The 144,179-nt window shown below is 42.3% G+C and overlaps 1 protein-coding gene across 2 annotated transcripts; it reads right to left on the minus strand.

Moving 5' to 3' along the window:
• Nucleotides 1-44,712: 44,712 nt before the first annotated feature.
• Nucleotides 44,713-104,392, minus strand: SEMA3B (semaphorin 3B). 2 transcript variants are annotated; one of them, XM_088465658.1, is made up of 18 exons: nucleotides 104,324-104,392; nucleotides 91,966-92,107; nucleotides 87,787-87,941; nucleotides 87,643-87,705; nucleotides 82,114-82,233; nucleotides 77,411-77,504; nucleotides 71,403-71,522; nucleotides 66,907-67,049; nucleotides 56,737-56,854; nucleotides 56,287-56,356; nucleotides 54,973-55,117; nucleotides 54,588-54,807; nucleotides 54,369-54,460; nucleotides 51,558-51,599; nucleotides 50,526-50,683; nucleotides 48,652-48,707; nucleotides 47,832-47,971; nucleotides 44,713-46,331 (listed from the first exon to the last, which is right to left on the minus strand). In XM_088465658.1, the coding sequence occupies exons 2-18, from the start codon at nucleotides 92,063-92,065 to the stop codon at nucleotides 45,858-45,860; spliced, it is 2,310 nt and encodes a 769-aa protein (XP_088321784.1). In that variant the 5' UTR covers nucleotides 92,066-92,107; nucleotides 104,324-104,392; the 3' UTR covers nucleotides 44,713-45,857. The 2 variants fall into 2 exon arrangements, with proteins under 2 accessions (XP_088321784.1, XP_088321783.1); XM_088465657.1 differs by lacking the exon at nucleotides 104,324-104,392 and adding an exon at nucleotides 103,959-104,042.
• Between the last annotated feature and the right edge of the window lie 39,787 nt (nucleotides 104,393-144,179).

The raw sequence follows: 144,179 nt of genomic DNA on the forward strand, positions 1-144,179 counted from the left end.
TTGTGTTATGTGATAGTAAGTAATATATAATCCAGTATAATCATGTACACTGTGTTATGTGGTAGTAAGTAATATATAATCCAGTATAATCATGTACATTGTGTTATGTGATAGTAAGTAATATATAATCCAGTATAATTATGTACACTGTGTTATGTGGTATTAAGTAATATATAATCCAGTATAATCATGTACATTGTGTTATGTGATAGTAAGTAATATATAATATAGTATAATCATGTACATTGTGTTATGTGATAGTAATATATAATCCAGTATAATCATGTACATTGTGTTATGTGATAGTAAGTAATATATAATATAGTATAATCATGTACATTGTGTTATGTGATAGTAATATATATTCCAGTATAATCATGTACACTGTGTTATGTGATTGTAAATTATATATAATCCAGTATAATCATGTACATTGTGTTATGTGGTAGTAAGTAATATATAATCTAGTATAATCATGTACACTGTGTTATGTGATTGTAAATTATATATAATCCAGTATAATCATGTACATTGTGTTATGTGGTAGTAAGTAATATATAATCTAGTATAATCATGTACACTGTGTTATGTGGTAGTAAGTAATATATAATCTAGTATAATCATGTACATTGTGTTATGTGGTAGTAAGTAATATATAATCCAGTATAATCATGTACACTGTGTCATGTGGTAGTAAGTAATATATAATATAGTATAATCATGTACATTGTGTTATGTGATAGTAAGTAATATATAATCCAGTATAATCATGTACACTGTGTTATGTGATAGTAAGTAATATATAATCCAGTATAATCATGTACACTGTGTTATGTGGTAGTAAGTAATATATAATCTAGTATGATCATGTACACTGTGTTATGTGATAGTAAGTAATATATAATAGAGTATAATCATGTACATTGTGTTATGTGATAGTAAGTAATATATAATCCAGTATAATCATGTACACTGTGTTATGTGATAGTAAATTATATATAATCCAGTATAATCATGTACATTGTGTTATGTGGTAGTAATATATAATCTAGTATAATCATGTACATTGTGTTATGTGATAGTAATATATAATCCAGTATAATCATGTACATTGTGTTATGTGGTAGTAAGTAATATATAATCCAGTATAATCATGTACATTGTGTTATGTGGTAGTAAGTAATATATAATCCAGTATAATCATGTACACTGTGTCATGTGGTAGTAAGTAATATATAATATAGTATAATCATGTACATTGTGTTATGTGATAGTAAGTAATATATAATCCAGTATAATCATGTACACTGTGTTATGTGATAGTAAGTAATATATAATATAGTATAATCATGTACATTGTGTTATGTGATAGTAATATATATTCCAGTATAATCATGTACATTGTGTTATGTGATAGTAAGTAATATATAATCTAGTATAATCATGTACACTGTGTTATGTGGTAGTAAGTAATATATAATATAGTATAATCATGTACATTGTGTTATGTGATTGTAAATTATATATAATCCAGTATAATCATGTACATTGTGTTATGTGGTAGTAAGTAATATATAATCTAGTATAATCATGTACATTGTGTTATGTGGTAGTAAGTAATATATAATCCAGTATAATCATGTACACTGTGTCATGTGGTAGTAAGTAATATATAATATAGTATAATCATGTACATTGTGTTATGTGATAGTAAGTAATATATAATGCAGTATAATCATGTACATTGTGTTATGTGGTAGTAAGTAATATATAATACAGTATAATCATGTACATTGTGTTATGTGATAGTAAGTAATATATAATCCAGTATAATCATGTACACTGTGTTATGTGGTAGTAAGTAATATATAATACAGTATAATCATGTACATTGTGTTATGTGATAGTAAGTAATATATAATCCAGTATAATCATGTACACTGTGTTATGTGATAGTAAATTATATATAATCCAGTATAATCATGTACATTGTGTTATGTGGTAGTAATATATAATCTAGTATAATCATGTACATTGTGTTATGTGATAGTAATATATATTCCAGTATAATCATGTACACTGTGTTATGTGATTGTAAATTATATATAATCCAGTATAATCATGTACATTGTGTTATGTGGTAGTAAGTAATATATAATCTAGTATAATCATGTACACTGTGTTATGTGATTGTAAATTATATATAATCCAGTATAATCATGTACATTGTGTTATGTGGTAGTAAGTAATATATAATCTAGTATAATCATGTACACTGTGTTATGTGGTAGTAAGTAATATATAATCTAGTATAATCATGTACATTGTGTTATGTGGTAGTAAGTAATATATAATCCAGTATAATCATGTACACTGTGTCATGTGGTAGTAAGTAATATATAATATAGTATAATCATGTACATTGTGTTATGTGATAGTAAGTAATATATAATCCAGTATAATCATGTACACTGTGTTATGTGATAGTAAGTAATATATAATCCAGTATAATCATGTACACTGTGTTATGTGGTAGTAAGTAATATATAATCTAGTATGATCATGTACACTGTGTTATGTGATAGTAAGTAATATATAATAGAGTATAATCATGTACATTGTGTTATGTGATAGTAAGTAATATATAATCCAGTATAATCATGTACACTGTGTTATGTGATAGTAAATTATATATAATCCAGTATAATCATGTACATTGTGTTATGTGGTAGTAATATATAATCTAGTATAATCATGTACATTGTGTTATGTGATAGTAATATATAATCCAGTATAATCATGTACATTGTGTTATGTGGTAGTAAGTAATATATAATCCAGTATAATCATGTACATTGTGTTATGTGGTAGTAAGTAATATATAATCCAGTATAATCATGTACACTGTGTCATGTGGTAGTAAGTAATATATAATATAGTATAATCATGTACATTGTGTTATGTGATAGTAAGTAATATATAATCCAGTATAATCATGTACACTGTGTTATGTGATAGTAAGTAATATATAATATAGTATAATCATGTACATTGTGTTATGTGATAGTAATATATATTCCAGTATAATCATGTACATTGTGTTATGTGATAGTAAGTAATATATAATCTAGTATAATCATGTACACTGTGTTATGTGGTAGTAAGTAATATATAATATAGTATAATCATGTACATTGTGTTATGTGATTGTAAATTATATATAATCCAGTATAATCATGTACATTGTGTTATGTGGTAGTAAGTAATATATAATCTAGTATAATCATGTACATTGTGTTATGTGGTAGTAAGTAATATATAATCCAGTATAATCATGTACACTGTGTCATGTGGTAGTAAGTAATATATAATATAGTATAATCATGTACATTGTGTTATGTGATAGTAAGTAATATATAATGCAGTATAATCATGTACATTGTGTTATGTGGTAGTAAGTAATATATAATACAGTATAATCATGTACATTGTGTTATGTGATAGTAAGTAATATATAATCCAGTATAATCATGTACACTGTGTTATGTGGTAGTAAGTAATATATAATACAGTATAATCATGTACATTGTGTTATGTGATAGTAAGTAATATATAATCCAGTATAATCATGTACACTGTGTTATGTGATAGTAAATTATATATAATCCAGTATAATCATGTACATTGTGTTATGTGGTAGTAATATATAATCTAGTATAATCATGTACATTGTGTTATGTGATAGTAATATATAATCCAGTATAATCATGTACATTGTGTTATGTGGTAGTAAGTAATATATAATCCAGTATAATCATGTACATTGTGTTATGTGGTAGTAAGTAATATATAATCCAGTATAATCATGTACACTGTGTCATGTGGTAGTAAGTAATATATAATATAGTATAATCATGTACAATGTGTTATGTGATAGTAAGTAATATATAATCCAGTATAATCATGTACACTGTGTTATGTGGTAGTAAGTAATATATAATCCAGTATAATCATGTACACTCTGTTATGTGGTAGTAAGTAATATATAATCTAGTATGATCATGTACACTGTGTTATGTGATAGCAAGTAATATATAATACAGTATAATCATGTACATTGTGTTATATGATAGTAAGTAATATATAATACAGTATAATCATGTACACTGTGTTATGTGGTAGTAAGTAATATATAATCCAGTATAATCATGTACACTGTGTTATGTGATAGTAAGTAATATATAATCCAGTATAATCATGTACACTGTTATGTGATAGTAAGTAATATAGTATAATCATGTACACTGTGTTATGTGGTAGTAAGTAATATATAATCTAGTATAATCATGTACACTGTGTCATGTGGTAGTAAGTAATATATAATCTAGTATAATCATGTACATTGTGTTATGTGATAGTAAGTAATATAGTATAATCATGTACACTGTGTTATGTGGTAGTAAGTAATATATAATCTAGTATAATCATGTACACTGTGTTATGTGATAGTAATATATAATCCAGTATAATCATGTACACTGTGTTATGTGGTAGTAAGTAATATATAATATAGCATTATCATGTACACTGTGTTATGTGATAGTAAGTAATATATAATCCAGTATGATCATGTACAATGTGTTATGTGGTATTAAGTAATATATAATCTAGTATAATCATGTACATTGTGTTATGTGGTAGTAAGTAATATATAATCCAGTATAATCATGTACACTGTGTTATGTGATAGTAAGTAATATATAATCCAGTATAATCATGTACATTGTGTTATGTGATAGTAAGTAATATATAATCCAGTATAATCATGTACACTGTGTTATGTGATAGTAAGTAATATAGTATAATCATGTACACTGTGTTATGTGATAGTAAGTAATATATAATCCAGTATGATCATGTACAATGTGTTATGTGGTATTAAGTAATATATAATCTAGTATAATCATGTACATTGTGTTATGTGGTAGTAAGTAATATATAATCCAGTATAATCATGTACACTGTGTTATGTGATAGTAAGTAATATATAATCCAGTATAATCATGTACATTGTGTTATGTGATAGTAAGTAATATATAATCCAGTATAATCATGTACACTGTGTTATGTGATAGTATGTAATATAGTATAATCATGTACATTGTGTTATGTGATAGTAAGTAATATAGTATAATCATGTACACTGTGTTATGTGATAGTAAGTAATATATAATCCAGTATAATCATGTACATTGTGTTATGTGATAGTAAGTAATATAGTATAATCATGTACACTGTGTTATGTGATAGTAAGTAATATATAATCTAGTATAATCATGTACATTGTGTTATGTGGTATTAAGTAATATATAATCCAGTATAATCATGTACATTGTGTTATGTGATAGTAAGTAATATAGTATAATCATGTACACTGTGTTATGTGATAGTAAGTAATAGATAATCCAGGATAATCATGTACATTGTGTTATGTGGTAGTAAGTAATATATAATACAGTATAATCATGTACACTGTGTTATGTGGTAGTAAGTAATATATAATACAGTATAATCATGTACACTGTGTTATGTGATAGTAAGTAATATATACTATAGTATAATCATGTACATTGTGTTATGTGATAGTAAGTAATATATAATCTAGTATAATCATGTACACTGTGTTATGTGATATATAATCTAGTATAATCATGTACATTGTGTTATGTGGTAGTAAGTAATATATAATACAGTATAATCATGTACATTGTGTTATGTGATAGTAAGTAATATAGTATAATCATGTACATTGTGTTATGTGATACTAAGTAATATATAATATAGTATAAACATGTACACTGTGTTATGTGGTAGTAAGTAATATATAATCCAGTATAATCATGTACACTGTGTTATGTGATAATAAGTAATATATAATATAGTATAATCATGTACATTGTGTTATGTGGTAGTAAGTAATATATAATCCAGTATAATCATGTACACTGTGTTATGTGATAATAAGTAATATATAATCTAGTATAATCATGTACATTGTGTTATGTGGTAGTAAGTAATATATAATCCAGTATAATCATGTACACTGTGTTATGTGATAGTAAGTAATATATAATATAGTATAATCATGTACACTGTGTTATGTGGTAGTAAGTAATATATAATCTAGTATAATCATGTACACTGTGTTATGTGGTAGTAAGTAAAATATAATCTAGTATAATCATGTACATTGTGTTATCTGGTAGTAAGTAATATATAATCCAGTATAATCATGTACACTGTGTTATGTGATAGTAATATATAATCCAGTATAATCATGTACACTGTGTTATGTGATAGTAAGTAATATATAATCTAGTATAATCATGTACACTGTGTTATGTGATAATAAGTAATATATAATCTAGTATAATCATGTACATTGTGTTATGTGGTAGTAAGTAATATATAATCCAGTATAATCATGTACATTGTGTTATGTGATAGTAAGTAATATATAATCCAGTATAATCATGTACATTGTGTTATGTGATAGTAATATATAATCCAGTATAATCATGTACATTGTGTTATGTGGTAGTAAGTAATATATAATATAGTATAATCATGTACACTGTGTTATGTGTTAGTAAGTAATATATAATCTAGTATAATCATGTACATTGTGTTATGTGATAGTAAGTAATATATAATATAGTATAATCATGTACACTATGTTATGTGATAGTAATATATAATCCAGTATAATCATGTACACTGTGTTATGTGGTAGTAAGTAATATATAATCCAGTATAATCATGTACACTGTGTTATGTGGTAGTAAGTAATATATAATATAGTATAATCATGTACACTGTGTTATGTGATAGTAAGTAATATATAATCCAGTATGATCATGTACATTGTGTTATGTGGTATTAAGTAATATATAATCTAGTATAATCATGTACATTGTGTTATGTGGTAGTAAGTAATATATAATCCAGTATAATCATGTACACTGTGTTATGTGATAGTAAGTAATATATAATCCAGTATAATCATGTACATTGTGTTATGTGATAGTAAGTAATATATAATACAGTATAATCATGTACATTGTGTTATGTGATAGTAAGTAATATAGTATAATCATGTACATTGTGTTATGTGATACTAAGTAATATATAATATAGTATAATCATGTACACTGTGTTATGTGGTAGTAAGTAATATATAATCCAGTATAATCATGTACACTGTGTTATGTGATAGTAAGTAATATAGTATAATCATGTACATTGTGTTATGTGATACTAAGTAATATATAATATAGTATAATCATGTACATTGTGTTATGTGATACTAAGTAATATATAATATAGTATAATCATGTACACTGTGTTATGTGGTAGTAAGTAATATATAATCCAGTATAATCATGTACACTGTGTTATGTGATAGTAAGTAATATAGTATAATCATGTACATTGTGTTATGTGATACTAAGTAATATATAATATAGTATAATCATGTACACTGTGTTATGTGGTAGTAAGTAATATATAATCCAGTATAATCATGTACGTTGTGTTATGTGATAGTAAGTAATATAGTATAATCATATACACTGTGTTATGTGATAGTAAGTAATATATAATCCAGTATAATCATGTACACTGTGTTATGTGATAGTAAGTAATATATAATCCAGTATAATCATGTACATTGTGTTATGTGATAGTAAGTAATATATAATACAGTATAATCATGTACATTGTGTTATGTGATAGTAAGTAATATAGTATAATCATGTACATTGTGTTATGTGATACCAAGTAATATATAATATAGTATAATCATGTACACTGTGTTATGTGGTAGTAAGTAATATATAATCCAGTATAATCATGTACACTGTGTTATGTGATAGTAAGTAATATAGTATAATCATATACACTGTGTTATGTGATAGTAAGTAATATATAATCTAGTATAATCATGTACATTGTGTTATGTGGTATTAAGTAATATATAATCCAGTATAATCATGTACATTGTGTTATGTGATAGTAAGTAATATATAATCTAGTATAATCATGTACACTGTGTTATGTGGTAGTAAGTAATATATAATCCAGTATAATCATGTACATTGTGTTATGTGATAGTAAGTAATATATAATATAGTATAATCATGTACATTGTGTTATGTGATAGTAAGTAATATATAATCTAGTATAATCATGTACTTTGTGTTATGTGGTAGTAAGTAATATATAATCCAGTATAATCATGTACACTGTGTTATGTGATAATAAGTAATATATAATCTAGTATAATCATGTACATTGTGTTATGTGATAGTAAGTAATATATAATATAGTATAATCATGTACACTGTGTTATGTGATAATAAGTAATATATAATCCAGTATAATCATGTACACTGTGTTATGTGATACTAAGTAATATATAATATAGTATAATCATGTACCCTGTGTTATGTGGTAGTAAGTAATATATAATCTAGTATAATCATGTACACTGTGTTATGTGGTAGTAAGTAATATATAATATAGTATAATCATGTACACTGTGTTATGTAATAGTAAGTAATATATAATATAGTATAATCATGTACATTGTGTTATGTGATAGTAAGTAATATATAATCTAGTATAATCATGTACACTGTGTTATGTGGTAGTAAGTAATATATAATCTAGTATAATCATGTACATTGTGTTATGTGATACTAAGTAATATATAATATAGTATAATCATGTACACTGTGTTATGTGGTAGTAAGTAATATATAATCCAGTATAATCATGTACATTGTGTTATGTGGTAGTAAGTAATATATAATATAGTATAATCATGTACACTGTGTTATGTGATAGTAAGTAATATATAATATAGTATAATCATGTACATTGTGTTATGTGATAGTAAGTAATATATAATCTAGTATAATCATGTACACTGTGTTATGCGGTAGTAAGTAATATATAATCTAGTATAATCATGTACATTGTGTTATGTGATACTAAGTAATATTTAATATAGTATAATCATGTACACTGTGTTATGTGGTAGTAAGTAATATATAATCTAGTATAATCATGTACACTGTGTTATGTGGTAGTAAGTAATATATAATCCAGTATAATCATGTACATTGTGTTATGTGGTAGTAAGTAATATATAATACAGTATAATCATGTACATTGTGTTATGTGATAGTAAGTAATATATAATCCAGTATAATCATGTACATTGTGTTATGTGGTAGTAAGTAATATATAATACAGTATAATCATGTACATTGTGTTATGTGATAGTAAGTAATATATAATCCAGTATAATTATGTACACTGTGTTATGTGATAGTAAGTAATATATAATCCAGTATAATGATGTACACTGTGTTGTGTGGTAGTAAGTAATATATAATATAGTATTATCATGTACATTGTGTTATGTGGTATTAAGTAATATATAATCTAGTATAATCATGTACATTGTGTTATGTGGTAGTAAGTAATATATAATACAGTATAATCATGTACATTGTGTTATGTGATAGTAAGTAATATATAATATAGTATAATCATGTACATTGTGTTATGTGATAGTAATATATAATCCAGTATAATCATGTACACTGTGTTATGTGATACTAAGCAATATATAATATAGTATAATCATGTACACTGTGTTATGTGGTAGTAAGTAATATATAATCCAGTATAATCATGTACATTGTGTTATGTGGTAGTAAGTAATATATAATATAGTATAATCATGTACACTGTGTTATGCGGTAGTAAGTAATATATAATCTAGTATAATCATGTACATTGTGTTATGTGATACTAAGTAATATTTAATATAGTATAATCATGTACACTGTGTTATGTGGTAGTAAGTAATATATAATCTAGTATAATCATGTACACTGTGTTATGTGGTAGTAAGTAATATATAATCCAGTATAATCATGTACATTGTGTTATGTGGTAGTAAGTAATATATAATACAGTATAATCATGTACATTGTGTTATGTGATAGTAAGTAATATATAATCCAGTATAATCATGTACATTGTGTTATGTGGTAGTAAGTAATATATAATACAGTATAATCATGTACATTGTGTTATGTGATAGTAAGTAATATATAATCCAGTATAATTATGTACACTGTGTTATGTGATAGTAAGTAATATATAATCCAGTATAATGATGTACACTGTGTTGTGTGGTAGTAAGTAATATATAATATAGTATTATCATGTACATTGTGTTATGTGGTATTAAGTAATATATAATCTAGTATAATCATGTACATTGTGTTATGTGGTAGTAAGTAATATATAATACAGTATAATCATGTACATTGTGTTATGTGATAGTAAGTAATATATAATATAGTATAATCATGTACATTGTGTTATGTGATAGTAATATATAATCCAGTATAATCATGTACACTGTGTTATGTGATAGTAAGTAATATATAATCCAGTATAATCATGTACACTGTGTTATGTGGTAGTAAGTAATATATAATCCAGTATAATCATGTACATTGTGTTATGTGGTAGTAAGTAATATATAATACAGTATAATCATGTACACTGTGTTATGTGATAGTAATATATAATCCTGTATAATCATGTACATTGTGTTATGTGATAGTAAGTAATATTTAATCCAGTATAATCATGTACACTGTGTTATGTGGTAGTAAGTGATATATAATCCAGTATAATCATATACTTTGTGTTATGTGATAGTAAGTAATATATAATATAGTATAATCATGTACATTGTGTTATGTGCTAGTAAGTAATATATAATACAGTATAATCATGTACTTTGTGTTATGTGGTAGTAAGTAATATATAATCCAGTATAATCATGTACACTGTGTTATGTGATAGTAAGTAATATAGTATAATCATGTACATTGTGTTATGTGATACTAAGTAATATATAATATAGTATAATCATGTACATTGTGTTATGTGATAGTAAGTAATATAGTATAATCATGTACATTGTGTTATGTGATACTAAGTAATATATAATATAGTATAATCATGTACACTATGTTATGTGATAGTAATATATAATCCAGTATAATCATGTACACTGTGTTATGTGGTAGTAAGTAATGTATAATCTAGTATAATCATGTACATTGTGTTATGTGGTATTAAGTAATATATAATCTAGTATAATCATGTACACTGTGTTATGTGATAGTAAGTAATATATAATACAGTATAATCAAGTACATTGTGTTATGTGATAGTAATATATAATCCAGTATAATCATATACATTGTGTTATGTGATAGTAAGTAATATATAATCCAATATAATCATGTGCATTGTGTTATGTGATAGTAATTTATATATAATCCAGTATAATCATGTACACTGTGTTATGTGATAGTAAGTAATATATAATATAGTATAATCATGTACACTGTGTTATGTGATAGTAATATATAATATAGTATAATCATGTACATTGTGTTATGTGATAGTAAGTAATATATAATCTAGTATAATCATGTACATTGTGTTATGTGTTAGTAAGTAATATATAATATAGTATAATCATGTACATTGTGTTATGTGATAGTAATTAATATATAATATAGTATAATCATGTACATTGTTTTATGTGATAGTAAGTAATATATAATATAGTTTAATCATGTACATTGTGTTATGTGATAGTAAGTAATATATAATCCAGTGTAATCATGTACATTGTGTTATGTGGTAGTTAGTAATATATAATCCAGTATAATCATGTACATTGTGTTATGTGATAGTAAGTAATATATAATCCAGTATAATCATGTACATTGTGTTATGTGACAGTAAATTATATATAATCCAGTATAATCATGTACATTGTGTTATGTGATACTAAGTAATATAGTATAATCATGTACACTGTGTTATGTGATAGTAAGTAATATATAATCCAGTATAATCATGTACATTGTGTTATGTGATAGTAAGTAATATATAATACAGTATAATCATGTACACTGTGTTATGTGGTAGTAAGTAATATATAATCCAGTATAATCATGTACATTGTGTTATGTGATAGTAAGTAATATAGTATAATCATGTACACTGTGTTATGTGATAGTAAGTAATATATAATCTAGTATAATCATGTACATTGTGTTATGTGGTATTAAGTAATATATAATCTAGTATAATCATGTACATTGTGTTATGTGATAGTAAGTAATATAGTATAATCATGTACATTGTGTTATGTGATACTAAGTAATATATAATATAGTATAATCATGTACACTGTGTTATGTGGTAGTAAGTAATATATAATCCAGTATAATCATGTACACTGTGTTATGTGATAGTAAATAATATAGTATAATCATGTACATTGTGTTATGTGATACTAAGTAATATATAATACAGTATAATCATGTACACTGTGTTATGTGGTAGTAAGTAATATATAATCTAGTATAATCATGTACATTGTGTTATGTGATAGTAAGTAATATATAATCTAGTATAATCATGTACATTGTGTTATGTGATAGTAAGTAATATATAATCCAGTATAATCATGTACATTGTGTTATGTGATAGTAAGCAATATAGTATAATCATGTACACTGTGTTATGTGATAGTAAGTAATATATAATATAGTATAATCATGTACATTGTGTTATGTGATAGTAAGTAATATATAATCTAGTATAATCATGTACATTGTGTTATGTGTTAGTAAGTAATATATAATATAGTATAATCATGTACATTGTGTTATGTGATAGTAATTAATATATAATATAGTATAATCATGTACATTGTGTTATGTGATAGTAAGTAATATATAATATAGTATAATCATGTACATTGTGTTATGTGATAGTAAGTAATATATAATCTAGTATAATCATGTACATTGTGTTATGTGTTAGTAAGTAATATATAATATAGTATAATCATGTACATTGTGTTATGTGATAGTAATTAATATATCATATAGTATAATCATGTACATTGTGTTATGTGATAGTAAGTAATATATAATATAGTTTAATCATGTACATTGTGTTATGTGATAGTAAGTAATATATAATCCAGTATAATCATGTACACTGTGTTATGTGGTAGTAAGTAATATATAATCCAGTATAATCATGTACATTGTGTTATGTGATAGTAAGTAATATATAATCCAGTATAATTATGTACACTGTGTTATGTGGTATTAAGTAATATATAATCCAGTATAATCATGTACATTGTGTTATGTGATAGTAAGTAATATATAATATAGTATAATCATGTACATTGTGTTATGTGATAGTAATATATAATCCAGTATAATCATGTACATTGTGTTATGTGATAGTAAGTAATATATAATATAGTATAATCATGTACATTGTGTTATGTGATAGTAATATATATTCCAGTATAATCATGTACACTGTGTTATGTGATTGTAAATTATATATAATCCAGTATAATCATGTACATTGTGTTATGTGGTAGTAAGTAATATATAATCTAGTATAATCATGTACACTGTGTTATGTGATTGTAAATTATATATAATCCAGTATAATCATGTACATTGTGTTATGTGGTAGTAAGTAATATATAATCTAGTATAATCATGTACACTGTGTTATGTGGTAGTAAGTAATATATAATCTAGTATAATCATGTACATTGTGTTATGTGGTAGTAAGTAATATATAATCCAGTATAATCATGTACACTGTGTCATGTGGTAGTAAGTAATATATAATATAGTATAATCATGTACATTGTGTTATGTGATAGTAAGTAATATATAATCCAGTATAATCATGTACACTGTGTTATGTGATAGTAAGTAATATATAATCCAGTATAATCATGTACACTGTGTTATGTGGTAGTAAGTAATATATAATCTAGTATGATCATGTACACTGTGTTATGTGATAGTAAGTAATATATAATAGAGTATAATCATGTACATTGTGTTATGTGATAGTAAGTAATATATAATCCAGTATAATCATGTACACTGTGTTATGTGATAGTAAATTATATATAATCCAGTATAATCATGTACATTGTGTTATGTGGTAGTAATATATAATCTAGTATAATCATGTACATTGTGTTATGTGATAGTAATATATAATCCAGTATAATCATGTACATTGTGTTATGTGGTAGTAAGTAATATATAATCCAGTATAATCATGTACATTGTGTTATGTGGTAGTAAGTAATATATAATCCAGTATAATCATGTACACTGTGTCATGTGGTAGTAAGTAATATATAATATAGTATAATCATGTACATTGTGTTATGTGATAGTAAGTAATATATAATCCAGTATAATCATGTACACTGTGTTATGTGATAGTAAGTAATATATAATATAGTATAATCATGTACATTGTGTTATGTGATAGTAATATATATTCCAGTATAATCATGTACATTGTGTTATGTGATAGTAAGTAATATATAATCTAGTATAATCATGTACACTGTGTTATGTGGTAGTAAGTAATATATAATATAGTATAATCATGTACATTGTGTTATGTGATTGTAAATTATATATAATCCAGTATAATCATGTACATTGTGTTATGTGGTAGTAAGTAATATATAATCTAGTATAATCATGTACATTGTGTTATGTGGTAGTAAGTAATATATAATCCAGTATAATCATGTACACTGTGTCATGTGGTAGTAAGTAATATATAATATAGTATAATCATGTACATTGTGTTATGTGATAGTAAGTAATATATAATGCAGTATAATCATGTACATTGTGTTATGTGGTAGTAAGTAATATATAATACAGTATAATCATGTACATTGTGTTATGTGATAGTAAGTAATATATAATCCAGTATAATCATGTACACTGTGTTATGTGGTAGTAAGTAATATATAATACAGTATAATCATGTACATTGTGTTATGTGATAGTAAGTAATATATAATCCAGTATAATCATGTACACTGTGTTATGTGATAGTAAATTATATATAATCCAGTATAATCATGTACATTGTGTTATGTGGTAGTAATATATAATCTAGTATAATCATGTACATTGTGTTATGTGATAGTAATATATATTCCAGTATAATCATGTACACTGTGTTATGTGATTGTAAATTATATATAATCCAGTATAATCATGTACATTGTGTTATGTGGTAGTAAGTAATATATAATCTAGTATAATCATGTACACTGTGTTATGTGATTGTAAATTATATATAATCCAGTATAATCATGTACATTGTGTTATGTGGTAGTAAGTAATATATAATCTAGTATAATCATGTACACTGTGTTATGTGGTAGTAAGTAATATATAATCTAGTATAATCATGTACATTGTGTTATGTGGTAGTAAGTAATATATAATCCAGTATAATCATGTACACTGTGTCATGTGGTAGTAAGTAATATATAATATAGTATAATCATGTACATTGTGTTATGTGATAGTAAGTAATATATAATCCAGTATAATCATGTACACTGTGTTATGTGATAGTAAGTAATATATAATCCAGTATAATCATGTACACTGTGTTATGTGGTAGTAAGTAATATATAATCTAGTATGATCATGTACACTGTGTTATGTGATAGTAAGTAATATATAATAGAGTATAATCATGTACATTGTGTTATGTGATAGTAAGTAATATATAATCCAGTATAATCATGTACACTGTGTTATGTGATAGTAAATTATATATAATCCAGTATAATCATGTACATTGTGTTATGTGGTAGTAATATATAATCTAGTATAATCATGTACATTGTGTTATGTGATAGTAATATATAATCCAGTATAATCATGTACATTGTGTTATGTGGTAGTAAGTAATATATAATCCAGTATAATCATGTACATTGTGTTATGTGGTAGTAAGTAATATATAATCCAGTATAATCATGTACACTGTGTCATGTGGTAGTAAGTAATATATAATATAGTATAATCATGTACATTGTGTTATGTGATAGTAAGTAATATATAATCCAGTATAATCATGTACACTGTGTTATGTGATAGTAAGTAATATATAATATAGTATAATCATGTACATTGTGTTATGTGATAGTAATATATATTCCAGTATAATCATGTACATTGTGTTATGTGATAGTAAGTAATATATAATCTAGTATAATCATGTACACTGTGTTATGTGGTAGTAAGTAATATATAATATAGTATAATCATGTACATTGTGTTATGTGATTGTAAATTATATATAATCCAGTATAATCATGTACATTGTGTTATGTGGTAGTAAGTAATATATAATCTAGTATAATCATGTACATTGTGTTATGTGGTAGTAAGTAATATATAATCCAGTATAATCATGTACACTGTGTCATGTGGTAGTAAGTAATATATAATATAGTATAATCATGTACATTGTGTTATGTGATAGTAAGTAATATATAATGCAGTATAATCATGTACATTGTGTTATGTGGTAGTAAGTAATATATAATACAGTATAATCATGTACATTGTGTTATGTGATAGTAAGTAATATATAATCCAGTATAATCATGTACACTGTGTTATGTGGTAGTAAGTAATATATAATACAGTATAATCATGTACATTGTGTTATGTGATAGTAAGTAATATATAATCCAGTATAATCATGTACACTGTGTTATGTGATAGTAAATTATATATAATCCAGTATAATCATGTACATTGTGTTATGTGGTAGTAATATATAATCTAGTATAATCATGTACATTGTGTTATGTGATAGTAATATATAATCCAGTATAATCATGTACATTGTGTTATGTGGTAGTAAGTAATATATAATCCAGTATAATCATGTACATTGTGTTATGTGGTAGTAAGTAATATATAATCCAGTATAATCATGTACACTGTGTCATGTGGTAGTAAGTAATATATAATATAGTATAATCATGTACAATGTGTTATGTGATAGTAAGTAATATATAATCCAGTATAATCATGTACACTGTGTTATGTGGTAGTAAGTAATATATAATCCAGTATAATCATGTACACTCTGTTATGTGGTAGTAAGTAATATATAATCTAGTATGATCATGTACACTGTGTTATGTGATAGCAAGTAATATATAATACAGTATAATCATGTACATTGTGTTATATGATAGTAAGTAATATATAATACAGTATAATCATGTACACTGTGTTATGTGGTAGTAAGTAATATATAATCCAGTATAATCATGTACACTGTGTTATGTGATAGTAAGTAATATATAATCCAGTATAATCATGTACACTGTTATGTGATAGTAAGTAATATAGTATAATCATGTACACTGTGTTATGTGGTAGTAAGTAATATATAATCTAGTATAATCATGTACACTGTGTCATGTGGTAGTAAGTAATATATAATCTAGTATAATCATGTACATTGTGTTATGTGATAGTAAGTAATATAGTATAATCATGTACACTGTGTTATGTGGTAGTAAGTAATATATAATCTAGTATAATCATGTACACTGTGTTATGTGATAGTAATATATAATCCAGTATAATCATGTACACTGTGTTATGTGGTAGTAAGTAATATATAATATAGCATTATCATGTACACTGTGTTATGTGATAGTAAGTAATATATAATCCAGTATGATCATGTACAATGTGTTATGTGGTATTAAGTAATATATAATCTAGTATAATCATGTACATTGTGTTATGTGGTAGTAAGTAATATATAATCCAGTATAATCATGTACACTGTGTTATGTGATAGTAAGTAATATATAATCCAGTATAATCATGTACATTGTGTTATGTGATAGTAAGTAATATATAATCCAGTATAATCATGTACACTGTGTTATGTGATAGTAAGTAATATAGTATAATCATGTACACTGTGTTATGTGATAGTAAGTAATATATAATCCAGTATGATCATGTACAATGTGTTATGTGGTATTAAGTAATATATAATCTAGTATAATCATGTACATTGTGTTATGTGGTAGTAAGTAATATATAATCCAGTATAATCATGTACACTGTGTTATGTGATAGTAAGTAATATATAATCCAGTATAATCATGTACATTGTGTTATGTGATAGTAAGTAATATATAATCCAGTATAATCATGTACACTGTGTTATGTGATAGTATGTAATATAGTATAATCATGTACATTGTGTTATGTGATAGTAAGTAATATAGTATAATCATGTACACTGTGTTATGTGATAGTAAGTAATATATAATCCAGTATAATCATGTACATTGTGTTATGTGATAGTAAGTAATATAGTATAATCATGTACACTGTGTTATGTGATAGTAAGTAATATATAATCTAGTATAATCATGTACATTGTGTTATGTGGTATTAAGTAATATATAATCCAGTATAATCATGTACATTGTGTTATGTGATAGTAAGTAATATAGTATAATCATGTACACTGTGTTATGTGATAGTAAGTAATAGATAATCCAGGATAATCATGTACATTGTGTTATGTGGTAGTAAGTAATATATAATACAGTATAATCATGTACACTGTGTTATGTGGTAGTAAGTAATATATAATACAGTATAATCATGTACACTGTGTTATGTGATAGTAAGTAATATATACTATAGTATAATCATGTACATTGTGTTATGTGATAGTAAGTAATATATAATCTAGTATAATCATGTACACTGTGTTATGTGATATATAATCTAGTATAATCATGTACATTGTGTTATGTGGTAGTAAGTAATATATAATACAGTATAATCATGTACATTGTGTTATGTGATAGTAAGTAATATAGTATAATCATGTACATTGTGTTATGTGATACTAAGTAATATATAATATAGTATAAACATGTACACTGTGTTATGTGGTAGTAAGTAATATATAATCCAGTATAATCATGTACACTGTGTTATGTGATAATAAGTAATATATAATATAGTATAATCATGTACATTGTGTTATGTGGTAGTAAGTAATATATAATCCAGTATAATCATGTACACTGTGTTATGTGATAATAAGTAATATATAATCTAGTATAATCATGTACATTGTGTTATGTGGTAGTAAGTAATATATAATCCAGTATAATCATGTACACTGTGTTATGTGATAGTAAGTAATATATAATATAGTATAATCATGTACACTGTGTTATGTGGTAGTAAGTAATATATAATCTAGTATAATCATGTACACTGTGTTATGTGGTAGTAAGTAAAATATAATCTAGTATAATCATGTACATTGTGTTATCTGGTAGTAAGTAATATATAATCCAGTATAATCATGTACACTGTGTTATGTGATAGTAATATATAATCCAGTATAATCATGTACACTGTGTTATGTGATAGTAAGTAATATATAATCTAGTATAATCATGTACACTGTGTTATGTGATAATAAGTAATATATAATCTAGTATAATCATGTACATTGTGTTATGTGGTAGTAAGTAATATATAATCCAGTATAATCATGTACATTGTGTTATGTGATAGTAAGTAATATATAATCCAGTATAATCATGTACATTGTGTTATGTGATAGTAATATATAATCCAGTATAATCATGTACATTGTGTTATGTGGTAGTAAGTAATATATAATATAGTATAATCATGTACACTGTGTTATGTGTTAGTAAGTAATATATAATCTAGTATAATCATGTACATTGTGTTATGTGATAGTAAGTAATATATAATATAGTATAATCATGTACACTATGTTATGTGATAGTAATATATAATCCAGTATAATCATGTACACTGTGTTATGTGGTAGTAAGTAATATATAATCTAGTATAATCATGTACACTATGTTATGTGATAGTAATATATAATCCAGTATAATCATGTACACTGTGTTATGTGGTAGTAAGTAATATATAATATAGTATAATCATGTACACTGTGTTATGTGATAGTAAGTAATATATAATCCAGTATGATCATGTACATTGTGTTATGTGGTATTAAGTAATATATAATCTAGTATAATCATGTACATTGTGTTATGTGGTAGTAAGTAATATATAATCCAGTATAATCATGTACACTGTGTTATGTGATAGTAAGTAATATATAATCCAGTATAATCATGTACATTGTGTTATGTGATAGTAAGTAATATATAATACAGTATAATCATGTACATTGTGTTATGTGATAGTAAGTAATATAGTATAATCATGTACATTGTGTTATGTGATACTAAGTAATATATAATATAGTATAATCATGTACACTGTGTTATGTGGTAGTAAGTAATATATAATCCAGTATAATCATGTACACTGTGTTATGTGATAGTAAGTAATATAGTATAATCATGTACATTGTGTTATGTGATACTAAGTAATATATAATATAGTATAATCATGTACATTGTGTTATGTGATACTAAGTAATATATAATATAGTATAATCATGTACACTGTGTTATGTGGTAGTAAGTAATATATAATCCAGTATAATCATGTACACTGTGTTATGTGATAGTAAGTAATATAGTATAATCATGTACATTGTGTTATGTGATACTAAGTAATATATAATATAGTATAATCATGTACACTGTGTTATGTGGTAGTAAGTAATATATAATCCAGTATAATCATGTACGTTGTGTTATGTGATAGTAAGTAATATAGTATAATCATATACACTGTGTTATGTGATAGTAAGTAATATATAATCCAGTATAATCATGTACACTGTGTTATGTGATAGTAAGTAATATATAATCCAGTATAATCATGTACATTGTGTTATGTGATAGTAAGTAATATATAATACAGTATAATCATGTACATTGTGTTATGTGATAGTAAGTAATATAGTATAATCATGTACATTGTGTTATGTGATACCAAGTAATATATAATATAGTATAATCATGTACACTGTGTTATGTGGTAGTAAGTAATATATAATCCAGTATAATCATGTACACTGTGTTATGTGATAGTAAGTAATATAGTATAATCATATACACTGTGTTATGTGATAGTAAGTAATATATAATCTAGTATAATCATGTACATTGTGTTATGTGGTATTAAGTAATATATAATCCAGTATAATCATGTACATTGTGTTATGTGATAGTAAGTAATATATAATCTAGTATAATCATGTACACTGTGTTATGTGGTAGTAAGTAATATATAATCCAGTATAATCATGTACATTGTGTTATGTGATAGTAAGTAATATATAATATAGTATAATCATGTACATTGTGTTATGTGATAGTAAGTAATATATAATCTAGTATAATCATGTACTTTGTGTTATGTGGTAGTAAGTAATATATAATCCAGTATAATCATGTACACTGTGTTATGTGATAATAAGTAATATATAATCTAGTATAATCATGTACATTGTGTTATGTGATAGTAAGTAATATATAATATAGTATAATCATGTACACTGTGTTATGTGATAATAAGTAATATATAATCCAGTATAATCATGTACACTGTGTTATGTGATACTAAGTAATATATAATATAGTATAATCATGTACCCTGTGTTATGTGGTAGTAAGTAATATATAATCTAGTATAATCATGTACACTGTGTTATGTGGTAGTAAGTAATATATAATATAGTATAATCATGTACACTGTGTTATGTAATAGTAAGTAATATATAATATAGTATAATCATGTACATTGTGTTATGTGATAGTAAGTAATATATAATCTAGTATAATCATGTACACTGTGTTATGTGGTAGTAAGTAATATATAATCTAGTATAATCATGTACATTGTGTTATGTGATACTAAGTAATATATAATATAGTATAATCATGTACACTGTGTTATGTGGTAGTAAGTAATATATAATCCAGTATAATCATGTACATTGTGTTATGTGGTAGTAAGTAATATATAATATAGTATAATCATGTACACTGTGTTATGTGATAGTAAGTAATATATAATATAGTATAATCATGTACATTGTGTTATGTGATAGTAAGTAATATATAATCTAGTATAATCATGTACACTGTGTTATGCGGTAGTAAGTAATATATAATCTAGTATAATCATGTACATTGTGTTATGTGATACTAAGTAATATTTAATATAGTATAATCATGTACACTGTGTTATGTGGTAGTAAGTAATATATAATCTAGTATAATCATGTACACTGTGTTATGTGGTAGTAAGTAATATATAATCCAGTATAATCATGTACATTGTGTTATGTGGTAGTAAGTAATATATAATACAGTATAATCATGTACATTGTGTTATGTGATAGTAAGTAATATATAATCCAGTATAATCATGTACATTGTGTTATGTGGTAGTAAGTAATATATAATACAGTATAATCATGTACATTGTGTTATGTGATAGTAAGTAATATATAATCCAGTATAATTATGTACACTGTGTTATGTGATAGTAAGTAATATATAATCCAGTATAATGATGTACACTGTGTTGTGTGGTAGTAAGTAATATATAATATAGTATTATCATGTACATTGTGTTATGTGGTATTAAGTAATATATAATCTAGTATAATCATGTACATTGTGTTATGTGGTAGTAAGTAATATATAATACAGTATAATCATGTACATTGTGTTATGTGATAGTAAGTAATATATAATATAGTATAATCATGTACATTGTGTTATGTGATAGTAATATATAATCCAGTATAATCATGTACACTGTGTTATGTGATACTAAGCAATATATAATATAGTATAATCATGTACACTGTGTTATGTGGTAGTAAGTAATATATAATCCAGTATAATCATGTACATTGTGTTATGTGGTAGTAAGTAATATATAATATAGTATAATCATGTACACTGTGTTATGCGGTAGTAAGTAATATATAATCTAGTATAATCATGTACATTGTGTTATGTGATACTAAGTAATATTTAATATAGTATAATCATGTACACTGTGTTATGTGGTAGTAAGTAATATATAATCTAGTATAATCATGTACACTGTGTTATGTGGTAGTAAGTAATATATAATCCAGTATAATCATGTACATTGTGTTATGTGGTAGTAAGTAATATATAATACAGTATAATCATGTACATTGTGTTATGTGATAGTAAGTAATATATAATCCAGTATAATCATGTACATTGTGTTATGTGGTAGTAAGTAATATATAATACAGTATAATCATGTACATTGTGTTATGTGATAGTAAGTAATATATAATCCAGTATAATTATGTACACTGTGTTATGTGATAGTAAGTAATATATAATCCAGTATAATGATGTACACTGTGTTGTGTGGTAGTAAGTAATATATAATATAGTATTATCATGTACATTGTGTTATGTGGTATTAAGTAATATATAATCTAGTATAATCATGTACATTGTGTTATGTGGTAGTAAGTAATATATAATACAGTATAATCATGTACATTGTGTTATGTGATAGTAAGTAATATATAATATAGTATAATCATGTACATTGTGTTATGTGATAGTAATATATAATCCAGTATAATCATGTACACTGTGTTATGTGATAGTAAGTAATATATAATCCAGTATAATCATGTACACTGTGTTATGTGGTAGTAAGTAATATATAATCCAGTATAATCATGTACATTGTGTTATGTGGTAGTAAGTAATATATAATACAGTATAATCATGTACATTGTGTTATGTGATAGTAAGTAATATATAATCCAGTATAATTATGTACACTGTGTTATGTGATAGTAAGTAATATATAATCCAGTATAATGATGTACACTGTGTTGTGTGGTAGTAAGTAATATATAATATAGTATTATCATGTACATTGTGTTATGTGGTATTAAGTAATATATAATCTAGTATAATCATGTACATTGTGTTATGTGGTAGTAAGTAATATATAATACAGTATAATCATGTACATTGTGTTATGTGATAGTAAGTAATATATAATATAGTATAATCATGTACATTGTGTTATGTGATAGTAATATATAATCCAGTATAATCATGTACACTGTGTTATGTGATACTAAGCAATATATAATATAGTATAATCATGTACACTGTGTTATGTGGTAGTAAGTAATATATAATCCAGTATAATCATGTACATTGTGTTATGTGGTAGTAAGTAATATATAATATAGTATAATCATGTACACTGTGTTATGCGGTAGTAAGTAATATATAATCTAGTATAATCATGTACATTGTGTTATGTGATACTAAGTAATATTTAATATAGTATAATCATGTACACTGTGTTATGTGGTAGTAAGTAATATATAATCTAGTATAATCATGTACACTGTGTTATGTGGTAGTAAGTAATATATAATCCAGTATAATCATGTACATTGTGTTATGTGGTAGTAAGTAATATATAATACAGTATAATCATGTACATTGTGTTATGTGATAGTAAGTAATATATAATCCAGTATAATCATGTACATTGTGTTATGTGGTAGTAAGTAATATATAATACAGTATAATCATGTACATTGTGTTATGTGATAGTAAGTAATATATAATCCAGTATAATTATGTACACTGTGTTATGTGATAGTAAGTAATATATAATCCAGTATAATGATGTACACTGTGTTGTGTGGTAGTAAGTAATATATAATATAGTATTATCATGTACATTGTGTTATGTGGTATTAAGTAATATATAATCTAGTATAATCATGTACATTGTGTTATGTGGTAGTAAGTAATATATAATACAGTATAATCATGTACATTGTGTTATGTGATAGTAAGTAATATATAATATAGTATAATCATGTACATTGTGTTATGTGATAGTAATATATAATCCAGTATAATCATGTACACTGTGTTATGTGATAGTAAGTAATATATAATCCAGTATAATCATGTACACTGTGTTATGTGGTAGTAAGTAATATATAATCCAGTATAATCATGTACATTGTGTTATGTGGTAGTAAGTAATATATAATACAGTATAATCATGTACACTGTGTTATGTGATAGTAATATATAATCCTGTATAATCATGTACATTGTGTTATGTGATAGTAAGTAATATTTAATCCAGTATAATCATGTACACTGTGTTATGTGGTAGTAAGTGATATATAATCCAGTATAATCATATACTTTGTGTTATGTGATAGTAAGTAATATATAATATAGTATAATCATGTACATTGTGTTATGTGCTAGTAAGTAATATATAATACAGTATAATCATGTACTTTGTGTTATGTGGTAGTAAGTAATATATAATCCAGTATAATCATGTACACTGTGTTATGTGATAGTAAGTAATATAGTATAATCATGTACATTGTGTTATGTGATACTAAGTAATATATAATATAGTATAATCATGTACATTGTGTTATGTGATAGTAAGTAATATAGTATAATCATGTACATTGTGTTATGTGATACTAAGTAATATATAATATAGTATAATCATGTACACTATGTTATGTGATAGTAATATATAATCCAGTATAATCATGTACACTGTGTTATGTGGTAGTAAGTAATGTATAATCTAGTATAATCATGTACATTGTGTTATGTGGTATTAAGTAATATATAATCTAGTATAATCATGTACACTGTGTTATGTGATAGTAAGTAATATATAATACAGTATAATCAAGTACATTGTGTTATGTGATAGTAATATATAATCCAGTATAATCATATACATTGTGTTATGTGATAGTAAGTAATATATAATCCAATATAATCATGTGCATTGTGTTATGTGATAGTAATTTATATATAATCCAGTATAATCATGTACACTGTGTTATGTGATAGTAAGTAATATATAATATAGTATAATCATGTACACTGTGTTATGTGATAGTAATATATAATATAGTATAATCATGTACATTGTGTTATGTGATAGTAAGTAATATATAATCTAGTATAATCATGTACATTGTGTTATGTGTTAGTAAGTAATATATAATATAGTATAATCATGTACATTGTGTTATGTGATAGTAATTAATATATAATATAGTATAATCATGTACATTGTTTTATGTGATAGTAAGTAATATATAATATAGTTTAATCATGTACATTGTGTTATGTGATAGTAAGTAATATATAATCCAGTGTAATCATGTACATTGTGTTATGTGGTAGTTAGTAATATATAATCCAGTATAATCATGTACATTGTGTTATGTGATAGTAAGTAATATATAATCCAGTATAATCATGTACATTGTGTTATGTGACAGTAAATTATATATAATCCAGTATAATCATGTACATTGTGTTATGTGATACTAAGTAATATAGTATAATCATGTACACTGTGTTATGTGATAGTAAGTAATATATAATCCAGTATAATCATGTACATTGTGTTATGTGATAGTAAGTAATATATAATACAGTATAATCATGTACACTGTGTTATGTGGTAGTAAGTAATATATAATCCAGTATAATCATGTACATTGTGTTATGTGATAGTAAGTAATATAGTATAATCATGTACACTGTGTTATGTGATAGTAAGTAATATATAATCTAGTATAATCATGTACATTGTGTTATGTGGTATTAAGTAATATATAATCTAGTATAATCATGTACATTGTGTTATGTGATAGTAAGTAATATAGTATAATCATGTACATTGTGTTATGTGATACTAAGTAATATATAATATAGTATAATCATGTACACTGTGTTATGTGGTAGTAAGTAATATATAATCCAGTATAATCATGTACACTGTGTTATGTGATAGTAAATAATATAGTATAATCATGTACATTGTGTTATGTGATACTAAGTAATATATAATACAGTATAATCATGTACACTGTGTTATGTGGTAGTAAGTAATATATAATCTAGTATAATCATGTACATTGTGTTATGTGATAGTAAGTAATATATAATCTAGTATAATCATGTACATTGTGTTATGTGATAGTAAGTAATATATAATCCAGTATAATCATGTACATTGTGTTATGTGATAGTAAGCAATATAGTATAATCATGTACACTGTGTTATGTGATAGTAAGTAATATATAATATAGTATAATCATGTACATTGTGTTATGTGATAGTAAGTAATATATAATCTAGTATAATCATGTACATTGTGTTATGTGTTAGTAAGTAATATATAATATAGTATAATCATGTACATTGTGTTATGTGATAGTAATTAATATATAATATAGTATAATCATGTACATTGTGTTATGTGATAGTAAGTAATATATAATATAGTATAATCATGTACATTGTGTTATGTGATAGTAAGTAATATATAATCTAGTATAATCATGTACATTGTGTTATGTGTTAGTAAGTAATATATAATATAGTATAATCATGTACATTGTGTTATGTGATAGTAATTAATATATCATATAGTATAATCATGTACATTGTGTTATGTGATAGTAAGTAATATATAATATAGTTTAATCATGTACATTGTGTTATGTGGTAGTTAGTAATATATAATCCAGTATAATCATGTACATTGTGTTATGTGATAGTAAGTAATATATAATCCAGTATAATCATGTACATTGTGTTATGTGACAGTAAATTATATATAATCCAGTATAATCATGTACATTGTGTTATGTGATACTAAGTAATATAGTATAATCATGTACACTGTGTTATGTGATAGTAAGTAATATATAATCCAGTATAATCATGTACATTGTGTTATGTGATAGTAAGTAATATATAATACAGTATAATCATGTACACTGTGTTATGTGGTAGTAAGTAATATATAATCCAGTATAATCATGTACATTGTGTTATGTGATAGTAAGTAATATAGTATAATCATGTACACTGTGTTATGTGATAGTAAGTAATATATAATCTAGTATAATCATGTACATTGTGTTATGTGATAGTAAGTAATATATAATCTAGTATAATCATGTACACTGTGTTATGTGGTAGTAAGTAATATATAATCCAGTATAATCATGTACACTGTGTTATGTCATAGTAATATATAATCCAGTATAATCATGTACATTGTGTTATGTGATAGTAATATATAATATAGTATAATCATGTACACTGTGTCATGTGGTAGTAAGTAATATATAATCTAGTATAATCATGTACACTGTGTTATGTGATACTAAGTAATATATAATATAGTATAATCATGTACATTGTGTTGTGTGGTAGTAAGTAATATATAATCTAGTATAATCATGTACATTGTGTTATGTGGTAGTAAGTAATATATAATCCAGTATAATCATGTACACTGTGTTATGTGATAATAAGTAATATATAATCTAGTATAATCATGTACATTGTGTTATGTGATAGTAAGTAATATATAATCCAGTATAATCATGTACATTGTGTTATGTGATAGTAATATATAATCCAGTATAATCATGTACATTGTGTTATGTGGTAGTAAGTAATATATAATCTAGTATAATCATGTACACTGTGTCATGTGGTAGTAAGTAATATATAATCCAGTATATTCATGTACATTGTGTTATGTGATAGTAAGTAATATATAATATAGTATATTCATGTACATTGTGTTATGTGATAGTAAGTAATATATAATATAGTATAATCATGTACACTGTGTTATGTGATAGTAAGTAATATATAATCCAGTATAATCATGTACACTGTGTTATGTGGTAGTAAGTAATATATAATATAGTATAATCATGTACATTGTGTTATGTGATAGTAAGTAATATATAATATAGTATGATCATGTACACTGTGTTATGTGATAGTAAGTAATATATAATATAGTATAATCATGTACACTGTGTTATGTGATAGTAAGTAATATATAATCTAGTATGATCATGTACACTGTGTTATGTGATAGTAAGTAATATATAATACAGTATAATCATGTACATTGTGTTATGTGATAGTAAGTAATATATAATCCAGTATAATCATGTACACTGTGTTATGTGGTAGTAAGTAATATATAATATAGTATAATCATGTACACTGTGTTATGTGATAGTAAGTAATATATAATCTAGTATGATCATGTACACTGTGTTATGTGATAGTAAGTAATATTTAATATAATATAATCATGTACACTGTGTTATGTGATAGTAATATATAATATAGTATAATCATGTACATTGTGTTATGTGATAGTAAGTAATATATAATCTAGTATAATCATGTACATTGTGTTATGTGTTAGTAAGTAATATATAATATAGTATAATCATGTACATTGTGTTATGTGATAGTAATTAATATATAATATAGTATAATCATGTACATTGTTTTATGTGATAGTAAGTAATATATAATATAGTTTAATCATGTACATTGTGTTATGTGATAGTAAGTAATATATAATCCAGTGTAATCATGTACATTGTGTTATGTGGTAGTTAGTAATATATAATCCAGTATAATCATGTACATTGTGTTATGTGATAGTAAGTAATATATAATCCAGTATAATCATGTACATTGTGTTATGTGACAGTAAATTATATATAATCCAGTATAATCATGTACATTGTGTTATGTGATACTAAGTAATATAGTATAATCATGTACACTGTGTTATGTGATAGTAAGTAATATATAATCCAGTATAATCATGTACATTGTGTTATGTGATAGTAAGTAATATATAATACAGTATAATCATGTACACTGTGTTATGTGGTAGTAAGTAATATATAATCCAGTATAATCATGTACATTGTGTTATGTGATAGTAAGTAATATAGTATAATCATGTACACTGTGTTATGTGATAGTAAGTAATATATAATCTAGTATAATCATGTACATTGTGTTATGTGGTATTAAGTAATATATAATCTAGTATAATCATGTACATTGTGTTATGTGATAGTAAGTAATATAGTATAATCATGTACATTGTGTTATGTGATACTAAGTAATATATAATATAGTATAATCATGTACACTGTGTTATGTGGTAGTAAGTAATATATAATCCAGTATAATCATGTACACTGTGTTATGTGATAGTAAATAATATAGTATAATCATGTACATTGTGTTATGTGATACTAAGTAATATATAATACAGTATAATCATGTACACTGTGTTATGTGATAGTAAGTAATATATAATCTAGTATAATCATGTACATTGTGTTATGTGATAGTAAGTAATATATAATCTAGTATAATCATGTACATTGTGTTATGTGATAGTAAGTAATATATAATCCAGTATAATCATGTACATTGTGTTATGTGATAGTAAGCAATATAGTATAATCATGTACACTGTGTTATGTGATAGTAAGTAATATATAATATAGTATAATCATGTACATTGTGTTATGTGATAGTAAGTAATATATAATCTAGTATAATCATGTACATTGTGTTATGTGTTAGTAAGTAATATATAATATAGTATAATCATGTACATTGTGTTATGTGATAGTAATTAATATATAATATAGTATAATCATGTACATTGTGTTATGTGATAGTAAGTAATATATAATACAGTATAATCATGTACATTGTGTTATGTGATAGTAAGTAATATATAATCTAGTATAATCATGTACATTGTGTTATGTGTTAGTAAGTAATATATAATATAGTATAATCATGTACATTGTGTTATGTGATAGTAATTAATATATAATATAGTATAATCATGTACATTGTGTTATGTGATAGTAAGTAATATATAATATAGTTTAATCATGTACATTGTGTTATGTGGTAGTTAGTAATATATAATCCAGTATAATCATGTACATTGTGTTATGTGATAGTAAGTAATATATAATCCAGTATAATCATGTACATTGTGTTATGTGACAGTAAATTATATATAATCCAGTATAATCATGTACATTGTGTTATGTGATACTAAGTAATATAGTATAATCATGTACACTGTGTTATGTGATAGTAAGTAATATATAATCCAGTATAATCATGTACATTGTGTTATGTGATAGTAAGTAATATATAATACAGTATAATCATGTACACTGTGTTATGTGGTAGTAAGTAATATATAATCCAGTATAATCATGTACATTGTGTTATGTGATAGTAAGTAATATAGTATAATCATGTACACTGTGTTATGTGATAGTAAGTAATATATAATCTAGTATAATCATGTACATTGTGTTATGTGATAGTAAGTAATATATAATCTAGTATAATCATGTACACTGTGTTATGTGGTAGTAAGTAATATATAATCTAGTATAATCATGTACACTGTGTTATGTCATAGTAATATATAATCCAGTATAATCATGTACATTGTGTTATGTGATAGTAATATATAATATAGTATAATCATGTACACTGTGTCATGTGGTAGTAAGTAATATATAATCTAGTATAATCATGTACACTGTGTTAGGTGATACTAAGTAATATATAATACAGTATAATCATGTACATTGTGTTATGTGGTAGTAAGTAATATATAATCCAGTATAATCATGTACACTGTGTTATGTGATAATAAGTAATATATAATCTAGTATAATCATGTACATTGTGTTATGTGATAGTAAGTAATATATAATCCAGTATAATCATGTACATTGTGTTATGTGATAGTAATATATAATCCAGTATAATCATGTACATTGTGTTATGTGGTAGTAAGTAATATATAATCTAGTATAATCATGTACACTGTTTCATGTGGTAGTAAGTAATATATAATCTAGTATAATCATGTACATTGTGTTATGTGATAGTAAGTAATATATAATCTAGTATAATCATGTACATTGTGTTATGTGGTACTAAGTAATATATAATATAGTATAATCATGTACATTGTGTTATGTGGTAGTAAGTAATATATAATCCAGTATAATCATGTACACTGTGTTATGTGATAGTAAGTAATATATAATATAGTATAATCATGTACACTGTGTTATGTGGTAGTAAGTAATATATAATCCAGTATAATCATGTACATTGTGTTATGTGATAGTAAGTAATATAGTATAATCATGTACACTGTGTTATGTGATAGTAAGTAATATATAATCTAGTATAATCATGTACATTGTGTTATGTGATAGTAAGTAATATATAATCTAGTATAATCATGTACACTGTGTTATGTGGTAGTAAGTAATATATAATCCAGTATAATCATGTACACTGTGTTATGTCATAGTAATATATAATCCAGTATAATCATGTACATTGTGTTATGTGATAGTAATATATAATATAGTATAATCATGTACACTGTGTCATGTGGTAGTAAGTAATATATAATCTAGTATAATCATGTACACTGTGTTATGTGATACTAAGTAATATATAATACAGTATAATCATGTACATCGTGTTATGTGGTAGTAAGTAATATATAATCCAGTATAATCATGTACACTGTGTTATGTGATAATAAGTAATATATAATCTAGTATAATCATGTACATTGTGTTATGTGATAGTAAGTAATATATAATCCAGTATAATCATGTACATTGTGTTATGTGATAGTAATATATAATCCAGTATAATCATGTACATTGTGTTATGTGGTAGTAAGTAATATATAATCTAGTATAATCATGTACACTGTGTCATGTGGTAGTAAGTAATATATAATCTAGTATAATCATGTACATTGTGTTATGTGATAGTAAGTAATATATAATCTAGTATAATCATGTACATTGTGTTATGTGGTACTAAGTAATATATAATATAGTATAATCATGTACATTGTGTTATGTGGTAGTAAGTAATATATAATCCAGTATAATCATGTACACTGTGTTATGTGATAGTAAGTAATATATAATATAGTATAATCATGTACATTGTGTTATGTGGTAGTAAGTAATATATAATCCAGTATAATCATGTACACTGTGTTATGTGGTAGTAAGTAATATTTAATCTAGTATAATCATGTACCTTGTGTTATGTGATACAAAGTAATATATAATATAGTATAATCATGTACATTGTGTTATGTGGTAGTAAGTAATATATAATCTAGTATAATCATGTACACTGTGTTATGTGGTAGTAAGTAATATATAATCTAGTATAATCATGTACACTGTGTTATGTGGTAGTAAGTAATATATAATCTAGTATAATCATGTACACTGTGTTATGTGATAGTAAGTAATATATAATCCAGTATAATGATGTACACTGTGTTATGTGATAGTAAGTAATATAGTATAATCATGTACACTGTGTTATGTGGTAGTAAGTAATATATAATCTAGTATAATCATGTACACTGTGTTATGTGGTAGTAAGTAATATATAATCTAGTATAATCATGTACATTGTGTTATGTGATAGTAAGTAATATATAATATAGTATAATCATGTACATTGTGTTATGTGATAGTAAGTAATATATAATCTAGTATAATCATGTACACTGTGTTATGTGGTAGTAAGTAATATATAATCCAGTATAATCATGTACACTGTGTTATGTGATAGTAATATATAATCCAGTATAATCATGTACATTGTGTTATGTGATAGTAATATATAATATAGTATAATCATGTACACTGTGTCATGTGGTAGTAAGTAATATATAATCTAGTATAATCATGTACATTGTGTTATGTGGTAGTAAGTAATATATAATCTAGTATAATCATGTACATTGTGTTATGTGGTAGTAAGTAATATATAATCCAGTATAATCATGTACACTGTGTTATGTGATAATAAGTAATATATAATCTAGTATAATCATGTACATTGTGTTATGTGGTAGTAAGTAATATATAATCCAGTATAATCATGTACACTGTGTTATGTGATAATAAGTAATATATAATCTAGTATAATCATGTACATTGTATTATGTGGTAGTAAGTAATATATAATCCAGTGTAATCATGTACATTGTGTTATGTGATAGTAAGTAATATATAATCCAGTATAATCATGTACATTGTGTTATGTGATAGTAAGTAATATATAATCCAGTATAATCATGTACATTGTGTTATGTGATAGTAATATATAATCCAGTATAATCATGTACATTGTGTTATGTGGTAGTAAGTAATATATAATCTAGTATAATCATGTACACTGTGTCATGTGGTAGTAAGTAATATATAATCTAGTATAATCATGTACATTGTGTTATGTGATAGTAAGTAATATAGTATAATCATGTACACTGTGTTATGTGGTAGTAAGTAATATATAATCTAGTATAATCATGTACACTGTGTTATGTGGTAGTAAGTAATATATAATCTAGTATAATCATGTACATTGTGTTATGTGGTACTAAGTAATATATAATATAGTATAATCATGTACACTGTGTTATGTGGTAGTAAGTAATATATAATCTAGTATAATCATGTACACTGTGTTATGTGGTAGTAAGTAATATATAATCCAGTATAATCTTGTACATTGTGTTATGTGATACTAAGTAATATATAATCCAGTATAATCATGTACATTGTGTTATGTGACAGTAAGTAATATATAATATAGCATAATCATGTACACTGTGTTATGTGATAGTAAGTAATATATAATCTAGTATAATCATGTACATTGTGTTATGTGGTAGTAAGTAATATATAATCCAGTATAATCATGTACACTGTGTTATGTGATAGTAAGTAATATATAATATAGTATAATCATGTACATTGTGTTATGTGGTAGTAAGTAATATATAATCCAGTATAATCATGTACACTGTGTTATGTGGTAGTAAGTAATATTTAATCTAGTATAATCATGTACATTGTGTTATGTGATACTAAGTAATATATAATATAGTATAATCATGTACATTGTGTTATGTGGTAGTAAGTAATATATAATCTAGTATAATCATGTACACTGTGTTATGTGGTAGTAAGTAATATATAATCTAGTATAATCATGTACACTGTGTTATGTGATAGTAAGTAATATATAATCCAGTATAATCATGTACACTGTGTTATGTGATAGTAAGTAATATAGTATAATCATGTACACTGTGTTATGTGGTAGTAAGTAATATATAATCTAGTATAATCATGTACACTGTGTTATGTGATAGTAAGTAATATATAATATAGTATAATCATGTACATTGTGTTATGTGATAGTAAGTAATATATAATCCAGTATAATCATGTACACTGTGTTATGTGATAGTAAGTAATATAGTATAATCATGTACATTGTGTTATGTGATACTAAGTAATATATAATATAGTATAATCATGTACACTGTGTTATGTGGTAGTAAGTAATATATAATCTAGTATAATCATGTACACTGTGTTATGTGGTAGTAAGTAATATATAATCTAGTATAATCATGTACATTGTGTTATGTGATAGTAAGTAATATATAATCCAGTATAATGATGTACACTGTGTTATGTGGTAGTAAGTAATATATAATATAGTATTATCATGTACATTGTGTTATGTGGTAGTAAGTAATATATAATCCAGTATAATCATGTACATTGTGTTATGTGATAATAAGTAATATATAATATAGTATAATCATGTACATTGTGTTATGTGGTAGTAAGTAATATTTAATCTAGTATAATCATGTACACTGTGTTATGTGGTAGTAAGTAATATATAATCTAGTATAATCATGTACACTGTGTTATGTGGTAGTAAGTAATATATAATCTAGTATAATCTTGTACATTGTGTTATGTGGTAGTAAGTAATATATAATCCAGTATAATCATGTACATTGTTTTATGTGATAGTAAGTAATATATAATCCAGTATAATGATGTACACTGTGTTATGTGATAGTAAGTAATATATAATCCAGTATAATCATGTACACTGTGTTATGTTTTAGTAATATATCATCCAGTATAATCATGTACATTGTGTTATGTGATTGTAATATATAATCCAGTATAATCATGTACATTGTGTTATGTGATAGTAAGTAATATATAATATAGTATAATCATGTACATTGTGTTATGTGATAGTAAGTAATATATAATATAGTATAATCATGTACATTGTGTTATGTGATAGTAAGTAATATATAATCCAGTATAATCATGTACATTGTGTTATGTGATAGTAAGTAATATATAATCCAGTATAATCATGTACATTGTGTTATGTGATAGTAAGTAATATACAGTATAATCATGTACACTGTGTTATGTGATAGTAAGTAATATATAATCCAGTATAATCATGTACATTGTGTTATGTGATAGTAAGTAATATACAGTATAATCATGTACATTGTGTTATGTGATAGTAAGTAATATACAGTATAATCATGTACATTGTGTAATGTGATAGTAAGTAATATATAATCCAGTATAATCATGTACATTGTGTTATGTGATAGTAAGTAATATACAGTATAATCATGTACATTGTGTTATGTGATAGTAAGTAATATACAGTATAATCATGTACATTGTGTTATGTGATAGTAAGTAATATATAATCCAGTATAATCATGTACATTGTGTTATGTGATAGTAAGTAATATATAATCCAGTATAATCATGTACACAGCAGCGTTGTTTCATGTTGGAGGTACACAGGAATTTTCCTGATCTTGGGTTTTTAGTAAATCATTAATGGAAACTAAATTGTATAACAGGAAAAGGAAAGAAAATGGATTATGCAAAATTACACGGGATTGTCATACGTGACTGCTCAGTAAGCGTGTTTTTGTCACACGGAGTGGAGGCAGCCATTCTGCAGTCTAATTAGGGGTAGAGTCAGGGAGACCCCCGGAGCTGCGATACTGTGTCAGTGAGGGTATTATTGGGACATGTCTACATGAGAGGGATCACTTTGTACCAAATGTTCTATTCTGAAAGCTTAAAATTACATTCCCTGGTTAGCTTAACCTCCTCCAAGTTGGCATTTACTAATCTCTGATGAGGCATATAGGGTAGTCGGCCACCCGATCGCTCCGTATGTGGGGACTGCCCGGTATGTCAGCTGTTGGATCAGCCGTCGCAGCGCAAGGTGCATAATCGCATCGTGTATGGGCACCTTTAGTATTAAATTTAAAGTAAAAAAAAAATTGGGTTCTAATTAAGAGGCCATAAGTTATCAGATGTTTGCGGATACACAATCGTTATATTACTGTCTTGTTCCCAATTGTAGCGCTCCATGGAATATGCTGCTGCTATATAATTGTTACTAAATAACTGGTTATAAAACGATGTGAAATCTGTGGATACGCAGAGACAAGTCACAGGTTCCCAGCATATGGGGCGGGCGCTGGAGAGAGACAACATGATATTATAGATAACATTGGGAAATTGCATTTTGTAACATTCACAAATAAAGGTAGAGATGTACCCATACAGATCATTAATAGTGAACGGGGCATTAGTAATGGATAGAAATGTATAATCCTTGTGTCAGTGGAATAGGGAAGAAGATGAAGGAGAATGCTGAGACACATAGAGGGGTATTCACTGGCGAAGTTAACCTTTCATATCGGAGTTTTGTTCTGCGTTAAAGTCTGGTGCGCACTCCCGCTTATCCCCGTATTCAATATAAAATTAACGAAAACGGGAAACTCCGAAGTTGGATTTGCATAAAGTTACAAATTTTTCCTTAAAATAATTGTAGGACCCCCCTAAAGTTGTAAAAACATGGGGGAACACTATGGGTACCCCCGTTTTAGCCTTTAATTGAAAGTCGGGGATTTAAATAGCCGCAGCAGGTGTTTTTTTCCCGACATTGAAGAAGTGATGCAGAAGAGCACTTAGGTTATTGTTTTCATTTTTTTAAGTGGTCCCATCAAATTTGGGGTACATGAAAATGGGTACTAGCATATTTTTATGTCCCTAAAGTAAGTTTTTTTTTTAAATTCTGCATTTGTGCACCTGCCACTATAATTCTATTCTAGAAAACATGTGCCGCATATTGCAGAATAGCCCTGAACCTATTTCCCTATTGTTTAACAATTTTTTCCCATTTTTTTTTGCACCCCAATTTTTAAATAAATTTTTTGGGGTGTCCCTATTTTTTTTTTTACTTTTTTTGACACAGTTCTTTTTTAAATGTCATTCTCAGGGGTGCAGGCTATTTTTTTTAAGCCTGCACCCCTAAACCCCAATTCTGCACTTTTTTTCGACACCTATTCAATGGTGAAAAGTTATCACCGTTTTTTATCAAAGACTTGTCAAAACCGCGATAAGTCTTTGAAATTGAATAGGGTGTAAAAGTAAAACCTGCGATAATGACATCATAATTGCGATATTAACAATGTTATCGCACCCATATTGAATACCCCTGATAGAGCTCTAAGCGAATGGTTTGCAGTCTCCTAGGTAACATGGACGTTCTGTAACAATAGACTCAGTGAGGCATGAGCAGAGACATTACTGCAGGGCGGCCAGCCTTTCTGTATCTTGTGCTTGCTCGGGTAATTCTGAACGCACTGTTTCACTTCCACGTTCCATTTATGAAGATACCACTTTGTGAGTTATCTGTTGCTGAACAGCAAGGCAGAATCGCCACATTCAATATAATGTTTCATTTGTGTTTATTGAATGAATTGGCAGGTTTGCTTTTACTCAGTGATATAAAGAAATGTATGTAGATTATTAAGGTCATTGTTACATTTGTCACAAAGTCTGGTCAGTGCTGGTTATTGTTCCTTGTTATGCAGTTACTGTATCCTGCATTTTTGGTGGATTGTAATTGGATTTTGCTGGCGTAACCTCGGCTAGTTTCTGGATCTTCCTTGCTGTCTGCCTGCCCTGACCTCTGATTGTAGTAGGTCCCTGCTTGCCTGCCACTATGATTGTACTTCAGCCTGTTCACTATCTTGTGCTATACTACCTGTTGTCCTCAGTCCATCACCTGGTGCGTACACGTAACACCACTTGGATGGTTTTTATGGTGTTGTATCTCTTACACCATTCTGAGCTAATAAGCCCTTATATTCCGAAGGTCTGGGGCATCCGAGTAACGGTAAGCACATAAAGCTATATGGGAAGGTCTGGGGCATCTGAGTACCGGTAAGCACATAAAGCTATATGGGAAGGTTTGGGGCATCCGAGTAACGGTAAGCACATAAAGCTATATGGGAAGGTCTGGGGCATCTGAGTACCAGTAAGCACATAAAGCTATATGGGAAGGTCTGGGGCATCCGAGTAACGGTAAGCACATAAAGCTATATGGGAAGGTCTGTGGCATCCGAGTAACGGTAAGCACATAAAGCTATATGGGAAGGTCTGGGGCATCCGAGTAACGGTAAGCACATAAAGCTATATGGGAAGGTCTGGGGCATCCGAGTAACGGTAAGCGCATAAAACTATATGGGAAGGTCTGGGGCATCCGAGTAACGGTAAGCACATAAAGCTATATGGGAAGGTCAGGGGCATCCGAGTACCGGTAAGCACATAAAGCTATATGGGAAGGTCTGGGGCATCTGAGTACCGGTAAGCACATAAAGCTATATGGGAAGGTCTGGGGCATTCGAGTACCGGTAAGCACATAAAGCTATATGGGAAGGTCTGGGGCATCCGAGGAACGGTAAGCACATTATATGGGAAGGTTGGCTGCTATGGGCAAAGGCCTCACAAAATTGTTATAGGACGATCATTAACCCTCTATGGATATTGCCCGTAACAGTGCATCACATCTAGTGACATCAGGAAGAGCCTAGTTCTGTGACTTGTTGAATATTCTCAGACTCTTTTATTTCAGGTGGATTCTCTGTATGTGAGGTCTGCTATATCACTCTGTGTTCTGATGGTTACCTGCGTGCAGGTCCCGGAGACACGGCCAGTCATGTGGTACCATTAATGTAATACAGCGCTGGTCACAGCTACCCAGCCAGACGTCTTCCGCCACCATAACCAGTACAAGAGCCAGGCTGGTCCCAGTACTGCGGGAGGCCCTGTGTATACACCCAGCCAGGGGCCCCTCCTCCCAGTGGCGATTAGAGGCAGGGAAAGACATCGCATGACCAGGGGCATGCTGGGAACCATAGTCCCTTACCGTGTCTCACATACGTAATTGTATACCTTTAGAACTACTACTTCCAGCAACATGGGAGGTCTCGTACCATAGTAATAATAACACAATGCACAGGCAGCAGCACATATATAACCCCCCCGCACCTGATCATGGTGGTGGCGGAGTAGCAGAGGAGGAGCGCCCTCTGTCAGTGCTCCATGTGGAGGTAACGCGCCTGCACACGCAGGATATATGTGAGTGACACTAGGCTGCAGTCACTGGAGGAGGAGTGGCAGCGTCCTGTCTTGCTCCGCCTCCTCCAGTGACAGTCTGACTCCGCCCACGACGAATAGCCTCTTTGTTGGGGTACTGTGCACATGTGAATCCGGGAAACTGCGCACACACGAACCATTGTGATGGATGTACCACTGAATGCTTTTGATCGATGATTAGCTACCATCGCATCGCAACATTTAATGACGGAGGACCGTCCCGCCATACGATGACTGGCTTCCGATGTCCATCCCTACTCAGCAGACAATCACATGTATAGTCGCACTCTGAGCAATGTCGCATGCATCAAACTAACGCGTGATAAAGCGCCAATGTCCCGTCTCACTCAGGACTTATTACGGCCATAGCTTAGTCTGAGTAGGCAGTAATGTAGGAGAAAAGGACAATGCTTAGTTATGGAAGGAGTGGAAGTAAAGTGGTGGGACGGTAATGGTCAGCGTTCTCCCCAGAAAATGTTTCCAGCTGGGTGGCATCAGGAAGTAGCCGGTTGGAGGCCTTAATAATAGCAATAATAAAATGTTTAAACCCTCACCTTATAATGATTTAAACTTGAATTAACATTTTATATATTAATTATACTCTTATTAGAGGCCCAGTCGTCTGATTATGAAAAAGCTGCAAAGTCTGTAGGATCTGGTCCTTTTTATACAGATACTGCATCTCATTCAGACCTGCTCACGAGCGCAGGACGCTCGCAAGCGGGTCGATGGTACCCAAATGCACGTGCGCATGCGCGAGACCCGGCGAGCGACGGGGAAGCCGTCGCTCAGGGTCTCGCACCAAAGGGGGTGTGCTGTCGATGGTGAGTGACAGCACGCCCCCTTTAGTGGGCGTGCCGGGGCGTGGCTGCCCAGACGGAGGCGTTGCCATGGGAACGCCTACCGTCTGGGTCCGGCCCCACTGACATCACTAGTGCCGCTCACCATCAGCTCAAACAGCCCGGGGGGTCCGTCTGCTCCAGCAGGTTCCTGACTCCCGATGGTGCAGCACGCTTGAATGCTGCACTGCGGTGTGCGTGCTGACACAATAGCCGCTCACCGTTGGCACAATAGTCCCAGGGGGTCCGTCTGCTCCAGCAGGCTCCTGACTCCCGATGCTTGAGTGCAGTGAGCAGTGGGCTGATAGCAGCTGATGGCGGCTGAAAGGTATCACTGATGCGGTCTCCAAATGCAAACAGATGGAATAAGATAGTACTGCATCCGTTCCTGTTTGCATTTGGAGACCGCATCAGTAATACCTTTCAGCCGCCATCAGCCACTGGCCACTGCACTCAACCATCGGTAGTCAGGAGCCTCCCGGAGCAGACGGACCCCCTGGGACTATTGTGCCAACGGTGAGCAGCTATTGTGTCAGCACGCACACCGCAGTGCAGCATTCAAGCGTGATGCACCATCGGGAGTCAGGAGCCTCTCGGAGCAGACGGACCCCCTGGGACTATTGTGCCAACGGTGAGTGGCTATTGTGTCAGCATGCACACCGCAGTGCAGCATTCAAGTGTGCTGCACCATCGGGAGTCAGGAACCTGCTGGAGCAGACGGACCCCCCAGGCTGTTTGAGCTGACGGTGAGCGGCTATTGTACAAGTACTTACATCTGAGTGCACCACATTGTGTCCCCTGATTCCAACGGGCACTGCGGATCCATTGACGGAGTCCCCTTTCCCCACCGTGGATTTCAATGACGGCGAGTAGTTATTTATCAATACCACATTGGAATATACAACTCTGTCACTTGTTTCAATTCTCCATCAGGAGCTTCCAGGGGATATCACTTTGGGAATCCCATTCAGTTAGCCCTGGGGATACCGTGAATGCTTTACACTCTTAGACATTTTGCTGCTTGTCTTCCCCCGGTTTTTTTCCCCCTCAAATCGGTGGGACATTAACTCAATATTTATTTGTCAATTGTGTTTTGCAGCTATTAATTGTCTATGAGATTAATTCATTTACCATTGCCATATGGTTAATAATACAGAAACCGTCTGGGCATTCGATGTAATTCATTTTGTCAAATTGAATTCTGTTGGTATTAATGCTAATAGGAACTGCAGTTCTAGATTTTATGTGTAATAAATTGTTATTTTTGATAATTATTCTTATTATTGTCTTTGTAAACACCAGCGCAGACATATTCTTTTTGTTCATTTCTATTTGTTGTGAGGAAATGTGTCAGTCTCCTCTATATGTCAGCTGCTGTGTAAACATTTAGATCACCAAATGGAATAAGCGCTCCACTGATTTTCGAATTGTTACCCACAAAAAACAGCCTGGGGAGAACACTTGTGATTATAAAGTGCACCTCCTAACGACTTCCTCCGCTCATTGGGGCGAACTTGCAGAGCGCAGGGAGGAGGTGTGCGCCTTGGTGTATGCTGAGTGGGCCTCACACCAACGCAAAACCAGGGTATGTTCAGTGACCTCCTGTGCGCCCGGCTGGATGACACCGTTATATAGCCATAAAGTCTGATATAAACCACCCAGCACCTGTTTCATGTGAGTCATAAACAAATGACTGCGCACATATTTGATAAAAGAAAACTAAAGGCTGAAAATGCGAGGATCACTCCGTCTTATAAAATACACGTTTGTGCCAGTTGCATTGTAGCAGTACAGACAGGCTCTGCTACACTTCAGTCTGGCTTTGTGGATTGTGTGCACTTCTTCAGCTAGCCAGGAGGTGGCGATATTGTGCCTTTGTTTTCCTCCAATAATAAAAGTGCTTCATTAATTGTTTTGTATTGTAAATAAATCTAATTTTAGCTTTATTATAGCAAATCCAGGGTAAGTATCAGGGAAGGAAAGGCACAAATAGTGCCGTAAGTGCAGCACAAACTGTCTGATCATGTCTGCACGAGCTCTAGCACAGTCTTTATCTCTATTATCTATAGACCCTGCATGTTTATCATGTCTGAGCGATGCCACACACACAGACACACTCTCATGTGCACACACACACACACACACACACACTCTCATGTACACACACACACACAGACTCTCATGTGCACACACACACACACACACACACTCTCATGTACACACACACACAGACTCTCATGTACACACAGACACACACACTCTCATGTACACACACACACAGACTCTCATGTACACACAGACTCTCATGTGCACACACACACAGACTCTCATGTACACACAGACTCTCATGTGCACACACACACAGACTCTCATGTACACACAGACACAGACTCTCATGTACACACAGACTCTCATGTGCACACACACACAGACTCTCATGTACACACAGACACACACACTCTCATGTACACACACACACAGACTCTCATGTACACACAGACTCTCATGTACACACACACACAGACTCTCATGTACACACAGACTCTCATGTGCACACACACACAGACTCTCATGTACACAGACTCTCATGTGCACACACACACAGACTTTCATGTACACACAGACACAGACTCGTGCACACACACTCATGTACACACAGACTAATGTGCACACACACACACACTCATGTGCACACACACACACTCATGTGCACACACACACACTCATGTGCACACACTCGTACACACACACACTCATGTACACACACACACACACTCGTGCACACACACACACACTCATGTGCACACACACACACTCATGTGCACACACACACACACTCATGTACACACACACACTCATGTGCACACACACTCACGTACACATACACACACTCTCGTGCACACACACAGGCACACACACACACTCTCTCATGTGCACACACACACACTCATGTGCACACACTTACGTGCGGGTCTGCTCCAAACCCCCCTTTGAAGTGATCGTCGGATGAGTCAGACTCACTTGGGATCCAGATATTTCCCTTTAGAGTGCAGCCAGGACTTTATTCTCACAGATGAGGACTTAGTGGGTTCCAGACCCCCGTTCACGAGATTCACCCCATGTTCTAACACAAATCACTTCAGGCCACACACACTCGTCTTCTCAGTCTGTCAGCAAATCTATCCAAACATTTACTGACAAAGATTGACCTTTATACCCTGCTTATGTATCTGCCTGAGGTGACCCCAGATCTGCACTACAGGGCTACAGACCTATAGACACATCTGAGTGTTTGCTGCCTAGGATCAGCTTAGACAAGGCATGGCACAAACACATTATTGTCATTAAATATTTAGAACAAGCAAACGCCCTCCCATGGAAAGTGTGGACTACACGGACCTCCGGTTCCTTTCCTGCTGATAAATGATCAGCTTCCATCCTTATCTATAACACCGTCCTATTCCCAGAAGGATTCATACGTCCTTTAAATAACTGCTTTTATTGTGTTAACTTAATAAGTCATTTTCCATCTCAGACTTCCACCTGTTGTCCAGGACATTCCTGACCATAGCGGTGACCAGACCATGCCGACCACGCCATCTGTAGCAGCAGAAAGGGTTAATTTAGAATTTAAAGATATTTACACTAAGTGAAATATTGTCTGTCTGTAACTGGGGGGGTAGGGGGGCAGTTAGCGGGGAGCCTGGTTAAGGGGGTCTTGTTAGTTCCATTGACCTCTTGGATACGGGTTGAGATGTGCTGGGCATATTACGAGTGAAATGTAGAGGACCGTGAGATATATACATGTAAGGTGCGGCATAGGGCTTGGCATTGCCCATTCAACATAAAGATTTCTATTGTATGATTCGGATACTGTGGAGTGATTGGCTGCCTTCCTCTTGAGTCGGTTGTGTGTCAACTTCGGCCAACTTCTAAGCATGTAGGCTTATTACCATAGAGGAACCAGTGGGTGCCGAGGAAAGTGGGCACCCACCATATACTGTATAGTGCCATAAATTATGTGTGTGTTCATCTACATAACGATTTACTCATTAGCATGCAGGACTGTTATTGTTTTGCTGTTTAGGAACTTCATACCCCCTAAGTCGTGGGTTTGTCTCTCGAGTACTGTGAACTTCCCCAATTGAACATGGTTTCAGTCGTGTACTTCTGCCCTTGGGATGAATTCATCATTGGAGAGCATTGCCAAGGACGAAGCTGGCATCTGGGCAGGATGCTGTTTTGGATGGTGCTCTGGGTACCGCAGAGGGGAAGTAACCAGTTCTCGGGCAGAATCCATGGTCTTGCCCCTTCACAGCATGGAGTGTTTGTAAATACATAAAGAGAAGGTGGAACTGGAGGGATGAGAGTTGGTGGCCATGGTCATGACGTGTTCGGCAAACCCACCCTGAATCGGAGTTAATGAAGCAATACTCTTTGGTAGAAGATTGGATTACCATGCAATGCTCTGTACATTTGTACGTTGCTCCAAGATACAGTCAATGAGCCCTCAATAAGGAACACACAGAAGAGGACAGATCCCCCCCCCCTCCCTCCAGTGTTTCTTCCTTTACCAGCCCTTTCTCTTTCTACAGTTTAAATGTTCATATGTTCGGGAATCCAGGAATCTAACTTGCGGTGCTCCGGGGGCCGCGATCAGCCCTTTGGTGTTCATGCGTCCGGCGACTCCGCACTTTTATCTTATCCTCCAGGTGCTTCCATTTCTTTGCCTTCATGCTGAGCGGTGGCAATGGCCTTCCAGGACCCTTAGAGGCTGGAAGTTGTGGGGCCCCGTACGGGCCTGGAGGGTGGTGGGTGCGGCCTCTCCGAGCCCACAGCTCTTCACACATTTGCTCCCCTTTGGAGCCCGGCTGCTGAAGAAGCCGCATGAAGTCCTGGTACCATCTCATCTGTGGTACACGATGGGGTCCTAGTGGTTCCTCAGCCCGAGAGGACAGGATGACCTCTAGATTCAGATGCAGTAGGACCTGAGTAAATCCATGTTCTGAGGCGTGACAGAGAAATGTCCCAGCGTCACGACGCATTACGCTGCGCAGGAGAATCCCGCGGTCTGTGTTTATTACTCGCTCATCAAACTGCACCTAGAGAGAGAACAACACGAGTCTTAGAACCTGGAAGCTGCCAACCTCAGTTATGGATGTTCAGCAATGAACCAAATAGCAGTGTCAGGTCGTGATCAAGATACCACGTCACCAGGGAGGAGAATGGCGCAGACCACAATGGCAGAATTATGGGACGCTTGGCAAGGGGGGATTTTAATAAAAAATCGGGCAACTGAAAGTCCCAAGAACACAGGTCAGAGTGGGGTCATTTAGACCAGTGCTCCTCAGTCAGTCCTCAAGGCACACTACCAGTCCAGGTTTTAAGGATATCCATGCTTAAGCACAAGTGACTAAATTAGTAGTCATTTTGATTTAACTATCTATGCTCAAGCACAGATAACCGTAAAGCCTGGACTGTGTGTGTGACCCATAACTCAGGCGGCAGTGTAACAGAGACATCCTGCACCCTGTGTGTGTGACCCGTAACTCAGGCGGCAGTGTAACAGAGACATCCTGCACCCGGTGTGTGTGACCCGTAACACAGTGTAACAGAGACATCCTGCACCCAGTGTGTGTGACCCATAACTCAGGCGGCAGTGTAACAGAGACATCCTGCACCCTGTGTGTGTGACCCGTAACTCAGGTGGCAGTGTAACAGAGGCATCCTGCACCCGGTGTGTGTGACCCGTAACTCAGGCGGCAGTGTAACAGAGACATCCTGCACCCGGTGTGTGTGACTCGTAACTCAGGCGGCAGTGTAACAGAGACATCCTGCACCCGGTGTGCGTGACCCGTAACTCAGGCGGCAGTGTAACAGAGACATCCTGCACCCGGTGTGCGTGACCCGTAACTCAGGCGGCAGTGTAACAGAGACATCCTGCACCCGGTGTGTATGACCCGTAACTCAGGCGGCAGTGTAACAGAGACATCCTGCACCCGGTGTGTGTGACCCGTAACTCAGGTGGCAGTGTAACAGAGACATCCTGCACCCGGTGTGTGTGACCCGTAACTCAGGCGGCAGTGTAACAGAGACATCCTGCACCCGGTGTGTGTGACCCGTAACTCAGGCGGCAGTGTAACAGAGACATCCTGCACCCGGTGTGTGTGACCGGTAGCTCAGGCGGCAGTGTAACAGAGACATCCTGCACCCGGTGTGTGTGACCCGTAACTCAGTGTAACAGAGACATCCTGCACCCGGTGTGTGTGACCCGTAACACAGTGTAACAGAGACATCCTGCACCCGGTGTGTGTGACCCGTAACACAGTGTAACAGAGACATCCTGCACCCGGTGTGTGTGACCCGTAACACAGTGTAACAGAGACATCCTGCACCCGGTGTGTGTGACCCGTAACACAGTGTAACAGAGACATCCTGCACCCGCTGTTCATACCAATGGTTGACAAACTGTAAAGAAGTATTCAGTCACCATGAAGTTGAAAATGAGGCTGAATAGATTCACTTGTGGTGGAACTACAACTCCCAGCATGTGCGAGAGAAGTGTAATGTATCCCTCCTGTCTTTTAAGGGGATTCATTTACCTCTTTTCTGAGTAATTCAGGTGACTTTTGATGAGTCCATGTGACCTGGGCGCGCAGGGATTTGGGGAGACACTCCAGGAATACACTGCTCCCCTCCACGCCGACCAGGCGCTTCTCCTGTACATTGAGGCGCTGCTGCTCTGCACGGGGAATGGATCATATTCAGGATTCATTCATTTACATCAGAGTATGCAATAACTATGCTCAAATACCGAGGGGGGCGCCGCCATTCAGCGCACTGGGAGGGTCAATGTAAAGAACACCGTACAAAAGTGGACCACATGTATATATATTACATATATACACACACACATATTACATCTATACACATACATACATGCACACATATATACACATTATATATACACACATTACTTATATACTATACATATACACATTACATATATACACACACACATTACATCTATACACATACATGCACACATATATACACATTATATATACACACATTACTTATATACTATACATATACACATTACATATATATACACACACACACACACACATTACATCTATACACATACATGCACACATATATACACACATTACTTATACACATATACACACATACATACATGCACACATATATACACACATTATATACTGTACATATACACATTACATATATACACACATTACATCTATACACATACATGCACACACACATATACACTATATATATATACACACACACACACATGACATATATACATATACTGTATACACATATGTGCATACATTACATAGACATACATACACACATCCAGACCACAAAAAGGTACACAAGGCAAACACTCACCCCCTGAACATAATGTGTTGGGGTCCCCATTCCGAACATCCTGGCGACGAGACCTCCTGGGGAGAGAGAGAGGGGGGAGATGTATCTAGCCTTGGAGAGAGATAACGTTTGATATCTCTCCCCGAGAGACAGAAGATGGTTACAGTCAGTAGGGCACTGTTGTATTGTAGACAGTGGCACAGCTGGCAAGGTAGCAGAGGTAGCTGCCATCACCAGTGATAAACCCCAGTCACGGGTACAAGTCTTAGAACGGAGATAATACATAAAATCATTTAAATAAAATACTTTATTCTTATTAAAGGTTTTAAAATATATATTTTAATAAATGTTACCTACTTTATACCTATGCTTGTATTATTCTAGTTAGGTGTAATGTCACTGCTGCTAGCCGGCTGACATGTGCACCTGCCGCCTCCGCCCGCCCGCCCAGTGACTGGCGCCATAACCCTAAGCAGTCTGGACAAGTGTCCTGGCTGCAGCTGTGATGATGCTCATACAGGTAACGGAAGGAATGGCCGATACAGGTAACGGGAGGAATGGCCGTTACAGGTAACGGGAGGAATGGCCGTTACAGGTAACGGGAGGAATGGCTCATACAGGTAACGGGAGGAATGGCTCATACAGGTAACGGGAGGAAGGGCTCATACAGGTAACGGGAGGAAGGGCTCATACAGGTAACGGGAGGAAGGGCTCATACAGGTAACGGGAGGAAGGACTGATACAGGTAACGGGAGGAATGGCTCATACAGGTAACGGGAGGAATGGCTCATACAGGTAACGGGAGGAAGGGCCGATACAGGTAACGGGAGGAAGGGCCGATACAGGTAACGGGAGGAAGGGCCGATACAGGTACATACAGGTAACGGGAGGAAGGGCCGATACAGGTAACGGGAGGAAGGGCCGATACAGGTAACGGGAGGAAGGGCCGATACAGGTAACGGGAGGAAGGGCCGATACAGGTAACGGGAGGAAGGTCCGATACAGGTAGGCGGGAGGAAGGGCCGATACAGGTAGCGGGAGGAATGACCGATACAGGTAGCGGGAGGAATGGCCGATACAGGTAGCGGGAGGAATGGCCCATACAGGTAACGGGAGGAATGGCCCATACAGGTAACGGGAGGAATGGCCCATACAGGTAACGGGAGGAATGGCCCATACAGGTAACGGGAGGAAGGGCCGATACAGGTAACGGGAGGAATGGCCGATACAGGTAACGGGAGGAAGGGCCGATACAGGTAACGGGAGGAAGGGCCGATACAGGTAACGGGAGGAATGGCCGATACAGGTAACGGGAGGAAGGGCCGATACAGGTAACGGGAGGAAGGGCCGATACAGGTAACGGGAGGAAGGGCCGATACAGGTAACGGGAGGAAGGGCCGATACAGGTAGGGGGAGGAATGGCCGATACAGGTAACGGGAGGAATGGCCGATACAGGTAACAGGAGGAAGGGCTCATACAGGTAAAGAGAACATTTTAGCATATTGTTTTATTTACAAATATTTATTTTTACTTAGCCACCTTTTTTGGGTGTGGGGTGTGCGTGTTAGAGTAGGGGGAACCTGTATCGTGTACTCTATAACAACATATCGCCTGACATGCCAGCCATAGGTGATACAGCAGAGCCGTATACCGGGATCTCACCGGGACGCCTCTTGTTACAGCGCTAGGATTGGAGGTTATTACTGACAGCCCAGGCGTAATGGTAGGATATGCCGCCATCATGCCAGGACTCGTATCTTTGTCCTCTTATAGAACAGCTGCTTCTTACAGGACATAGGCATTTAGTGGTAGAAATATAGTCACATACAAATGTTATTAATGACCATTCCTGATAGTAACAATGATGCTGCTTCCGGGAAGGTCTGTATCTTACCTTTTGGTGTTGGCCAGGTACCGTGTACAGCTGGCACCGTCCCAGGCACAGTAAGGGTCCCTGGCTAAGCAGCATTCCGCACAAGCCTTCCCATAGATACCGCAGCGATGCAGGGGCACCTGGGAAATGCCTCTCGCAGAACTCACATACAGTTGTTGCTGGAGAGAGTGCAAACATATGGTGAGGATGAGTGGGGGTACAGATAGAGGGGGGGTGTGCGGGCACAATTAGAGGGAGGGAGTGAGGGCACAGAGTGAGGGGGGATGTGAGGGCACGGAGGGAGTGAGGGCACAGAGGGAGGGAGTGAGAGCACAGAGTGAGGGGGGATGTGAGAGCACAGAGTGAGGGAGGGAGAGAGGGCACAGAGTGAGGAGGGAGTGAGGGCACAGAGGGAGGGAGAGGGCACAGAGTGAGGAGGGAGTGAGGGCACAGAGTGAGGGGGGATGTGAGGGCACAGAGTGAGGGAGGGAGAGAGGGCACGGAGTGAGTGAGGGAGTGAGAGCACAGAGGGAGGGAGTGAGGGCACAGAGGGAGTGAGGGCACAGAGTGAGGGAGGGAGAGCATTGGCTGAGCACTGGGCCTGATTGTGGTGATGATGTATTTAGCATCGCTCTTATCTCTTTGGGCTCAGCAGCGATGGTAACATGGTAATGCAGCACTGTAATAGAAAGACGCCTCCTACCAGCCTCAGTGATCCCCAGCTGCGTCTGAGGACGCTGCCATCTGATCACTTGGGTCACCATCGCCCATCTGAGTAACCCTCAAGGTATGTAGGATGGCCGATGGTTTGACGCTGCCGGGACCAGAAAATCGGACCCTGGCATAGCCACTCCCACAAATGGCTGCCCCCCCTCCCCACCCCCAAATGGCTGTAGCTTGTCAATCAGGCATCTGCTGAGGGGGACAGTGAGCGATCACGCAGGACCCGCTCTGCACATGCGCAGATGCCCCACCATGGGATTTGTACGTTAATCATCGGGTTTGCGCACAAATCCAAATCAGACCAAAAACAGTGCGGAACCTTCCACTTACTCGCTTAGACGATATCTGCATGCCGGAGATAGGAGACGCGTCCTGCGCAGAGAGACAGAGGATTCAGGCATTAACAGTAATATAGGAGGATGGAGCATAGACATTGTATTTTATATGCCAGCTGTGGGCGCTGCCTATCATTGTATTTTATATTAAGGTGTACCTGCCACATGCCAGCTGTGGGCGCTGCCTATCATTGTATATTATATTAAGGTGTAACCGGCACATGCCAGCTGTGGGCGCTGAATATCATTGTATATTATATTAAGGTGTAACTGCCACATGCCAGCTGTGGGCGCTGCCTATCATTGTATATTATATTAAGGTGTAACTGGCACATGCCAGCTGTGGGCGCTGCCTATCATTGTATTTTATATTAAGGTGTAACTGGCACATGCCAGCTGTGGGCGCTGCCTATCATTGCGCTAGTGACCAGAGCTGCTCACATTGTTCCAGAGCGGTTGAAGAAACTGTTCTTTGAAGTCACAATAAATACAGAAGTTTGTTTGGGCATTTTTTGTTTTAACTGCGGTCTTGGATCACAAATTTGTCTGTGATAGTTGAACCCAAATCAGTTCTGGGGACCTCAAACTGGCCAAATATGATAACAAAAGTGAGAATCGTTCAAGCTTCGCTATTAGAGGTCAATTCTGCCCCCAAAATCATGTGCAAAAGCTGTATGATCTTCTCCAAATTAAGTATAGTGCCTATTTACAGCGGGTAAGATAAGTATTGAACACATCAACATTTTTCTCAGTAAATATATGTGTAATGGGCTAATGTAATGAAATTAGCACCAAATTTCAGCAACAACCCATGCAATCCACATACGCAAAGAAATCAAACCATAGATGTTCATAAATTAAGTTATGTGTAATAATGTGAAATGACACAGGGAAAAAGAAATGAACACGCTTACTGAAATGTATTTAATACTTCGGACAAAAGCCTTTGTTAGTAATGACAGCTTCAAGACGCCTCCTGTATGGAGAAACTAGTCGCACACATTGCTCAGGTGGGATTTTGGCCCATTCTTCCACACAAACAGTCTCCAAATCTTGAAGGTTCCGTGGTCTCTTCTATGAACTCTGATCTTTAGTTCTTTCCATAGATTTTCAATTGGATCCAGGTTAGGTGATTGGTTGGGGTATTCTATCAGCTTTATTTTCTTTCTCTGAAACCAATTGCGAGTGTCCTTGGCTGTGTGTTTGGGATCATGGTCTTGCTGACATGTCCACCCTCGTTTCATCTTCAGTATCCTGGTAGACGGCAGCAGATTTTTTATCAAGATGTCTCTGTACATTTTTCCATTCATCCTTCCTTCAATCATATGAAGTATGCCAGTACCGTATGCTGAAAAACATCCCCACACCCTGATGTTCCCACCTCCAAACTTCACTGTTGGTTTGGTGGTTTTGGGGTGATGTGCAGTGCCATTTCTCCTCCAAACCTGGTGTATATTATGACTTCCAAAGAGTTCAATTTTGGTCTCATCTGACCAGACTCTAGTCTCCCAGTATTTCACAGGCTTGTCCAAATGTTGTGCAGAAAACTTTAAATGAGCTTCAACATGCTTTTTCTTCAGCAATGGAGTCTTGCGTGGTGAGCGTGCATACAGGCCATGGCGGTTGAGTACATTACTTATTGTTTTCTTTGAAACAATTGTACCTGCTAATTCCAGGTCTTTCTGAAGCTCTCCACAAGTGGTCCTTGGCTCTTGGACAACTCTTCTGATAATTCTTTTCACTCCTCTGTCAGAAATTTTGTGAGGAGCATCTGGTCATGGCCGGTTTATGGCGAAATGATGGTCTTCTCACTTCCGGATTATGGTCCCAACAGTGCTCCCTGGAACATTCAGAAACATTTTAGAAATCCTTCTGTAACCAGTGCCATCAGTATGTTTTGCAACAGTAAGGTCCCAAAGGTCTTGAGAGAGCTCTTTGCTTTTACCCATCATGAGATGTTTCTTGTGTGACTCCTTGTTAATGAGACATCTTTTTATAGGCCATCAGTTGAGATTGAACCAGCGTATATTAATTTACAAGGGGCAGGATTGCTTTCTAATTACTGATAGGTTTCAGCTGGTGTCTTGGCTTTCCATGCCTTTTTGCACCTCCCTTTCTTCATGTGTTCAATACTTTTTCCCTGTATCATTTCACATTATTACACATAACGTAATGGACATCTAAGGTTTGATTTCTTTGCGTATGTGGATTGCATGGGTTGTTGCTGACATTTGGTGAACATTTCATTACATTAGCCCCATTACACATATATATTTACTGAGAAAAATGTTGATGTGTTCAATACTTATATTACCTGCTGTATATGGTGTGTAGTGCAGAAGATCTCACAGCTGGCGGTATCATACCCTTCTGCTGTTTCCATACAATGTACGGGGACATTGCAATCATGCCATTTAACAAGCTCTGATGGCTTGCGCTATGTACAGATGGTGGTAGTTAGGTATTTCCTATGGAAAGAGGTATCAGAGTGCAGAAAGGGATCTCTCTGGCAGTCTCAGTGCAGAACCTGGCAGCGTAAACATTCATTGCTGCAGGAGTGCAGGTCTTTGCTTATCCCGGCTGTTCCGGCATCGCTACCATGGTAAAAACGACATTCCAAATTGCTACGATGAGGAATATTACTGGGATTATTAGTATATGGAGCCCATTGTTGAGCCACTAGTCCTTAATGAATTGACTGGCACTGGCAGGATATTGGCTCAGCCTCCAGAGTGTATAAGAGTCTCGGTAACAACACTTCTTACTCCTACAGAAGTCACTTTCATCCCTACATCCTCTCTCTTACCTTGAAGACTTGAAGCTCTTCCAGAACCAGTTCCTCCATCTGGTCCCAGCTCTGTTTGGGCACCGAGATCACTTTCAGCACGGAACCCACATCTAGGTAAAGACAGGCGGACACCAGAGTGTCAGAGATGACGTGATATATATATCGCCAGTTGGACAGCAATGACCGGGTGAAATGGGCATTAGTGACAACAAGTGGTAGAGTTTCCGACACTCTCACCTGTTCCAATGAACATAACGTCATATTCTCCGTCAGCGGCGGCCACCCGGTCCACGGTCAGCTTGGTAAACATGACATCCCCGTGACTGCGCAGGAAAATTGGCCTGCCAGACCCGGGTGTTACAGGGTTAAACATGAGCGGGTGATTCCGGGCAAACTGCAGCACGTCGTCCGGGAAGTTTTTGGTGGATTCGAAACTTCCAAATGTTTTACTGGGACACTAGAGAGGGTCGGAGAAGCAATTTATTCAGTGTTACGTTGTCTTGCTAACCAGCATTCCTCCCCTGTGTTATACTGTTATTACACTTCCCTTCCAGGGTTATTTTCCATCTCTGTGCCACTTCCCACCTATTCCCAAACCAGCAATCTCAGTCTGACTACCTACCATCCCGGGCCGAGGGTACGGAACTCTGCCCTGATAGGACACCCACTGGTAGTTAGGTCCTTCCTTGTGAGCAAAGGGTCCAAGAAAAGCTCTGCGGACGTCGTCCATAGTGTAGACACAGATTGCAGAGCCACGGAACACGGAGCTGAGAGAGATGGGCAGAACAGACCTCTGTAAGCGGAGCAGTTCTCTGTCACCTGTACATTTCCAGCACCAGTCACCTTCCCAGAGCAGCTTGTTAGAGGCAGGTCTCCATGCTTACAGACACCTAGGGCTATATTTACTAAGGTGCGGGTTTTTAGAAGTGATGTTGCCCATAGCAACCAATCAGATTCTAGCTATTATCTTATTAGTAGGTGCTAGATAAATGTTAAGTAGAATCTGATTGGTTGCTATGGGCAACATCTCCACTTGTAAAAACTCTCACTTTAGTAAATAGTCCCCCTGCAGCGTTACCTGATCTCAATGTAAGGCCTATTTACTAAGCTGCGGTAGTAACAATGGGCCTGATTCAGAGCTGAACGCCCTGACCAGAGTGCTCGCTCTGAATCAGGGCCCTCCTCCATGAAAATGGAGCGGCCTCCTGGCCGCTCGTATAGCTGTGGGTGACCACCCACAGCATATGCGAGCGGCCAAAAAGATGGTCGCAATGGTCTTGACCATCGCGACCATCGGACTTGCGACGGAGACCCTGCGGTAGGGTCTCCCTGCCACAAGCCCTGGAGTGATTTTGGCTCTATCAGAGCCAAAATCACTCCCACTGACATCACTAGTGATGTCAGTGGGGCCGGCTTCAGACGGTAAGCGTTCCCATGGGAACGCCTCCGTCTGGCAGGCACGCCCACCAAAGGGGGTGTGCTGTCAATCAACATCGACAGCACGCCCCCTTTGGTGCGAGACCCGGAGCGATGGAGAGCCCATCGCTCCCCGGGTCTCGCGCATGCGCACGATGGAGCTCCCTCCGTCGTGCGCATGCGCAGTGGGGAACATCAACCCGCTTGCGAGCGTACTGCTGCTCGCGAGCGGTTCTGAATGACCCCCAATGTCTCTTTATCACCACTTATCACAACAGTAAAAATACATTGTACGTTATCGGTGACGCTATGAGTGTAATAGCAGAATAATGAGTATTGCGGTTGTACATGTATTATTCTGATGCTGTAAATACTGTAGGATTCCCCAAGCGTTAACCCTTTGATGTATACCGCGGAGCGATAATAAGCACCGCGGCGAGAGCGAGACCAGAATACAAAGCTGTCTCCATCTGTCTGTGTGTCTATCAGAAGAGAAGAAGCCGGGATTTAGCCGTCTCACCTGGAGGATGAGAATAGCGCGTATATCAGCGGGTTCCGCCTGTCCTTTGTGCGCAGCAGAAATACATCCCCTAAGAGAGACAGACACACAAATCAATAATACTCACTAGTTACACGTTCCTGTGTATGTAATAACTGCTGCTATGTGCAGTATAGTGACTAGGGCCGCACAGGGAAAGCACCTCTGCTCCATGTCGGATTACACATCCAGTTAGTTCCTAAAGCCATTGTGTATTAGACCTTATACTTGGTGGTTGTACATTTATTCAGTGCTGTTACTATGGCCAGTAGAGGGCTGCTGCTAAACCCATCTATAACTGGGAACCTTTCTTGTTCTAAGCCACGGTACCAATATGGCATAGTTCTGTGTCCTGTCCAGAAAGACCGCAGCTAGAGAGTACAAAGTAAAATTGTCTGTCACTAATATAGGGAGGAGATAATAAATACTTACTGAGCTCGTCGAAAGTCGTGTCGCCCCCTGCCTCATTCCCAGGCACCCTGCACACAAGGCGAGCCTTTAGGAACGTTGTCCATTTATTCACTAAGCTCCGCTGTCCTCCCATGTCATTCTGTAAGAGACAATATAATGGATTAACCTGATATAGGAGTATATTTATCAAGCTATGCGACCACGCCCAGATAATAAGGATTCCTTATTGCCGTAATTCACAGCAATAAGGAATCCTCATTCACCCATAATGTAATAGTAATGAGCTGCCGGGACAGGCCACGCAGCAATAAGGAATCCTCATTCACCCATAATGTAATAGTACTGAGCCGCCGGGAAAGGCCACGCAGCAATAAGGAATCCTCATTCACCCATAATGTAATAGTACTGAGCCACTGGGACAGGCCACGCAGCAATAAGGAATCCACATTCACCCATAATGTAATAGTACTGAGCTGCCGGGACAGGCCACGCAGCAATAAGGAATCCTCATTCACCCATAATGTAATAGTACTGAGCCGCCGGGAAAGGCCACGCAGCAATAAGGAATCCTCATTCACCCATAATGTAATAGTACTGAGCCACCGGGACAGGCCACGCAGCAATAAGGAATCCTCATTCACTCATAATGTAATAGTACTGAGCCGCCAGGACAGGCCACGCAGCAATAAGGAATCCTCATTCACCCTAATGTAATAGTACTGAGCCGCCGGGACAGGCTACACAGCAATAAGGAATCCTCATTCACCCATAATGTAGTAGTACTGAGCCGCCGGGACAGGCCACGCAGCAATAAGGAATCCTCATTCACCCATAATGTAATAGTACTGAGCCACCGGGACAGGCCACGCAGCAATAAGGAATCCACATTCACCCATAATGTAATAGTACTGAGCTGCCGGGACAGGCCACGCAGCAATAAGGAATCCTCATTCACCCTAATATAATAGTACTGAGCTGCCAGGACAGGCCACGCAGCCATAAGGAATCCTCATTCACCCATAATGTAATAGTACTGAGCCGCCGGGACAGGCCACGCAGCAATAAGGAATCCTCATTCACTCATAATGTAATAGTACTGAGCCGCCGGGACAGGCCACGCAGCAATAAGGAATCCTCATTCACCCATAATGTAATAGTACTGAGCTGCCGGGACAGGCTACACAGCAATAAGGAATCCTCATTCACCCATAATGTAATAGTACTGAGCTGCCGGGACAGGCCACGCAGCAATAAGGAATCCTCATTCACCCATAATGTAGTAATACTGAGCCGCCGGGACAGGCCACGCAGCAATAAGGAATCCTCATTCACCCATAATGTAATAGTACTGAGCCACTGGGAAAGGCCACGCAGCAATAAGGAATCCACATTCACCCATAATGTAATAGTACTGAGCTGCCGGGACAGGCCACGCAGCAATAAGGAATCCTCATTCACCCATAATGTAATAGTACTGAGCCGCCGGGAAAGGCCACGCAGCAATAAGGAATACTCATTAACCCATAATGTAATAGTACTGAGCCACCGGGACAGGCCACGCAGCAATAAGGAATCATCATTCACTCATAATGTAATAGTAATGAGCCGCCGGGACAGGCCACGCAGCAATAAGGAATCCTCATTCACCCATAATGTAATAGTACTGAGCCACTGGGAAAGGCCACGCAGCAATAAGGAATCCACATTCACCCATAATGTAATAGTACTGAGCTGCCGGGACAGGCCACGCAGCAATAAGGAATCCTCATTCACCCATAATGTAATAGTACTGAGCCGCCGGGAAAGGCCACGCAGCAATAAGGAATCCTCATTAACCCATAATGTAATAGTACTGAGCCACCGGGACAGGCCTACGCAGCAATAAGGAATCATCATTCACTCATAATGTAATAGTACTGAGCCGCCGGGACAGGCCACGCAGCAATAAGGAATCCTCATTCACCCATAATGTAATAGTACTGAGCCGCCGGGACAGGCTACACAGCAATAAGGAATCCTCATTCACCCATAATGTAGTAATACTGAGCCGCCGGGACAGGCCACGCAGCAATAAGGAATCCTCATTCACCCATAATGTAATAGTACTGAGCCACTGGGACAGGCCACGCAGCAATAAGGAATCCACATTCACCCATAATGTAATAGTACTGAGCTGCCGGGACAGGCCACGCAGCAATAAGGAATCCTCATTCACCCATAATGTAATAGTACTGAGCCGCCGGGAAAGGCCACGCAGCAATAAGGAATCCTCATTCACCCATAATGTAATAGTACTGAGCCACCGGGACAGGCCACGCAGCAATAAGGAATCCTCATTCACTCATAATGTAATAGTACTGAGCCGCCAGGACAGGCCACGCAGCAATAAGGAATCCTCATTCACCCTAATGTAATAGTACTGAGCCGCCGGGACAGGCTACACAGCAATAAGGAATCCTCATTCACCCATAATGTAGTAGTACTGAGCCGCCGGGACAGGCCACGCAGCAATAAGGAATCCTCATTCACCCATAATGTAATAGTACTGAGCCACCGGGACAGGCCACGCAGCAATAAGGAATCCACATTCACCCATAATGTAATAGTACTGAGCTGCCGGGACAGGCCACGCAGCAATAAGGAATCCTCATTCACCCTAATATAATAGTACTGAGCTGCCAGGACAGGCCACGCAGCCATAAGGAATCCTCATTCACCCATAATGTAATAGTACTGAGCCGCCGGGACAGGCCACGCAGCAATAAGGAATCCTCATTCACTCATAATGTAATAGTACTGAGCCGCCGGGACAGGCCACGCAGCAATAAGGAATCCTCATTCACCCATAATGTAATAGTACTGAGCTGCCGGGACAGGCTACACAGCAATAAGGAATCCTCATTCACCCATAATGTAATAGTACTGAGCTGCCGGGACAGGCCACGCAGCAATAAGGAATCCTCATTCACCCATAATGTAATAGTACTGAGCCGCCGGGACAGGCCACGCAGCAATAAGGAATCCTCATTCACCCATAATGTAGTAATACTGAGCCGCCGGGACAGGCCACGCAGCAATAAGGAATCCTCATTCACCCATAATGTAATAGTACTGAGCCACTGGGAAAGGCCACGCAGCAATAAGGAATCCACATTCACCCATAATGTAATAGTACTGAGCTGCCGGGACAGGCCACGCAGCAATAAGGAATCCTCATTCACCCATAATGTAATAGTACTGAGCCGCCGGGAAAGGCCACGCAGCAATAAGGAATCCTCATTAACCCATAATGTAATAGTACTGAGCCACCGGGACAGGCCACGCAGCAATAAGGAATCATCATTCACTCATAATGTAATAGTACTGAGCCGCCAGGACAGGCCACGCAGCAATAAGGAATCCTCATTCACCCATAATGTAATAGTACTGAGCCGCCGGGACAGGCTACACAGCAATAAGGAATCCTCATTCACCCATAATGTAGTAATACTGAGCCGCCGGGACAGGCCACGCAGCAATAAGGAATCCTCATTCACCCATAATGTAATAGTACTGAGCCACTGGGACAGGCCACGCAGCAATAAGGAATCCACATTCACCCATAATGTAATAGTACTGAGCTGCCGGGACAGGCCACGCAGCAATAAGGAATCCTCATTCACCCATAATGTAATAGTACTGAGCCGCCGGGAAAGGCCACGCAGCAATAAGGAATCCTCATTCACCCATAATGTAATAGTACTGAGCCACCGGGACAGGCCACGCAGCAATAAGGAATCCTCATTCACTCATAATGTAATAGTACTGAGCCGCCAGGACAGGCCACGCAGCAATAAGGAATCCTCATTCACCCTAATGTAATAGTACTGAGCCGCCGGGACAGGCTACACAGCAATAAGGAATCCTCATTCACCCATAATGTAGTAGTACTGAGCCGCCGGGACAGGCCACGCAGCAATAAGGAATCCTCATTCACCCATAATGTAATAGTACTGAGCCACCGGGACAGGCCACGCAGCAATAAGGAATCCACATTCACCCATAATGTAATAGTACTGAGCTGCCGGGACAGGCCACGCAGCAATAAGGAATCCTCATTCACCCTAATATAATAGTACTGAGCTGCCAGGACAGGCCACGCAGCCATAAGGAATCCTCATTCACCCATAATGTAATAGTACTGAGCCGCCGGGACAGGCCACGCAGCAATAAGGAATCCTCATTCACTCATAATGTAATAGTACTGAGCCGCCGGGACAGGCCACGCAGCAATAAGGAATCCTCATTCACCCATAATGTAATAGTAATGAGCCGCCGGGACAGGCCACGCAGCAATAAGGAATCCTCATTCACCCATAATGTAATAGTACTGAGCCGCCGGGACAGGCCACGCAGCAATAAGGAATCCTCATTCACCCATAATGTAATAGTACTGAGCCGCCGGGACAGGCCACGCAGCAATAAGGAATCCTCATTCACCCATAATGTAATAGTACTGAGCCACCGGGACAGGCCACGCAGCAATAAGGAATCCTCATTCACCCATAATGTAATAGTACTGAGCCGCCGGGACAGGCCACGCAGCAATAAGGAATCCTCATTCACCCATAATGTAATAGTACTGAGCCGCCGGGACAGGCCACGCAGCAATAAGGAATCCTCATTCACCCATAATGTAATAGTACTGAGCCGCCGGGACAGGCCACGCAGCAATAAGGAATCCTCATTCACCCATAATGTAATAGTACTGAGCCACCGGGACAGGCCACGCAGCAATAAGGAATCCTCATTCACTCATAATGTAATAGTACTGAGCCACCGGGACAGGCCACGCAGCAATAAGGAATCCTCATTCACTCATAATGTAATAGTACTGAGCCGCCAGGACAGGCCACGCAGCAATAAGGAATCCTCATTCACTCATAATGTAATAGTACTGAGCCGCCAGGACAGGCCACGCAGCAATAAGGAATCCTCATTCACCCTAATGTAATAGTACTGAGCTGCCGGGACAGGCCACGCAGCAATAAGGAATCCTCATTCACCCTAATGTAATAGTACTGAGCTGCCGGGACAGGCCACGCAGCAATAAGGAATCCTCATTCACCCATAATGTAATAGTACTGAGCCGCCGGGACAGGCCACGCAGCAATAAGGAATCCTCATTCACCCATAATGTAATAGTACTGAGCTGCCGGGACAGGCTACACAGCAATAAGGAATCCTCATTCACCCATAATGTAATAGTACTGAGCTGCCGGGACAGGCCACGCAGCAATAAGGAATCCTCATTCACCCATAATGTAATAGTACTGAGCCGCCGGGACAGGCCACGCAGCAATAAGGAATCCTCATTCACCCATAATGTAATAGTACTGAGCCGCCGGGACAGGCCACGCAGCAATAAGGAATCCTCATTCACCCTAATGTAATAGTACTGAGCTGCCAGGACAGGCCACGCAGCAATAAGGAATCCTCATTCACCCATAATGTAATAGTACTGAGCCACCGGGACAGGCCACGCAGCAATAAGGAATCCTCATTCACTCATAATGTAATAGTACTGAGCCGCCGGGACAGGCCACGCAGCAATAAGGAATCCTCATTCACCCATAATGTAATAGTACTGAGCTGCCGGGACAGGCCACGCAGCAATAAGGAATCCTCATTCACCCATAATGTAATAGTACTGAGCCACCGAAACAGGCCACGCAGCAATAAGGAATCCTCATTCACCCATAATGTAATAGTACTGAGCCACCGGAACAGGCCACGCAGCAATAAGGAATCCTCAATCACCCATAATGTACTAGTACTGAGCCACCGGGACAGGCCACGCAGCAATAAGGAATCCTCATTCACCCTAATGTAATAGTACTGAGCTGCCAGGACAGGCCACGCAGCAATAAGGAATCCTCATTCACCCATAATGTAATAGTACTGAGCCACTGGGACAGGCCACGCAGGAATAAGGAATCCTCATTCACTCATAATGTAATAGTACTGAGCCGCCGGGACAGGCCACGCAGCAATAAGGAATCCTCATTCACCCATAATGTAATAGTAATGAGCCGCCGGGACAGGCCACGCAGCAATAAGGAATCCTCATTCACCCATAATGTAATAGTACTGAGCCACCGGGACAGGCCACGCAGCAATAAGGAATCCTCATTCACCCATAATGTAATAGTACTGAGCTGCCGGGACAGGCCACGCAGCAATAAGGAATCCTCATTCACCCTAATGTAATAGTACTGAGCTGCCGGGACAGGCCACGCAGCAATAAGGAATCCTCATTCACCCATAATGTAATAGTACTGAGCTGCCGGGACAGACCACGCAGCAATAAGGAATCCTCATTCACCCATAATGTAATAGTACTGAGCCGCCGGGACAGGCCACGCAGCAATAAGGAATCCTCATTCACCCATAATGTAATAGTACTGAGCCGCCGGGACAGGCCACGCAGCAATAAGGAATCCTCATTCACCCATAATGTAATAGTACTGAGGCACCGGGACAGGCCATGCAGCAATAAGGAATCCTCATTCACCCATAATGTAATAGTACTGAGCTGACGGGACAGGCCACGCAGCAATAAGGAATCCTCATTCACCCATAATGTAATAGTACTGAGCTGACGGGACAGGCCACGCAGCAATAAGGAATCCTCATTCACCCTAATGTAATAGTACTGAGCTGCCAGGACAGGCCACGCAGCAATAAGGAATCCTCATTCACCCATAATGTAATAGTACTGAGCCACCGGGACAGGCCACGCAGCAATAAGGAATCCTCATTCACTCATAATGTAATAGTAATGAGCCGCCGGGACAGGCCACGCAGCAATAAGGAATCCTCATTCACCCATAATGTAATAGTACTGAGCCACCGGGACAGGCCACGCAGCAATAAGGAATCCTCATTCACCCATAATGTAATAGTACTGAGCTGCCGGGACAGGCCACGCAGCAATAAGGAATCCTCATTCACCCATAATGTAATAGTACTGAGCCGCCAGGACAGGCCACGCAGCAATAAGGAATCCTCATTCACCCATAATGTAATAGTACTGAGCCACCGGGACAGGCCACGCAGCAATAAGGAATCCTCATTCACTCATAATGTAATAGTACTGAGCCACCGGGACAGGCCACGCAGCAATAAGGAATCCTCATTCACTCATAATGTAATAGTACTGAGCCGCCAGGACAGGCCACGCAGCAATAAGGAATCCTCATTCACTCATAATGTAATAGTACTGAGCCGCCAGGACAGGCCACGCAGCAATAAGGAATCCTCATTCACCCTAATGTAATAGTACTGAGCTGCCGGGACAGGCCACGCAGCAATAAGGAATCCTCATTCACCCTAATGTAATAGTACTGAGCTGCCGGGACAGGCCACGCAGCAATAAGGAATCCTCATTCACCCATAATGTAATAGTACTGAGCCGCCGGGACAGGCCACGCAGCAATAAGGAATCCTCATTCACCCATAATGTAATAGTACTGAGCTGCCGGGACAGGCTACGCAGCAATAAGGAATCCTCATTCACCCATAATGTAATAGTACTGAGCTGCCGGGACAGGCCACGCAGCAATAAGGAATCCTCATTCACCCATAATGTAATAGTACTGAGCCGCCGGGACAGGCCACGCAGCAATAAGGAATCCTCATTCACCCATAATGTAATAGTACTGAGCCGCCGGGACAGGCCACGCAGCAATAAGGAATCCTCATTCACCCATAATGTAATAGTACTGAGCTGCCGGGACAGGCCACGCAGCAATAAGGAATCCTCATTCACCCTAATGTAATAGTACTGAGCTGCCAGGACAGGCCACGCAGCAATAAGGAATCCTCATTCACCCATAATGTAATAGTACTGAGCCACCGGGACAGGCCACGCAGCAATAAGGAATCCTCATTCACTCATAATGTAATAGTACTGAGCCACCGGGACAGGCCACGCAGCAATAAGGAATCCTCATTCACCCATAATGTAATAGTACTGAGCTGCCGGGACAGGCCACGCAGCAATAAGGAATCCTCATTCACCCATAATGTAATAGTACTGAGCCACCGAAACAGGCCACGCAGCAATAAGGAATCCTCATTCACCCATAATGTAATAGTACTGAGCCACCGGAACAGGCCACGCAGCAATAAGGAATCCTCAATCACCCATAATGTAATAGTACTGAGCCACCGGGACAGGCCACGCAGCAATAAGGAATCCTCATTCACCCATAATGTAATAGTACTGAGCTGCCGGGACAGACCACGCAGCAATAAGGAATCCTCATTCACCCATAATGTAATAGTACTGAGCCGCCGGGACAGGCCACGCAGCAATAAGGAATCCTCATTCACCCATAATGTAATAGTACTGAGCCGCCGAGACAGGCCACGCAGCAATAAGGAATCCTCATTCACCCATAATGTAATAGTACTGAGGCACCGGGACAGGCCATGCAGCAATAAGGAATCCTCATTCACCCATAATGTAATAGTACTGAGCTGACGGGACAGGCCACGCAGCAATAAGGAATCCTCATTCACCCTAATGTAATAGTACTGAGCTGCCAGGACAGGCCACGCAGCAATAAGGAATCCTCATTCACCCATAATGTAATAGTACTGAGCCACTGGGACAGGCCACGCAGGAATAAGGAATCCTCATTCACTCATAATGTAATAGTACTGAGCCGCCGGGACAGGCCACGCAGCAATAAGGAATCCTCATAGTAATGAGCCGCCGGGACAGGCCACGCAGCAATAAGGAATCCTCATTCACCCATAATGTAATAGTACTGAGCCGCCGGGACAGGCCACGCAGCAATAAAGAATCCTCATTCACCCATAATGTAATAGTACTGAGCCGCCGGGACAGGCCACGCAGCAATAAGGAATCCTCATTCACCCATAATGTAATAGTACTGAGCCGCCGGGACAGGCCACGCAGCAATAAGGAATCCTCATTCACCCATAATGTAATAGTACTGAGCCGCCGGGACAGGCCACGCAGCAATAAGGAATCCTCATTCACCCATAATGTAATAGTACTGAGCCGCCAGGACAGGCCACGCAGCAATAAAGAATCCTCATTCACCCATAATGTAATAGTACTGAGCCGCCGGGACAGGCCACGCAGCAATAAGGAATCCTCATTCACCCATAATGTAATAGTACTGAGCCGCCGGGACAGGCCACGCAGCAATAAAGAATCCTCATTCACCCATAATGTAATAGTACTGAGCCGCCGGGACAGGCCACGCAGCAATAAGGAATCCTCATTCATCCATAATGTAATAGTACTGAGCTGCCAGGACAGGCCACGCAGCAATAAGGAACCCTCATTCACCCATAATGTAATAGTACTGAGCCGCCGGGACAGGCCACGCAGCAATAAGGAATCCTCATTCACGCATAATGTAATAGTACTGAGCCGCCGGGACAGGCCACGCAGCAATAAGGAATCCTCATTCACCCATAATGTAATAGTACTGAGCCACCGGGACAGGCCACACAGCAATAAGGAATCCTCATTCACCCATAATGTAATAGTACTGAGCTGCCGGGACAGGCCACACAGCAATAAGGAATCCTCATTCACTCATAATGTAATAGTACTGAGCCGCCGGGACAGGCCACGCATGCGTGGCGGCCAATGCTGGAGAGGGTTTCTCCGGAACCCTCTGCTGGTAAATATTACGATGTGTAGCCCCTAGGATACATCAGCACAACGTCAGATAGCGCAAGCTGTGGGGGCCAAGCATTGCGGAGCTTGGAATATCTGACTGCATCACATCCCCCATAGTAACCTATGGGGGCTGCTGCTGCTGCCGGAAGTGGATATGGACACAGATCTGCCGCAGTCCCTCCATTATACATTGGGGTGATAATACTTGTGGATATCTCCTGAAATTGTGTGTTTTGGGGGGGATATCTCGCAAATATTATTTGAGAAATAGGCGCACTAATGAGAGTAACAGGACATGGGGACCCATTTATCAGTGTATATTTGTGGCTTAATCCCCAAAAACACCCGACAGTGCTGGATGATACATTCCGGTGCTATGACGGCATCTTGTAATGCAATAACGTCATACCCAGACCGCATTGTAAAGGTGATCATTAATAAATGGGCCCCGTACAGAGATATTGTTCATGTCGATGTTTAGTTACCCGGCATATCTGCCCTATCCGGGCGTAGGACTGTTTGACACCTCCCAGACCCTCAATGGGCGTCTCCCGAAAGAAGAAATAGATTTTATCATCATCGGGGTTTTCACTCTCTGGGATCCAAAACACTTTGACAAATTTGGGTTCTAGGGAGACAGAAGACAAAGCGGAACAGTTACAGAAATGTGGTTGCTCATCAAACACTGAATTGACGCAATATACATACATTGATATCAGTATTGTGTCCTGTATAATCAACGTGTGTCCTGTATGCACGCAGTGTGTCCTGTACGTTTTCTGTATGTCCTGTATAATTGCTGTGTGTTCTGTATGATCACTGTATGTCCAGTATAATTGCTTTGTGTCCTATATGATCACTATGTGTCCTGTATACTGGCTGTGTGTCCTGTACGTTTTCTGTGTTCTGTATACTAGCTTTGTGTCCTATATGATCACTGTGTGTCCTGTATAATTGGTTTATGTCCTGTATGATCACTGTGTGTCATGTATAATTGCTTTGTGTCCTATATGATCACTATGTGTCCTGTATGATCACTGTGTGTCCTTTACGTTTTCTGTGTTCTGTATACTGGCTGTGTGTTCTCTATTATCACTGTGTGTCCTGTATAATTGCTTTGTGTCCTATATGATCACTGTGTGTCCTGTATAATTGGTTTGTGTCCTGTATGATCACTGAGTGTCCTGAATGCTCGCTGTGTGTCCTGTACGTTTGCTACGTGCTTTGTATAATCGCTACGTGTCCTGTATGCTCGCTGTGTGTCCTGTAAGATTGCTGTGTCGCTGTGCGTCCTGTATAATCACTGCGTCCTGAATGCTCGCTGTGTGTCCTGTACGTTTTCTGCATGTCCTGTATAATTGCTGTATGTCCTGTACGTTCTGTATAATTGCTGTATGTCCTATATAATTGCAGTGTGTCCTGTATGATCAATGTGTGTCCTGAACGTTTGCTATATGATTTGTATAATCACCGTGTGTCCTGTATGCTCGCTGTGTGTCCTGTACGATTGCTGTGTCGCTGTGCGTCCTGTATAATTGCTATGTGTCTGTACGTTTGCTGTATGTCCTGTATGATCAATGTGTGTCCTGAATGCTTGCTGTCCTGTATGTTTGCTGTGTGATTTGTATAATCACTGTGTCCTGTACGATCACCGTGTGTCCCGTATGATCGCCGTGTGTCCCGTATGATCGCCGTGTGTCCCGTATGATCGCCGTGTGTCCTGTATGATCGCCGTGTGTCCCGTATGATCGCCGTGTGTCCCGTATGATCGCCGTGTATCCCGTATGATCGCCGTCCCGTATGATCGCGTGTATCCCGTATGATCGCCATCCCCTATGATCGCTGTGTGTTCCGTATGATCGCCGTCTGTCCTGTATGATTGCTGTGTGTCCTGAATGCTTGCTGTCCTGTATGTTTGCTGTGTGATTTGTATAATCACTGTGTCCTGTACGATCACCGTGTGTCCCGTATGATCGCCGTGTGTCCCGTATGATCGCCGTGTGTCCTGTATGATCGCCGTGTGTCCCGTATGATCGCCGTGTGTCCCGTATGATCGCCGTGTATCCCGTATGATCGCCGTGTATCCCGTATGATCGCCGTCCCGTATGATCGCGTGTATCCCGTATGATCGCCATCCCCTATGATCGCTGTGTGTTCCGTATGATCGCCGTCTGTCCTGTATGATTGCTGTGTGTCCTGTATGATTGCTGTGTGTCCTGTATGATCGCTGTGTGTCCTGTATGATCGCCGTGTGTCCTGTATGATTAAAGTGTGTCAAGTATAGTCGCCGTGTGTCATGTATGATTACTTTGTGTCATGTATAGTCGCCGTGTGTCCTGTATAATCGCTATGTGTCCTGGATGATTACTTTGTGTCATGTATAGTCGCCGTGTGTCCTGTATGATCGCCATGTGTCCTGTATAATCGCCGTGTGTCCTGTATGATTACTTTGTGTCATGTATAGTCGCCGTGTGTCCTGTATAATCGCCGTACGATCACCGTGTGTCCCGTATGATCGCCGTGTGTCCCGTATGATCGCCGTGTGTCCTGTATGATCGCCGTGTGTCCCGTATGATCGCCGTGTGTCCCGTATGATCGCCGTGTGTCCCGTATGATCGCCGTGTATCCCGTATGATCGCCGTCCCGTATGATCGCCGTGTATCCCGTATGATCGCCGTCCCCTATGATCGCTGTGTGTTCCGTATGATCGCCGTCTGTCCTGTATGATTGCTGTGTGTCCTGTATGATTGCTGTGTGTCCTGTATGATCGCTGTGTGTCCTGTATGATCGCTGTGTGTCCTGTATGATCGCCGTGTGTCCTGTATGATTAAAGTGTGTCAAGTATAGTCGCCGTGTGTCCTGTATGATTACTTTGTGTCATGTATAGTCGCCGTGTGGCCTGTATGATCACCGTGTGTCCTGTATAATCGCTATGTGTCCTGGATGATTACTTTGTGTCATGTATAGTCGCCGTGTGTCCTGTATGATCGCCATGTGTCCTGTATAATCGCCGTGTGTCCTGTATGATTACTTTGTGTCATGTATAGTCGCCGTGTGTCCTGTATAATCGCCGTATGATCGTCGTGTGTCCCGTATAATCGCCGTGTGTCCTGTACAATCACCGTGTGTCCTGTACGATCGCCGTGTGTCCTGTATGATTACTATGTGTCCTGTATAGTCGCCGTGTGTCCTGTATGATTACTATGTGTCCTGTATAGTCGCCGTGTGTCCTGTATAATCGCTGTATAATCGTTGTGTGTCCTGTATAATCGCCGTGTCCTGTACAATCACAGTGTGTCCTGTACGATCGCCGCGTGTCCTGTACGATCGCCGTGTGTCCTGTACGATCGCCGCGTGTCCTGTACGATCGCCGTGTTTCCTGTATGATCGCCGTGTGTCCTGTATAATCGCCGTATAATCGTCGTGTGTCCCGTATAATCGCCGTGTGTCCTGTACAATCACCATGTGTCCTGTACGATCGCCGTGTGTCCTATATGATTACTATGTGTCCTGTATAGTCGCCGTGTATCCTGTATGATTACTATGTGTCCTGTATAGTCGCCGTGTGTCCTGTATAATCGCCGTATAATCGTTGTTTGTCCTGTATAATCGCCGTGTGTCCTGTATGATCGCCGCGTGTCATGTACGATCGCCGCGTTTCCTGTATGATCGCCGTGTGTCCTGTATAATCGCCGTATAATCGTCGTGTGTCCTGTACAATCACTGTGTGTCCTGTACGATCGCCGTGTTTCCTGTATAATCACCGTGTGTCCTGTACGATCGCCGTGTGTCCTGTACAATCGCCGTGTGTCCTGTATAATCGCCGTGTGTTCTGTATAATCACCGTGTGTCCTGTGAGATCGCCGTGTGTCCTGTGTGATCGCCGCGTGTCCTGTATCATCGCCGTGTGTCCTGTATTTATTTTATTACCAGTTATTTATATAGCGCACATTATGGCTATTCAAATCAGTCCTTGCCCCTGTGGAGCTTACACTCTATATTCCCTGTCACATGTATACACAAGCTTTTATTACTAGTTATCTATATAGCGCACACATATTCCGCAGCGCTGTACAGAGAGTATTTGGCCATTCACATCACTCTCTGGCCCAGTGGAGCTTACACTCTATATTCCTTAGCACATGTAGACGTACATAGTTATTACCAGTTATTTATATAGAGCGCAGACATATTCCGCAGCGCTGTACAGGGAGAATTTGGCCGCTCACATCACTTCCTATCACATGCACACATACATTAGGGTTTATTTGTTTGTTGGGAGCCAATTAACCAGCCGGTATAATTTTGGAGTGTGGGAGGAAATCCACACAAGCATGGGGAGAATTTACAAACTCCATACAGGGCCGTGGGGGAATCAAAGCAACGACCTCAATGCTGTGAAGCAGTAATGCTAACCACTACACAACCGTGCTGCTGTGGGAGGTGGCTGCTGTTGCGGATTTGGACGCAAGCGGCGGATGTTTTCAGTCTGCGCATGTGTTAGTTAGGAATTTAGTCTCGGAGAGAGAGGCAATGTCAGTGGGCATTTCTGGAAGGTAACGGGGTAACTAGTCGGATGTGACTTATTCCGCAGTTGCACTGATTTCGGCGGCCATGTTCAGAGGGAAATTCTAACACTCAGAGTGCGCCATCTGACGAGTTGCCCTTCTGCTAGCCCAAAGCACAACATTTGGGTGTCAGATATACACTATAAAAGCACCAACACATTCTTTTCATTGAAACCCAAATGTTTCCTGCGCTGGGTCTGTGTGAACATCAATTATTGGTTATTATAAATAGACTGTTCACCCCCAGACTATAGCCCCATATGTTACTAAATCAGATGGCGCCTCTGTACCACTCCACAGCCACTATTAGAACGCCAGCCCTGAGAAATGCCCTGTATTAATCCTTCAGCCCACGTTACCCTCAGCAGCACACTATTATATGCTATACGGAGAGGCCGAGGCAGGGAACTCACCATTCAGCCAGCGGGAGTCATGCTGCTCTGTGCGCAGAGGAGGGCGTCTTCCCAGGCTCCGGAATATGGTGAAATCTCGCCCCATAAGATCAGTGGCAACTCCAGAGTATATTTCATCCCCTGGCAGAGAGGGACAGAACATAAGCCATCAGGAAATATGTGTAATACTTTAAATATATTTGGAAAGCAAATATAACCCAGTTATATACAGGAATGCACCATGTGTATATGTTGCAGGATGCAGTGTAGGGGAGATGTGGCTGGAGATGCTGGTGCAGGAGGTAGTGAATGGGAGATGTGGCTGGAGATGCTGGTGCAGGAGGCAGTGTAGGGGAGATGTGGCTGGAGATGCTGGTGCAGGAGGTAGTGAATGGGAGATGTGGCTGGAGATGCCGGTGCAGGAGGCAGTGAATAGGAGATGTGGCTGGAGATGCCGGTGCAGGAGGCAGTGAATGGAAGATGCTGGTGCAGGAGGCAGTGAATTGGAGATGTGGCTGGAGATGCTGGTGCAGGAGGCAGTGAACTGGAGATGTGGCTGGAGATGCCGATGCAGGAGGCAGTGAATGGGAGATGTGGCTGGAGATGCCGGTGCAGGAGGCAGTGAATAGGAGATGTGGCTGGAGATGCCGGTGCAGGAGGCAGTGAATGGAAGATGCTGGTGCAGGAGGCAGTGAATTGGAGATGTGGCTGGAGATGCTGGTGCAGGAGGTAGTGAATGGGAGATGCTGGTGCAGGAGGTAGTGAATGGGAGATGTGGCTGGAGATGCTGGTGCAGGAGGTAGTGAATGGGAGATGTGGCTGGAGATGCCGGTGCAGGAGGCAGTGAATAGGAGATGTGGCTGGAGATGCCGGTGCAGGAGGCAGTGAATGGGAGATGCTGGTGCAGGAGGTAGTGAATGGGAGATGTGGCTGGAGATGCTGGTGCAGGAGGTAATGAATGGGAGATGTGGCTGGAGATGCCGGTGCAGGAGGCAGTGAATAGGAGATGTGGCTGGAGATGCCGGTGCAGGAGGCAGTGAATGGAAGATGCTGGTGCAGGAGGCAGTGAATTGGAGATGTGGCTGGAGATGCCGGTGCAGGAGGCAGTGAATGGGAGATGCTGGTGCAGGAGACAGTGAATGGGAGATGTGGCTGGAGATGCCGGTGCAGGAGGCAGTGAATTGGAGATGTGGCTGGAGATGCTGGTGCAGGAGGCAGTGAATTGGAGATGTGGCTGGAGATGCTGGTGCAGGAGGCAGTGAATTGGAGATGTGGCTGGAGATGCCGGTGCAGGAGGCAGTGAATGGGAGATGCTAGTGCAGGAGACAGTGAATGGGAGATGTGGCTGGAGATGCTGGTGCAGGAGGCAGTGAATTGGAGATGCTGGTGCAGGAGGCAGTGAATTGGAGATGTGGCTGGAGATGCTGGTGCAGGAGGCAGTGAATTGGAGATGTGGCTGGAGATGCCGGTGCAGGAGGCAGTGAATGGGAGATGCTGGTGCAGGAGGCAGTGAATAGGAGATGTGGCTGGAGATGCTGGTGCAGGAGGCAGTGAATTGGAGATGTGGCTGGAGATGCTGGTGCAGGAGGCAGTGAATTGGAGATGTGGCTGGAGATGCTGGTGCAGGAGGCAGTGAATTGGAGATGTGGCTGGAGATGCCGGTGCAGGAGGCAGTGAATGGGAGATGCTGGTGCAGGAGACAGTGAATGGGAGATGTGGCTGGAGATGCCGGTGCAGGAGGCAGTGAATGGGAGATGCTGGTGCAGGAGGCAGTGAATGGGAGATGTGGCTGGAGATGCTGGTGCAGGACGCAGTGAATGGGAGATGTGGCTGGAGATGCCGGTGCAAGAGGCAGTGAATGGGAGATGCTGGTGAAGGAGACAGTGAATGGAAGATGTGGCTGGAGATGCCAGTGCAGTAGGCAGTGAATTGGAGATGCTGGTGCAGGAGGCAGTGAATGGGAGATGTGGCTGGAGATGCTGGTGCAGGAGGCAGTGAATAGGAGATGTGGCTGGAGATGGTGGTGCAGGAGGGAGTGAATTGGAGATGTGGCTGGAGATGCTGGTGCAGGAGGCAGTGAATTGGAGATGTGGCTGGAGATGCTGGTGCAGGAGGCAGTGAATTGGAGATGTAGCTGGAGATGCCGGTGCAGGAGGCAGTGAATGGGAGATGCTGGTGCAGGAGACAGTGAATGGGAGATGTGGCTGGAGATGCCGGTGCAGGAGGCAGTGAATGGGAGATGCTGGTGCAGGAGGCAGTGAATGGGAGATGTGGCTGGAGATGCTGGTGCAGGAGGCAGTGAATGGGAGATGTGGCTGGAGATGCCGGTGCAAGAGGCAGTGAATGGGAGATGCTGGTGAAGGAGACAGTGAATGGAAGATGTGGCTGGAGATGCCAGTGCAGTAGGCAGTGAATTGGAGATGCTGGTGCAGGAGGCAGTGAATGGGAGATGTGGCTGGAGATGCTGGTGCAGGAGGCAGTGAATAGGAGATGTGGCTGGAGATGTTGGTGCAGGAGGGAGTGAATTGGAGATGTGGCTGGAGATGCTGGTGCAGGAGGCAGTGAATTGGAGATTTGGCTGGAGATGCCGGTGCAGGAGGCAGTGAATGGGAGATGCCGGTGCAGGAGGCAGTGAATGGGAGATGCTGGTGCAGGAGGCAGTGAATGGGAGATGTGGCTGGAAATGCTGGTGCAGGAGGCAGTGAATGGGAGATGTGGCTGGAGATGTCGGTGCAAGAGGCAGTGAATGGGAGATGCTGGTGAAGGAGACAGTGAATAGAAGATGTGGCTGGAGATGCCAGTGCAGTAGGCAGTGAATTGGAGATGCTGGTGCAGGAGGCAGTGAATGGGAGATGTGGCAGGAGACAGTGAATGGGAGATGTGGCAGGAGACAGTGAATTGGAGATGTGGCTGGAGACAGTGAATGGGAGATGTGGCTGGAGATGCCGGCGCAGGAGGCGGTGAATGGGAGATGCTGGTGCAGGAGACAGTGAATGGGAGATGTGGCTGGAGATGCCGGTGCAGGAGGCAGTGAATGGGAGATGCTGGTGCAGGAGGTAGTGAATGGGAGATGCTGGTGCAGGAGGCAGTGAATGGGAGATGTGGCTGGAGATGCCGGTGCAGGAGACAGTGAATGGGAGATGTGGCTGGAGATGCCGGTGCAGGAGGCAGTGAATGGGAGATGTGGCTGGAGATGCTGGTGCAGGAGGCAGTGAATGGGAGATGCTGGTGCAGGAGGCAGTAAATGGGAGATGCTGGTGCAGGAGGCAGTTAGGGGGAGATGTGGCTGGAGATGCCGGTGCAGGAGGCAGTGAATGGGAGATGTGGCTGGAGATACTGGTGCAGGAGGCAGTGAATGGGAGATGTGGCTGGAGATGCCGGTGCAGGAGGCAGTTAGGGGGAGATGTGGCTGGAGATGCCGATGCAGGAGGCAGTGAATGGGAGATGTGGCTGGAGATACTGGTGCAGGAGGTAGTGAATGGGAGATGTGGCTGGAGATGCCGGTGCAAGAGACAGTGAATGGGAGATGTGGCTGGAGATGCTGGGGCAGGAGACAGTGAATGGGAGATGTGGCTGGAGATGCCGGTGCAGGAGGCAGTGAATGGGAGATGTGGCTGGAGATGCTGGTGCAGGAGGCAGTGAAGGGGAGATGTAGCTGGAGATGCTGGTGCAGGAGGCAGTGAAGGGGAGATGTGGCTGGAGATGCTGGTGCAGGAGACAGTGAATGGGAGATGCTGGTGCAGGAGACAGTGAATGGGAGATGTGGCTGGAGATGCCGGTGCAGGAGGCAGTGAATGGGAGATGCTGGTGCAGGAGGCAGTGAATGGGAGATGTGGCTGGAGATGCTGGTGCAGGAGGCAGTGAATGGGAGATGTGGCTGGAGATGCCGGTGCAAGAGGCAGTGAATGGGACATGCTGGTGAAGGAGACAGTGAATGGAAGATGTGGCTGGAGATGCCAGTGCAGTAGGCAGTGAATTGGAGATGCTGGTGCAGGAGGCAGTGAATGGGAGATGTGGCAGGAGACAGTGAATGGGAGATGTGGCTGGAGACAGTGAATGGGAGATGTGGCTGGAGATGCCGGCGCAGGAGGCGGTGAATGGGAGATGCCGGTGCAGGAGACAGTGAATGGGAGATGTGGCTGGAGATGCCGGTGCAGGAGGCAGTGAATGGGAGATGCTGGTGCAGGAGGTAGTGAATGGGAGATGCTGGTGCAGGAGGCAGTGAATGGGAGATGTGGCTGGAGATGCCGGTGCAGGAGACAGTGAATGGGAGATGTGGCTGGAGATGCCGGTGCAGGAGGCAGTGAATGGGAGATGTGGCTGGAGATGCTGGTGCAGGAGGCAGTGAATGGGAGATGCTGGTGCAGGAGGCAGTAAATGGGAGATGCTGGTGCAGGAGGCAGTTAGGGGGAGATGTGGCTGGAGATGCCGGTGCAGGAGGCAGTGAATGGGAGATGTGGCTGGAGATACTGGTGCAGGAGGCAGTGAATGGGAGATGTGGCTGGAGATGCTGGTGCAGGAGGCAGTTAGGGGGAGATGTGGCTGGAGATGCCGATGCAGGAGGCAGTGAATGGGAGATGTGGCTGGAGATAATGGTGCAGGAGGTAGTGAATGGGAGATGTGGCTGGAGATGCCGGTGCAGGAGGCAGTGAATGGGAGATGCTGGTGCAGGAGGCAGTGAATGGGAGATGTGGCTGGAGATGCTGGTGCAGGAGGCAGTGAATGGGAGATGTGGCTGGAGATGCCGGTGCAAGAGGCAGTGAATGGGACATGCTGGTGAAGGAGACAGTGAATGGAAGATGTGGCTGGAGATGCCAGTGCAGTAGGCAGTGAATTGGAGATGCTGGTGCAGGAGGCAGTGAATGGGAGATGTGGCAGGAGACAGTGAATGGGAGATGTGGCTGGAGACAGTGAATGGGAGATGTGGCTGGAGATGCCGGCGCAGGAGGCGGTGAATGGGAGATGCCGGTGCAGGAGACAGTGAATGGGAGATGTGGCTGGAGATGCCGGTGCAGGAGGCAGTGAATGGGAGATGCTGGTGCAGGAGGTAGTGAATGGGAGATGCTGGTGCAGGAGGCAGTGAATGGGAGATGTGGCTGGAGATGCCGGTGCAGGAGACAGTGAATGGGAGATGTGGCTGGAGATGCCGGTGCAGGAGGCAGTGAATGGGAGATGTGGCTGGAGATGCTGGTGCAGGAGGCAGTGAATGGGAGATGCTGGTGCAGGAGGCAGTAAATGGGAGATGCTGGTGCAGGAGGCAGTTAGGGGGAGATGTGGCTGGAGATGCCGGTGCAGGAGGCAGTGAATGGGAGATGTGGCTGGAGATACTGGTGCAGGAGGCAGTGAATGGGAGATGTGGCTGGAGATGCCGGTGCAGGAGGCAGTTAGGGGGAGATGTGGCTGGAGATGCCGATGCAGGAGGCAGTGAATGGGAGATGTGGCTGGAGATAATGGTGCAGGAGGTAGTGAATGGGAGATGTGGCTGGAGATGCCGGTGCAAGAGACAGTGAATGGGAGATGTGGCTGGAGATGCTGGGGCAGGAGACAGTGAATGGGAGATGTGGCTGGAGATGCCGAGCAGGAGGCAGTGAATGGGAGATGTGGCTGGAGATGCTGGTGCAGGAGGCAGTGAAAGGGAGATGTGGCTGGAGATGCTGGTGCAGGAGGCAGTGAAGGGGAGATGTGGCTGGAGATGCTGGTGCAGGAGACAGTGAATGGGATATGTGGCTGGAGATGCTGGTGCAGGAGGCAGTGTAGGGGAGATGTGGCTGGAGATGCTGGTGCAGGAGACAGTGAATGGGAGATGTTGCTGGAGATGCTGGTGCAGGAGGCAGTGAATGGGAGATGCTGGTGCAGGAGGCAGTGAATGGGAGATGCTGGTGCAGGTGGCAGTTAAAGGTGAGATGTGTGTGTTGTGAGATATGTAAACAGTATTTTGTGTGTCAGTTATGTATACAGTATATTTGGCGGGTGAGGAGGGGGTAATTATATGACAACATTGCATAAGAACATGAATAGTTTGTTCTCACCGACTAGTACAGCAGCTGATGTGTGTTTGGGGTCATATGGACAGCGCCCCTTCCCATCCTCCAGCCTCTTTGTATCCAACTTAAATACTGTGTCCTGCAAACAATGTAACACAGACTTCACATAGTGCCCCCTAGCCCATGTACCCCCAGTCTCCTATTATCACATAGTGCCCCCTAACCCATGTACCTCCAGTCTCCTATTATCACATAGTGCCCACTAAACAATGTACCTCCAGTCTCCTATTATCACATAGTGCCCCCTAGTCCATGTACCTCCAGTCTCCTATTATCACATAATGCCCCCATAACCCATGTACCTCCAGTCTCCTATTATCACATAGTGCCCCCTAACCCATGTACCACCAGTCTCCTATGCCCCCATAACCCATGTACCTCCAGTCTCCTATTATCACATAGTGCCCCCTAACCCATGTACCTCCAGTCTCCTATTATCACATAGTGCCCCCTATCCCATGTACCTCCAGTCTCCTATTATCACATAGTGCCCCCATAACCCATGTACCTCCAGTCTCCTATTATCACATAGTGCGCCCATAACCCATGTACCCCCAGTCTCCTATTATCACATAGTGACCCCCTAACCCATGTACTTCCAGTCTCCTTATATCACATAGTGCCCCCATAACCTATGTACCCCCAGTCTCCTTACATCGCATAGTGTCCCCTAACTCATACTCCCCCAATCTCCTATTATCACATAGTGCCCCCTAACGCATGTATCCCCAGTCTCCTATTATCATATAGTGCTCCCTAACGCATGTACCCCCAGTCTCCTATTATCACATAGTGCCCCCTAACCCATGTACCCCCAGTCTCCTATTATCACATAGTGCCGCCTAACCCATGTACCCCCAGTCTCCTATTATCACATAGTGTCCCTCAACCCATGTACCCATGTACCCCGAGTCTCCTTACATCACATAGTGCACCTAACCCATGTACCCCCAGTCTTCTTACATCACTTAGTGCCCCCTAACCCATGTACCTCCAGTCTCCTTACATCACATAGTGCCCCTTAACCCATGTAGCTCCAATCTCCTATTATCACATAGTGCCCCCCAACCCATGTACATCCAGTCTCCTATTATTGCATAGTGCCCCCTAACCCATGTACCCCCAGTTTCCTATTGTCACATAGTGCCCCTTAACCCATGTACCTCCAGTCTCCTATTATCACATAGTGCCCCCATAACCCATGTACCTCCAGTCTCCTATTATCACATAGTACCCCCATAACCCATGTACCTCCAGTCTCCTATTATCACATAGTGCCCCCTAACCCATGTACCTCCAGACTCCTTACATCACATAGTGTCCCCTAACCCAAGTAGCCCAAGTCTCCTATTATCACATAGTGCCCCCTAACCCATGTACCCCCAGTCTCCTATTATCACATAGTGCCGCCTAACCCATGTACCCCCAGTCTCCTATTATCACATAGTGTCCCTCAACCCATGTACCCATGTACCTCCAATCTCCTTACATCACATAGTGCACCTAACCCATGTACCTCCAGTCTCCTTACATCACATAGTGCCCCCAAACCCATGTACCCCCAGTCTCCTTACATCACATAGTGCCCCTTAACCCATGTACCTCCAGTCTCCTATTATCACATAGTGCCCCCCAACCCATGTACCTCCAGTCTCCTATTATCGCATAGTTCCCCCTAACCCATGTACCTCCAGTGTCCTATTATCGCATAGTGACCCCTAACCCATGTACCTCCACTCTCCTTACAGCACATAGTGCCCCCTAACCCATGTACCTCCAGTCTCCTTACATCGCATAGTGCCCCCCTAGCCCATGTACCCCCAGTCTCCTATTATCACATAGTGACCCCATAACCCATGTACCCCAGTCTCCTATTATCACATAGTGACCCCTAACCCATGTAACCCCAGTCTCCTATTATCACATAGTGCCCCCATAACCCATGTACCTCCAGTCTCCTATTATCACATAGTGCCCCCATAACCCATGTACCTCCAGTCTCCTATTATCACATAGTGCACCCATAACCCATGTACCCCCAGTCTCCTTACATCACATAGTGTCCCCTAACCCATGTACCCCAAGTCTCCTATTATCACATAGTGCCCCCTAACCCATGTATCCTCAGTCTCCTATTATCACATAGTGCCGTGCCCCTAACCATGTACCTACAGTCTCCTATTATCACATAGTGTCCCCCAACCCATGTACCCCAGTGTCCTGTTGTCACATAGTGCCTCCTAACCCATGTGCCCCCAGTCTCCTATTATCACATAGTGCCCCCTAACCCATATACCCCCAGTCTCCTTACATCACATAGTGCACCTAACCCTTGTGCCCCCAGTCTCCTATTATCACATAGTGCCCCTTAACCCATGTACCTCCAGTGTCCTATTATCACATAGTGACCCCTAACCCATGTACCTCCAGTCTCCTATTATCGCATAGTGACCCCTAACCCATGTACCTCCAGTCTCCTATTATTGCATAGTGCCCCCTAACCCATGTACCCCCAGTTTCCTATTGTCACATAGTGCCCCTTAACCCATGTACCTCCAGTCTCCTATTATCACATAGTGCCCCCATAACCCATGTACCCCCAGTCTCCTATTATCACATAGTGCCCCTTAACCCATGTACCTCCAGTGTCCTATTATCACATAGTGACCCCTAACCCATGTACCCCCAGTCTCCTATTATCGCATAGTGACCCCTAACCCATGTACCTCCAGTCTCCTATTATTGCATAGTGCCCCCTAACCCATGTACCCCCAGTTTCCTATTGTCACATAGTGCCCCTTAACCCATGTACCTCCAGTCTCCTATTATCACATAGTGACCCCTAACCCATGTACCCCCAGTCTCCTATTATCACATAGTGTCCCTCAACCCATGTACCCATGTACCTCCAATCTCCTTACATCACATAGTGCACCTAACCCATGTACCTCCAGGCTCCTTACATCACATAGTGCCCCCAAACCCATGTACCCCCAGTCTCCTTACATCACATAGTGCCCCTTAACCCATGTACCTCCAGTCTCCTATTATCACATAGTGCCCCCCAACCCATGTACCTCCAGTCTCCTATTATCACATAGTTCCCCCTAACCCATGTACCTCCAGTCTCCTATTATCACATAGTGCCCCCCTAACCCATGTACCCCCAGTCACCTATCATCACATAGTGACCCCTAACCCATGTACCCCAGTCTCCTATTATCACATAGTGTCCCCCAACCCATGTACCCCCAGTTTCCTATTGTCACATAGTGCCCCTAACCCATGTACCCCCAGTCTCCTGTTATCACATAGTGCCCCCTAACCCATGTACCCCCAGTCTCCTATTATCACATAGTGTCCCCCAACCCATGTACTCCCAGTCTCCTATTATCACATAGTGTCCCCTAACCCATGTACCCCCAGTCTCCTATTATCACATAGTGCCCCCTAACCCAAGTACCCATGTACCCCCAGTCTCCTTACATCACATAGTGCACCTAACCCATGTACTACCAGTCTCCTTATATCACATAGTGTCCCCCAACCCATGTGCCCCCAGTCTCCTTACATCGCATAGTGCCTCTAACACATGTAGTCCCAGTCTCCTTACATCACATAGTGCCCCCCTAACCCATGTACCCCCAGTCACCTATCATCACAGTGACCCCTAACCCATGTACCCCCAGTCTCCTATTATCACATAGTGTCCCCCAACCCATGTACCCCCAGTGTCCTATTGTCACATAGTGCCCCTAACCCATGTACCCCCAGTCTCCTGTTATCACATAGTGCCCCCTAACCCATGTACCCCCAGTCTCCTATTATCACATAGTGTCCCCCAACCCATGTACTCCCAGTCTCCTATTATCACATAGTGTCCCCTAACCCATGTACCCCCAGTCTCCTATTATCACATAGTGCCCCCTAACCCAAGTACCCATGTACCCCCAGTCTCCTTACATCACATAGTGCACCTAACCCATGTACTACCAGTCTCCTTATATCACATAGTGTCCCCCAACCCATGTGCCCCCAGTCTCCTTACATCGCATAGTGCCTCTAACACATGTAGTCCCAGTCTCCTTACATCACATAGTGTCCCCTGACCCATGTACCCCCAGTCTCCTTACATCACATAGTGCACCTAACCCATGTACCACCAGTCTCCTTATATCACATAGTGTCCCCCAACCCATGTGCCCCCAGTCTCCTTACATCGCATAGTGCCTCTAACACATGTAGTCCCAGTCTCCTTACATCACATAGTGTCCCCTGACCCATGTACCCCCAGTATCCTTACATCACATAGTGCCTCTAACACATGTACCCCCAGTATCCTTACATCGCACAGTGCCCCCCAACCCATGTACCCCCAGTCTCCTTACATCGCATAGTGTCCCCTGACCCATGTACCCCCAGTCTCCTTACATCGCACAGTGCCCCCCAACCCATGTACCCCCAGTCTCCTTACATCGCACAGTGCCCCCCAACCCATGTACCTCCAGTCTCCTTACATTGCATAGTGCCCCCTAACCCATGTACCCCCAGTCTCCTTACATCGCACAGTGCCCCCCAACCCATGTACCTCCAGTCTCCTTACATTGCATAGTGCCCCCTAACCCATGTACCCCCAGTCTCCTTAAATCGCATAGTGCCCCCCAACCCATGTACCCCACTATCCTCACCTCCGTGCGCTGCCCCACGTGCAAGTAGCCGCAGGCCGGGTGGAATGCTCCAGTCCCACAGGTGAACAGGTGAGTGCGATTATATAGCTGCAGGACTTTCACATAATTCATACATTCTGACTGTGGGGAGAAGATGTTAGGAGAAAACACTGTTACAACTTGCAGAAAATGAGAATTTATCTGTGTTTTTCCCAGAATGGCGAAACCCAGTAGCGACCAGATGCTGTCACATTCGCCTGTTCAGGGAACTGCTTCCATATCTCAGATATCTGGCATAGCTCAGAGAGGGACGGGAGCCTACGGATTCCTAGCGAGGAGGGGGAGGCAGTCACACCTCCATGCAGGAATTTACTAAATCACCCACACCACCATAGTTGACCCTGAATGTTCAGCTGTACAGCTTAACAATACAAATCTGTGCAGGCCCAGTTATTGTGCTGCAGGGAATACAGCAGCTGATACAGGACTGTTCTCCCCAGCGCTGTTCTGCTCTGATGAATAGAGTTTCCAGTAATATCATATAAACCCACAGTGACTGCAGGTAGTGGAGAAAAATAGCATCTCCACCATAAGGTAACCACATACAGCCAGTACGCCCGATGTGCACCATGGTGTCTGGTATGTTGCTGGTAGGATACAGCAGCATCTGACCCTGGTTGGTGTTGGAGGAAACCACAGTATCAGGTGTTATTATGCTGGATTGGGTCCTGAGCTGGTGACAGAGAAGGACACAACACATGGATAATGCTAGTGTCATGCTCCTCAGACCATTGGCTGACCACACGTGGTCTGTGGATGGGGCAGTCAGGAAAGACATTCTGCACCTGAACTATGCCAGGACAACTAGACCCCCTGACTGGTGGAACAAGCACTCAGGGCTGCGGTTCCATAGACTGGCACCACACATGCACTCATCTGTTTGTTGAGAACATGGCGAAGGAGGCCTCATCTGACCATAACAGCTACCTTCAATGCCTTGCAGCCCATTGCCTGTGTTCTTTGCATCACTGAACTTACAAACAAGCATTGCTGGGGTTGTTCAGTGGATAAAGTTCTGCAACCTATCATATCCTGCTCTGTGGCCTTCTCGGTGGACGATTTAATGAGTAAAGCAAAACGACGTGAGCAACCTCTGGACCAAGCATACGGTTTCATCACCGTGGACCTCTTTTGATGATACAGTGGTCTTGGTCCAGAGGTTGCTCACGTCGTTTTGCTTTGCTCATTAAATTTGGTTATGGATCCTGCCCTTCCGCCCACTGGTGCTGATGTTTTCCCTCAGCGGACATCACTTACACACCGCTGAGCTGTCCACGTGGCTGGAGCTCCTGGGACACACATCCCAATAATCCCCACATGGTCGCTGAGGTCTCCTCTTGCAGCCATACGAGCCATAATTATAGGCCCTCAAGAGAGTCCAGTATATCCATACATCACACTGACCAGGCTGGCTTGTTATATGACGCATGAGCCACACGTCAGAGAAAGCCCTTAATCCCAATATGCTCGGTGTCTCTCTTTTACCCATGTTTTTTGGCCACCACCGGCAGCTCTATGGAGACTATCAGGCCCATTTATCAATAAATGCATTTGCAATGCGACCTGGACATGATAGCAGCGCCCATGACTGCATTGCATGGTGCGATATTAGCGCAGGGATGTATAAAGGACAGGGGCTCTGAAAGGAGAACGTCCCTGCAATGTGCTCAGAGTGTAGTGACCGCATCAGCGCACATGCGTTCCTGCACATGCGTGGCAGCCCATTGCTAGGGAGGGTCTCTCCAGAACCCTCTCCTGGTAAATTGTATGAAGTGTAGCCTATAGGCTAAGCTGCAGGGACCAAACTCCTGACTCAGGGCCGTAGCTACGGTAGTGTGGCCGGTGCCATCGCACAGGGCACCACAGGTCAGGGGGCGCTGTTTGGGCCTGTCAAATTTCTGTTTATTATAATTTTTGCTTGTAGCTTCCTCTGATTTCATCCCCAGCATCTTCTGGCCTCCCCTATATTATGTCCCTATTTATCCCCAGCATATCCTGGCCTCCCTTATCTCTTCCCTGACCCTTCCCCATGAGGCCATGGCCCTCTCTCAGGTGCACTATATTATGTCCCTATTTATCCCCAGCATCTCCTGGCCTCCCCTATCTCTTTCCTGGCCCTTCCCCATGAGGCCATGGCCCTCTCTCAGGTGCACTATATTATGTCCCTATTTATCCCCGGCATCTCCTGGCCTCCCCTATCTCTTCCCTGGCCCTTCCCCATGAGGCCATGGCCCTCTCTCAGGTGCACTATATTATGTCCCTATTTATCCCCGGCATCTCCTGGCCTCTCCTATCTCTTCCCTGGCCCTTCCCCATGAAGCCATGGCCCTTTTTTGGGTGCATTATGTCCCTTTGCGCCAATGTTCTTTCTGGCACAGGGCACCAAAAAGTCTAGTTACGGCTCTGCCCTGACTGCTTTGCATTCTGTAGCTTGGAAAGTCTGACAGCATCGTATCCCCCCCCCCCCCCCCCCCCCATAGAAACCTAGATCTATGGGCTAAATCGCTGGAGTTTCGTCAGTTCCTACATTTCTCAGGCTGTCCTGTTTTTAGTGCTGTCGGCGTCTTGAAAGTAAAGTTTAGGGTTTGTTTCAGCTGCTAAAATGTCGGCTATGTCTGTTTGATTGAGACAGTCTCCAGCACTCCCTGATCACTTACCTACTTTATCCCGCAAACTGAAATATTGCATTATAGATTGGGCGCTGGGTGGGTGCAGTATGTGCCCAATCTGTACAGGTGCCATCATAGCACTGTCTTGTATTGCATAACACTGAAAGGAATAATGGCAGATTAGTTGTTTGTATTACACTAGCTCAGTGGCGCCCCCTTGTGCCACCAGCGGCTCACCCATTCATATGCTGCAGCACTCTGATTATTTCTGCGGTATGCCCAGTCAGTCCCTTTCTCTGCGAGTTGAGGGTGGCCAGGGGTGATTTGGGAGGGGGCAATAATAGGTTAAATATTATGGAAAGCACCTTGTAGATGTCCTGCTTCAGCCCCTGGCACAGCGCTCTGGCAGCACCTCTGAGATCACTGGTGCCAGCACTAATGTCTGAGTTACGGGTAATGTGCGGGTCAGAGACGCAGCTGTAGCCCCCTGCAGTGTATCAGGTTTCTCATTGCCCAGAGCAGAGGAGCAGTGACCTCACTAAGCCTCCTGCAGGCACTCAGCACTCTGTCAGTAATGTAATTACTTGTTGATACACGTGGCCGGTGGCAGCGCAGCGCAGCATACAGTATGTATGATTCATAGGTGAGGATTTGCAGCACGTTTCCATTGGCGGCAGGGAACAGCTCCTCACCTCCCCTCCCTCTCCCATTTCCATCTCCCGCACCTTTATTTGAACGCCCAGGGAATGCAGCCTACGCACAAATGCACTTTGACTCTAGACGGACTGGTAGTGACACACTGACAGCTCAGAAAGTACACACAGTGCAGTGCCTGATGGGAACCTGGGGTGTGAGGGGAAATAGGGCCACCTCACATAACCCGCAGCATGTGTTCTAGCTGTGTCAGGGGCCGGGCCGCAGCATGTGTTCTAGCTGTGTCAGGGGCCGGGCCGCAGCATGTGTTCTAGCTGTGTCAGGGGCCGGGCCGCAGCATGTGTTCTAGCTGTGTCAGGGGCCGGGCCGCAGCATGTGTTCTAGCTGTGTCAGGGGCCGGGCCGCAGCATGTGTTCTAGCTGTGTCAGGGGCCGGGCCGCAGCATGTGTTCTAGCTGTGTCAGGGGCCGGGCCGCAGCATGTGTTCTAGCTGTGTCAGGGGCCGGGCCGCAGCATGTGTTCTAGCTGTGTCAGGGGCCGGGCCGCAGCATGTATTCTAGCTGTGTCAGTGGCCGGGCCGCAGCATGTGTTCTAGCTGTGTCAGGGGCCGGGCCGCAGCATGTGTTCTAGCTGTGTCAGGGGCCCGGCTCAGCATGTGTTCTAGCTGTGTCAGGGGCCAGGCCGCAGCATGTGTTCTAGCTGTGTCAGGGGCCGGGCCGCAGCATGTGTTCTAGCTGTGTCAGGGGCCGGGCCGCAGCATGTGTTCTAGCTGTGTCAGGGGCCGGGCCGCAGCATGTGTTCTAGCTGTGTCAGGGGCCGGGCCGCAGCATGTGTTCTAGCTGTGTCAGGAGCCCGGCTGCAGCATGTGTTCTAGCTGTGTCAGGGGCCAGGCTGCAGCATGTGTTCTAGCTGTGTCAGGGGCCAGACCGCAGCACACACCCTTCCCTATAGTCACTGACCGGTGGCTGATTAATTCAGGGGAAAGGGGACCGTTATCCAACAAGCTACCGAACACCCTTCCCATGTCCATCCTCTAATCAGATTACAATGACACGTGTCACCTGGAGTGTAACGAAGCATGAAATCAACAAGATAGACAGATGCGCATTTCTAGTGTTGTTTTGAAAATGCTCTAAACATGGAAGTAGTTGCGTGTGTGGAGATCTAACATATGGGGAATTGGCTGTTACCTGGTTTGCCCCAGCGCACAATTGCACCTTCTTATTGGATTAATCCTAACTCATGACTCCAAATACATTCTGATTGTTACTGGTGGATATAAATACCAAATACATCCCAAGTCCACTGTCCACGGCACCCCAGAACCACTGTCCACGGCACCCCAGAGCCACTGTCCACGATACCCCCAGAGCCACTGTCCACGCCACCTCCAGAGCCACTGTCCACGCCACCTCCAGAGCCACTGTCCACGCCACCTCCAGAGCCACTGTCCACGCCACCCCGGAGGCATTGTCCACGCCACCCCGGAGCTACTGTCCACGCCACTCCAATGCCACTATCCACGCCACTCAAATTCCACTGTCCACGCCACTCCAATGCCACTGTCCACGCCACTCCAATGCCACTGTCCACGCCACTCCAATGCCACTGTCCACGCCACCCCAGAGCCACTGTCCACGCCACCTCCAGAGCCACTGTCCACGCCACCCCAGAACCACTGTCCACGCCACCCCAGAACCACTGTCCACGCCACCCCGGAGTCACTGTCCATGCCACCCCAGAACCACTGTCCATCCCACCCCAGAGCTACTGTCCACGCCACCCCAGAGCCACTGTCCACGCCACCCCAGTGCCACTGTCCACGCCACCCCAGTGCCACTGTCCACGCCACCCCAGTGCCACTGTCCATGCCACCCCAGTGCCACTGTCCACGCCACCCCAGAACCACAGTCCACGCCACCCCAGAACCACTGACCATGCCACTCCAGAACCACTGTCCACCATTCTGCTAACCCTTCTTCCCCTAACACTAGCCGCCTACCAACACAATCTGTATATTAGCTCATTATATAGATCATAGATTACTAAATAAGAATGAACTATTACGTTAAATCTGAGGTGAGCCGGCAAGCACCCAATAACACCATGAGAGAGAGGCGCGACCAGCCCGGTATAGACAACATTTTTATATAATGACATTGTACATCTTTATAACGGACACCAGTCAGGGACTGAGACACAGGTAAGAGGATCCTCTCCATACTCACATTAATGTCTTTTCCTGCCCAGTTACATTCCTCCCTCCATTCCACAGGAGCCGGCCAGTGTATCTAGGGGGCAGATAGGAGATATATTAGACTCAAGGCAATAAGGCACATGGAGAGGACAGTAGGTCAGGAGATAGAACGTACCACCAGGTCATTCCTAGTAATGTTGTCCAGACTTAGAGACAAGAGGTAATTCTTTCCTCCCACAAAGAGCCGACCACGCTCCTCGTCCAGTAAGAGGGTGTCAAAACAGCAGGAGCGCTCTAGGGTGTACGTGCGCAGGCCATGGAGAGAGAGATCTGAGGGGAGAGGCGTAAAGTGAGGAAGTGTTACAGAACTAAAGGGAACGTCTCATGACATCATATCCCATAGGACCCTGTATAGTACACACAGCGGGTCCTGTGACATCACATCCCATAAGATCCTGTATCATACACACAGCGGGTCCTGTGACATCACATCCTATAGGATCCTGTATCATACACACAGCGGGTCCTGTGACATCACATCCTATAGGATCCTGTATCATACACACAGCGGGTCCTGTGACATCACATCCCATAGGACCCTGTATAGTACACACAGCGGGTCCTGTGACATCACATCCCATAAGATCCTGTATCATACACACAGCGGGTCCTGTGACATCACATCCTATAGGATCCTGTATCATACACACAGCGGGTCCTGTGACATCACATCCTATAGGATCCTGTATCATACACACAGCGGGTCCTGTGACATCACATCCCATAGGACCCTGTATAGTACACACAGCAGGTCCTGTGACATCACATCCCATAGGAATGGAATGAGCAGCTGACTATCTCTCATACTCAGCTGAGGGCATTGGTGACTTTGATATTTGTGTCTGGGGCTTATTCTGTGATGTCTGTAACCAGGTGGTTTCCTGATGTGTATAGTGCTGAGGATGTGCAACAGGATCGCCCTCTCTCTGGTGGTTCCGGCACTGTGTAGCAGGATCGCCTTCTCTCCGGTGGTTCCGGCACTGTACAGCAGGATCGCCTTCTCTCCGGTGGTTCTGGAACTGTGCAGCAGGATCGCCTTCTCTCCTGTGGTTCCGGAACTGTGCAGCAGGATCGCCTTCTCTCTGGTGGTTCCGGCACTGTGCAGCAGGATCGCCTTCTCTCTGGTGGTTCCGGCACTGTGCAACAGGATCGCCCTCTCTCCGGTGGTTCCGGCACTGTGCAGCAGGTGCCCTCATACAGCAGAGTCCTCCTCCTTGGTCACAGTTAGTGGTCTCTTAGGCACTTGGAACACGAAAAAAAGAAGATTCACTCCAGCACACTGCAGCAATATTAGCAAAAATACTTGAATCCTACATGATAATAGAAATTCAGAGGTATTGGTTGCATGCATTTGCAAATATATGATTAAGCGCCGTGCCAGCGTCAAGGCTCCTCTATACCGGCGTCCCTAACATTAAGGCGTTCACGTCCGAGGCGCAGAGCAGCCAAAAAGAACCCAGCCAAGGACCACTCCCAGGGCATCACACGAAAAATATGCCCTGGGAGTGGTCCTTGACTGGGTTCTTTTGGGAGCCTGGGTATAGAGGAGCCTTGACGCTGGCCCGGTACGTAATCATATATTTGCAAATGTATGCAACCAATACCTCTGAAGTTCTATTATCAAGTAGGATTCAAGTATTTTTGCTAATATTGCTGCAGTGTGCTGGAGGGAATCTTCTTTTTTCTGTGGTTCAGTATAAACCCCGCCCTTTACAAGCACCTGAGCAATATCGTTGAGCTGATGTGAGCGACCACCATTATGTGGAGTCAGAGGTCAGACTGGAGAATGATTGTCTATTGTCCCTCACATTACGCCATACATGTATTACTGCCAGCCTTATCACACCATCAGTGCCGCCACTAAATAAATGTTTTAGGAGATAACTGAATAATTACCACATAAACTGCAGGAGATTTTCGGAACGTTGCCCAGCAGAGGATGATAAATCACCATTACTGAATGATGAGCCAAAGCAGCAGCTTACTCTCCATCACCAGTTATCATCATTCCCGCTCTGGTCTGTTACATTTCTCTATCCACAGTCTGACGCATCCCTCTGGGTTCTCTCTATGTGGCCATATAACACTCAGGCAATGCCACCCTTACTGGCTACATCAGGTGGAGACATCCTGCGGCTCTCAGCTGTGATCGTAGGGACCACAGAACTTATACACGACAGCCAAAGGCTTCATAAGCTTGGTCTTTATTAATTTACTTACTTGTGATGTCTCTCCTGTCCCTGTACTACCTGTCTGTGAGACCGTCTCTCCTGACCCTGTACTACCTGTCTGTGAGGCCGTCTCTCCTGTCCCTGTACTACCTGTCTGAGAGGACGTCTCTCCTGTCCCTGTACTACCTGTCTGTGAGACCGTCTCTCCTGTCCCTGTACTACCTGTCTGTGAGGCCGTCTCTCCTGTCCCTGTACTACCTGTCTGTGAGGATGTCTCTCCTGTCCCTATACTACCTATCTGTGAGGCTGTCTCTCCTGACCCTGTACTGTCTGTGAGGCTGTCTCTCCTGTCCCTGTACTGTCTGTGAGGCTGTCTCTCCTGTCCCTGTACTACCTGTCTGTGAGGCAGTCTCTCCTGTCCCTGTACTACCTGTCTGTGAGGCTGTCTCTCCTGACCCTGTACTACCTGTCTGTGAGGACGTCTCTCCTATCCCTATACTACCTGTCTGTGAGGATGTCTCTCCTGTCCCTGTACAACCTGTCTGTGAGACAGTCTCTCCTGTCCCTGTACTACCTGTCTGTGAGGATGTCTCTCCTGTCCCTGTACTACCTGTCTGTGAGGCCATCTCTCCTATCCCTGTACTACCTGTCTGTGAGGACGTCTCTCCTATCCCTGTACTACCTGTCTGTGAGACTGTCTCTCCTGACCCTGTACTACCTGTCTGTGGGGATGTCTCTCGTGTCCCTGTTCTACCTGTATGTGAGACCGTCTCTCTCCTTTCCCTGTACTGTCTGTGAGGCAGTCTCTCCTGACCCTGTACTGTCTGTGGGGATGTTTCTCCTGTCCCTGTACTACCTGTCCGTGAGGACATCTATACCGACCCTGTACTACCTGTCTGTAAGGAAGTCTCTCCTGTCCCTGTACTACCTGTCTGTGAGGCCATCTCTCCTGTCCCTGTACTACCTGTCTGTGAGGCCGTCTCTCCTGTCCCTGTACTACCTGTCTGTGAGGACGTTTCTCCTGTCCCTGTACTACCTGTCTGTGAGACCGTCTCTCCTGACCCTGTACTACCTGTCTGTGAGGACTTCTCTCCTGACCCTGTACTACCAGTCTGTGAGGCCGTCTCTCCTGTCCCTGTACTACCTGTCTGTGAGGACTTCTCTCCTGACCCTGTACTACCTGTCTGTGAGGACCTCTCCTGACCCTGTACTACCTGTCTGTGAGGACGTTTCTCCTGTCCCTGTACTACCTGTCTGTGAGGACTTCTCTCCTGACCCTGTACTACCTGTCTGTGAGGACGTTTCTCCTGTCCCTGTACTACCTGTCCGTGAGGACATCTATACCGACCCTGTACTTCCTGTCTGTAAGCAAGTCTCTCCTGACCCTGTACTACCTGTCTGTGAGGCTGTCTCTCCTGTCCCTGTACTACCTGTCTGTGGGGATGTCTCTCCTGACCCTATACTACCTGTCTGTGAGGACGTCTCTCCTGACCCTGTACTACCTGTCTGTGAGGCCGTCTCTCCTGTCCCTGTACTACCTGTTTGTGGGGATGTCTCTCCTGTTCCTGTACTACCTGTTTGTGGGGATGTCTCTCCTGTCCCTGTACTACCTGTCTGTGAGGCCGTCTCTCCTGACCATGGAGCATCTTTCTGTGTAGACCTCTCCTGAGCCTGGAACACTTGTGGACATCTTTCCTGTGCTTGGACCACCTGTCTATGAGAATGTATCTCCTGGATGTGGATCACCCGTGTGGTGGACATCCCTTTTGACACTAGACCACATATCTGTGATGACATCTCTCCTGACTGTGGACCTCCTGTATGTTGTAGACATTTCTCCTGACCCTGAACCACATGTTTGTGAAAGAACCTGGACCATCTGTCTGGAGATCCAGACCTTTGTCATGTCAGTAGGACCCCATCCTCGCTGTATTTGACAGTTATCAGAAGGACATGGATCTTGTGGAGAAGGTGACAAAGCATTGAGTGATTGATGCTTCTCACCACCTTTTCCTAAGCAGACTTCCTCTCCTTTCCGATTAGTTAATGGCCCAATAATAGCTGAGATTGAGAATTTTGCTGTGAGCAGTGTCAGAATGTTCCTAGACAGTAATGCTACTTACCACGGTAAGACAGTTTCAGACGAGGGGTTACTGCATTGTCCCCACTAGCACCCCAACACAGCAAAACACAGAGACACAGGTGACAGCGGAGGACTCTCATCTTATAGGGATGGGGGCGCCTGCTCCCACATGAGCTCTGGATCTGCAGGATGACAAAATGGAGATTGTATAGGAAGACATCAAAAAGTGAAGGCAATGGCTTCAAAGGGGAAACCCAGTGTAGATAACAGAGAGAATAGTTATTCAGCATTGCCCAACTGTCCAACACAATTCATCCTATTCTGTATATTGTATTCAGTATATTCTATTCAGTATATTGGATGGAATTCCCCCTATCTGTTCTTATTTTCTGGGTTTCACAAGATATTTATAGATGAGGAAGACTTCAAACAATGACTTCCTCATCTATAAATATGAGTTCCCTCAACACAACACCGCTCCCAGTGTCCCTCCACACAGCACCGCTCCCACTGTCCCTCCACACAGCACCGCTCCCACTGTCCCTCCACACAGCACCGCTCCCACTGTCCCTCCACACAGCACCGCTCCCACTCTCCCTCCACACAGCACCGCTCCCACTCTCCCTCCACACAGCACCGCTCCCAGTGTCCCTCCACATAGAACCGCTCCCACTGTCCCTCCACACAGCAACGCTCCCACTGTCCCTCCACACAGCACCGCTCCTACTGTCCCTCCACACAGCACCACTCCCAGTGTCCCTCAACACAGCACCGCTCCCATTGTCTCTCCACATAGCACCGCTCCCAGTGTCCCTCCACACAGCATCATTTACACTGTCCCTCCACACTGCACCCATTGTCCCTCCACACAGCACCACTCCCACTGTCCCTACACACAGCACCGCTCTCACTGTCCCTCCACACAGCATCGCTCCCAGTGTCCCTCCACACAGCATCGCTCCCAGTGTCCCTCCACACAGCATCGCTCCCAGTGTCCCTCCACACAGCACCGCACCCACTGTCCCTCCACACAGCACTGCACCCACTGTCCCTCCACACAGCACCGCACCCACTGTCCCTTCACACAGCATCGCTCCCAGTGTCCCTCCACACAGCATTGCTCCCAGTGTCCCTCCACACAGCATCGCTCCCAGTGTCCCTCCACACAGCACTGCACCCACTGTCCCTTCACACAGCACTGCACCCACTGTCCCTCCACACAGCACAGCACCCACTGTCCCTCCACACAGCACCGCACCCACTGTCCCTTTACACAGCACCGCTCCCAGTGTTCCTCCACACAACACCGCTCCCAGTGTCCCTCCACACAGCACCGCTCCCACTGTCCCTCCACACAGCACCGCTCCCACTGTCCCTCCACACAGCACCGCTCCTAGTGTCCCTCTACACAGCACTGCTCCCAGTGTCCCTCCACACAGCACCTCTCCTAGTGTCCTTCCACACAGCACCATTTACACTGTCCCTCCACACTGCACCCATTGTCCCTCCACACAGCACCGCTCTGTGTCCCTCCACGCAGCACCACTCCCACTGTCCCTCCACACAGCACCGCTCCCACTGTCCCTCCACACTGTACCATTCCCACTGTCCCTCCACACAGCACCGCTCCCAGTGTCCCTCCACACAGCACCTCTCCCAGTGTCCCTCCACACAGCACCTCTCCCAGTGTCCCTCCACACAGCACCATTTACACCATCCCTCCACACAGCCACGCTAACACTGTCTTTCCATACAGCATCGCTTCCAGTGTCCCTCCACACAGAATCGCTCCCAGTGTCCCTCCACACAGCATCGCTCCCAGTGTCCCTCCACACAGCATCGCTCCCAGCGTCCCTCCACACAGCACCGCTCCCATTGTCCCTCCACATAGCACCGCTCCCACTGTCCCTCCACATAGCACCGCTCCCAGTGTCCCTCCACACAGCATCATTTACACTGTCCCTCCACACTGCACCCACTGTCCCTCCAAACAGCACCGCTCCCAGTGTCCCTCCACACAACACCGCTCTCAGTGTCCCTCCATACAGCCTTGCTCACACTGTCCCTCCACACAGCACCATTTACACTGTCCCTCCAAACAGCACCATTTACGCTGTCCCTGCACACAGCCCTGCTCACACTGTCCCTCCACACAGCACCATTTACACTATCCATCTACGCAATTACACACAAGGGGGAACTTTTCGGGTGTACTGTGTGAAGGAACGTACTCCTGCCTAGACTACGTCTGTAGAAAGGTTCCATGTACAGCTGTTATATGCATGTTGCAGTCTCTATATCCTCAGCACAGAGGATGATACGCGTCACATTAACTAGATAACGGCCGCTGAGTATGAAGATTCCAGATCGGTAAATACATTCCACATTCCATAACAAACCTGCAACAACTAGTCCCAGAGCTGACAGCACAGCACAGACTCAGTAGCGACCATTACTGCAGACTAATCACAGATACACACCAGCATCTTCATTATATACACTATACAATACTACGCATAATAATGCACACATACACATTATATACACTATACAATACTACAAATAATAAAGCACATACACATTATATACACTATACAATACTACAAATAATAAAACATACGCATTATATACACTATACAATACTACATATAATAATGCACATACACATTATATACAATACTACACATAATAATGCACATACACATTATATACACTATACAATACTACACATAATAAAACACATACGCATTATATACACTATATAATAATGCACATACACATTATATACACTATACAATACTACAAATAATAAAGCACATACACATTATATACAATACTACACATAATAAAGCACATACGCATTATATACACTATACAATAATACAAATAATAAAGCACATACACATTATATACAATACTACACATAATAAAGCACATACGCATTATATACACTATACAATACTACAAATAATAAAGCACATACACATTATATACACTATACAATACTACAAATAATAAAACACATACACATTATATACAATACTACACACACATACACATTATATACACTATACAATACTACACATAATAAAGCACATACGCATTATATACACTATACAATACTACACATAATAAAACACATACGCATTATATACACTATACAATACTACACATAATAAAACACATACGCATTATATACACTATACAATACTACACATAATAATGCACATACACATTATATACACTATACAATACTACACATAATAAAACACATACACATTATATACACTATACAATACTACACATAATAAAACACATACGCATTATATACACTATACAATACTACACATAATAATGCACATACACATTATATACAATACTACACATAATAAAGCACATACGCATTATATACACTATACAATACTACACATAATAATGCACATACACATTATATACACTATACAATACTACTACACATAATAATGCACATACACATTATATACACTATACAATACTACAAATAATAAAACACATACACATTATATACACTATACAATACTACACATAATAATGCACATACACATTATATACACTATACAATACTACACATAATAAAGCACATACACATTATATACACTATACAATACTACACATAATAATGCACATACACATTATATACACTATACAATACTACACATAATAAAGCACATACACATTATATACACTATACAATACTACACATAATAATGCACATACACATTATATACACTATACAATACTACACATAATAAAGCACATACACATTATATACACTATACAATACTACACATAATAAAGCACATACACATTATATACACTATACAATACTACACATAATAAAGCACATACACATTATATACACTATACAATACTACACATAATAATGCACATACACATTATATACACTATACAATACTACACATAATAAAGCACATACACATTATATACAATACTACACATAATAAAGCACATACACATTATATACAATACTACACAGAATAATGCACATACACATTATATACACTATACAATACTACACATACACATTATATACACTATACAATACTACACATAATAAAGCACATACACATTATATACAATACTACACATAATAAAGCACATACACATTATATACAATACTACACAGAATAATGCACATACACATTATATACACTATACAATACTACACATAATAAAACACATACGCATTATATACACTATATAATAATGCACATACACATTATATACACTATACAATACTACAAATAATAAAGCACATACACATTATATACAATACTACACATAATAAAGCACATACGCATTATATACACTATACAATAATACAAATAATAAAGCACATACACATTATATACAATACTACACATAATAAAGCACATACGCATTATATACACTATACAATACTACAAATAATAAAGCACATACACATTATATACACTATACAATACTACAAATAATAAAACACATACACATTATATACAATACTACACACACATACACATTATATACACTATACAATACTACACATAATAAAGCACATACGCATTATATACACTATACAATACTACACATAATAAAACACATACGCATTATATACACTATACAATACTACACATAATAAAACACATACGCATTATATACACTATACAATACTACACATAATAATGCACATACACATTATATACACTATACAATACTACACATAATAAAACACATACACATTATATACACTATACAATACTACACATAATAAAACACATACGCATTATATACACTATACAATACTACACATAATAATGCACATACACATTATATACAATACTACACATAATAAAGCACATACGCATTATATACACTATACAATACTACACATAATAATGCACATACACATTATATACACTATACAATACTACTACACATAATAATGCACATACACATTATATACACTATACAATACTACAAATAATAAAACACATACACATTATATACACTATACAATACTACACATAATAATGCACATACACATTATATACACTATACAATACTACACATAATAAAGCACATACACATTATATACACTATACAATACTACACATAATAATGCACATACACATTATATACACTATACAATACTACACATAATAAAGCACATACACATTATATACACTATACAATACTACACATAATAATGCACATACACATTATATACACTATACAATACTACACATAATAAAGCACATACACATTATATACACTATACAATACTACACATAATAAAGCACATACACATTATATACACTATACAATACTACACATAATAAAGCACATACACATTATATACACTATACAATACTACACATAATAATGCACATACACATTATATACACTATACAATACTACACATAATAAAGCACATACACATTATATACAATACTACACATAATAAAGCACATACACATTATATACAATACTACACAGAATAATGCACATACACATTATATACACTATACAATACTACACATACACATTATATACACTATACAATACTACACATAATAAAGCACATACACATTATATACAATACTACACAGAATAATGCACATACACATTATATACACTATACAATACTACACATAATAAAACACATACGGATTATGACAGTGTCGGCAACACTATAAAAAAAAACAGCACAGTTTTGTAAAGTGTCGTTTTGTAACGTATATAATATATATAATACTGTAACACAGTGATCCTGGGTGAACAGACGATGGTGGTGAATCTGTGAGCAGTGACGTGGGGTTCTTAGATCCTGGGAAGTAATATAACGGTAAAAGCGCGGAGCTGGGGATGATTGCAGCCATAGTGCAGGGACTGGAAGCCTTGTGTCACATAGGGGACTATTTATTACTAAATATTTGCGGCATATTACCTGAAAACACCCGTTTTTAGGAGATACCCGCAAATATTAAGCATCTCCCAGATGCACGACAGAGGGATAGAAGCAGCCGCAGCTTCCATAGGTTTCTATGGGGGATACTATGCTGCCAGATTTACCAAGTTGGTCCCCGCAGCTAAACCATCTGAATATGGTGTAGCCTATAGGCCACACTTTGCCAAATTTACCAGGAGAGAGTCCTCTGGACCCCTCCCCGGCAATGGCCGCCGCACATGCGCAGTAGTCATGACACAGACCGCTGATACGGTCACTTAAGTCCGAGCACATGACAGGGGCAGACTCCTTTCAGCGCGCCTGTCCCTGCGGGTGCTATTTGGTACATTTTGTCTGTCTGTATCGCACCCAGATGGCACCGAGTATGTGATTATTGATAAATGGGTCATACATGCCGACTTTCTGGAAGCCCCTTTCCGGGAGGGGGCTGCCAGGTTGGTGCAGCAGGCAGGGTGGTGGCGACTAAAGTGGGGGGAGGGGGTGCCCACATGATCGTGGACCCGCCCCCCACTTTATAATGCCGATATTACTGGCATTACAAAGCAGGGTGCGGGACTACGATGGTGCGATTCAGCGCGAATCGCGTCATCGCTCCTCCAAACCGTCCACTTTCACGTACGGTCGCGGGGTGGCAGGCGGACGATGCGGGGGACTTGCCTGTATAAAATGGGTCCCATAAAGAGATGCCCACCCAGTGACACCCAGTTTGGGATCCAGTTACGGGATAAGCTGTGGAGTATTCTCCCGGCCACTTCCAGATATCACTGAGCGAGCAGATGGGACGGAGCTGGCGTTTGAAGTAATCTTAATAATAGTATCAAAGAGCAATCCCCTTTTGATGTTGTTGTTAAGTTTAATGGGCACCTGGCATTGGGCCCGTGGTAACTGTAAGTCGCCTTTACTTGCACAATATAATGCAGAAATATCTCTCATAAGATGTGTCTGGAATGGGAGAAATTAATGCAAAACAGATATATATGAAGCAATCGCGTATTTATAGCGAATATTTATACATTGAAATATTGCAATGTGTACAGGATAAAGGTAATTAATGACAGGTGGAGGAGTGGTTATAAGATAAGACAGACATCATTAATAAAGATGTGGAAGATTAGCTGGAGAACAAGCATTTATATAGAAGTATAGAGTACGGTTATCTGGTGTTATAGCACAATTATACAGGTAATAGGGTGTAGGATCCTGTGCTAATAAGAGCAGTGATGTAGACAATACTAAGTGCAGTCCAGGTATTTACAGGGAAGGATCACAGATGAAATTTAGCTTTGTCGGTCTATAGAGGTCCTCATACGGTTGTACGGTAGCAGAGGGGGCAGTATTGGTATCTCGCGGTGCCGGAGCCTAGGGTTTGGTTCTGATCAGAGGGGTATTTATGTTCTTCCCTTGTTCCTATGGCGACTGGTCAGAGAAGTGGTAAACTATCTGTAACTGCTGTGGATTATGGACTTGATTCAGAGCCGCTCGCTAGATGCGATCGCTCGCCCCCAGCGTATGCAAATTTGTCAAAGTGACTGCATGGCAGGCGCTCGCTCGGAAAGGCATAAGCACGCCCACTTTGTCTGGGCGAGCGATCGCTTTGTGTATGCAGATGCCCATTCGCGTATGTAGAGACGCCCACTAGCGCACGTCATCTCCAGGAAGTGTATTAAAACACTGGTACATCGAGGACCATCGGAAGGGCTAGCAGCGCTTGTGGTTGCCTTACCGCAAGCACTGCGACGATTTCTGTGTAAAACAAAAAGGCATGTGACATGTACTATGACGCTGGCTGTAAATTACGCACGCCTTAGAAACGGCGTTGCAACACTCAGGCACTCCTGCGTTCGCATCTCCACTCCTCCGTTATTAATGTCCTGCCCCTGTTACCACCCACAAGCAGCCTCTCCTGTCACTCATTACACGAAGCATGCGCATGTGCGGTCGCTTAACATCGGCCACGTATGAGCGAGCGGCCGCTTGCGACCGGGTCTGAATGAGCTCCTACATTTGCTTGTCTGCCATAGATCCATTGTTTCATAAATTGTGATAAAGGATTTATATGAACAAAACTTGATATCAGTGGCACAAAGTTTAGCTTGCTGCCTCACAGATCTGAGGTCTTGGGTTTGATTCCCACCTAGGCCCAATCTGCAAGGAGTTTGTATGTTCTCCCCGTGTTTGCGTGGATTTCCTACCACACTCCAGAAAACCTACTTGTTGGTTAATTGGCTCATAACAACAAATGAACCCAGTGTGTATGTGTGGTAGAGAACATAGGGCCTGATTCAGACCCACTCGCGAACGGCTGTCCGCTCGCAAGTGGGTCGATGTTCTGCACTGAGCATGCGCACGACGGAGGGAGCTCCGTCGTGCGCATGCGCCAGACGCGACGAGCGAAGGATTTTCCTTCGCTCGTAGTGTCTCTACAAAGGGGGCGTGCTGTCGATGTTGACTGACAGCACGCCCCCTTTGGTGGGCGTGCCGGGGGCGTGCCTCCCTGACGGGGGCGTTCCCACGGGAAGCCGGCCCACTGACATCACGTTCCCACGTCAGAAGCCGGCCCACTGACATCACTAGTGATGTCAGTGGGAGTGATTTTGGCTCTGATAGAGCCAAAATCATTCCGAGCCTTGTGGTTGAAAAACTCAACCACAGGCTTTTGTACGCAGTTTCGATGGTCGCGATGGTCACGACCATCGCGGCCATCAAACTGCACGCTCGTATAGGCTGTGGGTGGTGACCCACAGCTATACGAGCGTCCAGGAGGACGCTCCATAGTTATGGAGGACGGCCCTCATTCAGAGCGTGCGCTCTGCTCAGAGCGTACGGCTCTGAATGAGGGCCATAGATTATAAGCTCCATTGGGGCAGCTGTGAATGACTGACGTTTCTTCTGTACAGCGCTGCGGAATACGTGTGCGCTATATAAATAGCTGTCATTAAATAAATGACTTATACACTGTAGAAATCTGTTGGATGGAGGGGATGATATGGGTGATGTCACAATGGTGCTTTTCTCATTTTATTTAAAGTTCAGCCGCTAAATGCCGCACATTGAAATAGTATGTTCTGTGAGTAAAACACATGTGACCAGTAATAACGCTACATGTTATCGCGGTAGGGAAGTGAGGGGCTTTAAGAATCTTGCATGCGCCGTGTGTCAGAAGTGGAGATGTACGGAAAGTGATAAACTACCAGCCACTCAGCTCCTACCTGTCATGTTACAGACTGTGTCCCTGATTCAGAGGCGCTCGCTATTTGCGAGCACTCGCTCTGAATCAGGGCGGGCCGTTTTTTTTTTACGCCGGCCTCCAGGCCACTCGCTAAGCTGTGGGTGACTACCCACAGCTTTAGCGGGCGGTCTGGCGAGGGTCTCGTCCACCACAAGCCTCAGTGAACTTCGTGCTCTAATAGAGCAGGAAGTTCACTAATGACATCACGTGTGATGTTAGTAGGGCCGCCCACAAACGGAGGCGTTCCTGAGGGAACGCCTCCGTTTGTCCAGCCACCCCCCCTCCCCGCCTACAAAACGGGGTGAGCTGTCGATCAACATCGCCAGCCGCCCCGTTTTGCTGCAAGCCCCGAGTGAGTGAAGTTCTCACTCGCTCCGGGGCGTGCGCATGCTGTGCCTGCGCACTGCCTGACCATCGACACGCTTACGAGTGCTATGCTCTCACGAGTGGGTCTGACTCAGGCCCTGTGTTTGAAAAATGACAATTAGGAGCTGATTGGTTTGTAGTTTATCACTTTCCAGAGCTTAGTACATCTACCCAAGAGTCTGCTAAACTGTAATGCACCCTCCTAGATTATATCATCAGCTGGTATAAGTACTGTGGGGTCCTTTTACTAAGCAGTGTTAGGAGACAGAGTGAAAAGTGATAAGAAAGTGATAAGGTGCCAGCCAATCAGCTCCCAACTGTTATTTTTCAAACAGCCTGTGAGATGACAGTTGGGAGCTGATTGGCTGGCACCTTCTCACTTTCTTATCACTTTTCACTCTGTCTCATAACACTGCTTAGTAAATAGACCCCTATATTTCTGTAGAACCCACAGAGCGCAAACACCTGGGACCTATATATATGGCGATATTCTCCATCGTGTATAACAGCGCAATATTCCTGATTATAGCATATGAAATAAGATACAGCAGTAATGTGCCTTATTGGAAGTATTGCAGTATTATTACTTTGGAGTGATACAGTAGGTGATCATTATTACTAACATTAACAATAGAGACACCAGTAAGGACCAGTAGCAATAGGGATAAGCGACCATTGCTCCGTTTGGAATTCCATGAGCTGCGCTGTGCCTGGAATCAGGAGAGCGGCTTTAGATGCTAATTCCGGTATGGCGTTAGGTGGGGATTAGCATTTCTCCCAATGTAATACTATATTTTCTTTGTTCAGAGCTCGGTGGTTGTGAGAATTCCAGAGATCATGAAATCTGCCTTTCCGGGGCTGTAAGTAGCCCTCCAGGTCACCACACCTGTAATCCCTACAGCTCCCAACACAGAAGGTCAGGGGTCAGACACAACAGGGGAGAGGAGGAATTTACAGGGTGCACTTGGAGATGATATCTGGCTTCCTGGCATTCTCCTACAGGTAACCACCTGGGCAGCGGACGTGCCACTACAGCTGCCCGGTGCCAGGGTACAGACACCGAACTGACCCATTGCTTCCAAGTACGTATCCAGCACATTGTCCTGACACTAATGCAGCTCTCATACATCTGTCTGCTCAGTGACTATTTACATCCAGAGAGGAGAAAAGTTTCAGCCCAATATTTGCATCGATTTAAAACCAAAAGGCTGCCAATAGTTTAGTATACTCTCCAGGGATATTGTGCAGCTAAGCCGGAACATCTAATGTCGACACGCAACTACAGGAGAACTACAACACCCATCCTGCCCTGTTCACCAGACTTTACACTTTTATACATTTTATCCTTTTCTATAAAACTTATATAGTCCAGACAATAAGAATGGATGATTAGGGGCAGATAAAGGGGAAATAAATTCTGCAGTTATTATGATTATTACAAATACTGATTAATTTGAATTTATAAAGGTTGGGACGCATCTGTCTCTAAGGTTAATCATGTTATGGGTGTAGAGCTGCTATTCCTTACATTAATCCTTAAATTATTTAAAAAACACAAATGAAGACACAAGTGGCAGAGAGCAGCCTATTAGCTGTATACAGATTATTGCTGAATAAAGGAAATCTGTCTAATTACAGCTTTATACAGGATAACGTGAAGCAGTCGCTGTTATCAGCTGCATGAAAACAGGGTCAATAAACAAGGGATCATAGAACGATGATTACCGAGGCGTTGTCTGCGGCGTCCACAGCGGCTACTGGACGTGAGACCTGGAAACAGCGCTCCCCAAATAACGGGGTGAAAGAATGGCACTTCCTTACAGTACTATTATCCTAACATGCGGGTAAGTAACTACATATTACACACTGCTTCTGTTATACCGTACGTATTGTATATACACTGCTTCCGATATATTATATATACACGTGTCATATATAGCACACTATCACCAATACATTGATTATGTGCTATCTATGCACTGAAGGTGCTATGTGTATTTAAATAATGCACATGTATCATACCACCAGCAGCTGTATAATATATATATTATATATATATATATATATATATACACCTGATGCATAATGTGAATACAATACTAACGAGAACATAAATATACAGTTAAATATTATCATGTCATACGGCTCTTTCTCTCTGTATACTTACAGCAAAGTTCATAGTCCTAGAATATATACTTTATCCTCTGCCACAACCCAGCATTATATATTGCACCTAATTATAACACGCACCGTCTGTGCTGATACCTGGAAACGCTCACCGGCCGATCATTACGCTCCATACTGACCCAACACTCCCAGACTGGAGCCAAATTCTGTACAAGATGGACTTCACCGTAACCATACTCTCCCCAAGAGCTGACAATCTTTGGACAAAAAGCAAGCCCTTCCCATTCCGCATTGCAGAACTCACCTGTAACTGCTGCCCCAACAGAGCTGTATAAGGGTCAATGACGGAAGAGGAATAAGGGCAGATAGAGAGCCTTTTGCCCCACGGAACAAGCAAGTGTAGCTGCTGTGTGGGGACTGTTTGCGTGTGTGAGAGGTGAGTACTTTCCTTCCAGCTCTCTGTCCTACTCCCTCCCACTCTATATACCATTCACAGCTCCAGAGACAGAGGGAGGGGGGAAGGGGGGGTGCTGGAGAGAGAGGAGACAGCGTAATATTGTGATGCAACAAGTGTTTGCTATTGGAGAAAATACTATTCCTTGTCTCTACTTATCTCGCTATAAATCCAGGTGTGCCCAAAGCATAGCTCTCCTGCCAGCCGGCACTCACCTGAGCTGGCACCTGTCCACAGCCAGAGCTGCCCCGGTCCTGGCTCAGTCCAGCTGTGCCGCTAGATAAGTGTTCTCATTCCTAGCAGCCCCATGCCAACACCCACAGCAGCGAATCTAATGACAGCCTCACATTTCACAGTCTCACTCCTGGCAACCCATAAATAGCGGCTCCCACATGTCCAGCGCCTCAAATGCCCACATACCAATCCCATCCCTAAACTACAACTGTCCCAACCATCCCGGAGGATGGTAACGTCCCTCTATACAGCACATCTTATGTGTCCATCTAATGCCACACTTCTAGCACCCCCTGCACAGTGCCATGTGCTGTCACACCCCCCCATTCCCTCTGTAGCCAGACAGCTGGCATTCTCCCAGTCCTTGTACCCAGGGGGGGTTACACAGTCACTGCAACCTTTGCCCGTATTGCAGTAGCGCTGTGCCGCTCATTATTCATACGGAAAGCTGACAGACGTAATCCCAACCGCCGGCTTCCCGACTGTCTAATCCCGGCAAGGCACTAATGACTGGGCCCTCACTTGGGATCCTCTGATACTGGATATTGTTAAACTGATAACATTTGTTAAGATTCCAATAAACCCCGGGGCAGCCAGAGGGGGAACAGACACTACCCCAGCAATGGCCTGGGGACTGCTGTGTATAGGAACATCCATAATCCACTGTTACCTGTACGCTCACAGTATTTCCTGGGTGCTGTGTATAGGAACATCCATAATCCACTGTTACATGTACACTCACATTATTACCTGGGGCGCTGTGTATAGGAACATCCATAATCCACTGTTACCTGTACACTCACATTATATCCTGGGGCGCTGTGTATAGGAACATCCATAATCCACTGTTACCTGTACGCTCACATTATATCCTGGGGCGCTGTGTATAGGAACATCCATAATCCACTGTTACCTGTACACTCACATTATATCCTGGGGCGCTGTGTATAGGAACAGCCATAATCCACTGTTACCTGTACGCTCACAGTATTTCCTGGGGCGCTGTGTATAGGAACATCCATAATCCACTGTTACCTGTACGCTCACATTATTTCCTGGGGCGCTGTGTATAGGAACATCCATAATATACTGTTACCTGTACACTCACAGTATTTCCTGGGGTGCTGTGTATAGGAACATCCATAATCCACTGTTACCTGTACACTCACATTATATCCTGGGGCGCTGTGTATAGGAACATCCATAATCCACTGTTACCTGTACGCTCACATTATATCCTGGGGCGCTGTGTATAGGAAGTGGAACATCCATAATCCACTGTTACCTGTACACTCACAGTATTTCCTGGGGCGCTGTGTATAGGAACATCTATAATCCACTGTTACCTGTACACTCACATTATTACCTGGGGCGCTGTGTATAGGAACATCCATAATCCACTGTTACCTGTACGCTCACATTATTTCCTGGGGCGCTGTGTATAGGAACATCCATAATCCACTGTTACCTGTACACTCACATTATTACCTGGGGCGCTGTGTATAGGAACATCTATAATCCACTGTTACCTGTACACTCACATTATTACCTGGGGCGCTGTGTATAGGAACATCTATAATCCACTGTTACCTGTACGCTCACATTATTACCTGGGGCGCTGTGTATAGGAACATCTATAATCCACTGTTACCTGTACGCTCACATTATTTCCTGGGGCGCTGTGTATATGAACATCCATAATCCACTGTTACCTGTACACTCACATTATTACCTGGGGCGCTGTGTATAGGAACATCCATAATACACTGTTACCTGTACACTCACATTATTTCCTGGGGCGCTGTGTATAGGAACATCCATAATCCACTGTTACCTGTACACTCACATTATTTCCTGGGGCGTTGTGTATAGGAACATCCATAATCCACTGTTACCTGTACACTCACAGTATTTCCTGGGGCGCTGTGTATAGGAACATCCATAATCCACTGTTACCTGTACTCTCACATTATTTCCTGGGGCGCTGTGTATAGGAACATCCATAATCCACTGTTACCTGTACTCTCACATTATTTCCTGGGGCGCTGTGTATAGGAACATCCATAATCCACCGTTACCTGTACACTCACATTATTTCCTGGGGCGCTGTGTATAGGAACATCCATAATCCACTGTTACCTGTACACTCACAGTATTTCCTGGGGTGCTGTGTATAGGAACATCCATAATCCACCGTTGCCTGTACACTCACATTATTTCCTGGGGCGCTGTGTATAGGAACATCTATAATCCACTGTTACCTGTACACTCACATTATTTCCTGGGGCGTTGTGTATAGGAACATCCATAATCCACTGTTACCTGTACACTCACATTATATCCTGGGGCGCTGTGTATAGGAACATCCATAATCCACTGTTACCTGTACACTCACAGTATTTCCTGGGGCGCTGTGTATAGGAACATCCATAATCCACTGTTACCTGTACACTCACATTATTTCCTGGGGCGTTGTGTATAGGAACATCCATAATCCACTGTTACCTGTACACTCACAGTATTTCCTGGGGTGCTGTGTATAGGAACATCCATAATCCACTGTTACCTGTACACTCACAGTATTTCCTGGGGCGTTGTGTATAGGAACATCCATAATCCACTGTTACCTGTACACTCACAGTATTTCCTGGGGTGCTGTGTATAGGAACATCCATAATCCACTGTTACCTGTACACTCACATTATTTCCTGGGGCGTTGTGTATAGGAACATCCATAATCCACTGTTACCTGTACACTCACAGTATTTCCTGGGGTGCTGTGTATAGGAACATCCATAATACACTGTTACCTGTACGCTCACATTATATCCTGGGGCGCTGTGTATAGGAGCATCCATAATCCACTGTTACCTGTACGCTCACATTATATCCTGGGGCGCCTGTGTATAGGAACATCCATAATCCACTGTTACCTGTACACTCACATTATATCCTGGGGCGCTGTGTATAGGAACATCCATAATACACTGTTACCTGTACACTCACATTATATCCTGGGGCGCTGTGTATAGGAACATCCATAATCCACTGTTACCTGTACACTCACAGTATTTCCTGGGGTGCTGTGTATAGGAACATCCATAATACACTGTTACCTGTACACTCACATGATTACCTGGGGCGCTGTGTATAGGAACATCCATAATACACTGTTACCTGTACACTCACATTATTACCTGGGGCGCTGTGTATAGGAACATCCATAATACACTGTTACCTGTACACTCACAGTATTTCCTGGGGCGCTGTGTATAGGAACATCCATAATACACTGTTACATGTACACTCACATTATATCCTGGGGTGCTGTGTATAGGAACATCTATTATCCACTGTTACCTGTACACTCACAGTATTTCCTGGGGTGCTGTGTATAGGAACATCCATAATCCACTGTTACATGTACCCTCACATTATTTCCTGGGGCGCTGTGTATAGGAACATCTATAATCCACTGTTACCTGTACACTCGCATTATTACCTGGGGCGTTGTGTATAGGAACATCCATAATACACTGTTACCTGTACACTCACAGTATTTCCTGGGGCGCTGTGTATAGGAACATCCATAATCCACTGTTACCTGTACACTCACATTATTACCTGGGGCGCTGTGTATAGGAACATCCATAATATACTGTTACCTGTACCCTCACATTATTTCCTGGGGCGCTGTGTATAGGAACATCTATAATCCACTGTTACCTGTACACTCGCATTATTACCTGGGGCGTTGTGTATAGGAACATCCATAATACACTGTTACCTGTACACTCACAGTATTTCCTGGGGCGCTGTGTATAGGAACATCCATAATACACTGTTACCTGTACACTCACAGTATTTCCTGGGGCGCCTGTGTATAGGAACATCCATAATACACTGTTACCTGTACACTCACAGTATTTCCTGGGGCGCTGTGTATAGGAACATCCATAATACACTGTTACCTGTACGCTCACATTATTTCCTGGGGAGCTGTGTATAGGAACATCCATAATCCACTGTTACCTGTACACTCACATTATTTCCTGGGGCGCTGTGTATAGGAACATCCATAATCCACCGTTACCCGTACGCTCACATTATTTCCTGGGGCGCTGTGTATAGGAGCATCCATAATCCACTGTTACCTGTACGCTCACAGTATTTCCTGGGGTGCTGTGTATAGGAGCATCCATAATCCACTGTTACATGTACACTCACATTATTTCCTGGGGCGCTGTGTATAGGAACATCCATAATCCACTGTTACCTGTACACTCACATTATTTCCTGGGGCGCTGTGTATAGGAGCATCCATAATCCACTGTTACCTGTACGCTCACAGTATTTCCTGGGGTGCTGTGTATAGGAGCATCCATAATCCACTGTTACATGTACACTCACATTATTTCCTGGGGCGCTGTGTATAGGAACATCCATAATCCACTGTTACCTGTATACTCAAATTTTTTCCTGGGGTGCTGTGTATATGAACATCCATAATCCACTGTTACCTGTACACTCACAGTATTTCCTGGGGTGCTGTGTATAGGAGCATCCATAATCCACTGTTACCTGTACACTCAAATTATTTCCTGGGTGCGCTGTGTATATGAACATCCATAATCCACTGTTACCTGTACACTCACAGTATTTCCTGGGGCGCTGTGTATAGGAACATCCATAATCCACTGTTACCTGTACACTCACAGTATTTCCTGGGGCGCTGTGTATAGGAACATCCATAATCCACTGTTACATGTACCCTCACATTATTTCCTGGGGCGCTGTGTATAGGAACATCCATAATCCACTGTTACCTGTACACTCACAGTATTTCCTGGGGCGCTGTGTATAGGAACATCTATAATCCACTGTTACATGTACCCTCACATTATATCCTGGGGTGCTGTGTATAGGAACATCCATAATCCACTGTTACCTGTACACTCACAGTATTTCCTGGGGCGCTGTGTATAGGAACATCTATAATCCACTGTTACATGTACACTCACAGTATTTCCTGGGGCGCTGTGTATAGGAACATCCATAATCCACTGTTACCTGGGGCGCTGTGTATAGGAGCATCCATAATCCACTGTTACCTGGGGCGCTGTGTATAGGAACATCCATAATACACTGTTACCTGTACGCTCATATTATTTCCTGGGGCGTTGTGTATAGGAACATCCATAATCCACTGTTACCTGGGGCGCTGTGTGTAGGAGCATCCATAATCCACTGTTACCTGGGGCGCTGTGTATAGGAACATCTATAATACACTGTTACCTGGGACGCTGTGTATAGGAACATCTATAATACACTGTTACCTGGGGCGCTGTGTATAGGAACATCTATAATACACTGTTACCTGTACGCTCACATTATATCCTGGGGCGCTGTGTATAGGAACATCCATAATCCACTGTTACCTGGGGTGCTGTGTATAGGAACATCTATAATACACTGTTACCTGGGACGCTGTGTATAGGAACATCTATAATACACTGTTACCTGGGGCGCTGTGTATAGGAACATCCATAATCCACTGTTACCTGTACGCTCACATTATATCCTGGGGCGCTGTGTATAGGAACATCCATAATCCACTGTTACCTGGGGTGCTGTGTATAGGAACATCTATAATCCACTGTTACCTGGGGTGCTGTGTATAGGAACATCTATAATACACTGTTACCTGGGGTGCTGTGTATAGGAACATCTATAATACACTGTTACCTGGGACGCTGTGTATAGGAACATCTATAATATACTGTTACCTGGGGCGCTGTGTATATGAACATCCATAATCCACTGTTACCTGTACGCTCACATTATATCCTGGGGCGCTGTGTATAGGAACATCCATAATCCACTGTTACCTGGGGTGCTGTGTATAGGAACATCTATAATACACTGTTACCTGGGGCGCTGTGTAGTAGATCTAGTACATCAAATCCCATCATCTATCGTCTTGGCGGATATTGGACTCTTTACTTTTCATACCTTCCTTCCAGCTTTCATGTAATATGGCCATGGACGGGGCTTGATGATGCGATTATCCTCATCATTTGGTCAGGACAAAGTGTATGATGTCACAGACCGCGGCATCAGACCTCTGATTAGTTGGCAATATTTCCATCATTATGACACGTCGCAGCCATTCTGCGGGATGGCGAGTGGCCTTCGGGGACAATTGCGGAACTCTCCCGGGAGTCTGGGAGATCTGTCAGTTCAGGGTATATAATCTTATTTTATCTCAGGGAACGCAGCTGCTTATACACACGCAATTGGCTGATTATTTCGCACTGCGCATCTGTACACACTGTAGTGCGTGTGCGTGAAGCAGACGCTGCGACCGGGACTGCGATAGCAAAGGATACGCATACTCATGGCAGAGTGATTGACAGGAAGTGCCGTTTGTGGGTTGTGAGGGGGGGGGGTCAGGCGAACACAAGCGTGCCAGTGCGTCTCAACGCCGTTTGCGGTGACGTGCATAAATTAGCCACTGCGATACCAGACGCCGCCTGAGGTCTCATAGCGTGCGCTGAAGTTAGCAATTCCTGAGTGAGGTCTGACCTGCCTTATCTGTGCGTTTGGGTCCGATGTTACTCGATATTACCAATTGTTTTGCTATGTTGCCCTAGTATATGGAGTGAGTAACGGGAAGTGGGTGTCCTTATGTCAGGCTGCGTACGCAATGTGAATGCAGTCACTTACATATCACCGCATATCGCCATGCTGAATGAGGCTCTCAGTGCCTGATTCAGAGCCGGACGCTCTTTAAGAGCGCTCATTCTGAATTAGGTTTTTTTTTGTTGTTGTTGTTGTTGAGGCCCCCTGGCCGCTCGCTAAGCTGTGACCACCCACAGCTTTTGCGGGCTGCCAGGTGATGGTCGCGACCATCTGGGCTTGCGACGAGACCCTTGTGGTAGGGTCTCGTCCGTCGCAAGCCCCAGAGAGCTTCCTGCTCTAACAGAGCAGGAAGCTCTCCATGACATCACTGGTGATGTCAGTGGTGCCTCTCACAAATGGCAGGCCTTCCTTCGGGAATGCCTCTGTTTGTGTAGCCACCCAACCGCCCCGCCTACAAAACAGGGCGAGCTGTCGATCAACATCGACAGCCGCCCCTTTGTAGTGAGTCCCGGAGCAAGAGAATTTGTCTCTCGCTCCGGGGCTTGCACATGTGCGCGGCGCGCACAGTACCCCACCATCGACCCGCTTGCGAGCGCTATGCGCTCGCGAGCGGGTCTGAATCAGGCTCAGTCCACAATCCCAATTATAATGAGTTTATTCAGTTTTATTATGCCGTTTATTTTGGCATTCAAATATGTATTTACCATAAATATATACATATAAAGTCCAGAGAATAAGCTGTAGTAATGCGTCTAACGTGCAGAGCAATGAGAACTGTGCTATTGGTCCATACTGAAATATATGGACATTTCCAGGGACAGTAACTGTTAGTGGTCCCTTAGTCCCGGTTCAGTCCTAGGTATCAGAGATTGGTCCCCAGAATGCAGAGCCCGTGTATATATACCTGATACACACAGACCGGTAATGCACATTGCTGCGTAGAAGTGACAATAACTCATTAAACACTCGGCAGGAAAAGACACATTCCAGCCAGTAACAAGTGTGGGCCTCCTTCACACCGAAATAAAGAGAGCCTGGGGGAGAGGGGGGCATGGGCAGCAGCGAGGGGCCAGATACTATAATGAGGACAAGGAAATAGGAAGACAACTACAGAGGGGGTTAGGAAGCAATTAAAGTCCATGTTCTCAAACGCACTCTCAGAGGCATCTCTTATGGCGGGCGATGACGGAACCCAGTCTACGCCAATGGAGTGTCTGCAATCAGCCAATCAGAAGCGATCTGCTGATTGTCATCATCATCATCTGATATTTGGTCTTATTATTATTATTATCCTTTAGTTATATGGCGCCACAAGGGCCTATCACTGACCACCCGCAAATAATCCGCCATTCCCAGGCGTATATCTATCTCCGGGGCTACTTATCTTGGCATTTGCTTGAACGCACCCTTACTGTACGTAGGATCTGTCGGAACGCCCCGTTACCGCCCTGGTCCATCGCTGGAGACAGGCATATGTGCTGGACTATTGGAGGTCAGAGTGGCCGCATATAGAATCTCCCACTGCTCTGGGCATGTAACCAGGGACCCTCACAAGTTCCGCCTCGCCTACTGACGTAGTGCTCGCTTTGCGTCGACTCTTTCATCTATTCGGGGCCCACCTATCAATAATCACATTCTCTATGCGATATGGGCGCGATATTAGCGGCCACAATCTCATTGCAGGATGTGATCGTACCATCCAGATATGTGACACTATGATGAAACGGGCTCTGACAGAAGCCCGTCCCCACCATGTGCTCGGAATGCTGGGATTGCGTCAGTGAGACTTCTGTGCATACGCGGTCTACTGACCACGCATGTCCCGCCATCTCTGGAACGCTAACGCCATCTCGGCAATGCCCTGCATCGGAGATATCTGCCGCAGTCCCTTCTTCCTTAAAAGTTGCGGGTATCTCTCGAAAACGGTTGTTTTCTGGGAATATGCTGCAAATATTTAATGATAACGTGGTCCCGTACAGTGACCCGAGGCATCGGGTAATGCAGTGTCAGACGCAAGCGGACGATTGCATTCTGCTCCTCGATAGTGCTGGTGCAATGTTTGATGATGCCTCTTAATACACAAAGGGGCAGATTATCGCTGCAGCCGGTGGACATCTCTGTATGTATCCCATTGGCTGCAGCATTAGCAAATAGACGCAGCCGTGGCTGCATTGCACCTCTGACGCAGGCTGTGTGTCTGGCACTAGTGTGTGTGACACTTTCTATTACAGGGGGCGGGATGGCACTGGTCGCACCACCCTAGGTACGGCCCTGCCCAGAAGTCCCTCTGTGCATGTGCAGAATGACCCCGGCTGCGGGGGTGATGGGAGGGATCCCTCTTAGGCTTCTATTGGGCAACGCCAGCTGAAGGATGCATTCCGGTGCTTAGTACATATGGAAAATGCATTTTCAGCTTTAGTACATCCCGGCCATTGGCTGAAATGTGGGCTGCAATCTGCTGCTCTGCTGAAGTGCAACATTGAGGCACAAGGTGAGAATGATTAAAGTATGGGGGGGGGGTGGGGGGCTTGCGCCAACTCTGAGCTTGTGCAAAACATATTTTGCTTAGTGGAAAGGGCTGGGCGCCTCCCCATGTAGGGAGTAACACCTCTCCATCCCTTTATCTCATTATAATGATCTCACTCCCAGAAAGGAAATCTGGGCTGCGCTCTTCCCCCGTAACTGTGCGAACTGCTGCGCCTCCGCAGCCACTATCCTGCTACGGCGCGGGGGGGGGGGGGCTCAGTGGATCCTTTGTGCTCTGTAAATGGTCTCCAGACCTAGGTGGTTGTTTCTGTTATTCCCCAACTATATATTTACTAAAGTGAGAGTTTTTAGAAGTGGAGATGTTGCCCATAGCGACCAATCAGATTCTAGCTATGATCTTCTAGAAGGTGCTAGATAAATAAGTAGAATCTGATTGGTTGCTATGGGCAACAACTTCACTTCTAAAAACTCTCACTTTAGTAATTATACCCCCTTACTGTCCCTTTTAAGCAGCAAGAACCCTCGAAGGGAAATGCCAGCCCAGGAGAGAGGAGTAAGGATTATGGTTCATATGGGGACATGGTCAGGAGAGAAAAGAATGTAAGAAGACTGATTGGGAATGAAAAGCAGATTAATGAGCTGACGGGTGGGCAGAGGCAGGTATCGGGGGCTCCGTACGCTCTATGAGCATATAGTGACCCTCACTCTCTGTTCTAGGATTATTACTATTGGAAGTGAATGCAGAATGTAGGGATAAGGGAGAGGGGGCCACTGAAGAGATCCAATCCCCCCCCCCCCCATTGAGTGGAAACGGACACAGGGGATATTAAGTGTCCTTCCCATGTCACAGGTCATTTACACCACATTTAAAACATTGTCACCTCAGTGACCCGCAGCATTGAGCGCTGTGAGAGGGCGTCCCGCCCAGTGCCCCGCCCGCTCTCAGGGAATCCTGTAAGTGCTGGTGTCCTGTTGAGGAGAGGGAAGTGAGCGCAGGGGTCGGGGATGAAGAGGAGCGTGAACGCATTAAAGTGACACTAATCCCCATGAAAGCCGGGCAGGTAACTGGCTCCATGTGGATCATCTTCCAGGGCTCCATCCCACCCTCCCTGCTGCCCAGGCTCCTCTCTCCATTCCCATATTGTATTTTTCCTCATTTTCTGCTGTTTTGCTGCTTTCCTGCCCTCCCCAGCTGCCTCGCACATGCCTGGCCCTCCCCCAGATCCTTACAAATCACATTCTTCTGATGCCTCGGATTTTCCAGTCTCTGTTTTCTCAACTGCGTAAACCACCGAGCAACAAGTGCAGTGTAGAGAATAGATACCCCATTTCCACAGGCAGCCTGAGTGACCTCCTTCATAGGAAGACCCCCCGTCCCCCCCCCCTTCAAACACTCCGTGACATCAGTATGACATCACAGTTCCGCAAAACCACCAGCAGTCATAACCGAGCCTTATCTGGGTGTCAGCTGTGGGGCAGAGTGCAGACTCAATGACTTCTGTGTAGGGAATGATGATGTCGTTGACCTTGGTCCCATGACAGGCACAGAGGGGCGGTGTACCCGGGGACTATGGGGTGGTCCGGCCAATGGTGAGTAAGTGACACAGAAGCAGGATAATTGCTGCACAGGAAAGTTATAAAGTCAATGACACTGTGTGATATGGCCAGAAGATGTAACAGAGAGATAAAAGGAAATACAGACATCAATGCGTCACGCCAGGCGATAAGGGGGTATATAGATGTATCAAACCTAAAGAGGAGAAGTGAAGAAGTTTCCCATAGCAACCAATCTTCTCCTAGCTACGACTTCTCTTGTACATAATCAGAGTGAGAAGCTGATTACAGAGGGAGCTACTTGAGCCGCTGACGGTGAAAACACCCAAAGTTAGCACTGGAGCCCCCACAAGCGTCCTCCGCCATATTCATCACCCCGTCCCGCATCGTTCTTACACTGACATGGGCGCTAAGGAGCATAGGGAATAAAACCACAAAACAAACTGTGCAGATCTGTCTCCATGTCTCACTAGTGTGTATGGTAACTACGGCCTAGGGGCGTTAATACATAATAACATGTCCCAGAAGCACAGCACTCCACCGATATGTACTGAGAATACTGAGAATACTCTGATTATGCATCGCCTGGCGTGACGCTGTATGTAATAACCCCCTCCCCTGGCCTCTTCCACTCAGATGTCCTTGGCATACAATTGTGCCCGTAGTCTGCACTCTCTCCTCTACCAGCTCAGCAGGATGCAGCATTAACCCTTGGAGGGGCAGAGAAGTGTCCAGCAGAGCAGTGGGGGCATCCAGGGCTCCTCATCACCTGGCAGAGGCCCCAAATCTGCCCCTCGCCCCCAAAGAGTCCCATAGTTACCCGCTCCTGTGCGCCACCCAATGGTGACAGCACCTTATCTGACAGTCACCTGTACAAGTCTCCATGTTATATATGCTGTAATGTAAGGGATCTGTGAGACCAAAGCGTGTGTACATAGTACATCTACATACATACACACATATATACATACAGTACATACATACATACACACATATATACATACATACAATAATACATACACACATATATACATACATATATATATACATACACATACATATATATACATACATACACACATATATACATACATACAGATATACATACACACACACATACATACTGTACATACATACACACATATACATACATACAGTACATACGTACACACATACATACACACATACATATGCACGTACATACGTACACACATACATACACACATACAGTACATACATACACACATACATACAGTACATACACACATACAGTACATACACACAGTACATACATGTGCACATACAGTACATACATATATACGTACACACATACATACAGTACATACATACGTACACACATACAGTACACACATACATACATACAATAATACATACACACATATATACATTACATACATATATACATACACATACATATATATACATACATACACATATACATACACACAGATATACATACACACACATACATACTGTACATACATACGCACATATATACATACATACTGTACATATATACATACATACAGTACATACGTACACACATACATACATACGTACACACATACATACCCACATACAGTACATACTTACGTACACACATACAGTACATACACACATACATACATACACACATACAATAATACATACAGTACATACACATATATACACACACACACACATACTGTACATACATACACACACACATACTGTACATACATACATACACACACACACACACACATACATACATACATACATACATACATACATACATACAAAAATATCAGTATTAAATCCAGACAGAGTAAATAACAGCATTTAGCGCCCTGCGGCGTCTTCCACACACACATGTGACCAGAGAACATCCCTGTGATAGCTGATGGGAGGCAGAGGGATCCCTAAATCCGGAATTGTGATCCCTGGATCCAGTAAGATCCCCTGTAACCTCTCGTCTCTGCAGTGTGTAATATCCAGCACTGACTTAGTGACCTAATGCAGGCTTTCCCAACCACGGTCCTCAAGGCACACTAACAGTCCAGGTTTTAAGGATAGCCATAGTTGAGCACAGTTGACTTAATGAATACCTTAGTTATTTTGATTTAACCATCTGTGCTTAAGCATGGATATCACTAAAACCAGGACTGTTAGTGTGCCTTGAGGACTGAGGTTGGGAATCACTGATGTAATGGAAGACATTCTCCAGCACCCACAGGGTTACACATGCCACGAGTGCTCTAACGTGGCAGCGGTGAAGGTCACTGTCAGACAGACCTAGAGCTGGAGACCAAATATCTACCAGGGCCACATGGCACCAGCACTAAATGCCAAGGATAATGTTGGGTAATACAGCAGCTTCACGAAACCTGACAGATTTGGGCACCTTGGGCCGTATTCAATTTGGAGCAAAAAGCCGTTTTCGGCTAAACTTTTTCGCAGATGATGTAATTTTCGCCGATGTCATTTATTCCCATATTCAATTTCAGCGTCTTTTCGCCGGCGTGATAATGCAACACAATGCAATATAATAGGCGAAAAAGTTTCGCCTATGAACACCCGGCGGAAAAAAGTGCAGAATTGGGGTTTTGGGGTGCAACGTTGCGGGAACCACCCTGCACCCTTTGGACACCCCCTGACGCTAACTGCGTCAAAAGACACAAAACCCCCCCACAAAGGACACCCCAAAAAAGCAATTTGAAAAATGAGAGAAAAAAAATCAAAGTGGGGTGCAAATTCAAAAACTAGCGAAATAGCCTTTGGGGGGGTCTGGAAGTATGGGGGAGGGGTATGTTTATTTGCAAGTGTTTGCCGAAGGTGCGTTTTTAAAATTTAATGCAACTTTAAAATACGCTTGCCCCCATTTTCATGTACCCCAAATTTAAAAAAGTAGCAAAATACTATTCTTCACCACTTGCTGACAGACGCTAAATAGCGCCTATTGAGAACATTCAAAGACCCCCAAATACCTTCAGCAGGGCTAATGGGGGGTACCATAGGGAACCTCCATGTCAGAGCATCTTTTGGGGGGTGTCAGGCTGATTTCCACAAAAACAACAGGACTTTTCACCTGTTTGCGTTTCACCGCGTTCCATTGTTGCCGATTTGGAATTGAATACGGGGATACGTGGGGACGCACGCAATACTTTTTCGCGCAGAAAAGCGTCGAAGACGGCGAAAAGTCCGGCCTCAGACTTTTCACTTCAAATTGAATACGGGCCTTTGTGCTAAAGAATACTGGGTATTGTAGTTCAACAGCCAGCACATGCTGTCGCTAGAGTAAGACATCCAGCCTCTGCTGCTGTAGTGGAACTACAAGCTACAAGCTTTTCTGAGACTTGTAGTCCAACAGCAACTGGTGAGCCATGATGTATGGTCACGGTAGGACATACAGGGCCTGATTCAGAGCCGGTCGCTCTGACAGAGCGCTCGCTCTGAATCAGGGCCGGTCTTTTTTTATTTAGAACGGCCCCCTGGCCGCTCGCATAGCTGTGGGTGACCAAGGGGGCTTGCGACGAGACCCTTGTGGTAGGGTCTCGTGGCCGCAAGCTCCAGAGAGATTTCGGCTCTAACAGAGCCAGAAGCTCTCCACTGACATCACTTGTGATGTCAGTGGGGCCGGCCCCAGGCGGTAGGCGTTCACATGGGAACGCCTCCGTTTGGGCAGCCACCCCCCCGGCCCGTGCACCAAAGGGGCGTGCTGTCACTCAACATCGACAGCACGCGCCCTTTGGTGCGAGACCCGGAGCGACGGATTGCCCGGCGCTATCTGGGGTCTCGCGCATGCACACGACGGAGCCGGCTCCGTCGTGTGCATGCGCTCTGGGCCACCATCGACCCGGGTCTGGCCCACAGTTCCAAAGCAGCTGGCAAGTTATGATAGATGGTTATGCTGGGACTTGTAGTTTCACAGAAGCTGGGGGCCAGGAATTGCTGTTACGCTAGGACTTGTTGGTCCATAACCCTGAAACAACCCCTTGTTAGATGTAGGTGACCAACAGGGAATGATGGAATAAACACAGGTGTGTCCGAGGAATAAACCACTAATAAAGCCAGGACCACGAGGCCATTGCTCTGTATGTAATGGGGAAATTCTATAATATACGTATTACCTGCACCGCTGCATACAGTGTGACACCCAACCCAAAGACCATGTATTCCCCCATATCCGGGCATTTCCCTGACGACGCTATGCACAGGTCAGGTACTGGGTGACAGAAGAGGTAGTGAGTACAGGGCATAGCTGCCCAATAATCAAAATGGCAGCAGATCTTTTTGAATTGAAGTTTGGCGCATAAATGATCCGGTGCCAGGGCCCCGCTTAGGAGACATGGGCCGACTGGATCCTTATCATCTGTTTCTATGTTTTGGTTTCACTTCACTCCCATATTACAGCGTTCTCCTTGGCTTGAGAAGCGAAACACGTCAGTTACACATTAATACAATTAACAGAGTGTAAATAGCTGTTGCTGGTGCTGTAATGAATTATAATGTCAGCCCTCCGCACATCGCCAGCGACCACAACCCTGCCCCAACCAGCACCAGGACCCGATCCACAGGGAAACATGTGTCCGCGCCTCCCTGTCGCTTGTTTGTGGTGGTGCCTCTTCCATGTACCAGCCTGACACAGCGCCAGGGGGAGGGGGACAGTGGCTGAGGAATGTGCCAGGGATCACACAAGCAATGGACACAACACACTGCTGCACTGTCATTAATGTAACATATATAATATGTATATATATTCAGCCATAGTCTAATTCTATATATTACAGCAGAGTGACTGAAGTTATTCCTCTATGTCTGTCAGACTTTTCTTACAGCGCAGTTTATGTAACTGGTTGCCATGTCCACCAATAATCCCGCTGTTCCCGGTGACCTGACCAATGTGTCCTCCCTTACTGACCAGTGCTGCAGTGTAGAATATAATGTGTGCAGGAGACTCACATACCTGGCGTGACTGCAGCCTCTCAGAGGTTACCTGTAAAGGTGAGCTGCTTGCACAGGTAACTCAGGGAGGCGGAGCTTGTGACGCACACTCACCCATCAGGCTGTCACCCCCTCTGTGCCAGCACTGGGATCCCCGGGACAGGCTGTGTGATGGGGGCAGTGCCTAGTTTAAGGCCCCAGGGTGGGACATCTGGTGCTTTGCTAAGGAGCGGAGCAAGAATGATTCTCCTGTGAGTGTAGCTGGAGGGCAGGAATACAGGAGATAAGATTCCCAGACACTGATAACATGGGTCCTGCTGGGACAGAGCACCTGTGTGTAATAAACAGCCGGCACCTGCGTTACCCTCTTACTCATCACCATTGCTGGGGATATTGGGCCTGATTCACTACGGATCGCTATTGCCATCGCAGCTGCCATTACGCGCGCAGGTCTGTTAGGAAAATGTATGCTAATGACTGCAATCGCAAAGCCGTCGCACAGCCAGCATAGAGACGCCCACTACCGCTTTCGCACATCCATAACACCTCGCAGTCCTGCGTATACATCGGTGACATCGATTATCATCGGCCCCTCACACACAATTACAGCAGCTCTGACCTTACTCTGGAATCGCTAACCTCGTCGCACGCAGTGAGTACACAAGCTGCGTATGCCGTCGCAGTGGCTAATTTATGCACGCCCTAGCAAAGACGTTCAAACAGACAGGTACGCCTGCGTTTCTCCAACCACTGCCCCGTCACCGCCTCCAAACGCTAACGTCCCGTCCCTCGGTCTGCGATGGCCATGTATATGCGTAGATAACCGCAGTGCGATCACAATGCTAACTCACGCAGGCGCACTGCGGTGCATGCGCGGTACGCACCATCGGCCGATCTGCGTACACTGTTGCAGTTGCGATACGTGATTAATAAGACCCATTGTCTATATTATCTAGATATTTTGATAAAGTAAAATAAAGTAAATAGTGATCTGTTTTTTCCAGGGTGTTTTCATGGCAGATCTCGTGCAGAAAAGGAAGATTGTGGGTTACCAGGTACGTAGGCCATAAACCCGTAACGCTTCACCCAGTCTACAGCCGCCGCAATATGTGCGCAGTGGTAATGCTGATGTTTGTAATCATGACACTTGTAAACTTCATACAAATATTCATTGAAAGAAACAGAACAAAAACAAATGTATGTTCTAATGTCACACGTAGCGATCAGCCAGCGATACGATATCGCTGGCTGATCGTAATCCACCCTCCCTGGTGTGCTGGGTGATTGATATAGATCTCGGGTCCCTATAGCAATCTGCTCGATATCGAGTAAGTTGACCGGCATGCACGGACAATATCGCTGTCGTCCATACGTGCCCACGCATCACTGGTCGATGGTGAGTTGGTAGGAACTATTTAAATGACCGATTTGAACGATATCGTTATCATTCAAATCGCTCATTTAAATCGCTACGTGTGTACGCAACATAAGAAGTGTCTTTGCGTTTTTGTAAGAAACCCACAATACAGTCAGCGCAGCTCATACAAAATCCCTCACAACGTTATTTATTTATGAATATAAAGCTTTTATTGCTGGGATCATTTTCCGTTTGCTTGTTCAGTTTGGCGCATCCTTTGTGTCCTGCGGTCTGTGGGCCTAATTCAGTAAGGATCGCAAAATGCAATCGCAGCTACGAATTTGCTCGGAACGCAGCGTTGAAAATATGCTAATGCTTGGCAAAGCTCAGCCGGCATAAAGGCGGCCACTGTTGCTTTCTCACATGCGTCCAATGTCGCTCTTCTGCGCAATGGCTAACAATCGCTCAATGTGCGTGAATAGCTGCAGTTGCGATCTTTATTGAGTGAGGCCCAGTGAGCGCTGTGACCGCAGGGTTGCAGAGGTGTGTATAAAGCACGGCTTATTATGTGCCCGCACCCGTGTATTTGCACGTGAATGGGTGTTTTCACCAGGGATAGGGATGAATCTCGCTTCTCAGTACACATAAAGGGTTACTGCTGCTTTCACCGGGAAATCTGGTTCAATTCTGCTGTACATACGGGGACTGGGATATCAAAAGTGGGACACATTTAAACCACACTTAGGGCCTGATTCAGACCCGGACGCTATTTGCAGACGCTCGTTCTTAAAAAGGGGCCGGATATTTAAATTGAGCACTCGCTCTTTGCGGTGTGTTGACGCCTCTATGTCTGAGCAAACGTCCGAAAAATGTGCTCGCTATTTTGTAAAGACGCCCCTTTGCAGTTCGCATCACACGTCATCTCCGTTATTTATTAGATTAATCGGAACATCGAAAGGCATCTGAACTGCTCACAGTGCTTGTGGTAGGTGTTTCTTACCGCTATCACTGCGAGCAGTTCAGGCTAAAAGACAGCCAAGTGACGTGGTCGATGACGCTCCTTTACTAATTATGCACTCCCATTAAATGCCGTTTTGACCGTTTGGCACGCCTGCGTTCGGATCTCCACTCCCCCGTTTTCAAGCACCTTCTCCTGTTACCACCCACAAACAGTACATCCTGTCACTCAAATTAGCAGCCCCTCGCTGTTTTGCGAGCGCACGATTTCCGACCGCAATGACTGGTTTGTGCATGCGCATTGCAAACCATACGCATGCGCAGTTGTGCGAACATCGCTCAGAGTGAACGAGCGGCCGCTTACGAGCGGCTCTGAATCAGGCCCTTAGTCAAGCCCTGGCACTACAGTTATTGTAGAACTACAGCTCCCAGCATGCAATGATAGCACTCTCGTCCATAGACTGTCTTTTTCGGTGTAACTACAGAGTATGAGTCCGGAGAGGACAGATGTGAGCGTTAGAGTGAAGGAATGTAGAGAAGGAGGAATAATGGAGAGGGGCAGCCAGAGGTCTGTAAATCTGGTACAGTCATTACATCCTTCGGTCGCTGACCGGCCGGTGCCAGCCTCCCTCTCTGTCCCTTCTCCCTCTCTGTTTTCCTGCTTTCTGTCTCCCAGTATATTAGCATTTTTGACACACATTGAAAAGCCATCACTTCTGTATTAGTGACATCAGCTTCTAAGTATGCGAGTGCCCTGCAGATCATTCCGACTGTAACCCGTTCTATGTGCACATGCCATGTATACAGGGCTGGTGCCAACCTCCGCCCATCCAACACAGCTGGCTGCAGCAGTGCCTATGCCGTTATACACAGGCTGAGTGGGAATATGTTCTCCAGCTTCACGCCCAGTACAGGCCGGAGTAACGGCTGCCACCTATACAGAGGGTGGAAAACGCAATGCGGGTGCTTTTATCATGGTGCCCTGGCACTGCGCAAGCGGCGACAGCAAAGGATATAGAGAGTCAATATTACCGGTAATTTCAGTGCACAGAAACCATAGATTGTGCCCCGTTAGGTAATGGGTGAGTGGCAATGCCATGTGAGGTAAATACAGTGCCTCATCCTGTGTAGACAATAAAGATGGCATTGGCATGGCACAAAGCCAGTAACAGTAATGCCATCCTCCCTAGTGATACCATAATGCTGTGCCACCCACCCTGTCTAATGACCACGCACAGTGCAACTATACTGGGCATCCATTCTTTACTAGTAACATGTATGGATTGCAAGCTCCTATGTTCAGCAATTAGAGGAGAGTACAGGTAATACTATGTCACCAGTCAGCCCCGGGGCTGTGCGCACGGCTGGACCAGTCATTTCTTGTACTGCTGGCCGCAGCGTGGGGGGAAAAGTGCATTCTGTGTTTTACCTGGAGGGGTGGAATTCCTAGCGGAGCGCCATCAATCAGACCTGTGACACCGCCCGATGCAGGGACTACAGAGCCCAGCCAGCATGCAAGTGCCTGTGTATGTATCCTTATACTCCACTCACCCTGGGGAGGCCTCAAGCCTCACACTGTACAATGAGGTTTGGGGACTAATCCCATTTATTCCATTCTATAAAGCAGATTATAAAGGGATTAGTATCAGGAAGGCTGTAACCCTTTCCTTGCCCGGAGCAGAGCTGTCTCTGAGTTACAGTAAGGCGCAGTAACCCTTTCCTTGCCCGGAGCAGAGCTGTCTCTGAGTTACAGTAAGGCGCAGTAACCCTTTCCTTGCCCGGAGCAGAGCTGTCTCTGAGTTACAGTAAGACACAGTAACCCTTTCCCTGCCCGGAGCAGAGCTGTCTCTGAGTTACAGTAAGGCGCAGTAACCCTTTCCTTGCACGGAGCAGAGCTGTCTCTGAGTTACAGTGAGACGCAGTAACCCTTTCCTTGCCCGGAGCAGAGCTGTCTCTGAGTTACAGTAAGACGCAGTAACCCTTTCCTTGCCCGGAGCAGAGCTGTCTCTGAGTTACAGTAAGGCGCAGTAACCCTTTCCTTGCACGGAGCAGAGCTGTCTCTGAGTTACAGTAAGGCGCAGTAACCCTTTCCTTGCCCGGAGCAGAGCTGTCTCTGAGTTACAGTAAGACACAGTAACCCTTTCCTTGCCCGGAGCAGAGCTGTCTCTGAGTTACAGTAAGGCGCAGTAACCCTTTCCTTGCCCGGAGCAGAGCTGTCTCTGAGTTATAGTAAGACGCAGTAACCCTTTCCTTGCCCGGAGCAGAGCTGTCTCTGAGTTACAGTAAGACGCAGTAACCCTTTCCTTGCCCGGAGCAGAGCTGTCTCTGAGTTACAGTAAGGCGCAGTAACCCTTTCCTTGCCCGGAGCAGAGCTGTCTCTGAGTTACAGTAAGGCGCAGTAACCCTTTCCTTGCCCGGAGCAGAGCTGTCTCTGAGTTACAGTAAGACACAGTAACCCTTTCCTTGCCCGGAGCAGAGCTGTCTCTGAGTTACAGTAAGGCGCAGTAACCCTTTCCTTGCACGGAGCAGAGCTGTCTCTGAGTTACAGTGAGACGCAGTAACCCTTTCCTTACCCGGAGCAGAGCTGTCTCTGAGTTACAGTAAGACGCAGTAACCCTTTCCCTGCCCGGAGCAGAGCTGTCTCTGAGTTACAGTAAGACGCAGTAACCCTTTCCTTGCCCGGAGCAGAGCTGTCTCTGAGTTACAGTAAGATGCAGTAACCCTTTCCTTGCCCGGAGCAGAGCTGTCTCTGAGTTACAGTGAGACGCAGTAACCCAAGACGCAGTAACCCTTTCCTTGCCCGGAGCAGAGCTGTCTGTGAGTTACAGTAAGACGCAGTAACCCTTTCCCTGCCCGGAGCAGAGCTGTCTCTGAGTTACAGTAAGACGCAGTAACCCTTTCCTTGCCCGGAGCAGAGCTGTCTCTGAGTTACAGTAAGATGCAGTAACCCTTTCCTTGCCCGGAGCAGAGCTGTCTCAGAGTTACAGTGAAACGCAGTAACCCTTTCCTTGCCCGGAGCAGAGCTGTCTCTGAGTTACAGTAAGACGCAGTAACCCTTTCCTTGCCCAGAGCAGAGCTGTCTCGGAGTTACAGTGAAACGCAGTAACCCTTTCCTTGCCCACAGAGCTGACTCTGAGTTACAGTAAGACGCTGTAACCCTTTCATTGCCTGGAGCAGAGCTGTCTCTTAGTTACAGTAAGACGCAGTAACCCTTTCCTTGCCTGGAGCAGAGCTGTCTCTGACTTACAGTAAGACGCAGTAACCTAAGACGCAGTAACCCTTTCCTTGCCCAGAGCAGAGCTGTCTCTGAGTTACAGTAAGACGCAGTAACCCTTTCCTTGCCTGGAGCAGAGCTGTCTCTGAGTTAAAGTAAGGCGCAGTAACCCTCTCCTTGCCCGGAGCAGAGCTGTCTCTGAGTTACAGTAAGGCGCAGTAACCCTTTCCTTGCCCGGAGCAGAGCTGTCTCTGAGTTACAGTAAGGCGCAGTAACCCTTTCCTTGCCCGGAGCAGAGCTGTCTCTGAGTTACAGTAAGACACAGTAACCCTTTCCTTGCCCGGAGCAGAGCTGTCTCTGAGTTACAGTAAGGCGCAGTAACCCTTTCCTTGCCCGGAGCAGAGCTGTCTCTGAGTTACAGTAAGACACAGTAACCCTTTCCCTGCCCGGAGCAGAGCTGTCTCTGAGTTACAGTAAGGCGCAGTAACCCTTTCCTTGCCCGGAGCAGAGCTGTCTCTGAGTTACAGTAAGACGCAGTAACCCTTTCCTTGCCCGGAGCAGAGCTGTCTCTGAGTTATAGTAAGACACAGTAACCCTTTCCTTGCCCGGAGCAGAGCTGTCTCTGAGTTACAGTAAGGCGCAGTAACCCTTTCCTTGCCCGGAGCAGAGCTGTCTCTGAGTTACAGTAAGGCGCAGTAACCCTTTCCTTGCCCGGAGCAGAGCTGTCTCTGAGTTACAGTAAGACACAGTAACCCTTTCCCTGCCCGGAGCAGAGCTGTCTCTGAGTTACAGTAAGGCGCAGTAACCCTTTCCTTGCACGGAGCAGAGCTGTCTCTGAGTTACAGTGAGACGCAGTAACCCTTTCCTTACCCGGAGCAGAGCTGTCTCTGAGTTACAGTAAGACGCAGTAACCCTTTCCCTGCCCGGAGCAGAGCTGTCTCTGAGTTACAGTAAGATGCAGTAACCCTTTCCTTGCCCGGAGCAGAGCTGTCTCTGAGTTACAGTAAGATGCAGTAACCCTTTCCTTGCCCGGAGCAGAGCTGTCTCTGAGTTACAGTGAGACGCAGTAACCTAAGACGCAGTAACCCTTTCCTTGCCCGGAGCAGAGCTGTCTCTGAGTTACAGTAAGACGCAGTAACCCTTTCCCTGCCCGGAGCAGAGCTGTCTCTGAGTTACAGTAAGACGCAGTAACCCTTTCCTTGCCCGGAGCAGAGCTGTCTCTGAGTTACAGTAAGACGCAGTAACCCTGTCCCTGCCCGGAGCAGAGCTGTCTCTGAGTTACAGTAAGACGCAGTAACCCTTTCCTTGCCCGGAGCAGAGCTGTCTCTGAGTTACAGTAAGACGCAGTAACCCTTTCCTTGCCCGGAGCAGAGCTGTCTCTGAGTTACAGTGAAACGCAGTAACCCTTTCCTTGCCCACAGAGCTGTCTCTGAGTTACAGTAAGACGCTGTAACCCTTTCATTGCCTGGAGCAGAGCTGTCTCTTAGTTACAGTAAGATGCAGTAACCCTTTCCTTGCCTGGAGCAGAGCTGTCTCTGAGTTACAGTAAGACGCAGTAACCTAAGACGCAGTAACCCTTTCCTTGCCTGGAGCAGAGCTGTCTCTGAGTTACAGTAAGACGCAGTAACCCTTTCCTTGCCCGGAGCACAGCTGTCTCTGAGTTACAGTAAGACGCAGTAACCCTTTCCTTGCCCGGAGCAGAGCTGTTTCTGAGTTACAGTAAGTGTACATGCCGGTGACCTTGCACACGGCAGGCTGGGGTGAAGATGTGTGCCAGGATAATGTGCCATGTCAGTGTACACGTGGGTGACCTCGCACACGGCAGGCTGGGGTGATGATGTCTACCAGGATAATGTGCCATGTCAGTGTACACGCTGGTGACCTCGCACACGGCAGGATTTTGTGAAGATGTGTACTAGGATACTGTGCCATGTCAGTCTACATGCCGTTGACCTTGCACACGGCAGGCTGGAGTGAAGATGTGTACGAGGATAATGTGCCATGTCAGTGTACACGCTGGTGACCTCGCACATGGCAGGCTGCAGTGATTATGTGTACCAGGATAATGTGCCATGTCAGTGTACACGCCGGTGACCTCGCACACGGCATGCTGCAGTGATTATGTGTACCAGGATAATGTGCCATGTCAGTGTACATGCCGGTGACCTCGCACACGGCAGGCTGGGGTGAAGATGTGTACCAGGATAATGTGCCATGTCAGTGTACATGCCGGTGACCTTGCACACGGCAGGCTGGGGTGAAGATGTGTGCCAGGATAATGTGCCATGTCAGTGTACACGTGGGTGACCTCGCACACGGCAGGCTGGGGTGATGATGTCTACCAGGATAATGTGCCATGTCAGTGTACACGCTGGTGACCTCGCACACGGCAGGATTTTGTGAAGATGTGTACTAGGATACTGTGCCATGTCAGTCTACATGCCGTTGACCTTGCACACGGCAGGCTGGAGTGAAGATGTGTACGAGGATAATGTGCCATGTCAGTGTACACGCTGGTGACCTCGCACATGGCAGGCTGCAGTGATTATGTGTACCAGGATAATGTGCCATGTCAGTGTACACGCCGGTGACCTCGCACACGGCATGCTGCAGTGATTATGTGTACCAGGATAATGTGCCATGTCAGTGTACATGCCGGTGACCTCGCACACGGCAGGCTGGGGTGAAGATGTGTACCAGGATAATGTGCCATGTCAGTGTACATGCCGGTGACTTCGCACACGGCAGGCTGGGGTGAAGATGTGTACCAGGATAATGTGCCATGTCAGTGTACACGCCGGTGACCTTGCACACGGCAGGCTGCAGTGATTATGTGTACCAGGATAATGTGCCATGTCAGTGTACACGCCGGTGACCTCGCACACGGCAGGCTGGGGTGAAGATGTGTACCAGGATAATGTGCCATGTCAGTGTACACGCCGGTGACCTCGCACACGGCAGGCTGCGGTGATTATGTGTACCAGGATAATGTGCCATGTCAGTGTACACGCCGGTGACCTCACACACGGCAGGCTGCAGTGATGATGTGTACCAGGATAATGTGCCATGTCAGTGTACACGCCGGTGACCTCGCACACGGCAGGCTGGGGTGAAGATTTGTACAGGGATGATTTGCCAGCTGCTCCTGGTGTGCACGGGTGTTATTAGGTGTCACCCCGGGTTGTACTTTGGCATCTGGTCAGTCTGGTCAGTGCGACAGTGTTGGAGGAATAATTCTTCCTGTAGGGTAAGGGAAAGTCTGGGTAGCACTCTTGGTACAATAGGCTATGCTAATTAGTGCCCGGATTTCCTGGCCCATAGCTATCTGCCATTATTTGCCGGGTTCACTCCAGTTCATAGCCGCTAGTGCCCCCAGTTCAGTAACTCACACATCCCCTTTGCTGTTCTCAGGCTCTGTGGGTACCAAGCAGACGTCGCCCCTCCCTCACCCTGTAGCAGCAGGATCTCTCATTAATCACTTAAAACGAGCCCTGTGTGGGGTGGTGTCAGAGAGAAGGGGGATTCCTGTACCCCCCCTCCGCAGCTCCATGGCACCACATCCCCCCCCCCTCTACCCGAGGGAACAGCAGCTCTGTCCTGACCAATCCTGAGCTGGCACAGGAACATGCGACGCTGCTTGCCAGCCCAAACAAGCAGCCATGAGAAGGGGGACCCCTGGTCACGCCCACACCTGCAGAGTATTGCACCCTGAACAAAACCAGCAACCTGCACTAACCATGCATTACATATAGAACAGTTGTGTCTTTGTAGGTCAGAAAGAAGCCCCTAGCCTCCAACACACACTAGCAATCCTTTGTAGTGTATCTCAGCCCACACTGCCAGGGGGTACACAGAGGTATCCCCTATAGCGGCGCAATAAACTATAAGTACATTACATACAGCATCAGTGTCACCATAATAGCAGCCATATGTCCTTATCTACAGCAAGAGCTGTGCTGGTCTATACAATACAGCAGTGATTAAATGTCACCTTCATAGCTACACTATATACTAATGGTGCACAGGTCCTGGTAATGTCACCTTAATGGCTACACTATATACTAATGGTGCACAAGTCCTGGTAATGTCACCTAAATGGCTACACTATATACTAATAGTGCACAAGTCCTGGTAATGTCACCTTCATGGCTACACTATATACTAATGGTGCACAAGTCCTGGTAATGTCACCTTCATGGCTACACTATATACTAATGGTGCACAAGTCCTGGTAATGTCACCTTAATGGCTACACTATATACTAATGGTGCACAGGTCCTGGTAATGTCACCTTCATGGCTACACTATATACTAATGGTGCACAGGTCCTGGTAACGTCACCTTCATAGCTACACTATATACTAATGGTGCGCAAGTCCTGGTAATGTCACCTTCATGGTTACACTATATACTAATGGTGCGCAAGTCCTGGTAATGTCACCTTCGTGGCTACACTATATACTAATGGTGCACAAGTCCACGTAATGTCACCTTCGTGGCTACACTATATACTAATGGTGCACAGGTCCTGGTAATGTCCCCTTCAGGCTACACTATATACTAATGGTGCACAAGTCCTGGTAATGTCCCCTTCATGGCTACACTATATACTAATGGTGCACAGGTCCTGGTAATGTCACCTTAATGGCTACACTATATACTAATGGTGCACAGGTCCTGGTAATGTCACCTTAATGGCTACACTATATACTAATGGTGCGCAAGTCCTGGTAATGTCACCTTCATGGCTACACTATATACTAATGGTGCACAGGTCCTGGTAATGTCACCTTCATGGCTACACTATATAATAATGGTGCACAGGTCCTGGTAATGTCACCTTCATAGCTACACTATATACTAATGGTGCACAAGTCCTGGTAATGTCACCTTCGTGGCTACACTATATACTAATGGTGCACAAGTCCTGGTAATGTCACCTTTGTGGCTACACTATATACTAATGGTGCACAAGTCCTGGTAATGTCACCTTCGTGGCTACACTATATACTAATGGTGCACAAGTCCTGGTAATGTCACCTTCGTGGCTACACTATATACTAATGGTGCACAGGTCCTGGTAATGTCCCCTGCTCTTCACCACTGAGTGTGCTCGGGGTCCGGGGCAGCTTGGTTCTCGGAGCTCAGGGGCTGATACAGAGGTGGGCCCCTGCTCTTCCCTACTGAGTGTGCTCGGGGCCCTGATCAGCCTGGTTCTGGGAGCTCAGGGGCTGATACAGAGATGGGCCCCTGCTCTTCCCTGCTGAGTGTGCTTGGGGCCCAGGGCAGCCTGGTTCTGGGAGCTCAGTGGCTAATACAGAGGTGGGCCCCTGCTCTTCACTACTGAGTGTGCTCGGGGCTCTGATCAGCCTGGTTCTGGGAGCTCAGGGGCTGATACAGTGGTGGGCCCCTGCTCTTCAGTACTGAGTGTGCTCGGGGCCCTGATCAGCCTGGTTCTGGGAGCAGGGGCTGATACAGAGGTGGGCCCCTGCTCTTCCCTACTGAGTGTGCTCGGGGCCCGGGGAAACCTGCGTGAACTTCGGACATCTAAGGGTCCAAGGACGCAGCCACTGGCTTCAGCACGCCCAGAAAACAGGAATGATAACCCCCCTTCTTCTGGAACGCTGTCCGTCATCACCCCAAACCGTCAACAGGTTGTCAATCATGCTGCGCTTTTGAGGTATTGGGAGTGACATCACAGAAACTGATCTGCATATGTGCAGCGCGGCTCCTGCGCAGATCGCAAACGTCGGAGATTTACATACATATCGAATTTACAGAAATCTCTGAATCAGGCCTCAGCTTCCAGTTACATTATTCCAAATATATATAAAATAACTTTTTATGTGTAAAAAAAAAAAACTTCCCAGCAAATATTTTATATATAAAGACTAATATTGGTCCCTATCCAAGATGTCCGCCAACCTTACATCTGCGTATGTGCAGCGCCATCTTGTTACTATGTTGGAGCGCCACAGTGGAATACAGACATCTTTCACTTACCTCAGAGAGACCCGGTGTTAGCTCTGATCCACGACCCCTAGAGACGCTGGTATCGCTTGCGTCCTGCACCGCTACCCACATACAGTCACCGGCTGGTGACCTATATGCTCCGCTCCATGTGATAATTCTGTGTATACATAACTGTGATTTCCCATTGCTGCAGAGTAAACCACCCCACTGGTTATGTTCTGGGCTGCTCGTTGACTCAGGGCATCTGCTGGTGTGTACCTACACGCTACCATACCACCGCCTGTGTTACACACATATTCCAATAGCTTTGATGTTGCGACCGTTGGTGCGTCTGAATACGAAATGACGCGGAATATCACCGCTGCCAGTGGACGTCTCCGTAGGCTCAGAATCGGTTGCTGCATTAGCATAAAGACGCCGAGGCGGTTGCGGAAAAAAACGTAGGCCCGTCTACCCGTACCTCCAAATCTGGATGATATATATTATCTCTGCCTCCCTTTCAGAGGAATTAATATTTATTTTTTAGTCTAGGGGAGTAGCCCCAATTATATTTACATATTTCAGCCTGAATATAAAAATGAGTATCAGTAATAATTAATGTTTTCCCAGCTTCTCTGAGAGGTAACGATTCACAACGCTGGTAACAAGAGGCACTGCAGTGGTATAGTAGTCATGGCTTGTCCTCTCTGGCGTGACATCACCACTGCCGGGAATATCGCACGTAACAGCTGCTATGATGTATAGAGGAAGCAAAAGGGTATTCTGGCGCTTATATATTCCAATATACCTCTCTCCCACAGCACTAATTCATGTACATTTCCCCACCATACGAAGGTATGACACATTATAGTAATCATATGATGGGAGACAGTAACTAACGCTCGCCCTTATTATTATATTACATAGACTGGGGTCTGGTTTGGGATTATTATTCAGCAGAATCTTCGGTAAAATGATTCAGAATTTTCACTACTTGTCTGAAGCCTAAATGATGAAATCAGCGCATTGCTACACTAAATAATATACATTGAATAGATTGCTAGCTCTAGGGCCATTTCTCAACTATTGCTGTGTTCAGGGCCAATTCCATGTCCAACTTCTCTTTCCCAACTGTGACTCTATTATATTGTCCTTCATTGACTGACAATAGACTCGCACCCAGCGTTCATCCATACATCCGTGTGACAACAACAAGTAGCAGCGTAAACAGCTTAGAACAATGCTCCCATAGCACAAAGCCCTGATACATCGCAGCTTCTGCTTTCACACCCATCGCTTGCCTCATTCAGTGTCAGATGCTTTCGCTTCCCCAATTAATGTGTTTAGTCGGCATCAGCCCATAAAGTCTGGGACATACGAGCAGTGTATGAAGTGAGTGGAAGCAGAATATTAATACACTCCCAGTTAGCGGCCACCCACACGTTATTGTCTGTCTAATTAGTGGTTATTGTGAGTGACTGGGCCCGGGGGAGACATCACAGAGATATCTATGGACAATGCAGGAACACTGACCCATCTCTGGGCCTCTATTCACTATAGTGACCTCTCATCTGCCCTAAATAGAGGCACGGCGTGGGGATGGGGGCAGCACCGGGGCTGTGGTATATTAGGGGACAATGAAAGAGCAACAGAGAGAGAAGAGAGGAGCGAACGGGCAGGGAGGGAGCATCCCAAAACATTTCACCCCTTCCTTTCACAGGGGAAAGGTGCCCCACAGTCACCCAATGAGCGGGCACAGGGGGTCTGTATACCGATCGCTGGGGGTTACAGATCCTCAGGCACATATTTGTCCGGTCAGTTCCTTGGGGCTTGTGCGGAGTTGTAGCAAAGTCAACATTAAATATTAAAACAATATAGTATATACATAGATATACGCAGAGCCGTACACATCAACATCGGTAACAGTGTGTACTTACACCTGCCCTGTACCAGCACATACATCCCCTAACAGGCGTATACCCGGATATACACAGAGCCGTACACATCAACATCAGCAACAGTGTGTACTTACACCTGCCCTGTACCAGCACATACATCCCCTAACAGGCGTATATACCCGGATATACGCAGAGCCGTACACATACGCATCAGCAACAGTATGTACTTACACCTGCCCTGTACCAGCACATACATCCCCTAACAGGCGTATACCCTGATATACACAGAGCCGTACACATCTGCATCAGCAACAGTATGTACTTACACCTGCCCTGTACCAGCACATACATCCCCTAACAGGCGTATACCCAGATATACGCAGAGCCATACACATCAACATCAGCAACAGTATGTACTTACACCTGCCCTGTACCAGCACATACATCCCCTAACAGGCGGATATACGCAGAGCTGTACACATCAACATCAGCAACAGTATGTACTTACACCTGCCCTGTACCAGCACATACATCCCCTAAATGGCGTATACCCGGATATACGCAGAGCTGTACACATCAACATCAGCAACAGTGTGTACTTACACCTGCCCTGTACCAGCACATACATCCCCTAACAGGCGTATACCCGGATATACGCAGAGCCGTACACATCAACATCGGCAATAGTATGTACTTACACCTGCCCTGTACCAGCACATACATCCCCTAACAGGCGTATACCCTGATATACACAGAGCCGTACACATCTGCATCAGCAACAGTATGTACTTACACCTGCCCTGTACCAGCACATACATCCCCTAACAGGCGTATACCCAGATATACGCAGAGCCGTACACATCCGCATCAGCAACAGTGTGTACTTAAACCTGCCCTGTACCAGCACATACATCCCCTAACAGGCGTATACCCGGATATACGCAGAGCCGTACACATCCGCATCAGCAACAGTATGTACTTACACCTGCCCTGTACCAGCACATACATCCCCTAACAGGCGTATACCCGGATATACACAGAGCCGTACACATCTTCATCAGCAACAGTGTGTACTTACACCTGCCCTGTACCAGCACATACATCCCCTAACAGGCGTATACCCGGATATACACAGAGCCGTACACATCCGCATCAGCAACAGTATGTACTTACACCTGCCCTGTACCAGCACATACATCCCCTAACAGGCGTATACCCGGATATACGCAGAGCTGTACACATCTGTATCAGCAACAGTGTGTACTTACACCTGCCCTGTACCAGCACATACATCCCCTAACAGGCGTATACCCGGATATACACAGAGCCGTACACATCCGCATCAGCAACAGTATGTACTTACACCTGCCCTGTACCAGCACATACATCCCCTAACAGGCGTATACCCGGATATACGCAGAGCTGTACACATCCGCATCAGCAACAGTATGTACTTACACCTGCCCTGTACCAGCACATACATCCCCTAACAGGCGTATACCCGGATATACGCAGAGCCGTACACATCCGCATCAGCAACAGTGTGTACTTAAACCTGCCCTGTACCAGCACATACATCCCCTAACAGGCGTATACCCGGATATACGCAGAGCCGTACACATCAACATCGGCAACAGTATGTACTTACAACTGCCCTGTACCAGCACATACATCCCCTAACAGGCGTATACCCGGATATACGCAGAGCTGTACACATCAACATCAGCAACAGTATGTACTTACACCTGCCCTGTACCAGCACATACATCCCCTAACAGGCGTATACCCGGATATACGCAGAGCTGTACACATCCGCATCAGCAACAGTGTGTACTTACACCTGCCCTGTACCAGCACATACATCCCCTAACAGCCGTATACCCAGATATACGCAGAGCCGTACACATCTTCATCAGCAACAGTGTGTACTTACACCTGCCCTGTACCAGCACATACATCCCCTAACAGGCGTATACCCGGATATACGCAGAGCCGTACACATCCGCATCAGCAACAGTGTGTACTTAAACCTGCCCTGTACCAGCACATACATCCCCTAACAGGCGTATACCCGGATATACACAGAGCCGTACACATCCGCATCAGCAACAGTATGTACTTACACCTGCCCTGTACCAGCACATACATCCCCTAACAGGCGTATACCCGGATATACGCAGAGCCGTACACATCTGCATCAGCAACAGTATGTACTTACACCTGCCCTGTACCAGCACATACATCCCCTAACAGGCGTATACCCGGATATACACAGAGCCGTACACATCCGCATCAGCAACAGTATGTACTTACACCTGCCCTGTACCAGCACATACATCCCCTAACAGGCGTATACCCGGATATACGCAGAGCCGTGCACATCTGCATCAGCAACATTGTGGTTGACAGACATAGAGACCTGAGGTGCAGGAGACAGACAGAGAGACCTGAGGTGCAGGAGACACAAAGAGACCTAAGGTGCAGGAGACAGACACATAGAGACCTGAGGTGCAGGAGACACATAGAGGCCTGAGGTGCAGGAGACAGACACATAGAGACCTGAGGTGCAGGAGACAGACACATAGAGACCTGAGGTGCAGGAGACAGACACATAGAGACCTGAGGTGCAGGAGACAGACACATAGAGACCTGAGGTGCAGGAGACAGACACATAGATACCTTAAGTGCAGGAGACAGACAGAGAGACCTGAGGTGCAGGAGACACATAGAGACCTAAGGTGCAGAAGACAGACACATAGCGACTTGAGGTGCAGGAGACACATAGAGACCTGAGGTGCTGGAGACAGACACATAGAGACCTGAGGTGCAGGAGACAGACACATAGAGACCTAAGGTGCAGGAGACAGACAGAGAAACCTGAGGTGCAGGAGACAGACACATAGAGACCTGAGGTGTAGGAGACAGACACATAGAGACCTAAGGTGCAGGAGACAGACACATAGAGACCTGAGGTGCAGGAGACAGACACATGGAGACCTGAGGTGCAGAAGACAGACACATGGAGACCTGAGGTGCAGGAGACAGACACATAGAGACCTGAAGTGCAGGAGACAAACATAGAGACCTAAGGTGCAGGAGACAGACACATAGAGACTTGAGGTGCAGGAGACACATAGAGACCTAAGGTGCAGGAGACACATAGAGACCTAAGGTGCAGGAGACACATGGAGACCTAAGGTGCAGGAGACAGACACATGGAGACCTAAGGTGCAGGAGACACATAGAGACCTAAGGTGCAGGAGACAGACACATAGAGACTTGAGGTGCAGGAGACACATAGAGACCTGAGGTGCAGGAGACAGACACATAGAGACCTGAGGTGCAGGAGACAGACACATAGAGACCTGAGGTGCAGGAGACAGACACATAGAGACCTGAGGTGCAGGAGACAGACACATAGAGACCTGAGGTGCAGGAGACAGACACATGGAGACCTAAGGTGCAGGAAACAGACACATGGAGACCTAAGGTGCAGGAGACAGACACATAGAGACCTGAGGTGCAGGAGACAGATATATAGAGAGACCTGAGGTGCAGGAGACAGACAGACAGACGGAGAGACCTGCAGTGCAGGAGACAGAGAGTCCTGAGGTGCAGGAGGCAAATATATAGAGAGACCTGAGGTGCAGGAGATAGACAGAGAGACCTTAGGTGCAGGAGACCTCTAGGACTTGTATCTCACCAGAACACAGGCATGGCGTGTCCTCCACCTCTAAGACTGGTATATCACCAGAACACAGACATGGCATGTCCAGCAACTCTAGGACTGGTATCTCATGAGAAGACAGACATGGTGTGCCCTGCACCTCTAAGACATGGGGTCTCCCCCTAAAAGCACAACCAGAACTGGGCTTCTCTGAGCCAGTCCTAGTTGTGAAAATATGGGGGGAAAAAGACTTAGGGTTCTCCCGTATATTCATCAAGCAGTACCAGGCTCAGTGAGCCAGTTCCGGTTGTGGAAATACGGGGAGTATTGGTCCCCCCAGACTCTTTCTAGCGGGGTGTAATGCCACAGCCGTGGGACCATTTCACCAGGTCCCCCAGCCATAGCATTCGTTAGTCAGCCTTAGGGGACCCCCCAATATGGGGGTTTCCCTCTCCAGGGTACCCCAGGCCCAGGCTGATAGCTCCTATTCTCCACACCCCTGGTAGCGGTGGGTGCCCAGTTAATTGTGTAAAAAATAGATAAAATAATATTGTCTTTTACAGTAGAACTAGAGGTCCCAGCAAGCCTCCCCAGCAAGCTGGTACTTGAAGAGCCACAAGTACCAGCATGCGTGACCGAGCCCCATTACTATTGAGGGGGCATGTCCTAATTGCGGGCTGCGTGGTCACGCCCCAAATATATATATTTGCAGGTGCCGGGCCCTTGCAACAAGCCAAGGCGCGGGTAATTAGTAAACCGCCCGCCCACCCGCCCTCTCGGCAATCCATGTGCGGGGCATTAAGGACCTGCTGGTATCTCTAGTTCACCTGCAAAATAAATCTTAAAATAAACACAGGACACACATACCATGAAAGTACAACTGTATTACTCTCACACATTCTCCTACAATCCCTGTCCAATGACAAGTAGGAAGCGTGTTACCGTACCCTTCATACTACTTGTACTTGCTCTGAATATCTGGTGAAAATTGGAAAAGAAACCTTTATGTGTTCTCACACCAGCTGCTGTATAGTGAATGGGGCATGCCACATTTCCACAGCTATTATACATCTATATTTATGGATTTTACTATTCAGAGATCATCGTAGCTGGAAAGCTGGAAAAGAACTTGAATGTTTTTTTAATTGTGTTTATTCCACATGTTATAAATTTTCTTCTTCATGAGCTGAAATCAACATAGACGCGGCATCATCAGAGACATCGATATCTGGACATTAATATCAGCCTGAGTATTATTTTCTTTTTGGCAACCCAGCGCCATATTATGTTCTACAACATGTTGTTACTGTATTTATGTTGGAGTGTGGTGACTCCATTGTTACTGTATTTATGTTGGAGTGTGGTGAGTACTGTATTTATGTTGGAGTGTGGTGACTCTGTTGTTACTGTATTTATGTTGGAGTGTGGTGACTGTTGTTACCGTATTTATGTTGCAGTGTGGTGACTCTGTTGTTACTGTATTTATGTTGGGAGTGTGGTGACTCTGTTGTTACTGTATTTATGTTGGAGTGTGGTGACTCTGTTGTTACTGTATTTATGTTGGAGTGTGGTGACTGTTACTGTATTTATGCTGGAGTGTAGTGACTCTGTTGTTACTGTATTTATGTTGGAGTGTGGTGACTGTTACTGTATTTATGCTGGAGTGTGGTGACTGTTGTTGCTGTATTTATGTTGGAGTGTGGTGACTGTTGTTACTGTATTTATGTTGGAGTGTGGTGACTGTTACTGTATTTATGTTGGAGTGTGGTGACTATTGTTACTGTATTTATGTTGGAGTGTGGTGACTCTGTTGTTACTGTATTTATTTTGGAGTGTGGTGACTCTGTTGTTACTGTATTTATGTTGGAGTGTGGTGAGTACTGTATTTATGTTGGAGTGTGGTGACTCTGTTGTTACTGTATTTATGTTGGAGTGTGGTGACTCTGTTGTTACTGTATTTATGTTGGAGTGTGGTGACTCTGTTGTTACTGTATTTATGTTGGAGTGTGGTGACTGTTGTTACTGTATGTATGTTGGAGTGTGGTGACTGTTGTTACTGTATTTATGTTGGAGTGTGGGGAGTACTGTATTTATGTTGGAGTGTGGTGACTGTTGTTACTGTATGTATGTTGGAGTGTGATGACTGTAGTTACTGTATTTATGTTGAGTGTGATGACTGTAGTTACTTTATTTATGTTGGAGTGTGGTGACTGTTGTTGTTACTGTATTTATGTTGGAGTGTGGTGACTGTTGTTGTTACTGTATTTATGTTGGAGTGTGGTGACTGTTACTGTATTTATGTTGGAGTGTGGTGACTCTGTTGTTACTGTATTTATGTTGGAGTGTGATGACTGTTGTTACTGTATTTATGTTGGAGTGTGATGACTGTTGTTACTGTATTTATGTTGGAGTGTGATGACTGTTGTTACTGTATTTATGTTGGAGTGTGATGACTGTTGTTACTGTATTTATGTTGGAGTGTGATGACTGTTGTTACTGTATTTATGTTGGAGTGTGGTGACTCTGTTGTTACTGTATTTATGTTGGAGTGTGATGACTGTTGTTACTGTATTTATGTTGGAGTGTGATGACTGTTGTTACTGTATTTATGTTGGAGTGTGATGACTGTTGTTACTGTATTTATGTTGGAGTGTGATGACTGTTGTTACTTTATTTATGTTGGAGTGTGGTGACTCTGTTGTTGTTACTGTATGTATGTTGGAGTGTGGTGACTGTTACTGTATTTATGTTGGAGGGTGGTGACTGTTGTTAGAACTCTAAGGAGGCAGCAGGGGCTTGTGCACCTGAGAGAGACCCATTTTCTGTTTATAATCATTCTCACTTTGTAGCTTCCTTTTCTTTTATCCCCGGCATCTCCTGACCCCCCTCCATCTGGCCACCCCATTCCCTCCCTGGCTGACCCCCCTCCATCTGGCCATCCCATTCCCTCCCCCTGGCTGATCCCCTCCATCTGGCCCCCCCATTCCCTCCCTGGCTGACCCCTCTCCATCTGGCCACCCCATTCCCTCCCTGGCTGACCCCCCTCCATCTGGCCACCCCATTCCCTCCCTGGCTGACCCCACTCCATCTGGCCACCCCATTCCCTCCCTGGCTGACCCCCCTCCATCTGGCCCCCCCATTCCCTCCCTGGCTGACCCCCCATCATCTGGCCACCCCATTCCCTCCCTGGCTGACCACCCTCCATCTGGCCCCCCCATTCCCTCCCTGGCTGACCACCCTTCATCTGACCACCCCATTCCCTCCCTGGCTGACCACCCTCCATCTGGCCACCTCCCCAAGCACCATCAGTCACATCCTCTTTTATTTATAACACAAACATTTCAAAATAGTGTCATAACCGGGACACAAACCCATCACCTCTCACATGGTAGTCAGACACCTTACACATGGAGTTTTTTCAGGTGCGAGTCTTATGTCCCTATTTGAAAAATGGTATGGGGGGGGGGCACCAAAAAGTCTAGTTACGTCTCTGGTCTTGGCTGTCTGGCAATCTTCTCAATATGTTTTGGCATCACACTATCCGGCGGGCGTCTCCGCTGCCTATGGCTTGGTTCTCTTGTGCGTTGATATATTATGCTTTGTGTCCCTTTTAGGTTAATGCTACAATATATGTAACTACTGTTTGTAAATTATTCCTGCGATGGATAGCTTTTGGTGAATGACTCCCTCAAATCGCTTTCCTATCTCATTTGCTGCCTTTGTTGCCAATTGTTTTTTTTAAAGTTTATTATTTGCTTATTATGGTAAAAAATGTCAATAAAAATACTCAGTTATACAAAAGATATTATTCCCAAATAGCCGTATAAAATGTAAGTTTGACCCATAAATCCATTTTCACGCAGTTTATGATTGTCTACAGTTGGCTCTGTAAAATAATTCTGTTCCATGTCCAGGATTTATTTTACAATAAGAGCTTTGAAATAGTTTTAACCACTTGCCTGGCGTGGTCGCGTTTTTACCGACCACACCAGGCTGTGCGTTATCTGACCTGGTCGCAATAATACGACCAGTCAGACATACCGTGTGGGCGGCACCTGGGGACCCTCTACTTCCCCGTACCTTCCCCCCAGTGTCTCGTGTGCTGCCGATCACTGACAGCGGGACCCCACCAACCCAGCGGCTGTACAGATTAGCACCCGCTGGGAAAAAGTTAATTAACCCCCCCCCCCTCACCCCCTAAAGTGTACCTGGTGCCTGAAGCCGCTGTGCAAAGGAAAAACGCAATGGTTGCGATGTTCCGATGGTGGTGATCCGATGTTTGAATAGGAAAAAACTATTTTTGTAACTATTAAAAAAAAAAACATTATAATGCCGAGGCCATTCTTGTGCTTCTTTACTTACAGCTGAAATATATGAAGGTGAATTTTAATTATCGCCACGATACTCAGTGATAACTTTCGTATGAAAAATGAGTTTAATAATACTTGTGCCCCTAGGAAACAAACTTGAACCAAATCATATACTTCTGTGATATGTGACCCACTAATACCACCCCCTCCTCATGCAGATTTATTGTGCAGCCTGTGGTGGAGGGCGCGCTTTGTACGGGCAGAATGTACTAGATGACTATGCAGCCATGAATGGCCCATGAATGTGGACAGACTGTGAGATCATTTTGACTCATTGACTTCTGATCTTTGACTCCTAAACTTCAACTCAATTCAAGAGATGCCGGTCGCCCCTGTGCGTACACGTTATATCACGTACAGGTATTACATGACACATACAGGTAGCATTAGGAGCGTATAGCGAGACGCAGTCCTCCACATTCCTGCGCTCCCACTGTCTGTCTTCCATGTCTGCGATGGCCATGGGGGTGTAATGTGACAATAGTTTCTTTTGTCCTTTCAGGTGGCTCTCGTCCAAGGGACGAAAAGTGGCCCCTCCCAATTCTGGGGACAGAGCTGCTCATTGTCGCCCAGGAGATTCGGCTCGGTCCCCCCTTCTCATGTTGAGCTGTGTTATAGGGGGGAGGGGAGGTCATACAGGTCAGGGACTAATCAACACTGCACCCTCTCATATCGCCAGGGCCATGACGTCGCATACGTAGTGGGAATAGCAGCAGTCTGGGGAGCGGCAGCTGGAGAGGTTTCTGTGGCAGAGATTCACTATCAGTAGATCTATGCCTATTATGGAGCTACAAGGCTCTGGCTAACAGGGTAAGCTGGGACCTGTAGTCCCTGGGCAGCCATAGATTTCTTTGTTCCGCTTTCAAGGAATACATTTCTATCTCCCTGTATAGAGAGAAAAAGAGAGAGAGACACACACTAAACTAAACTCCATCATTCCAACACACACACACTCACACTAAACAAAACTCCATCACCCCAACACACACACACATATATATATATATACACACACACACTCACACTAAACAAAACTCCATCACCCCAACACACACATATACACACACACACACTAAACAAAACTCCATCACCCCAACACACACACACATATATATATATATACACACACGCTCACACTAAACTAAACTCCATCACCCCAACACACAAACATATATACACTCACACTAAACTAAACTCCATCATTCCAACACACACACACTCACACTAAACAAAACTCCATCACCCCAACACACACACACTAAACAAAACTCCATCACCCCAACACACACACATATATATACACACACACACTCACACTAAACAAAACTCCATCACCCCAACACACACACACTAAACAAAACTCCATCACCCCAACACACACACATATATATACACACACACTCACACTAAACAAAACTCCATCACCCCAACACACAAACATATATACACACACACTCACACTAAACAAAACTCCATCACCCCAACACACAAACATATATACACACACACTCACACTAAACAAAACTCCATCACCCCAACACACAAACATATATACACACACACTCACACTAAACAAAACTCCATCACCCCAACACACACACATATATATACACACACACACTAAACAAAACTCCATCACCCCAACACACACACATATATACACACACACACTCACACTAAACAAAACTCCATCACCCCAACACACACACATATATACACACACACTCACACTAAACAAAACTCCATCACCCCAACACACACACATATATACACACACACTCACACTAAACAAAACTCCATCACCCCAACACACAAACATATATACACACACACACTAAACAAAACTCCATCACCCCAACACACACACACATATATATACACACACACACTAAACAAAACTCCATCACCCCAACACACACACATATATACACACACACACTAAACAAAACTCCATCACCCCAACACACACACATATATATACACACACTCACACTAAACAAAACTCCATCACCCCAACACACACATATATATACACACACACACACACACACACACACACACACACTAAACAAAACTCCATCACCCCAACACACACACATATATACACACACACACTAAACAAAACTCCATCACCCCAACACACACACATATATATACACACACACTAAACAAAACTCCATCACCCCAACACACACACATATTTACACACACTCACACTAAACTAAACTCCATCACCCCAACACACACACACACTAAACAAAACTCCATCACCCCAACACATACACATATATATATACACACACACTAAACAAAACTCCATCACCCCAACACACACACATATTTACACACACTCACACTAAACTAAACTCCATCACCCCAACACACACACATATTTACACACACTCACACTAAACTAAACTCCATCACCCCAACACACACACATATATACACACACACACACACACACACTAAACAAAACTCCATCACCCCAACACACACACACTCACACTAAACTAAACTCCATCACCCCAACACACACACATATACACACACTCACACTAAACAAAACTCCATCACCCCAACACACACACTCACACTAAACAAAACTCCATCACCCCAACACACACACATATATACACACACACTCACACTAAACAAAACTCCATCACCCCAACACACACACATATATACACACACACACACACTAAACAAAACTCCATCACCCCAACACACACACATATATATATACACACACACTCACACTAAACAAAACTCCATCACCCCAACACACAAAC

This window comes from Taudactylus pleione, unplaced genomic scaffold (assembly GCF_031769625.1).
Source record: "Taudactylus pleione unplaced genomic scaffold, aTauple2 ptg002115l, whole genome shotgun sequence".
Lineage (NCBI taxonomy): Eukaryota > Metazoa > Chordata > Amphibia > Anura > Myobatrachidae > Taudactylus > Taudactylus pleione.

Coding starts and splice junctions, on each gene's coding strand:
- SEMA3B (XM_088465658.1), bottom strand. CDS start 92,065: ATGAGAGTCCTCCGCTGTCACCTGTGTCTCTGTGTTTTGCTGTGTTGG. Junction 87,942..91,965: donor TCTGAAACTGTCTTACCGTG/GTAAGTAGCATT, acceptor CTCTCCCCTCAG/ATCTCTCTCTCCATGGCCTG. Junction 48,708..50,525: donor TACCTGGCCAACACCAAAAG/GTAAGATACAGA, acceptor CTCTCTCCCCAG/GAGGTCTCGTCGCCAGGATG.